Here is a 144,179-nt window from a genome sequence, read left to right on the forward strand (position 1 = left end):
CTATGTATAGAAAGAGCACATAAAACTATCAACGGAGAACACACGTATAGAGTTAACAACGTACAAATTTTCAGTATTTTTGCTTGACTGCACTCTTTAATAATTCTTACATTTTAAGAACTTACCAGTGTTTGCTTCTGTACTTTTCAGCTTGTGTCCTCGTCCATGACCATATTCTATTAATGAGCTCAAAGCCATGGAATACGATTTCTTTTTCAAACAAGCCAGGTCTGTCACAAGAAAACATGTAGTCTGATCGTTATTTCATGAGAATTTGTAAAAGAATTTCCTTAGAAAAATTGTTATTTCCCTCAAAGAGGAGAATTTTATATACAAACATACCAGGAATTGTGATTCAGTGTGTTGAATAGTGGTTTGTGTTTGTTTCCTTCACATGCATAACGATTTCTTTTTCTGCAGCTTTAGAATACCGAGAAGATACAGTTTTCATGATCCAAAGAAATTATGCAAAAACTTATATATCCGTGATAAACAATTTTCTTGTAAGGGCAACCCAGCGAAAACTCTACAATGTACCTGAAACAATCTTTCAATATGAGGGCGGGCCCACACATCTTCTATTCGGTCCCGATCTCTTCCCATGCGATTTCCATAGTTATGAAGCCCAGAGCAAAGACATTCGTGGCCGTCGACTTGATTCGGATGAAGAGGCGCACACCTGGGTACTCTCATGGTTCCGTACGCAACCGCAGAGATTTTTCGAAGAAGGCACTGGTAGTCTTGTCTCACACTGGAATAAGTGTATTACAGTTGTGGTTATTACTTTTGAGATAATTCGATGTACCTACTTTTTTTCCATCTGCTTCGTTTTCATTTGACTGCCCCTTACAGATATCGAGTTAGCGATGTTTTATGACCTCATTCTTCAGAGGAAAACGATGTCCCTAAGGGGGTGTTTTAAGTATAACCTCTTTTTAATAGCTATAGGTATCATTGCATGTACAGTAAATAGTCCTGCTAACTGCTTTTTCTTTGTGAACAACTTTCCAGTTTTCAATTCATCTTCCACTCCTGCTGAAGTACCCACCAGCGGCAGATGACTTAAGTGACAGGGATGGTGGAAACGAACTACAGGTTTCACTTTCTGTCACAAAATAAAGTATGTGTGGTGTTTATTAATCGGTCTCTTGTTCCTTTCCATTTTCCAGAACTTAAACTAAGTCAGCCCGTTTTACACATTTGAAATAGTCGGTGAATTTATTGGGCCTCCATTTCGATCAGAAATGTTACTATTGTGGGACTGTAGATCTGCAACGTCCAAAGCTCTAAATATTTTAAAGTGTATTATTGAACCAATCTGGGGAATATACTGAAAATGTTGCTCGAGTTTCGTATACCTTTTAATTGGTCCAGCTTGACTGTGAATCTACAGTGTACAGGTCTGCTAGACCATTATACCGTAGTTTTTTGTCCTGAGGTCAAATACCGCATAAAAAGCATGAATCACATTGGTTTTAACTATCCTGAGGCCAAAAACCGCATAAAAGCATGTCAAAACCAAATAGGATTATAATTGGCGCTAAACATGTTCAATATTCCGTCCACCGTTTTCTGCAACAAGTTGAAATCGAGAAACAGCATGTTCCACAACTGATCGAAGTGTTTCCGGGGTCACATTCAGAATGTGTTGCGCAATGTGTGCCTTCATTGCAGCTAAGTCTGCAGTCGTAACTCTGAATACAACATCTTTCAGGTAGACCCTCAGTCAGAAGTCACACTGTAACCTCCCCACAAAAATAATTCTCATTTGTAACCTCCCTACAAAATTCGTTCACATTTAACCTCCCCACAAAATTCATTCACATTTTTAGTGTAACCTCAAAACAGAAAAATTCCTAAACCTCTCAACAGTAAAAATTATAATTACGTCGTTCACATTCAGTGTAACGTCCCAACAAAAAAAAAAAATTCAGTAACCTGGTAATAATACAATGTAACTAACCTCGCAATTAAATTGTCGCTCACTTATAACTTTTCAATAATTGACTGTGAATTTAACCCGGTAAATTTTGGACGTCTGCAGTGCTGCGTCATGGCCCTGAAAGATCATACTGAATAAAAAAAAGAAAAATTCTTACCTCAATAAAGTCGCCGGATAACGCATATATATCTGCTCTTACAATAATTTTTTTCTGGCACAGCCCTGTGCAATGCTGGCCGATAGATTTGTCATTTATGAAAGGAAACAACTGATTTTTCTTTTGCAATAATCGGGATGATCATGGGTTGGAGAAATTGGTAAATTCTTTAAATTGAAATGAATGGTTGTTAAAAGTTACTTTATACGAGAAAGATTGTTACTGGGACATTTTTAAATCACTTACATGGGACTTGAGATAACATTACTACATATGCGCGAGGCTGCTTTTTACCTTATACAATAATGCTCAGACTCCGACATCGCTGCACCACGACCGGCCCAGCCAAAACGGTACACCAGAGCAGACTGCTCACTAGCAACAACTTACTGCTACAGCTACACAGTTCCTACTGCAGTCAACACTGCTCTCTGGTCAGAGATTCTCTTATCGCAGGCAGGGCATGAGCAATACATCGAAATTACATCTGCTCGGACCTCTTACATAACCCTCCTCTGGCGGGGGGGGGGGGGGGGGGGGGCAAAAATTTGGCAGCGATGGTGAGTCAATTGGACTTGCCATGAGCAACAAATTTTTCTATAATCTACTTAACTAAGTCTACAGTCACAGAGTATATACACATATATAAGTGCAGAACATGAAATGAAATAGAGTGCACATGCACTGAGCACCGAACATATCAAGAAATGACAAAATCTATACGCAATGAGTACAAAACATATTAACAAATGACATAAAGTGCGCACACACTGTATATATTTTTTACCATTTTACAAGAACTAGGAAAGGAAAGGGAAGGATTGCATCATGGTTGTAGCACAGTAGGTTGCACGTAGCTGCACTGAAAGTCCATATCTTTCTACAGAAGCACAACACCAAGTGAAACAATCTGAAGTTCTCTTCCCTGAAGTATCAGTGTTGCCAAGACACTGAAATGTTGTATTAATATTCAATGTTATCATTTTGGTAGCACATTAGGTACACCAAACAGTAGTACCATAATAACATCTCCATCGTTCAAGGTGGTGGACAGCATGATGTGTCAACACCACATTCTTGTAGAATCCATACTCCTTCACCAACGTAGAATTAGTGCAAAAACCAAATATAGTGCTCCATGACCATGAGGATGGACAGGACAAACGGATATTGCAGTAATTTCTGGTAATTAGGTCAGAAGGTGAAGGACATTAAGTCTTATGCTAGTCATCATTGAGAATTACACTAGTCTATCAACCGATTTGAGTAATTGTTGGCATTCATTGCCTAGTTATTAAACATTTCTGTACTATGTAGGGAGTATTACAGAACATTATTGATAAGTCATCTGATTACAGTAAATATTGGCACTCATTGGCCAGTTACAAACCATTTTTATGCATTATTCAGAAGTGAGCATTCAAAGCAAGAGTTAATTAATCGCATAGCATTTACATAATTCATCTAATTATAGTAATCATTGGCATTCATTGGCCAGTTACTAAACATGTAGCAAGTATTGAATATTACAAAACACTTTTCATAACTCATCTGATTGCGGTAATTATTGGCACTCATTGGCCAGTTACAGACCATTTTTATGCATTATTCAGAAGTCATCATCCAAAACAAGAGTTAATTAATGGCATAGCATTTACATAATTCATCTAATTATAGTAATCATTGGCATTAATTCGCCAGTTACTAAACATGTAGCAAGTATTGAATATTACAAAACACTATTCATAACTCACCTGATTGCGGTAATTATTGGCACTCATTGGCCCGTTACAAACCATTTTTATGCATTATTCAGAAGTCATCATTCAAAACAGGAGCTAATTCATGGCATAGCATTTATAGAGTATAACAAAAATATTATTTACAGAAATTATTGGCATAGCATTTATGCATTATTACAAAATGTCATTCAGTATTACTCAGAACTCATCATTCAAGTGACATAGGACATATTTAAAATGTAACACACTATAACTATTACTCAACGTCTGTGGTCCAATAATACATAGATATAATGGATTCAATACATCTGAGAAATTTGCATTATATTTAGAACTAGAAATATCTCTTAAACTGGTAGCATTATTTCGGACTGGTAATACATTTTTTTGTGCTAGCAATGAATTACGTTGAGATCGATAATTATTTGCTGGGGCATGAATATATTTGCTTTTGACTTATTGCTGGAAATAAGGATTAATAATGTCATTCGTCATGAGTCAGCTGTAGCAAGGTTATGAAACAAGTAGGGTATATGTGATCACATTCATGAATGACACACACAAATGGGTAAAAAAAATGGAAGTACTAGAAAAGGTTTAATGACTAACTGCTTATAGCACATTAATTTCATGAAAAGCTTCTCCTGGAAAAAATACAAAATGGATTATTGACCTGAAAGAAGAAACGCATATTATGCTGAAAAGTAGTGAACTTCGAATTAACAGGTAATGAAATGTGTACTCAATATGTATGTACTCTAGCTGTCCTTTCCAAAACATTCAGTCATTATACCATGTGACGTAAGACATACTGTCAAAACGAACTGCCACAAATAGTTAAATAACTACATAGCATCTCTTAACTAATAGTAAATATATAAACTTCATCATTATTCTCATCTGCAAGGAAAAACTTCATTATTCATATTAGCATATTCTTCATATAACTATTCATCATTCATTATCATCTTCATTATTCATTATTCATATTACCATTTACTTCATACAGCTATTCATAGTATAGAATTTCTTATTTCTAGCATATTTCATCACTAAAACTAAGATGTGTAGTTCTGTCTGACAGCCGGCATCAATCGCTTCGTATTCTGAAAGAAAAATAATTAGTGAAGACTGCTATCACACGATGTGTATAGTATATTCTTGTTAATGCTTGTTAATTCTGATCCATTTACTCTTCGTGACAAGATATTGCATTTTCTTTCCTTCATTCTGATGGTGAAATTCCCATTTCATAGTAATCCACTGTGGGTTGTTTAAGTTATTTCTTTTACACGTTATTGCTTTCTGAAAATGATGAATAAGGATTAATATCTTGCATTTAAATCATATACTCATTAAATAAAAACTTGTTTCTAGTGATATAATTAACCATACAGCATAGCATGACAGAAAACGTATTATGTCAAAAACATAGACAGTTTTCAAGTGCAAAAAAAAAGTACACAGAGTATCATAATGCGGTAGCAAAAATAATTTAAAATAGTCACGATATTGAGATATCATAAGGAAAAATGTCAAAGTCAACTGGTGTTTGTTATATCTTAAGGATTTCGTAGTGCATACAAACAAAATAGGAGAACAATCATACATACTCAAAATATGGAAAATGTGCACGGTCTGATATATAACGACAAGAAAAGCGACCTGCTAACCTTACCTTGCTGGGTACTTGCCAAGAAAAAATACGATCATTATTAGTAAGTAGTCACATAAATATAATTGCTTAAGTGGACATAAAATACGTAAGTTTATCTGGAAAAATGGGCACGGTCTGATGTGTAACAACAAGAAAAGCGACCTGCTAACCTTACCTTGCTGGGCACTTGCCAAGAAAAAAAATATGATAATCATCAGTAAGTGTTCATATAAATATAGTTGCATAAGTGGTCATATAAAAGTCAGGAAATGGCATTACAGTGTGATAAATCATAAAGTATGTTCTTTCAATAAAGGGTTTAATATTGGAGACATGGTGATTGCCATGCTTTTTCTGGTTCTAAAAGTTTCGACGTGGACTACATTGGGGTGAGGAATGCTGCGAATTCGATATGGACCTGCGTATAGAAGCTCAAATTTACTGCATCTACTCTTTCCTCTGTTGGATAAATAGTATGTACGTACTAATATCTTCTGTCCAATGTGAAAGTCACGGCGTGTACAAACCTGTTTTTGCTGTCTCCTCCGGCGCTCTGCGGCACGTTTGATGTTGTTGAGTGCAATGTCAATTATTTCATGGTGGCGTAGTCGACGAGATGTAGGAAAGGATACTAATTATTTAATTTTGTTAGGTGGTTCAACATTTTTCAATACAACAGTCGGAGATAGCATAGCAGATTCATTTGGTATGGAGTTAATTACATCCTGGAATGAGAGTATGTGTATGTCCCAATCACTATGTTTTTTATGGCAGTATATTCTACATAGTTTACCAATTTCTTTCATTAGTCGTTCACAAGGGTTCGAAGAAGCGTGGTACCTGGATATATAGATCGGAGAAATGTTTCTAGCTCGTAACATATATGTCCATAACACAGATCGAAACTGTGGTCCATTGTCGGAAATTACTTTCAATACATGCCCTACATGAAATAGACAATGTTTTACAAATGCTTTCGAAACAGATTTAGCAGTAGCTTTGCGTAACGGAGTGAAGGTAACAAATTTCGAAGAGAGTTCAACAGCGACAAAGATGTAACAAAAACCTCTATTAGTTCTGGGAATCGGACCAAAAATGTCTACAGCGGCCATGTGTCTCAATTTAACAGGTACAGTGGGATGTAACGGAGGAATATGTGAAGTCGTGTCTGACTTAGCTTTCTGGCAGATTTTACATGACGCTAAAACTCGTCGAATACATTTCTCTATGTTGGCAAAATAACAGTTCTGTCTCAGTATAAGAAAACATTTTCTGGCTCCGTAATGTGCGTAACTTAAATGAGTATACCAAATTAATTTGTTAACAAGCTCGTCAGGAATACATAGTAACCAATTGTTGCTGTCAGGGTTAGAGCGGCGAAACAGAATATTATTGCGTACAGTGTAATGGTTTCTGATGGTAACATTATTCCTATCTTGCCAAAGGAATTTAATTTCTTTCCATACGTTGTCTTTACTCTGCTCTTGTGCTATATCTCGTAATGACGACGAAATGAAATTTTCAAATGCAACTTGTTGAATATACATGACGCTAAAATTTGCTTGTCAGAAGTTGGTTGCGATGTCTTGCTGATTGTTGCTGAGAGAACGCGATAGTGCGTCTGCAACAATATTTTGTGTACCGGGAATGTGAACAATTGTAAAATTAAATTCCTGTAAATAAAGTTTCCATCTGCTTAACCTGTCACGTGTAAATTTTGCTGAAAGTGTAAACGGTCGTATGTCTTCCATAAAGAAAATGCCGAAATCTCGTAAATGCCCATACAACACATAATGTTTCAAGTTCTGTAACAGAATAATTGCGTTCAGCAGGTGACAGAATGCGACTCGCAAAGGCGATGTTTTAAATTACTGTAGAACCATCTTCTTCAATTTCCTGAAAAATGTGTACCCCTAAAGCGGTGTTAGAACTGTCGGTGGCAATGGAAAAATTTCTAGTAAGATCTGGACGTGAGAAAAGTGGTGCATTCAACAAAGCTTGTTTCAGATTGACAAATTCAGACTGTGCTTGGCTATCCCAGGACCAAATAGTGTTTTTACCTTTCAATTGACTTAATCTAGGGGTGTCTAAAGCAGAGAAATGAATAAATTTACGAAATAAGTTAATTAAACCCAAAAAGCTGCGTAGTTGTTTCTTCGTCGTAGGAACAGTAATGTCACGTAAAGCTTGAAGTTTTTCCGGGTCAGGCGCAATGCCTTCTGCTGAAATTACATGTCCAAGAAATTTTATAGAAGTTTCGCCCAAGTGCGATTTGCTAAGATTAACTGTGAGTCCTTGTGCACGAAAAGTTTGCAACAGTTGTTCAAGAATCAGATTGTGTTCAGACCAGATAGCTTCTGCAATAATGTGATTTTGTCTTTAAGTTCTGTCGGAAGTATAGTATTCAAACCGCTAATAAATGCTGCTGAAGAAGTTGTTAAACCGAACGGTAATTTGCAAACTTGATAACAGTCACCAAAACAGAGAAAAGCTGTGTACTTTCTGCAGTTCGGATGGAGCTGAATTTGCCAAAATCCCGATTTCAAATCTAACGTGGAATAAATAGCAGTACCATGAAATTTCTGTAGAAGTTCTTCTAGTGTCTGTGGGCGATCTGTTTCATTAATAATAATGTCATTGATGTGACGCGAATCAAGTACGAGGCGAAGTGAGCCATCCTTTTTCTTAACAATATGGAGTGGGTTTATGTACGGACTAACTGCCGGTTCAATAATACCTTGGTCAAGCATAGCTTGCAATTCTTTCTTACCTTGTTCTCTGTGAATATACGGAATGGGATAATGTTTGGATTTAAACGTGTCGTGCTGTTTAACTAGAAATTCACACACAAATCCGGACATAGTACCACGGATGTTGTGAAAAACTGGAGCTTGCTGTAAAAGAATTTTGCGTAGTTGCGTGCGTTCGTCGTCTGTATTTGCAATGCTCTGTTTAACTTTATCAGAAATCATCTGCATAACGTCATAGTCGGCTTCGTCTGGTGTATAATAGTTGTGAACATACGTATCTGTGAACAATGTGGAATGACAGTCCGTGTTACGTGATGCAGAAATGACCTCTGTCCGATTAATTGTTTGTTCTTCTGCAGATAAAGAGTGCTGAAATTCTAATGCCAGTTGTACATTTTCATCCTTTAACATCAAATAGGAATATGAAAGTCAGTAATTGCGTCATGTTGTACCAGAAAATTCGTACATAAAATAACGTCTGTTGTCAATAAGGGAACATTCCAAAAATTTGAGTGAAACGTATGACCTACAATGCAAAATGATAAGTGTGTCTGTAGCTTTACATCTACTCCTTTACCAGATACTGCTCCTTTTACTTTAGTTTTGCCTTATGGTAACGTGGGATAGGTATTCTCTTTGTTACATTCGTTGAAAGTTTCCTCGTTTATAACTGACATAGCTGATCCAGAATCGATTACGGCTGAAAATTTGGATGATCCAATCTTTACTTCAATGACAGGGTGTGAAATGGTTTTTTGAATAGCTGGTTTTTCCTGCAAAAGAGTGTCTCGGATGTCGTCAAAAGTAATAACATTTTCGTGAACAAGATTCTCTGTGTCAAAAGTATTGTTTGTGTTGCTGGAAGATTCATTCTGCACTGTATCTGGTCAAATTCTTTCTGATGTGCTGTTATTTATTTATTTATTTATTTATTTATTTATTGTTCCGTGGGACCACATTTAGGAGAAGTCTCCATGGTCATGGAACGAGTCAATACATGAAATTATAACACGATTGTAGAAACAGATAAAATGAAACAAGTCGTTAGTTTAAATAAAGAAAATCAAGAATGTAACACTGGAATTTGCTTAATTTTTTATCTCTTCCAGGAGCTCCTCGACAGAATAGAAGGAGTGAGCCATGAGGAAACTCTTCAGTTTAGACTTAAAAGTGTTTGGGCTACTGCTAAGATTTTTGAGTTCTTGTGGTAGCTTATTGAAAATGGATGCAGCAGAATACTGCACTCCTTTCTGCACAAGAGTCAAGGAAGTGCATTCTACATGCAGATTTGATTTCTGCCTAGTATTAACTGAGTGAAAGCTGCTAACTCTTGGGAATACGCTAATATTGCTAACAACAAACGACATTAAAGAAAATACATACTGTGAGGGCAATGTCAAAATTCCCAGACTATTGAATAGGGGTCGACAAGAGGTTTTCGAACTTACACCATACATAGCTCGAACAGCCCGTTTTTGAGCCAAAAATACCCTTTTTGAATCAGAAGAATTACCCCAAAAAATAATACCATATGACATAAGCGTATGAAAATATGCGAAGTATACTACTTTTCGTGTTGAAATGTCACTTATTTCAGATACTGTTCTAATGGTAAATAAAGCGGCATTTAGTTTCTGAACAAGATCCTGAACATGGGCTTTCCACAACAGCTTACTATCTATCTGTACGCCTAGGAACTTGAACTGTTCCGTCTCGCTTATAACATGCCCATTCTGTCTGATTAAAATGTCAGTTCTTGTTGAATTGTGGGTTAGAAACTGTAAAAACTGAGTCTTACTGTGATTTAGCATCAAATTATTTTCCACAAGCCACGAACTTACTTCATGAACTACATTATTTGATAATGTTTCAATATTACACACAAGATCCTTCACTACCAAGGTGGTGTCATCAGCAAACAGAAATATTTTTGAATCACCTGTAATACTAGAAGGCATATCATTTACATAAATAAGGAACAGCAGTGGCCCCAGCACCGACCCTTGGGGAACGCCCCATTTAACAGTGCCCCATTGGGACTGAACATCATTACCACTCTCAATATTGCGGAGGATTACCTTCTGCTTTCTGTTCTTAAAGTAGGAGGCGAACCAATTGTAAGCTACTCCCCTTACTCCATAATGTTCCAACTTCTGCAGTAATATTTTGTGGTCAACACAGTCAAAAGCCTTCGTTAAATCAAAGAAAACACCTAACGTTCTCAACCTTTTATTTAATCCGTCCAAAACCTCACAGAGAAAAGAGAATATAGCATTTTCAGTTGTTAAGCCATTTCTAAAACCAAACTGTACATTTGACAGCAAATTATGTGAATTTAAATGCTGCAGTAACCTTGTATATACAAGCCTCTCGATAACTTTAGCAAACACCGATGGCATAGAAATAGGTCTATAATTGTCAACATTATCCCTGTCTCCCTTTTTATAAAGTGGCTTCACTACCGAGTACTTTAATCGGTCAGGGAACCGACCACTGCTAAAGGAAAAGTTACAGATATGGCTAAGTACTGAGCTAATATACGTGGAACAATACTTCAGTATTCTGCTAGATACCCCGTCATATCCATGAGAGTTCTTGGTCTTTAGTGATTTAATTATTAACTCAATCTCCCTCTTGTCAGTATCATGGAGGAGCATTTCAGGTAACAGTCTCGGAACACTTTTTTCTAAGAGCGCTATATGATTCCCTGTTGGGACTAGGTTTCTATTTAGTTCACCTGCTATATTCAGAAAGTGATTATTAAGTACTGTACATATATGCGACTTATCAGCAACACGGACATTCCCACTACGCACTGATTCTATATCCTCGACCTGTCTCTGCAGACCAGCCACTTCCTTTACGACTGACCATATGGTTTTAATTTTATCCTGAGACTTAGCTATTCTATCTGCATACCACATACTTTTTGCCTTCCTAATAACTTTTTTAAGCACCTTACAATACTGTTTGTAATGGGCTGCTGCATTTAGATTTTGACTGTTTCTAACGTTTTGATATAATTGCCACTTTGTTCTACAAGATATTCTTATCCCTTTAGTCAGCCACCCAGGCTGCCTGTTTGTGCTAGTACCCTGTTTTAAACGTTCTAACGGAAAGCAACTTTCAAAGAGCACGAGAAAAGTCTTGAGGAAAGCATTATATTTATCGTCTACTGTATCAGCACTATAAACATCTTGCCAATCTTGTTCCTTGATAAGGTTTACAAAAGTCTGTACAGCAACTGGATCAGCTTTCCTAAAAAGTTGGTAACTATATTTAACATGTGTTGAAGCACAAAAATCTTTTAGACTTAAAATTTGTGCATCATGATCTGAAAGGCCATTCACTTTTTTGCTAACAGAATGCCCTTCTAATAATGACGAATGAACAAAAATATTGTCTATGGTTGTTCTACTGTTCCCTTGCACTCTCGTTGGAAAGAATACGGTTTGCATAAGATTATATGAATTAAGGAGGTCTACTAGCATCCTTTTCCTTTCACAATCACTTATACAATTAATATTGAAGTCACCACATATAACTAACTTTTTGTATTTCCTATAAAGTGAACCAAGAACCTCCTCTAGCTTTAGCAAAAATGTTGTGAAATCGGAGTCTGGGGATCTATAAATAACAACAGTAAGAAGTTTAGCTCCACTAAATTTTCGGGAGGATGCTGTGGCATTTCAACTATTTGTACTGTTCTGTTATTTCTTCGTGACATATTACGTTCGAGATGATACCGACTGTCTGATTCATTCATGATAATCTGTTGTTGCGGATGATTCTGCTGCTGGTAAGACCGACTGTTACGCTGATAATTGTGCTCATTACTTTTACGTCTGTCATGATTGTCATTGTTATACAGCGCGTTACGATATGGGTTGAAATGGTGTGTTTTCTGTACGTAGTGATTTCCTTGCTGCTGTGCGTTACTATTTGGTGTGGCCGACGCTATACGTCCAGGCGGCGAAACATTAAAGCTTGGTTGACGTTGCAGACTACATTGTTGGTTAGGTATGCTAACGGGCTGGTTTTGTTGTTGTTGTGGGGAAAACCCTGTATTGTTACCTAAATTTGTTTCCTGTTGCTGATAATTTTGTCGATACTGATAATCAAACTTTTGTCTGGCATTAAAGTTCTCGTGGTTACCATTTCTGGAGCGTATAATGACAACTGTCACTTTCGGTAAAACTTGTCATATCGGGTTTTCTTCCTAGAAAGATCGATAGTTCAAAAGCTGTTTTGATAGATATAAAGGATAGTAAAAGAGAAGGCAGCAGTGCAGAAAACTAAAGATGAAGTAGCACTACTACGGCTCAGGGCCCTGTGCACGCTACGGCACATATTCATCGAAGTGTAATGAAACCCCTGAGGTCTATTACGCGCTGCAAATAAATTTTAGTTTCTGTGTTACAGGCAATACCGGTGAAAATTCAAAAACAAATTGTCGTACCCAGTCCAATTCTAGTTTCTGCATTACAGACCAATCTGGTGAAAATACGAAAGCAAATTGTCGTATCCAGTCCAAGGGGTGAATCTGTGTTCTGTCATTTTTAAATACGTTAAATTTCCTCACGGATAGAAAGTGCTTGTAATCAAAATTTTCGTCTCAGAATGTCTGAACAGGTTCAGGATTGTATGCTAATCTGTTTGTCTATGACTGTTCGGAATCTAACTCACGTACTCTCTGTAAATTATCTAAAGTACACTGGCTGTGTGAGTCTGACAAATTTTCGGAGAGTGGTGAATGCTGTGATGTGTTAAAGGCTGAAATGTTTTTCATCTCCGTCACTTCTTGCTGTAAAGATGACAATTTTCTACGTAATGTATTATTGGACGAACCTATTTCACTGATGGTCTGCTGCAAATTTTGGAATTCGGGTGTTTGATTAAACGAAACTGGTGACATATCGTCTGATTTGGTGCCATTATTATTTTCAATAACATCAATACGACTGGCCAATTCATCATATTTTTCAGTCAGTGCTTTTACCTGATCATCGTTTTTAGTATCACAAGCATTAATTTGTTTTTGTACTTTACGTGTGGTTTTGTTCAATTTTTTAACGTCTGCTTTAATGGCATCGGAATCCTGTATTAGTTTCAACTTTTCAAGTCTGTTGGTCATTGTCTGAAAGTCTAAAGTGTGTGTCTCTGTTTTTGTTTTAAGTTCGGAGATTTCATCATGCAATTCGGTGTTCAACTGTTTGATTTCGTCTGATACTGTAGCAATATTGTTGTCTACGTATGTTTTTGCTTTAGTAAACAATTTACGCTTATCTTCCTGGCTCTGTGCAGTAATTGTTTCCATGACTTGTTGCTTTACTTTATTCTGTTCCTGTATAAATTTACGGTAACACGTTACACTGTTTTGTAGGTGGTATTAAAACGTTCGTCAATTTGGCTGTTCTGTTGGTCAAATTTTGCGTCTACTTTCGCATCCAGTGTGCGTGAAAGTTCTGCTGACATTAATTTAAACTCGTCACGTAACTGTGTAGCGTTTTCAGAACATTGTTTAGCGACTGCACTAATTTCATCTCTAAGTAATTTAGTTGTGGCTGCATGTGTATTACTTAACTCTTGTGCCACAGATCTAATTTCTTCACAACTGTTCCTAGCACAAGCCTTAATTTCCTCACGTAATTGTTCTTTAGTATCATGACATTGCACGGCAACGGCTGTAATCTGTTCACTAAGTTGTTTGTTCTTTTCATTTAGCTTGTGTTTTTCATTCAACTGTTTAAGATTTTCATTAAGTTGTTTGAAGTTGTTGTCTTGTTTTTCATTCGACTGTTTGAGATTTTCATTAAGTTGATGTTTGAGATTTTCATTAAGTTGTTTGTTCGATTCATTGAGTCGTTTGTTATTGTCGTCTTGTTCTTTCTTCGACTGTTTGGAATTGTTGTCTATTTTTTCATTAAGTTGTAGCAATACTGCCATAACTTGATCCATGCTAAAAGTAGTGACTCTATTTTCTATGCTGTGTGTTGGTGTATCCGCATTTGACACGTTTTGAATAACCATTTGTTGTCCGATTCTTGAGAAGGTTCGCCAATTGGATGTGCACTGTTAGTCACTACCTCGGAATCAAATAAATCTGACGTATTTTGAATACATTGTTCATCTTTGTGAGAAAAATTTATCTGTTCACTATGCAAATTTTGCAAATCAGGCGTGTCTAACTGGGTAGCGTTCATTGTATCGGAATGTGCCGCGTCATCAATTGTTAAATTTACTGTGGACATAATTGAATTTGTTTGCCCATCATTAGGATTCAACTCAATACTAATGATCGGTAGGCACTGATTATGTGTAATTAGAGGATTATCTTTATTACACTGAGTGTCGCAAGTATTATCGGTCAAATTATTGGAGTCGACTATTTCACTCATTGCACATCGCGATGTACTGTTAACAGTTTTTCGCGGCATTTTTCACAAATCAAAATTAAGCACAAAATGAAACAAAGACGAAGCAAAAATGGAACAAACACAATTACAACAAAGAGCAATAAATTGCCGGTGATCTGTGAAAGAAAGAGTGACAAATTATTAAATGCGTTGCGCCAGATGCAAACTGGATTTAAGTAAATAAGAGCAGATATATAACTGACTACTTCTCAGAAATTCACAAAGAAATACGATCCTGGCCGGTTGTCGCCAAGTGTAACCTCCCCACAAAATTCATTCACATTTTTTAGTGTAACCTCAAAACAGAAAAATTCCTAAACCTCTCAACAGTAAAAATTATAATTATGTCGTTCATATTCAGTGTAACGTCCCAACAAAAAAAAAATTTCAGTAACCTGGTAATAATACAATGTAACTAACCTCTCAATTAAATAATCGCTCACTTATAACTTTTCAATACTTGACTGTGAATTTAACCTGGTACAATTTGGACGTCTGCAGTGCTGCGTCATGGCCCTGAAAGATCATTCTGAATGAAAAAGAGAAAAATTCTTACCTCGGTGAAGTCGCCGGATAACGCATATATATCTGCTCTTACAATAAATTTTTTCTGGCGCAGCACTGTGCAATACTGGCCGATAGATTTGTCATTTATGAAAGGAAACAACTGATTTTTCTTTTGCAATAATCGGGATGATCATGGATTGGAGAAATTGGTAAATTCTTTAAATTGAAATGAATGGTTGTTAAAAGTTACTTTATATGAGAAAGATTATTATTGGGACATTTTTAAAACATTTACATGGGATTAGAGATAACATTACTACATATGCGCGAGGCTGCTTTTTACCTTATACAATAATGCTCAGGCTCCGGCATCGCTGCACCACGACCTAGCAACAACTTACCGCTACAGCTACACAGTTCCTACTGCATCAACACTGCTCTCTGGTCAGAGATTCTCTTATACCTTGCATATCGCAGGCAGCGCATGAGCAATACATCAAAATTACATCTGCTCGGACCTCTTACGAGGATTAAGATCAGGTGATCGGGACGGCCAGGCTGTGGGGAAATGGCAGCTGATAATTCTAGTGTTTCGGAATAGGTACTTAAATTCTAAAGCAAACGTCTCTCTTGCCGACGGGTCAACAGCAGGTTAACAGCAAGCAACTCGTGCTCATGGATAATTTAAAATGGATAGCAAAGAAGGATGTTTCGTAACATTTTACGCACCGTGTGTCCAATGTTCGGACAATTGTCAGTGCACTACACGTTTGCACTCCACCAGTCGTCTCCTCCTGCACTGCTGTGGCCACTGCTTCCACTGACATTGAATCAATTCGTTTCCTCCCTTTACCAGGCTGCACACCGGAAGAACCTGTCTTTTCGAATTTCCGAATCATTTTCTCCAGACCGACGGCAGTCATCGAACCAACGCCTTTTTTAAAACCTTTCAGTGTCCATAAATTGTGCAGAGTGACGTGTGCAGTGTCATCATTCTTGTAATACAGCTCTACAAGAAGAGCGCGATCCAGCACTGAGACAGTCATGGTGAACATCGCCGACGTGAAAGGGGGAAAAGCCATGCACCCGGTGTGGTGTCTATACCAACTTCAATGGGTCGTCTGTATGACAGCTGTTTTCTTTTACGTATTCTGACACATACAGCGCAATCAACTGATAAATTTTCCCAGTATTTTTTTTTTCTGCCATACGTTTCCCCTACTCAGGAGGACGTTATCAGAAGAAAGAAAACTGGCGTTTTACGGGTCGGAGCGTGGAATGTCAGATCCCTTACTCGGGCACGTAGGTTAGAAAATTTCAAAAGGGAAATGGATAGGTTAAAGTTAGATATAGTGGGAATTAGTGAAGTTCGGTGGCAGGAGGAACAAGACTTTTGGTCAGGTGAATACAGGGTTATAAACACAAAATCAAATAGGGATAAAGCAGGAGTGGGTTTAATAATGAATAGAAAAATAGGAATGCGGGTAAGCTACTACAAACAGCATAGTGAACGCATTATTGTGGCCAAGATAGATACGAGGCCCACGCCTACCACAGCAGTACAAGTTTATATGTCAACTAGCTCCGCAGATGGCGAAGAGATTGATGAAATGTATGATGAGATAAAATAAATTATTCAGATAGTGAAGGGAGACGAAAATTTAATAGTCATGGGTGACTGGAATTCGGTAGTAGGAAAAGGAAGAGAAGGAAACGTAGTAGGTGAATATGGAATGGCAGGAAGGAATGAAAGAGGAAGCCACCTGGTAGAATTTTGCACAAATTTAATCATAGCTAACACTTGGTTCAAGAATCATAAAAGAAGGTCGTATACATGGAAGAAACCTGGAGATACTTGAAGGTCTCAGATATATTACATAATGGTAAGATCGAGATTCAGGGACCAGGTTTTAAATTGTAAGACATTTCAAGGGCAGATGTGGACTCTGACCAAAATCTATTGGTTGTGAACCGTACATTATAACTGAAGAAACTGCTAAATGGGTCGAATTTGAGGAGATGGGACCTGGATAAACTGAAAGAACCAAAGGTTGTAGAGAGCTTCAGGGAGAGCATTAGGGAACGACTGATAAGAATGGGGGAAAGAAATGCAGTAGAAGAAGAGTGAGTAGCTTTGGGAGATGAAATAGTGAAGGTATCAGAGGATAAAGTAGGTAAAAAGACGAGGGCTAGTAGAAATCCTTAGCTAACAGAAGAGATATTGAATTTAATTGGTGAAAGGAGAAAATATAAAAATGCAGTAAATGAAGCAGGCAAAAAGGAATACAAAAGTCTCAAAAATGAGATCGACAGGAAGTGTAAAATGGCTAAGCAGGGATGGCTAGAGGACAGATGTAAGGATGTAGAGGCATATATCACTAGGGGTAAGATAGATACTGCCTACAGGTTAATTAATGTGACCTTTGGAGAAAAGAGAACCACTTGCCTGCATATCAAGAGCTCAGATGGAAACCCAGTTCTAAGCAAAGAAGGAAAAGGAGAAAGGTGGAAGGAGCATATAGAGTGTCTATACAAGGGCGATGTTCTTAAGGACAATATTATAAAAATGGAAAAGAATGTAGATGAAAATAAGTTAGGAGATATGATGCTGCGTGAAGAGCTTGACAGAGCACTGAAAGACCTAAGTCGAAACAAGTATCCGGGAGTAGACAACAGTCCATTAGAACTACTGACAGCCTTGGGAGAGCCAGCCCTGACAAAAATCTACCATGTAGTGAGCAAGATACACGAGACAAGCGAAATACAGTCTCACTTTAAGAAGAATGTAATAATTCCAATCCCAAAGAAAATAGATGTTGACAGGTGTGAAAATTACCGAACTATCTGTTTAATAAGCCACGGCTGCAAAATACTAACACGAATGGAAAAACTGGTAGAAGCTGACCACGGGGAAGATCAGTTTGGATTCCGTAGAAATGTTGGAACACAAGAGGCAATACTGACACTACGACGTATCTTAGGAAATAGATTAAGGAAAGGCAAACCTATGTTTCTAGCATTTGTAGACTTAGAGAAAGCGTTTGACAATGTTGACTGGGATATTATCTTTCAAATTCTGAAGGTGGCAGGGGTAAAATACAGGGAGCGAAAGGCTATTTACAATTTTTACAGAAACCAGATGGCAGTTATAAGAGTCGAGGGGCATGAAAGGGAAGCAGTGATTGGGAAGGGTGTGAGACAGGTTTGCAGCTTATCCCCGATGTTATTCAGTCTGTATATTGAGGAAGCACTAAAGGAAATAAAAGAAAAGCTTGGAATAGGAATTAAAATCCATGGAGAAGAAATAAAAACTTTGAGGTTCGCCGATGACATTGTAATTCTGTCAGAGACAGTAAAGGACCTGGAAGAGCAGCTGAACGGAATGGACACTGTCCTGAAAGAAAGATATAAAATGAACATCAACAAAAGCAAAACGAGGATAATGGAATGTAGTAAAATTACATCGGGTGATCCTTCGGGAATTAGATTAGGAAATGAGACGCTTAAAGTAGTAAACGAGTTTTGGTAGTTGTGGAGTAAAATAACTAATGATGCTCGAAGTAGAGAGGATATAAAATGAAGACTGGCAATGGCAAGGAAAACGTTTCTGAAGAAGAGAAATTTGTTGGCATCGAGTATAGATTTAAGTGTAAGGAAGTCGTTTCTGAAAGTATTTGTATGGAGTGTAGCCACGTATGAAAGTGAAATGTGGACGATAAATAGTTTAGACAAGAAGAGAATAGAAGCTTTCGAAATGTGGTGCTGCAGAAGAATGCTGAAGATAAGATGGGTGGATCACATAACTAATGAGGAGGTACTGAATAGAATTGGAGAGAAGGGAAATTTGTGTCACAACTTGACTAGAGGAAAGGATCGGTTGGTAGGGCATATTCTGAGGCATCAGGGGATCACCAATTTAGTATTGGAGGGCAGCGTGGAGGGTAAAAGTCGGAGAGGGAGACCAAGAGATGAATACACTAAACAGATTCAGAAGGATGTAGGTTACAGTAGGTACTGGGAGATGAAGAAACTTGCACAGGGTAGAGTAGCATGGAGAGTTGCATCAAACCAGTCTCTGGACTGAAGACCACAGCAGCAACGTTTTCCCTCTTCTCCTGTAATATTCCGTTGCAATTTCACGTCATTCTGACCAGTGGTGTGTTTGCTACAGCGTTTTGAAAGTTTAACTTTAATTATAATCACCCTGCACATAAAATTTTAGTAACAGTTGATATTAATAACAGTCACAGGAAAGCCTTGTGTAAAATATTCTTCTCGACTTCTTTCTCTTTATTCATATGCAGAGTAATGTCAATAGCAGGCATCAATGGGGAACAACGTGGTTGTTGGAGAGGTAGTATAGTGTTCTGGAAGCCAAACAGTGGAGTTATTCAATCAGAGAATCAGTCATCTCATCCAAAGGTGGGACAAATATGTCTTTTATATTCTTGTAGTGGTGATAATTTTACCTTTACGAGCAAGAGTTACATGTGATTAGGCTTGGAACTTCATTCAACAAAACAGCATGTAAAGATTTATGGTGCCAATTAGTAATAGCGAAAACCTTGCATCCTTTCATAATCTGTGGTAAATTTGCTCATTTTTAAGAAAAAATACACATCTACGCAAGTATTCCTGGAAATAGTACATACTGTTAGAATTTCTTGTGTATTGTTGCCTCACTATCGTTGTATAATCTTTAAATCCTAAGCTGCGGAGTTTTTGCTGAGGCTTTCTTTTTCGCACTGTATGCATGCAATGAGCAAGGACTGGGAGAAGACCTCAGCAGGAGGCAGAAAAAAAGTGGACCTGAAGATTGTGCAACAATATTTCAGGAGCAAGATACAATAACACTTAACATTAATTGTTATACACCATACACATTATTTCTGTATTTTTGTGCTACATCTCACATAATAACTGACACTCCTCAGATGTGTTGTACAATTTAGGACACATACATAGTACAATTTACAAAAACCAAAAAAATAACACTGATAATACATACTTTTAAAGCAGTGACTTCCATGGAATACCTGAAAAAATAAAAAAGTTGTATGAATATATAAAGTCAACAGTTTATGTAAATATGAATATACAGACATAAATGGTAGATGTACATGAGAATAATACACACTTCAGACAAAAATGAAGAATCCAGAAGACATGGTACGATGTTCGTGTAACTATGTAGTGTAGACACCAGCAGTAGCTGCATAAATGATTTAGAGTTGCAATTTTCTGCGGCAGGTAGAGTGGCCAATAAAGTGCATTAGTGTTCTTCGTGTTTGGTGTTGTTACCTGTCCTTGGGGGTATACAAGGGGCGAGAAAATCGTAGGGCGTCGATTGATCATTCTGGTTGCAGTAACAGCCCTTTGTCCAGGCGTAAGAACCCGCGAACATGCAGGCGAGCAAGCTACCTATGAGATACTGCTGCCAGGTCTGTTGTATTACTGGCACATCAGTTCACGACAGTAGCCAGCTTAATTTGTTAATTGCATAGCCCTTCACTGCACTGTCTTTGTAACCTATTTGACTGAAGATGAGAGCCTGTTACAAAGAGCTAGGTAGAGCCAGTACAAATACTTGCCAGTCAAACCCAAATAGTAGTCTTCAACAATTGCTGACATCAGTACTTAGTCGGCACCAACTGAAAGTTCCATGTGGACTGCTCAGCTTCAATGTGCAGCTGCATGAACAGCAATCTGGCAGTTTACAAGCCACTGCTAGGCAAGATGATTCCAGGGCTCCAGCCAATATCACAAAGAGGGGTCCAACTTAAGGATGACTAAAAGGAGTGCTGAGTTCAATACATGGCTACCCAAATGCTGGAGTTTGTGGCTGCCCAACAGAGATGCCTCCCAGCTGCCAGATGTCAGTCTTGCATCTGCAGAGCCATAACAGAGACAGTCGCTTCACTGAAACAGCCGTCAGCCACATCCCTGAAAGCCCACACTCCCACGAACTGAGCTCCCCATTATGTGCTATACTGAGGTAGCGACTACTGTTTGGGAGTCTACACACACTAGTGGACCGATGCCATCTTCCTCTGTACAAGTGTCGCACTGAATAAAGAACGTTAATAATTGATCTCTTCACATTTTGGGAGCTGTTAGTACACAAGCCAGCATCCTGCATGCTAGTAGGTGAAGCGCATTTTGATACTCGAAATCAGGGCAGATCACGTCTCAACCTGCTGCACTGACGGAATGCCTGGCTTTAAATACCACGGTTTCAGACACCTGGTCCTCAGTGTACGGTCGTTCCCTGCACATCACCAATACCGGTGGAATGACGGTCGCGGTAGTTACAGCTTAATTGTGCCGGTAAATGGTGATGTGCTGCTTGCTGCCTGTTTGAGTACTTCAACCGCCTGCTGGCTGTGGATGGACTTCATACGCCTACGCTGTCGCTACCGTCGGGTCACCGCCGCAACTGATTCCGTCCTACTGGCCCTGGTTCAAACCGTCTGCAGGGCGCCTACCACTTCCAGGCACTACGTGCACTGGCTTCCGGGCTGTACGCCGTGTGTGCTGAGGCAGCCCTGGGCTTCTGCCTTAATGACAGCTGCCATGAGGAAGACGCCGTGTTTACAGGTCTAAGCAGATGCTCACCCTCGGGAACACTGAGGCCCGCCGCATCCCCAGAGTCGCGCGTCCACCCACCACCCACTGCTGTCCACTACCGCACCCCCCCGTGCTGCCTCCCCATCAGCCAGTGCACCTGACTTGGCACAAGCTATGCAAGCTGTCAGACTGCTGTATATAGCATTCCTCACTGACACCTGTGCGAGAAGCTTGGTTCGTTTACTGAGTGCTCCACAAGACAGTATACAATGTAGCGATCACATTAATAAAACGTTATTGCAGGTTGTCACTGACACTTTCGGTCATAGAATGAGACACTAATCAGCCGACGAAGTTCGGCCTCTAACAATTGTAATGTCGTCGCCACGCCTGTTCAACGACACCTACTGATCTCACCTTGCAGGTGTTAAGAAGAGGCTTTGCGCCACCTGACACGAAAGAACTTGTGTACAGCTGTGGGCCTCTCGACACCCGCTACCGTTACAAATCAAATTGCTCTGAGCACTGTGGGACTTAACATCTGAGGTCATCAGTCCCCTAGACCTCAGAACTACTTAAACCTAACTAACCTAAGGACATCACACACATCTATGCCCGAGGCAGGATTCGAACCTGCGACCGTAGCGGTCGCACGGTTCCAGACTGAAGCGCCTAGAACCGCTCGGCCACAACGGCCGGCACCACCATTACAATTGGCATTCAGAAGTGGTCTTCACAACAATCGACATCGGCGCAACTGTTTGTCACATCGGCATCGCTGCAATCAGAGTTGCTGGTCTTGCAACCTGCACTTAAAAATGAAGGTTGGTGAGTGAGAATTTTTATCTTCTGATTGTTTTTGTTTAATAGTATAATTTTTTGCAATGGTAAATCGGAGAGATGCTTAATTTAATCTAAAACATTCCGTCATCAGGCCACAAGTGGCCCATCGGGACCATCAGACCGCCATCTCATCCTCTCTAAGGATGTGGATAGGAGGGGCGTGTGGTCAGCACACCGCTCTCCCTGTCGTTACGATGGTTTTCTTTGACCGGAGCCGCTACTATTCGGTCGAGTAACTCCTCAATTGGCATCACGAGGCTGAGTGCACCCCAAAAAATGGCAACAGCGTATGGCGGCCCTGATGGTCATCAATCCAAGTGCCAGCCACGCCCGACAGCGCTTAACTTCAGTGAACCAACGGGAACCGGTGTATCCACTGCGGTAAGGCAGTTGCCTAATATAATCTAAAATCCACGTATTTTTGCTCGGAATTTCTGCTGAAATGTCACGTCAGGCTTTACTGGATAATCCTTCAGATCTGGCCACAGCTGTTAGAGTAGCGACGCACTCAGAGGAGACAGATGGGCGCCCAAAAGCCGTGATGGCCGTGACGTGTTTGTGCAGTGTCACAGGTATCGGCGTGATGGGCATCTCCACAAACAGTGTCTTCAACCAGAGTGCCACGAATATGACCAAGTAAGAGCTGGCCTAAGAAGTGAAAGAATCAATCACGAGAGAAGCGCTCGTTAAACACGAATGGCAAAGTATCAGCTGCTGGAAGGCGTTCCCAGTAAAATATGATGATTACACAGACAGATGCGGAGATGGACTGCTGCTTGTCAGCCTTTATTGGTGTGAGGGAACAAAGATTTCTAATGGGCATTGGGGCGCATGTATTAGTCGTCGCACTAGATCCCTGAGTAGAAAGACACTACGAGGTCCTCGTCATACATTGCTTTCAGTAGGTAACTATGACATAGATTCACAGGAAACAACACAGGTCAAGATTACCATTGGGACTAAGACTATTTGTGAACAAATGGTGGTGTTGCCACAAGTGGGGCAAGGATATTCTGTGATTCTCGGGTATGTTTTAAACATCATGCCAAAATCTATGTTTCTCAGCATGCAGTTGAACTTGGAGGAAGTCATCGTCAACCACTGGTAATATGGACGGAAGAAGCAGTGATTTCGAGAAAAAGTAAAATGGAGGCAGAAACACGGTAAGTAATTTGCACTCCCACTTTATAAACAAAATGCTGTTTTTAATCTAAAGCAACCAATAATGTACAATCATATGTATGCAATTTGAAGAATAACCACGGAAGGTGCTTTATGAATCAAAGCGAAAGGCGTCTACTGTAAAATTCTCTTTAGTTAAATTGCAGCAAGTTTAAGAGGAAAAAGAATAATGACTGACAGAAAAATTAGTTTGCATATCCATGGGTGTAGTCTTACGAGGCTGAACCATTGGAAAACAATGAGCATTTTGATACAGTGAATTGATTTGTCCACAGAAGCGTAGTGCACATAAGTATCCTAAATGGAGAATATCCATTTTTTACCATGTGCCTCTCTATTTAACTCCTGTTGTTCATAATAATTATTGTTAAAACAAAGAAAAGCTATCATGTCGTTAAAATTGTTAAAAGGATTCTTATGATGAGATATAAATTGTTTAATACGTTCTTTTTTTACTATTACATATATTTCCATCATAGGTTCTAGTACATTCTTTACAAATATATGAGAGCTTATTGTTTGAGTATGTGTGTGAATAAAAATTATCGACTTCCCCACTTTAAGTTTCTTACACTTCTTGCACTCCACCCTTTATTAAGACTATTTTTCATTTGACTGATAAAGTTTTTTATGAATAAATGAATCTACTTTCTTGTTGCTGTGCAAGATAGCTGGGTAGATAAAATATTTACACTCTTATTTTTCCTTTGTCACTAACATTCCTACTATGTATTTTTTATTTCACATACACATTTTGTGAAAAGCAAATTGTGATACATAATGACACACTCTTAATGTAATTACATATGGAGTTCCTGGTGCCAAATATTTAGCACCTGAATAATTAACAGAGTGCTATAGAACTTTAGTGGTCAGCATCATGGCAAATGAAAGAGAAATGTTAATTTACTATGGTAATTTCATTCTATATGAATGGAGGTAACTAATGCAGCTATCATTAGTATGATGATTAGTTTAGAATTTATTCAAGAGAAGTATTATGAATTATGTTTGTCTTCTTGGTTTCAAGACATTTGGCTACTACTGTTTAATAAAAAAGATGTCTTAATTACGAACAACAGTTTATGCTTTATTCATTTTGAAATTTCATGGTTCACACTCCCAGACCCTGGAAACTTGAAAACAATTCAAAATCATTTGTTGGAGTCTTTAAACAATTACTGCCTTGACTAAAAAGAAATCAAATACAACAATCCTCTTGCTTTATAAGATGAATATTTCCAAAATGAAATCAAACAACTTAATCCAAATAATTTAGTCCAAAACGCTTGGATTTTATTGTATTAGAAATATAAAAAAAAACTTGTAATGAGTCTGAGAACTAAAGTAGCTATTGAAGTTAAAGTTTACTATATTGCTCTTTAAGAAATATTTCATGATTATGCTGACTACATAAAGGAATATAAAGCTATAGAATTAAAAAATAAACCAACAACTACAGCTAAATTTGGAAGAAAAGGAAAAAGAATGTCTAGAATTAAAAGATGTAATATCTGATGTAGCAGAGATGAAGAAAGAACAAATTTATACATTGCCACATCAAAGCAATATGCCAAGAAAAATTATTTCAAAGTTGGTGGCGTATTATCTGAAAATCATCTTTCATATGAAGACTATCCAGTTATAGTAGTGGAAGACCTAAAGAAGATAAAATATTTTATGTCAGGAAATATAAATGTATTGGTTATAAATTAATAGAAAAAAGATTAACATTTATTTTGGTGTACACAGAGTAAACGAAACAACAGAAGTGTATAATATGCACTTCAACAGTGTACCTTACTTCATTGTGAAGTTATGTGAACGAACCAATGAAATTGTTGATGAAGTAAATGACGAGAGAAAAAACTTTTATGATGAAATTTAGACTGTTCCTGCTGTAGAATTTTAATTTACTAATGTTTCTCATTCCATTCAAATGGAGCCGCTTATTGATCTAGAGAATAAGCTCCTTCATAACAAAAAAAATATTTTAATAATTATTGATGAAAAGAATAATCCATGGTTTTATGCAAATCAACTTGTTGATCTGTTAGGATAATTCGACAAATGGATGCAATTTAAGACCATGTTAATCAACAATATTGTAAAAGATACGAAATTTTTGGTAGTGGTCAAATGCTGCTGCCAAAATATATACACAAAATTCAACGAAATTGATCAACAAACCTGGTTTATATTCTTTAGTTATGAAAAATCCAAGATGCCTTTTGCAGTAGATTTTCAAGACTGGATTTATGAAGAAGTTTTACCAGCCATTCGAAAACATGGAGGATATAAAATATAGACCGAATAAAATTAAGGATTATTATATAAAGAAATCAAACGAAACATACAGTAGAACTGCTGTAAATTTGCATGAAAGAAATGAGCAATAAAAACATTATTGCCCAATGATGTTCCACTATAGAATGTTCAAATTTAAGACCAACTTTCATTGTTTTAAGATTAAGTAATCAACATCAATAACAATTTTATTTATGAATATTATATTATTCGTGCACAATTTAAAAATGTACAAAGGCAAATAGATATAGTCAGAAATGTGCACCAAAACAGCGAACAAATTTTAAGAATTGATTATGTGGCATATTCAATAAATTTATATCGCCTAAGAGAAAGAAACATTAAGAATTGTTTGCTATCGAAATAATTTCAATACTTTGGATAACTATACACAAGAACAACTGATTAATGATATGATGAATCTTGGCGCAGCCTAAGACTGCTTTAGCTGTCGCTCATCAAATTGAATTAATATAAGAACAGAAAACGTCAACTTTTCCGACCATCGTTTTTTATGGAATATCAGAGTGGAAAATTCCCCCTATGCAGATTATAAACTAATAAACGTCAGTGTCGTAATGTTTGCTACTCTGATGCTCTGAACCGAGTCTGTTCGTTCCCTCACTAAAATTCAACTTTCTGTAAGGAATTCCAGCGACAGATAAAGCAGTCGTACACTATGTTCAGGGTTTTACGACGCAGAACTGCAAAATTAAAAAGAGCTTCGTGTTTTATGCAGTTTTGGTTTCAGAGAATCGGAGCATATCCTCTGAAAAATTAAACCAAATTAAAGGAATTTCAAAGGTGTGGAACATTATCTCTGCCGATTTTAAAATGAGCCTAGGGAAGTATGTTCAGAATTCTAGAGATTTAACATTTTAACCCTGCACTTAGAATTTAGTGCTTTATCCATTATAGAATTACAGCGCCTGCGAGTGTAGACCCTGAAAATACGTTCCTGCACTTCGCCGGGCGTGAAGACATTAAAAAGAGCTTTGTGCTTTAATCATTATGAAATCAGCGACAGTTAAAGCAGTGGCTACTGAAGCAGCCTTTCTGGCTTTGCAACGCAGTCAGAAGGCTGCTTTTGAAGTCGTCAGTCTTAGACTGCGTTCAGAGTCCATGGTTATGGACCTTGCAAAATTAAAAAGAATTTCACACTTTATTCATTTTCAGCATTCCACGCTTGAAATATTTCCCATCTGCAGATATACCTAAATCTTTAAATAAATTTATGGGATTTGTTTATGAAAATCAGTGTGTAACTGATTACCACACTGAAAAATGAAAGAGAAATTAATTTCTGTCGTTTACAGATAAGGATAAAAAACATCTTAATCACTAACGATATTCTAGTGTTTTCATATGGAATTCCAGAGGGAAAATTACCCCTGTGCAAATTTGAAACAATTTAAAAAAGATTATGTACAATTTCTCAGAGATAACGATAGGCCATTCATCGAAATTCAGTGGGCGGATTTTAGAACAGCTGGACTTTAAAACATAAAGAAACTGAGATAGAGTTAGAAAATTCGAAGAGAAAAGAATTGTTCCCCTTAAGTGGTAACGAAAAATGAGAATTTTCATAATTTTTTACAGATGTATTATCTCCCTTAAATCAAGTCGATTGAAGATCACATCAATAACAAGCTTCCAATAACAATAAAGAAGTTTTTATGATAACTGATAAAGAAAATAATCCATGGTTTAAAGGAGCAGACATAGCCAGAATTTTAGAATATAAAGGCGTAGAGATGCATTTTATGATTACATAGTCAAAAGACACAAAAATATATACTGAATTAGGCATCAGTCATCTACCAACACCTTGTAATTGTATGCACCTAAACACTGTTTTTATGAATGAATCAGCTCTATACAAACTTATATTTAGATCTAAAATACCCACAGCTGAAGAACATTCAGATTGGGTTATTAAACAAGTTTTACCTACAATAAGGAAATATGGTGGATACAAACTACAATCAACAATTGAAAATTTACATGAACAAATTGAAGATCTACAAATTGATAAAGAAATGGCTACTCATGATCTAAATGAAAGAAGAGAAAACGTTCAAAACTTAAGACAACAAATTAATCAGGAAGATGAATTAATACGAGAAATACAACAACATGTAGTTACACCAACTCAAGATACTAATTTGAGACATATGTTTGTCTCTCTAAAATTATTTGATGATGATTCTGACTACGATTGTTATGTCCTTAGACATAACAGGGAATGTAGACAGACATCCAAATTGTGAAGAAAGTTTCAGACTTGACTTCGATCCTACCTAAATTAGTTTCTACCAAAGAATGACAGAAAATTTGAGGATTGTCTGTCATCTCAACTATTTCAATACTTTGAATAATTATGCTAGAAAACAATTGATGAATGATATAATTACGCTTCATCAGATTGAATTGATTTAATTTTTGGTAGCAGTGAAATGACGCTACCAAAATATATGCAAAACTCATCTTTTGCTGAAGTCGGATTTTTCCTCCACTAAAGCAGTCTAAGACAGCTTGAGCTGTCACTGAATTGACATAATTTCTTGACTCTGAATGGGTCTTATTAAAGAAGACATTCTCTGAATACTGGCAGAGCCAGAAAGGCTACTTCAGCTGCTGCTGCCTTGCCAGTCGCCAGTATTAGACTGCGTCATAAGAATATAATTATTCCTTTGAAGATATTTCTAGACCTCTACCCAATACAGGTCTAACTTACAACGAAAAAGAACAGTTTTATCCGGAAAATATCGTTGATGTTAAGTGGCAACGAAAAATCGACTCTATACAAACTCATTTCTAAAATTTTAAATATTTTTTTTGGCTGTTAACAATTATTTCTAGTAAATGGACTCGATTTTACACTCCATCAGAAAAAGCTGACATGGAACCATAAGCAAGTGTTCATGACTACTGATGAGAAGAATAATCCTTTGTTTTAGGCAAATCAAGTTGCTGATCTTCTAGGATATGGATGTCCTAGGAATGCAGTTGAAGATCATGTTATGTTATGTTAAGCTATGTTAAACTAGAAACGATGGAGAGGCTCCGTCCCTGCCGCAGCCACAGTGGTCTACAACCCCATCACGAATACCGCAGTCCACTTCACCCCCCTGCTGCCCCACACCGTTGGTGGTGAACGCATATGTGGAGAACTTGTTTGCACAGCAATTGCCGACATAGAGTGGCTGAGGCGGAATAAGGGAAACCAACCTGCATTTTCTGAGGCAGAAGGAAAACGACCTAAAAACCATCCACAGACTGACCTGCTCACCATACCTCGACACAAATTGCCAGGCGGATTGGTGCTGGGGACCGGTGCTCCTTCCCGCCCAGAAAGCTGTGTGTTAGACCACATGGCCAACCAGGTGGGCCAAAGATCATGTTAAACAAAAATACCGTAAATATTTGGAAAAATTTGGTAGCACTGAAATGATGCTACCTAAATATATTCAAAATTCAACGAAATATATCAGTGAACCTGGCTTATATTCTTTATGTATGAAATCCAAGATGCCTTTTGCAGAAGAATTTCCAGATTGGATTTATGAAGAAGTTTCGCCTTCAGCTTGAAAACAAGGAGAATATATTATTAAAGAAAGAAATAAAAGAGATGTATAAAGGTTGAAATAAATCAGTAAAATTAAGGATAACCATATAAAAATCAGATCAAATACATGATAGAAGTGAAGAAATTTTAAGTGAAAGAAATGAACAAATAAATACATTGTTACCCATGTTTTTCCTCAAACAGTTAACGAACATTTAAGAAAACTTTTACTCTTTCGAAATTATTTGACGATAAATGTGAATATTATTACTAAGCGATTAGGACACAGAGGAAAAATTACGAAGACAGCTATATAGAATCAAAGATCGAAAACAAAACTGTGAAGAACTCTGAAGACTGAATTATAATCCTAACTCTGTCAATTTGTACCAAAGATTGGAAGAAACTTTAAGAATAATTTGTTGCCACAACTACTTTGATATTTTGAATACTTATACTCAAGAAGATTTGATTAATGATACAATGAATCTTCATCAGACTGACAGTCTAAGACTGGCGACTGGCAAAGCAGCAGCAGCTGAATTTATGTAATTTTTGGTGGTCCCACTTCAGGACTATCAACACATATACAAAATTTCTTTTTCAGCAGTTGATTTTTTTCATCTGCTGAATTAATATAATTAATTGACCCCAAATGGGAGTTATTAAAGAAGATGCAGTCTGAAGGCTTCTTTTCAGCCACCAGTATTAGACTGTTTCAGAGGAATCTAATTATTCCTGTGAAGATTTTCATAAAGTTATATTTTCTTTATTTATCCAACTTTTGTGTGAATTATCAAATCCCACCCACTTAACATGAACTTTATCCCCTTTTTTCCCAATACTTTTTCAATGAGATACACATCTGGATATTTTGTCTTCTGTAGTTCATAATCATAAAAATTCCCTTTTACTTCTTCTGTGTTTAAGGCTTTTAATTTATAAGTGATTGGGTTGTAATGAATAACAGATTCAATTTCAAAAATTTCTGTTCATCAGTTGGCAGTATATCGTTTGTCAAAAAGTTCTTTAAGTTTACTGATACTGACTTTATCACCTATTTTAAATTTGGGTTTATCATTATGCACAATGCAGCCCATTTTTAAATTTTGTTCATTAACTTCTCTTGGTTTCATTTTTATTGTTGAATGTTTTGTGTTGTATTTATCAACTAGACTTTTAACTAAGTCAACTCATTTGTAATCTACTCGAAGAGCAAATGTCCTCCACATCTTCTCTATCAGTGTTCTGTAAAATCTTTCAGCAAAGGATATTTTTAATTCTGTAAATAATTCATTGTGATTAATGTTGTATTTTTCATCAGTTCTTTAAAGTCATTATTGTAGTATTCTTTTCCATTATCTGTTTGCTGTTTTTTTGGCTTTCTAGCGCTGAATATCTTTTCAAAAGAATGAACTCCATTCCTACCTGTTTTGTCCTTAATGGGAACAGCCGAAGCAAATTTCGAAAAGTCGTCGATAATAGTTAATAAATATTTGAATGCTTAGTCTGTCGTTGAGTCGTACACCATTCCAAAAATGGAAGATATCACTTCAAATAGATAAACGCAAAGTGTTTGGGAAAGTTGGCATTTATTACATCTGCCTCCAGCTTCCTTTAGGTGCTTCCTCCAGGGAAGTGTTGGTGATAAATTTACCTCTTGGCCTTTTCCAATGCAATCGCCTTCCCTTTGGCATAGCAATTTAACTGGCAATATTTCAACGATACCTTGAACACTTACTGCTAGAGTGTCTAGGAACTGCTACATAAACCAGTTACGGTGGAGAGACAACATCACAGCTGCAGGCAGTCTGTGTAAACCAGTTACGCTGGTCACATACTGATGAAGATGACCCCTTCAGCATCAGCTAATGCCTGAAGATGGTGCATTGAAGCGCCAAAACTGGTAACCATACAATAATTGACATCATAAGGATATCTATACGTGTATCATTTTCTTACAATATTACTGGCTGCCGCATCTGTGGACGACCTGACACGTCATCTTGATATCTTTTTCTCAGTATCTGATAGTGGAGGGCTCCACTGTAACAAAGACATGTGTAATCTTTTTGTGTGACATGTGGAATGTCTTGGACTTGTGCTCACTACTTCAGGCATTTGTCATATTCTGCATGACAAGGAAGTGATCCAAATATTGCCAGGCCCTCAGGACAAATCCCAGTTGAAGTCGGTGCTTGGGCACCTGAATTACTACCAGCATTTGATCCCACTTTTGGCTACCATCGCTGAGCCTTTACATCAAATGTCACAAGAATATTCAATGGCAGTGGTCCCCACAATGTGACAGGGCATTCCAGGTTCTGAAACTGTCTCTCCTCCGGGTCATTCACTTAATGACATATGGTTCATCCCTACTTCCTAGCCGGCCGAAGTGGTCATGCAGTTAAAGGCGCTGCAGTCTGGAACCACGGGACCGCTACGGTCGCAGGTTCGAATCCTGCCTCGGGTATGGCTGTTTGTGATGTCCTTAGGTTAGTTAGGTTTAACTAGTTCTAAGTTCTAAGGGACTAATGACCTCAGCAGTTGAGTCCCATAGTGCTCAGAGCCATTTGAACCATTTGAACCTACTTCCTACACTGCTCACAGATGCGTCTAGCTATGGAGTAGGGGCATTCCTTTCCCATGCGGTCAATGTGGAATGTCTAATTACTTTTATGTCAGATACTCTCAATGCAGTACAACACAGTTATAGTCAGATCAAAAAGGGAGTTTTAGCTATCATCTTGGGCATAAAGAAAGTTCATGACTAAGTCTATGACTGGCCTCACTCTCCTTAGGGATCATAAAACTAACATCTCTCCTCAAGTCATCAGCACCAGTTCCCACAAAGATGGCACACTGCCTGCAGTGCTTTTCTTTCTTTCATGCCAGTTACTCTTACAGGATCAAATTTCAGCCCACCACACAGCATGCTAATGCGGACCTACATTCCAGGTTATCAATAGGGCAAGATCCAATGTTTTCCAGTCATCTTGAAGTGTGCTTTCATCTGGACTGTAACACAGAATCCTCACAGCTTTCCCTCAGTGAGGACCCCATCCAATGGCATTATCCAGCAGCCCCACCACTGTCACGTATTGCGGCACATCCAGTGAGGCTGACCAAACATAAATGCAGCCTTGGTACACACAGATCTACTGGTATTCTGAACACGTTGACAGGGCTCTCTTCATGGGATGGCATTGTTCTCGTGCTGGGGAACAATGATCGCACCTAGGTGGTCATTCCTGCGGACCACCACACCTGTGGCCTCCAGTTGTTGTACTAGGACTACTGGGAGTCATCCTCACAAAACAATTGGTCAGACAACATGTCTACTGGTGGGTCATGTATGCCGCCATCACTGACGAGACTACAGCCTTCCCTAGTTTCCAATGCAAGCAAGCGACTCGAATACGCTAATACCTTCGTAAGCCAACACATTTGCCCCTGGTCCCGTCTCCCTCTCGACTTTGCTAGACTCTTCCTCAGTTTCTCACAACTTACGCTGCCACGAGGTTTTAGTTTCTCTCCTGTATGACTTCTACTCTGATACTCAGACCTTTAAGGCTCTGACACCGAATTTTGCCCTGGAAGGACTCCCAGAAACCGGGTCTCTTGTTAAAAAACATGATTGGCGTGGTAACCACTGATGGGCCGTGATAGGTTTATTCGAAAACATCGGGTGGAACTGCTGTTTTTCGGAAGGCTTTCAGCAAAAGTGGGAAGTGGGGGCTTTCTTCGCGACGGTCGTGGAGTACAGTCAATGAGCTGTTTCCTTTATGCGGAGAGAGCAGCTAGTCGTAAAGACGTCCAGACACCCAGGCGGAACTTCATATTTTCGCAGACGTGAGCCAATCACTGGTGGACATGGGCTCATCTCCCGCAGTACAACACTACAGCAGCGCCTGCACGCAGACGACAGCGTCTTGTCTTTCCCCGGCTATATCGGTGATGTTGCGCAGCTTCGGCAATTTCAGAAGCCTGTCAATTGTTTTCATGACCATCTTTTTTCATACCAGCCTTGTACTCGAAATAGTCACTCCCAGTGTCCATCCTATGCTTAATTGCATCTTGACGAGAGATACCAATCAGTGGAACGATACAGCACAGTGTGCTTCCCTAGATTGGCATCGTTCCACTCTTAGTAGCCAGTCTCATTTACACGTAAATTCCTGTTATGTTCCCCAAGTCTATTGCCATCCAATCAGAGATCGTGTTAATCAAATGTTACATAGTTGAAGTTTTTTTTTTTTGTTCTCTCTTAGCCTTGATATTAGTTAATAAATCTCCTTGTGAACCATAGGCCCTTTTTATTACTTTTTCAATGACACCCATTCTCATTCCCTACGATTTCATTTATTTTGTTGTGGGTTTGAAGTAATTAAATTAGTTTTATATCTAGTTAGATAATTCAGGGGTGATGCACACAGGGGCCACTGTTTAATGTCAGATTTCCTTGTGCTGTTGGTAAATGTGGCACCTCTTAGATATGATGGTTACGACTTTTTAATCGTTTGGCAGACGAAGAACTGCTGCAGCGTCACCAGATGACATACCTTGCTGGGTGTTTAGCAGTGAGCCCTTTGGTATGTCACAGGTGATCATCCGAAAGCGATTCAAGTATTTGCGTCAGAGTGAGTTCGGGCTTATGTGCAGGTCTTGTACACGTGTGGCTCGATTTTCGAGCCTCGTGTTTCGTGGATGGTACTTCTTTGCAATGCTTTAGACAATTGTGTGTTTACATTGAGATAAGATTTATTATTTTATTTATTGGTATCACGGTGTGCGCTGATTCATTGCAAAATAGAGTACAAAAAAGACCTACCGTATTGCGTTGCTACTAAAGTAGTATAAACTTCTGATCTATGCTGCTACCAGTAAATAACCGACATTTTCTGTACTGAATAAAGTCTTTAAGGAAAATAAAATGGATGAAAGAAAAGAAACACAAAATATAAAGAGGTTTAGCTTGGTTACAGCGAAGACACAAATCTCAAAACTTGTACTTTTACAGCAGGTAACTTTAACAAAGGGTTTTCGAAATTTTCATCGCTTGTTTGGATGCAAGTATTACATTGCTCAATCTTACCTTCACGCACACGCTCGAAAATACCCTCCGTCATCTGGTAACGTCACATGTTTTACATCTGTAATCCACTTTTGGGTTATTTCCCGACATTCGCGGTCCTATGTGTCTTAGTCTAAATCACTTGTCGCAGAGACATCTGCGTCGCTGCAGGGGCTTTTCAACGTTAATGGGACTCTGAAGCTATATGGAGCTTGAAGTCTAAACTGAATGACATTTAACTCTGCGTGCACATGACCAATTTTATGATCCTGTCTAGAGCCTTCAGACTGCCAACGATTGTGGGTGGTAATTTCTTGTTTACAATAATACCAATACAAACTATTTATTTTTCTAGGGATCCTCATTCACTCATGGAAGCACTACTAACTCCTATGACCAGATTTTATCAACTAATTTAAAATCCAATCGCAAATTCAGACAAAAGGGGAAATTTGAAACCCAGTGACCGCAGTCACGGTCGAATGAGTAGAAAAAGGTAAAACGCGAATTTTCCCTGTTAAATTAACTTTTCTGGACATTGCAGACCCAAGGAGAAGTTGCAAAAGTATAGGAGCATGGGAAGGTGAGGTCAGAATAAATTTATGATTCCCATAAAGCATATAATTAAGATACTTTCAAGATGACGTAGACTGTTAAAAGATGACAAAAGCTTTTCTTCTCAAATTTGCTCCATGGTCACGCTGTCACAGATGGACAGAGTTTTTCTCCCTGCACTCGAGTTGGCGTCACAATCCAATACCCAGTCTCAGAGCTGAGATGACGCTCCGTCCTCCACCCACCACAAGGAGGCAGCGGCAGAGATCAGCGCAGTCCAGTCTCCCCATGTGATCTGCTGCACGCACTGTGTTTCAGGTGTGCAGGCCGTCCAGCCAGGTATCGAAGCTAGCGGAGATCTGATCACCAGCCCACCGTTTGGCAGTCTCTCGGCACGTCCACTTCTTGTTGACGATCGCGAAGTCTGGCGCTGAGGTCTGCCGCCGTCTTAACCTCCAGGATATTATGAACTCCATCACCTTGCAGACAGCCATGCTCACCTTAACTGCGGTATCCATTTGGTCTCACCGTGAGAAGATGTACCTGATAACCGCAGGTACCGTGACAACTTGCCCCATTTGAAGTCTGCACTTCGACCCGGAAACAAACAACACTCAGTGGCGATTTAGGCAATCTTTCGAAGAGTGTCGTTCTTTGCAGAGAGTTTCGGTTACTGTCACAGACGACCAATTTTACACCGAGGCATTCACAGGGAGACAGCAGGCAACGATCCCTATCTTTACTGGACGTGAACTATCTGTCCTACACAAAAGTCTACATTATATTTTTCAGTGAGCTAATTATTCGAGTGTCATTTTCCTAAGCCACTTAATTTCAACTCTAGAATGATTTTTTCAAAAATAGCCTGTCCCATTTATTTTCCTGTTTTGCCTAGTCAGAGCCGATTACTCACTTTCATTAGTATTGATGTTGATGGGAGCCTACACCGTAACCTGCATGGGTTTTAATTCTCTGTAATTCAGCGAGAGGCTTGCCTTGAATTTCATATTTAACTATTTTCGATGTGATTTAAAGTGGGAAGGTAGAATTGAGCTTTCGACATACCGTTATAGATCTCACAATGGTTCGCATCGATTCTAAACCTTCTGTGCTCACTTTTTTCTTGAGTCATTAGTCTTCTGACTGGTTGATGCGGCCACCACGAATTCCTCTCCTTTGTCAACCTCTTCGTCTCAGAGTAGTACTTGCAACTTACTTCCTTTATTATTTGTTGGATGTATTAAAATCTCTGTCTTCCTTTACCGTTTTTGCCCACCACAGCTGCCTCCAGTACCGTGGAAGTCATTCCCTCATGTCTTAACAGATGTCCTATCATCCTGCCCCTTCTTCTTGTCAGTCTTTTCCACATATTCCTTTCCTTTCCGATTTCGCGCAATAGGTCTTCATTCCTTAACTTATCAGTCCCCCTAATTTTCTATATTCGTCTTTAGCACCACATCTCAAATGCTTCGAATCTCTTCTGTTTCGGTTTTCCCACAGTCCATGTTTCACTACCATACAATGCTGTGCTCCAAACATATATTCTCAGAAATTTCTTGATCCAATTAACGCCTATGTCTGATACTAGCAGCCTTCTCTTGGAGAGGAATGCTTTTTATCCAGAGCAAGTCGCCTTTGGTGTCCTTGCTCTGTCCGAGACTGGTCATTTTGCTGCCTATGTAGCAGAATTCCTTAACTTCACCTACTTCGTGTCCATCAATCTTAATGCTAAGTTTCTCACTGTTCTAATTACTTGCGTCTTTCTTAGATTTTTTTCAAACCATATTCTGTATTCATTACATTGTTCATTCCATTCAGCAGATCATTTAATTCTTCTTCACTTTCACTCAGAATAGCAATGTCATCAGGAATCGTATCATTGACATACTTTCACATTAAATTTTAATTTCACTCCTGAACCTTTTTTTTCTTTCCATCATTGCTTCTTCGATGTACAGATTGAACAGTAGGGGCGAGAGTCTGCATCCCTGTCTTACTGCCTTTTAAATCAGAGCACTTCGTTCTTGGCCACCCACTTTTATTATTCCCTCTTGGCTCTTGTACATATTGTATATTATTTGTTTCCCCCTCACCCGTATCTTTATCAGAATTTCGAACATCTTGCACAATTTTACATTGTCGAACGCCTTTTCCAGGTCGACAATCCTATGAACGTGTCTTGAATTTCCTTTATTCTGGCCTCCATTGTCGACAGCATCGCCAGCATTGCCTCTCTTGTGCATTTACCTTTCCTGAATCCAACTGATGGTCTAACACATCCTCGATTTCTTTTCCATTTCTCTCTATATTATTCTAGTCACCTACTTGGCTGCATGAGCTGTTAAGCTGATTGTGCGATAATTCTCGTATCTGACAGCTCTTGCAGTCTAAGGCATTGTGTGGATGACATTTTTCTGAAAGTCAATTTGTATGTTGCTAGACTCATATATTCTATACACCAACGTGAATAGTCGTTATGTTGCCACGTTACACAGTGGTTTTGCAAATTCAGATAGAATGTTACCTATCCTTTCTTCCTTATTAAGTCCTTCAAAGCTCTTGTAAATTCTGATTCTAATACTGGATCCACTATCTCTTCGCTATCGACTCATGTTTCTTCTTCTGTTACGTCAAACAAATCTTCCCCCTCATAGTGGCCTTCAATACACTCTTTCTACCTACCTGCTCTCTCCTCTGCATTAAACAGTGGAACTCCAGTTGCACTCTTAATGTTACGACCCTTGCTTTTAATTTCACCTATGGTGTTTTTGGCTTTCCTATATGTTGAGTTAATCTTATCCACAATTATTTCTTTTTCGATTTCTTCACATTTGTCTAGCAGGCATTTCATTATAGCTTCCCTGCTGTTCCTGTTCATTTCATTCCTCAGTGACTTGTATTTCTATCTACATCTACATCTACATCCATACTCCGCAAGCCACTTGACGGTGCTTGGTGGAGGATACCTTGAGTAACTCTATCGGTTCTCCCTTCTATTCCAGTCTCTTTTTGTTCGTGGAAAGAAGGATTGTAGGCATGCCTGTGTGTGGCTCTAATCTCTCTGATTTTATCCTCATGGTCTCTTCGCGAGATATACGTAGGAGGGAGCAATATACTGCTTGACTCTTCGGTGAAGGTATGTTCTCGAAACTTCAGCAAAAGCCCGTACCGAGCTACTCAGCGTCTCTCCTGCAGTCTTCCACTGGAGTTTATCTATCATCTCCGTAACGCTTTCGCGATTACTAAATGATCCTGTAACGAAGCGCGCTGCTCTTCGTTGGATCTTCTCTATCTCTTCTATCAACCGTATCTGGTACGGGTCTTGCACTGCTGAGCAGTATTCAAGCAGGGGGCGAACAAGCGTACTGTAACCTACTTCCTTTGTTTTCGGATTGCAATTCCTTAGGATTCTTCCAATGAATTTCAGTCTGGCATCTGTTTTACCGACGATCAACTTTATATGATCCATTTCAAATCACTCCTAATCCGTACTCCCTGATAATTTATGGAATTAACTACTTCCAGTTGCTGACCTGCTATATTGTAGCTAAATGATATGGGCTCTTTCTTTCTATGTATTCGCAGCACATTACACTTGTCTACATTGAGATTCAATTGCCATTCCCTGCACCATGATTCAATTCGCTATAGATCCTCCTGCATTTCAGTACAATTTTCCATTGTTAGAATCTCTCGATATGGCACAGAGCCGGCCGCGGTGGTCTGGCGGTTCTAGTCGCTCAGTCAGGAACCGCGCGACTGCTACGGTCGCAGGTTCGAATCCTGCCTCGCGCATGGATGTGTGTGATGTCCTTAGGTTAGTTAGGTTTAAGTAGTTCTAAGTTCTAGGGGACTTCTGGCCACAGATGTTGAGTCCCATAGTGCTCAGAGCCATTTGAACCATTTTTGATATGGCACAGCATCATCCGCAAAAAGCCTCAGTGAAATTCCGATGTCATCCACAAGGTCATTTATGTATATTGTAGCCACGGTCCTACGACACTCCCCTGCGGCACACCTGAAATCACTCTTACTTCGGAAGACTTGAGAATGACATGCTCCGTTGTGTTATCTAGGAACTCTTCAATCCAGTCACACAATTGGTCTGATAGTACATACGCTCTTACTTTGTTCATTAAACGACTATGGGGAACTGTATCGAACGCCTTGTGGAAGTCAAGAAACACGGCATCTACCTGGGAACCCGTGTCTATGGCCCTCTGAGTCTCGTGGACGAGCTGCGTTTCACATGATCGCCTTTTTCGAAACCCATGCTGATTCCTACAGAGTAGATTTTTAGTTTCCAGAAAAGTCATTATACTCGAACATAATACGTGTCCCAAAATTCTACAACTGATCGACGTTAGAGATATAGGTATACAGTTCTGCACATCTGTTCGACATCCCTTCTTGAAAACAGGCATGACCTGTGCCCTTTTCCAATCCTTTGGAACGCTACGCTCTTCTAGAGACCTACGGTACACCGGTGCAAGAAGGGTGGCAAGTTCCTTCGCGAACTCTGTGTAAAATCGAACTGGAATCCCATCAGGTCTAGCGGCCTTTCCTCTTTTGAACGATTTTAACTGTTTCTCTATCCCTCTGTCGTCTATTTCGATATCTACTATTCTGTCATCTGGGCGACAGTCTAGAGAAGGGACTACAGTGCAGTCTTCCTCTGTGAAACACCTTTGGAAAAAGACATTTAGTATTTTGGCCTTTAGCCTGTCATCCTCTCTATTTCAGTACCATTTTGGTCACAGAGTGTGTGGACATTTTGTTTTGATCCACTTACCGCTTTGACGTAAGACCAAAATTTCTTAGGATTTTCTGCCAAGTCAGTACATAGAACTTTACTTTCGAATTCATTGAACGCCACTCGCATGGCCCTCCTCGCATTACATTTCGCTTCGCGTAATTTTTGTTTGTCTGCAAGGCGTTGGCTATGTTTATGTTTGCTGTGAAGTCCCCTCGGTTGTTGTACCACGGTGGCTCTTTTCCATCTCTTACGATCTTGCTTGGCACATACTCATCTAACGCATATTGTACTATGGTTTGAACTTTGTCCACTGAACCTCAACACCATCTGTACATCAAACAAAACTTTTGCGTTGAGCCGTCAGGTACTCAGAAATCTGCTTTTTGTCACTTTTGCTAAACAGAAAAATTTTCCTACCTTTTTTAATATTTATATTTACGGCTGAAATCATCGATGCAGTAACCGCTTTATGATCGCTGATTCCCTGTTCTGCGTTGACTGTTTCAAATAGTTCGGGTCTGTTTGCCACCAGAAGGTCTAATATGTTATCGCCACGAGTCGGTTCTCTGTTTAACCTTTCATGGTAATTTCAGGATAAAGCACTTAAAAAAATTTTACTGGATCCTTTTCTCTGCCACCCGTTATGAACGTTTGAGTCTCCCAGTCTATATCCGGCAAATTAAAATCTCCACCCAGAGCTATAACATGGTGGGGAAATCTACTCGAAACATTTTCCAAATTATCCTTCAGGAGTTCAGCCACAACAGCTGCTGAGCCAGGGGGCTTATAGAGACATCCAATTACCATGTCTGAGCCTGCTTTAACCGTGACCTTCACCCAAATTATTTCACATTTCGGATCTCCGTCAATTTCGTTCGATACTATTGCACTTCTTATCGCTATAAACACGCCTTCCCCTTCACTGTCCAGCCTGTCTTTGCGGCATACATTCCGATCTGCGTTTAGTATTTCATTACTATTTACATCTGGTTTCAGCCAACTTTCTGTCCCTAGTACTATGTGAGCATTATGACCGTTTATTAATGGGAGCAGTTCTGGGACCTTTCGATAGACGCTCCTGCAGTTTACAATTAGCACATTAATATTGTCATTCCCTGTTGCACTTCGCCTACACCTACCTTGCCGCGTCTCAGGAGGCGTCTTGTCGGGCCTAGGGAGGGAATTCTCTAACCTAAAAAACCCACATGTGCACTCCACACGTACACCGCTACCCTTGTAGCCGCTTCCTGCGTGTAGTGCACGCCTGACCTATTCAGGGGGACCCTACAATTTTCCACCTGATAACGGAGGTTTAGAATTTTGCACCCCAGACCTCCGCAGAATCGTCTGAGCCTCTGGTTTAAGCCTTCTACTCGGTCCAAACCAGAGGGCCGCGATCGGTTCTGGGAACGATACTACAAATAGTTAGCTCAGATTCCACTCTGCGAGCGAGGCTTCCCGCCTTCACCAACTCCGCCAACCGCCTATACGAACTGAGGATGACCTCTGAACCCAGACGGCAGAAGTCATCGGTGCCGATATGAGCAACAAGTTGCAGTCGGGTGCACCCAGCGCTCTCTATCGCCGCCGGCAGGGCTTCCTCCACATCTCGGATGAGACCCACAGCAAGCAGACAAAGTGAGCACTGGCCTTCTACCCGAACCTTATCGCTATTTCCGTAAGGGGCTCCATCACCCGTCCAACGTTGGAGCTCCCAATAACTAATAAACCCCTCCCCCCGTGTGCCTGCTCGGACCTTGCTGGCCAGCCTCCAACATTGACGTTCCGCCTCGTGCGCCGCGAACGCCGCTGAACCCGCCACTCCCCTTGGGGAGAGGGTGGCCCAACCGCGCCCGGTACCCGCGAAGATTTCTGGACAGCAGGGACAGTGGGTGAAGCATGTAACACCTGGGGTGTACCATGCGACGCACCACTCTCTCCACTGCCGCTACCCTCCGAGGCAGCAGCCTGAAGACGGCTGACCGCGGCCATCAACACGTTCAGCTGTTGGTGAACAGTGGACAGCTCCTCCTGCGTCCGTACACAGCAGTCACACATCCTATCCATCATAAGAAATCAATTTACTGTAGAGAGTTAATCAACTTTTAAGGGGAGCCGGAGGTGGTCAAATCCAAAAAATAACGATTTTTTTTTTTTTTTTTTTTGCTACCTAAAATTAATTGGAACATTCCTCTTTAATGTAATCTTTGAATTATTGTTCTACAGCTTACTCCTATTTTCCTCAGAATTTCGAACATCTTGCTCCATTTAATATTGTCGTAAACTTTTGTTCTGGTTACGATGCCACGTTTTAGTAACCGTGTATATAAGAAGAGGAAGAGCGTAGGGAAATGAAAATTAACACTAATACCAAGTTGCGATACTACAATGAATAACAGCGCGGAACATCGTCTCTTTGCTGTTTACCGTTTCGAATTAGTTCTGTGTTGCGCCTGTTGTTGGTAGTATTATACTTCTTGTGTAAAGAGGGTAATATGCAGTGTGTACAAGAATCAGGAGGGAACAATAAAACCAATTTTTCATGACTTAGCACAGCCAGAATTGTTACACAAATGTCTACACGGAAAGACGCAGAATCCTAATGAGAGCGTAAACAATTTGATTTGGAAAGTGATTCCTAAAAGGGTGTTTGTAAGCATAAAAACACTGCACTTTGGCATTTATGATGCAATAGCAACCTACAACCAAGGGATAAGTGTGAAGTTCTGAAGGCATTAGGATTTACAGCTGGGGTGAACACTGTACGAGCACTAAGAAATATTGACAGAAAAAGGATAAGAGGAGCAGAAAGAAGAGAAAGGCATATGAAGTATGATGGAACAACAGGCCAGAAAAGAAGACAGAAGAGGAAGCTTTTGGAGGATGAAGAAGAAGATCCTGATAATCCATCCTATTGTGCAGGAATGTATTGAGAAACTTTGATAGCCATTTCCCGTAAATTAGAATTTTTCGAATGTAAGGAACATTTTCTCAAAATCCACTCAAGCTAGAGAGATGAAATTTTTATACAGCACTCCTAGTGGTCAAACTTACGAGTACATTGTAACACAGCCATTTGGCAATATGTTCAGTAGTTTTATTTCGTTTAATTATAAAGCAATTATTTGTAAAAAAATTTGGGTCATTAATAAAAAAATAATTGGAAGGAAACTAGAAAAGATACTCCAAAATCCCTCTGTCATAACTGCAATACTAAACCACTCTACATGTAAAAAAAATTCAAATTTTTCTATTTGGTAGTATATTCATAAATGTTCCCCAAACTTAGTGATTTTAACATGGGCAGCAGAGGCACCTCCGGCTCCCATTAACTAGACTGCTAATTCACTAAAGGCGGCTGACAGTTGACTAAACTGTGGTTACTAGACACTCTTTGTAGAAAACAATGAAAATAGCACTACCTGTCTCTGGACTGTATTGATGACAAACTCTAGCACTACTGGTATTATGGCTTTCTAAAGGGACTCTCTCTGACTGTATTCAAAACAAACACGAAATCTATGGAACACTATTACTACCACTCGACAATTAATGCTTCCTAAAATCAAAAACACAGGGAAGACGAAGTGACAAGTAAGAAAAATTCAGTTAATACTTAAATTAACGTAGCTCGCTGCACAGAAGACGTGACGCAGACGGCATTTACGACGACACTATATTCCTGAATTTCCCCGAACATTTTTGTACTTCCTTCTATCATAGATCAGCTGGAGTACTTCTTATGTTACTCACGGTTTCCTCGCGGTTACCTTCTTTGTATCTATGTTTTCTTTCCAACTTCTGTGACTACCCTGTTTATGGACTTGCACTCCTCTGCAACTGTACTGCCTAGTGAGCTATTCCTCCTTTCTGTATCTACAGCCATAGAGAACTTCAAGCGTATATCTCGTCAGTCCATAGTACTTCTGTATCTCACTTCCTTGTGTATTGATTCTTCCTGACTGACTTCATGAACTTCAGCCTACTCTTCATCATTACTACATTGTGATATGAGTCTATATCAGCCCGTGGGCAAACCTTACTATCGAATATCTAATTTAGGAATCTCTGTCTGACCATGACGAAATCTAAGTGAAACTTCCCATATCAAGCGGCCTTTTCTAAGTATATCTCCTCCTCTTGTGATTCTTGAACATTCATATACATATAATAAATGGGGTCACGAAGTGGATAACTTATAGGATAGGGGTGGTGCTAACAATATGTGACATGGGAGTTGGACCTCACAAAACATAATGAACAGGGTTATGATGTACCTATGAAATGAAGCTATTGCCCAGATTAATTCCTGTCTATTATGAATTTACCTGCTGATAAGTGTATGACTAAGACACTATTAAACGATGTATTCGATCTCAGTAAATGCAGAGAAGCGAGAAGTGACTATTATTGGCGTGGGATAGAACTAACTTTAATAAACTGACGTCCCAGGAAAGGCTGGATAATTTAGGTGAATGTGATATTTGATAAATACGTAATTTACAAACTATTTATCGTCAGAGAAATTAAAGGTGGGCACTCAGTGATTGCTTGAATTTACCAGAAGAATGGGAAAGTAAACAAGCAAATAACGCCACTGATCGAGTGAAGAGTGAGACTTCAGTCACTCGAGAAATGCATGAAAGCCTCCCACCGGTCGATAATTGTCATACCATCCTTTCCCTGGCTGCCACTTCTCACCTTATTCTGCTCTCAGCTGAGTGGAATGTAGAGAGTACGACAATTCGCCGCAGGCTGCACCACATGAGCTGCCAACTGCTGCCGTATGTCTCCTCCACATCTGCAGGTACGGTCCTCTCCCCTGTGTCTTTCCGTGTCTCCAGCCGAAGCGAACTCTACCAGCGCAGAGTTCTGTCTCATCTCTCTACATAACGGCTTTAGAATCCGCTGGTCAGTGGTATTTTTGTACCCTCTGAGCCAAAGTTTTGCAAAGCTAACCAACCGTTACACTCCCACGTACATACACTACTGGCCATTAAAATTGCTACACCAAGAAGAAATGCAGATGATAAACGGGTATTCATTGGACAAATATATTATACTAGAACTGACATGTGATTACATTTTCACGCAATTTGGGTGCATAGATTCTGAGAAATCAGTACCTAGAACAACCACCTCTGGCCGTAATAACGGCCTTGATACGCCTGGGCTTTGAGTCAAACAGAGCTTGTATGGCGTGTACAGGTACAGCTGCCCATGCAGCTTCAACAAGATACCACAGTTCATCAAGAGTAGTGACTGGCGTATTGTGACGAACCAGTTGCTCGGCCACCATTGACCAGACGTTTTCAATTGGTGAGAGATCCGGAGAATGTTGTGGATTGTCATGACAGCCAATCCACTAGGAGGAAGCCGAAAGGCACGCGTTTAAGCTCACGCAGGCTGGCGTGAGGTCTGGAACAGGACACGGAAATGAGACTAGTAAAAAACGTACGTAGCTTCTGGAATACTTAGCTTTAATCCATAATTGGTAAACATCGCTCTTGACGGTACATGTTTTACAGCATCAATAGTAACTGGTAATGGCGCCTTGCTAGGTCGTAGCAAATGACGTAGCTGAAGGCTATGCTAACTATCGTTTCGGCAAATGAGAGCGCAATTTGTCAGTGAACCATCGCTAGCAAAGTCGGCTGTACAACTGGGGCGAGTGCTAGGAAGTCTCTCTAGACCTGCCGTGGGGCGGCGCTCGGTCTGCAGTCACTGATAGTGGCGACACGCGGGTCCGACGCATACTAACGGACCGCGGCCGATTTAAAGGCTACCACCTAGCAAGTGTGGTGTCTGGCAGTGACACCACAGAGAATGTGCTGGACAGGGCAGCAGTCGAACATTTTCTGTATCCAGAGAGGCCCGTACAGGACCTGCAACATGCGGTCGTGCATTATCTGCTGAAATGTAGGGTTTCGCATGGATCGAATGAAGAATAGAACCACGGGTCGTAACACATCTGAAATGTAACGTCCGCTGTTCAAAGTGCCGTCAATGCGAACAAGAGGTGACCGAGATGTGTAACCAATGGCACCCCATACCATCACGTCGGGTGATACGCCAGTATGGTGATGACGAATACACGCTTCCAATGTGCGTTCACAGCGATGTTGCCAAACACGGATGCGACCATCATGATGCTGTAAATAGAACCTGGATTCTTCCGAAAAAATGACGTTTTGCCATTCGTGCACCCATGTTCGTTGTTGAGTACACCATTGCAGGCGCTCCTGTCTGTGATGCAGCGTCAAGGGTAACCGCAGCCATGGTCTCCGAGCTGATAGTCGATGCTGCTGCAAACGTTGTCGAACTGTTCGGGCAGATGGTTGTTGTCTTGCAAACGTCCCCATCTGTTGACTCAGTGATCGAGACGTGGCTGCACGAACCGTTACAGCAATGCGGATAAGATGTCTGTCATCACGACTGCTAGCGACCCGTGGTCTAAGGGTAGCGTCTTTCATTCATAATCAAAACGTCTTCGGTCCTGGGTTCGATCCCCGCCACTGTGTCAACTTTGATAAATAATCAGCATTGGCGGCCGAAGACTTCCGGCATAAGAAATCAGCCTCATTCTGCCAACGGCCTTGTCAAAGAGGACGGAGGAGCGGATAGAGGTTCAGGGCACTCTGTTGTCCTAGGGGTGGGAAATTGCCCCTAAAGGCGGAAGAATCAGCAATGATCAACGACATGAGGACGCAGAAAGCAATGGAAACCACTGCATTAAACACACGTAACGTGTATCCACAGGACATGTGGCCTGTAATTGAAGAAGTGTCATGATGATCTTTCCATTGGCAAAAGATTCCGGAATAGTCCCCCATTCGGATCTCCGGGAGGGGACTGCCAAGGGGGAGGTTACCATAAGAAAAAGATTGAATAATCTACGAAATGATAACGTTCTACGAGTGGGGGCGTGGAATGTCAGAAGCTTGAGCGTGGTAGGGAAACTAGAAAATCTGAAAAGGGAACTGCAAAGGCTCAGTCTAGATATAGTAGGGGTCAGTGAAGTGAAGTGGAAGGAAGACACGGATTTCTGGTCAGTTGAGTATCGGGTAATATCAACAGCAGCAGAAAATGGTATAACAGGTGTAGGATTCGTTATGAATAGGAAGGTAGGGCAGAGGGTATGTTACTGTCAACAGTTCAGTGTCCGGGTTGTTCTAATCAGAATCGACAGCAGACCAACACCGACAACGATAGTTCAGGTATAGATGTCGACGTCGCAAGCTGAAGATGAACAGATAGAGAAAGAGTATGAGGATATTGAAAGGGTAATGCAGTATGTAAAGGGGTACGAAAATCTAATAGTCATGGGCGACTGGAATGCAGCTGTAGGGGAAGGAGTAGAAGAAAAGGTTACAGGAGAATATGGGCTTGGGACAAGGAATGAAAGAGGAGAAAGACTAATTGAGTTCTGTAACAAGTTTCAGCTAGTAATAGCGAATACCCTGTTCAAGAATCACAAGAGGAGGAGGTATACTTGGAAAAGGCCGGGAGATACGGGAAGATTTCAATTAGATTGCATCATGGTCAGACAGAGATTCCGAAATCAGATACTGGATTGTAAGGCGTACCCAGGAGCAATATAGACTCCGTTCACAATTTTGTAGTGATGAAGAGTAGGCCGAAGTTCAAGACATTAGTCAGGAAGAATCAATACGCAAAGAAGTGGGATACGGAAGTACTAAGGAATGACGAGATACGTTTGAAGTTCTCTAACGCTATAGATACAGCAAAACGGAATAGCGCAGTAGGCAGTACAGTTTAAGAGGAATGGACATCTCTGAAAAGGGCCATCACGGAAGTTGGGAAGGAAAACATAGGTACAAAGAAGGTAGCTGTGAAGAAACCATGGGTAACAGAAGAAATACTTCAGTTGATTGATGAAAGGAGGAAGTACAAACATGTTCCCGGAAAATCAGGAATACAGAAATACAAGTCGCTGAGGAATGAAATAAATAGGAAGTGCAGGGAAGTTAAGACGAAATGGCTGCAGGAAAAATGTGAAGACATCGAAAAAGATATGATTGTCGGAAGGACAGACTCAGCATACAGGAAAGTCAAAACAACCTTTGGTGACATTAAAAGCAACGGTGGTAACATTAAGAGTGCAACGAGAATTCCACTGTTAAATGCAGAGGAGAGGTGAAAAGAATACATTGAAAGCCTCTACGAGGATGAAGATTTGTCTGATGTGATAGAAGAAGAAACAGGAGTCGATTTAGAAGAGATAGGGGATCCAATATTAGAATCGGAATTTAAAAGAGCTTTGGTGGACTTACGGTCAAATAAGGCAGAAGGGATGGATAACATTCCATCAGAATTTCTAAAATCATTGGGGGAAGTGGCAACAAAACGACTATTCACGTTGGTGTGTAGAATGTATGAGTGGCGATATACCATCTGACTTTCGGTAAAGCATCATCCACACAATTCCGAAGACGGCAAAAGCTGACAAGTGCGAGAATTATCGCACAATCAGCTTAACAGCTCATGCATCGAAGCTGCTTACAAGCATAATATGCAGAAGAATGGAAAAGAAAATTGAGAATGAGCTAGGTGACGATCAGTTTGGCTTTAGGAAAAGTAAAGGGACGGGAGAGGCAATTCTGACGTTACGGCTAATAATGAAAGCAAGGCTAAAGAAAAATCAAGACACTTTCATAGGATTTGTCGACCTGGAAAAAGCGTTCGACAATATAAAATGGTGCAAGCAGTTCGAGATTCTGAAAAAAGTAGGGGTAAGCTATAGGGAGAGACGGGTCATATACAATATGTACAACAACGAAGAGGGAATAATAAAAGTGGACGATCAAGAACGAAGTGCTCGTATTAAGAAGGGTGTAAGACAAGGCTGTAGCCTTTCGCCCCTACTCTTCAATCTGTACATCGAGGAAGCAATGATGGAAATAAAAGAAATGTTCAGGAGTGGAATTAAAATACAAGGTGAAAGGATATCAATGATACGATTCGCTGATGACATTGCTATCCTGAGTGAAAGTGAAGAAGAATTAATTGATCTGCTGAACGGAATGACTAGTCTAATGAGTACACAGTATGGTTTGAGAGTAAATCGGAGAAAGACGAAGGTAATGAGAAGTAGTAGAAATGAGAACAGCGAGAAACTTAACATCAGGATTGATGGTCACGAAGTCAATGAAGTTAAGGAATTCTGCTGCCTAGGCAGTAAAATAACCAATGACGGACGGAGCAAGGAGGACATCAAAAGCAGACTCGCTATGGCAAAAAAGGCATTTCTGGCCAAGAGAAGTCTACTAATATCAAGTACCGGCCTTAATTTGAAGAAGAAATTTCTGAGGATGTACGTCTGGAGTACAGCATTGTATGGTAGTGAAACATGGACTGCGGGAAAACCGGAACAGAAGAGAATCGAAGCATTTGAGATGTGTTGCTATAGACGAATGTTGAAAATTAGGTGGACTGATAAGGTAAGGAATGAGGAGGTTCTACGCAGAATCGGAGAGGAAAGGAATAGGTGGAAAACACTGATAAGGAGAAGGGACAGGATGATAGGACATCTGCTAAGACATGAGGGAATGACTTCAATGGTACTAGAGGGAGCTGTAGAGGGCAAAAACTGTAGAGGAAGACAGAGATTGGAATACGTCAAGCAAATAATTGAGGACGTAGGTTGCAAGTGTTACTCTGAGATGAAGAGGTTACCGATTCCATATTCTGCTAACAGTCATTGAATCTCGACCAACGCGAGCAGCAATGTCGCGATACGATAAACCGCAATCGTGATAGGCTACAATCCGACCTTTATCAGAGTAGGAAGCGTGATGGTACGCCTTTCTCCTCCATACACCAGGCATCACAGCAACGTTTCACCAGGCAACGCCGGTCAACTGCTATTTGTGTATGGGAAATCGGTTGGAAACTTTCCTCATATCAGCACGTTGTAGGTGTCGCCACCCGCGCCAGCCTTGTGTGAATGCTCTGAGAAGCTTATCATTTTCATATCACAGCATCTTCTTCGTGTCGGTTAAATTTCCCGTCTGTAACACGTCATCTTTGTGGTGTACCAATTTTAAAGGCCAGTAGTGTATTTCGAAAACAGTTACGAAAATCAGTCCCACTCTTCATGTAAGTTATCCATATTAGGCATTGCTCGGAGATTGCTGATGATTATCCGTCTCACAACTTTGTACACAAGAGGGTGTTCACCCCACCTAAAGCGATGCCGAAAGCTGGCCCAGTGCTTTACAAAAGAATAGATTTTTTTAACGCAATGCAGCTTAATTGATTCTGACATTATAGAGACTTCTCCCTGCACAGCATTCTCAAAAGGCGATCTTTTGGCGCAAAACAAAGTTCCTTTGAAAAGTGTTTGTTTGGATGGCGCTGTTTGAAAAAACTACTATTCTGCTCGAGTACATTAGACGATTTCGGTGGAGCAGGCATGGAACCCATATGGTACAGGGTGCATTAGGCCAAAAGCTGACAATACAGCGCCCAGACGCCCACCTAGAACATAACTTAGGTTGGGGTGTGTGCCTGCCACCAGTGGACGCGTCCACAGCTTGTGGTCTAGCGGGTAGCATTGTTGCCTCTGGATCACGGGATCCCACGTTCGATTCTCGGCCGGATTGGGGATTTTCTCTGCCCTGGCACTGGGTGCTTGTGTTGCCCTCATCGTTTCATCATCATCGTTCGTGGCCAGCCGGGGTGACCGAGCGGTTGTAGGCGCTTCATTCTGGAACCGCGCGACAGCTACGGTCGCAGGTTCGAATCCTGCCTCGGGCATGGATGTGTGTGTGTGATGTCCTTAGTTTCGTTAGGTTTAAGTAGTTCTAAGTTCTAGGGGACTGATGACCTCAGCTGTTATGCTCCATAGCGCTCAGAACCATTTGAACCATCATTCGTGACAGTGGTTAAACTATGACTGCGCTGTAGAGCGCCCCACAAACCGAACATCATCATCATTACAAGCAGACAGTTTGCCCCACCCCACTCTCTTCGTCTTCTCCAAGAGGAGCATGTCTGGACACCAAGTCACTGCTGTGCCCCTTTCTGCAGAACATGGCTCATCTCGGACCCAACTAAAGTATAGGAAATATCAGTTGTAATACAGTCACAAGGAAAGAGAAGGAATTAATGTAAAAGCCGATGGATAATTTTGGCAACCACTGACTTTACTTATTACAAGCGTTAAGTATATTGACAACTGGCACGAATATAACGCAAATACTAACGTTAAATAAATTATGTACTCAACTTCTTGAGACGTTCCAGTCCAGCAAAGGACTGATACTTATCAAATATTGGAAAGTATCATTTAAAACCCCCTGAGCCTTAAAAAACATACTACCCAGCATATGTTAAATTAATTTTCAGATTACAGTGAGGTGACAAGCCAGTCCATTCCATGTAAACACAGCCCACATCATCATGGGCCGACCATCGGCCTGCACAGTGCTTAATTGAAAACTTGTGTCCATGGCTTCATTAGGTTTGCGTCACATTCGAACCCTAACATCAGCTCATAACACCAGAAGTCGGGACTCAACAGGCCAGGCTACAGTTTTCCAGTCTTGGAGGGTCAGACCGATATGATCAAGAGGTCAGGAGAGATGAAGCAGGCGATGTTGTGCTGTTAGCAAAGGCACTCGCGTCTGTCGTCTGCTGCAATAGCCCCTTAACGCCACCTTTCTCCACCCGTCTTAACGCATACGTTCGTCGTACATCCCACATTGATCCATCTCTGTGGTTATTTCACGCAGTGTTGCTAGTATGTTAGCACTGACAACGCTACGCAAACGCCACTGGTGTCGGTCGTTAAGTGAGGGCAGCTGGAGGCCGCGTTGTCCGTAGTGAGAGGTAACGCCTGAAATTTCAGGCTGTGGATCTCAGAATATTCAATTCCCTATGGGTTTCCGAAATAGATTGTCCAATGCGTCTAGCTCCAACTTCCATTCTAGCGCCATCATGTGCATATCCATATCCCATGACTTCCGTCACCTCAGTGAAGAGTACAGCTATGTATTCAAATTTATTTTTCGTCTATTGTTGATTTTAACTATGCTCACATCTATAACTTTACAGATTTAGTTAAGTTAGCTACCTGTACTTCACATGAAAATGTAATCATCTCCTTTCTAAACTGACTATGTATCATTATTTTCTTTGCATTTTCGATGTAATCAATACTTGTTGTTATACGTGTTAGCGTCGTTCATTTTTCACCTGATGGCTTAAGATGCTGAAAGCCGTTTCATGAGCAACTAAATAACATATAAGAGAACTTTAACGACGTGCTTCCTATTTATTAGTTTGCAAAATCAAGCTATTCAATGCAGAATCAGTAAAGATTTTCATAATTTAGTAATAAGTAAGTTATTCTTTCCACAACCTGTGAACGAAGTGTGCTCTTGGAATCACAAGTGCGTCAGAAATCAGTTCCTCACCTTTTTTATACTCAGCTTCGTTGACAGTGCAGATCGCCATTATACAGGTCACTGTTTTGCCGTCCTTCAGACCTTTTGAATATAGTTTGTACTTCCCGTAAGGAAGCAGGTCGAATCTTTTTAATCTGACTCCTCGTGGCATTAATCGATGAAAGTAGTAGGTCCCCTGGGAACAGAAAAATTTCTGTAATTACACGACACAGATTTTCTGATTCACTCATTTAATAACTGGCATATAAATGATACTGTCGAAGCAGAAAAAGGCGAATATGTTCCTCTTCTAAAGACTCAGACAGGAAAACGGGGAACCAGGTGCCACCCTAATCAAAAATGTTGGCATGAGAACATATTTGAGCTCTTTTAACACAGAATATTATAATTCCTTTTACTCGGTTCCTCTTTATAGTTAAGTTTTCATATTCAGCATCTCCCTCCCTCTGACTGCTACTGTCATTTTTATGTCTCTCTCCTACAACCTTGTTTTCTCTTTTTAATTTACAGTATATACCACTGCCACTGTCCCTCTCTCTCTTACACTTACACTGTGTCTTTCCCACTTCCACTGTCTCCACCACACCTCATTAGCTAAAAAATTCTATGGCTCCAACTTATTTCTCCCGTAAACCCACGTCTTTAAAATTTCGCTCTAAAATGCTCCCTCAAATATACCAACGTGTTGCAGACCCCAAAGGCTCTGCACGGTCTCCACTCATCCGTGTTTTTCAGTAACTCTTATTCCTATCTGTTTTGCTCTCATTGCTTCTAACTATCTCTCTTTTTCTGCCACTGTCTCTCACTGGCCATCAATATCTCCTCTCTCCCTTTGACTTGCACTCTTACTATGCGATTGTCTTCATCACTCTTTCTGTTTCACTGTCTCTTTCTCCCATCTACTATCACTGTCTCCTCTCTCTTTCTCTCCAAGTTGCACTATATCCTCCCTCTTCCGCCGTTATATAAACATAGTTGGCAGCCCTGCAATGACTCTAGAATCCTTGTCATGTGTTCACTACGTTAGTTAAAACTACATTTATGCCTCAGATCGGATATTACGTGCTTGTCTTAAGTGCATAAATCTACATCTACATCTACATCCATACTCCGCAAGCCACCTGACGGTGTGTGGCGGAGGGTACCTTGAGTACCTCTATCGGTTCTCCCTTCTATTACAGTTCGTATTGTTCGTGGAAAGAAGGATTGACGGTATGCCTCTGTGTGGGCTCTAATCTCTCTGATTTTTTCCTCATGGTCTCTTCGCGAGATATACGTAGGAGGGAGCAATATACTGCTTGACTCCTCAGTGAAGGTATGTTCTCGGAACTTCAACAAAAGCCTCTACCGAGATACTGAGCGTCTCTCCTGCAGAGTCTTCTACTCGAGTTTATCTATCATCTCCGTAACGCTTTCGCGATTGCTAAATGATTCTGTAACGAAGCGCGCTGCTCTCCGTTGGATCTTCTCTCTCTCTTCTATCAACCCTACCTGGTACGGATCCCACACTGCTGAGCAGTATTCAAGCAGTGGGCGAACAAGCGTACTGTAACTTACTTCATTTGTTTTCGGATTGCATTTCCTTAGGATTCTTCCAATGAATCTCAGTCTGGCATCTGCTTTACCGACGATCAACTTTATATAATCAATCCATTTTAAATCACTCCCAGTGCGTACTCCCAGATAATTTATGGAATTAACTGCTTCCAGTTGCTGACCTGCTATATTGTAGCTAAATGATATGGGATCTTTCTTTCTATGTATTCGCCGCACATTACACTTGTCTACATTCAGATTCAATAGCCATTCCGTGCACCATGCGTGAATTCGCTGCAGATCCTCCTGCATTTCAGTACAATTTTCCATTGTTACAACCTCTCGATATACCACAGTATCATCCGCAAAAAGCCTCAATGGACTTCCGATGTCATCCACAAGGTCATTGATGTATATTGTGAATAGCAACGGTCCTACAACACTCCCCTGCGGCACACCTAAAATCGCTCTTACTTCGGAAGACTTCTCTCCATTGAGAATGACATGCTGCGTTCTGTTATCTAGGAACTCTTCAATCCAATCACACAATTGGTCTGATTGTTCATATGCTCTTATTTTGTTCATTAAACGACTGTGGGGAAGTAACTTTGAGCCTCTAGATGTTGGTAATGGATAATTATACCGAAAACAATATCGAAGGTCTCCGAGAACATCATCTTAACATCATATCTGAAATGATTTTTAGACAAGCAGCCATCCATACTACTGGTACCTTTCGTACCCAAAAATGATGGTTTTTTGGGTTTTCTAAGGAACCAACAATTAACAAATGGTGCTTTTAGAAGCTGCCTGAAGTCAACTCTAGAGTATATTTACAGCGAAAAAAACATCCGATTTGCTATTCCTGGGGTGGACAAAATGCATAATTTTTACATTTTGACCCTGTATTGTATGATGGGTGCAGTATGCCCATTCTTCCAGTAGGTATAGAGACTGTCCCATAGGCCAAGAGCTATCTAAAACACCTGGACCATTGTCTATGAGCTCAACAGAACCAGAGGTATGACTCATGAAGTAGTGAGGCAGTGGCGGTATCGCCTCACACCACATTACTGCAAAATTTATTCCAGATGGCTGATCCATGATGGTGGCCATAGATGTGTCAATGTCACACTGACTTATGGCGGGAAGTTCGAGATTTGGTGTGAAAATAGGTCAATTGGGCTACCTCTACTAACCTAACTCCACTTTCCCCCCTCTCCTCTCTCCTCCCAACCCCTCCCCCAACCACCACATCCCACTGTTCCCCACACCTAATCTAAATGGAAATTGTCAGGAAAATTATGCAGTCTGTGCGGGGCTGCTGGATAGGATAGACTTAAGTCTTTAGTTTCTATGCATTGTATGCTAAGTACGGTAACTTTGAACCTCTAGGTGTCAGTAATTGTTAATTATACCGAAAAGAATATGGAAGGTCTCCAGGAATCCCATATGAAGAACGCACAGCGAAAATTTCACCGATCTGCCATGATTTTGTTTAGAAGTGGCCATCTTTAAGCTGCTACTTTTCGTACCCAAAAATCATGGTTTTTTGGGGTTTTCTCAGGAACCACCAATGAACTAATGGTGCTTTTAGAAGATGCCTTAAGTCAACTCTGTACCACACCTAAAGCGAAAGAACCATCCGATTTGGTCTTTTACCTGCGCTGGACAAAATGTATAATGTTTACATTATGTATTGCTCTGTTTATTTAAACACTTTGAGTTGTCACAGATAGTAGCCCCACCCAGTGCTTTCACCTTGAGGTTTGGAGTCTGACTTCGTTCACAACAACACCAGAGTGAGCTATCGGCCCTACCCCCTCCCATCCTGTAATGTAATCCAAAATAGCGTTCAGGGGAAAAACGGCGGAAAATTTGTTCAGTCTTTGCCCAGGATGTAGTCGTTTACTGAGTACTACGTATTCAATGGATGAAATGTCTGTGGTGGAGAAGGAGGAGTTAAACAGGTATACCAGTTGCAATCATGCATCTGAGGACTGTGTCCATAGCCACCTGCACGATATTTGGAAAGCAATGATATTCGGTGAATGTATTCGGGAGATGAATCCGCTTCACCAAATAATGAACATGCAGAAGAATGGGGCTATGTTACACTTTGCTGATAAATGCATATGCAGTAACTACAGGTCATTCGATAAAAGTCCAGCTCGTCTTCCGAAGCGCAAGAGGCAAGACATTCGCACAATCCAATGTACACAGTCTCTGCCCCAGAGTCTCGGCGCCCCACTGGAAGAGGCCATGTGCTGGGCTGCCAGAGCCTGCGTGGGGTAACCGCAGGGGAGCCACGTGCTAAGCAGGAAGTACCTCAGCCTTCTTGGTGGGGGGTGGATCACCCTTGACGATGAACACAAATTACCTCAAGATTTATCACACCAGTGTTCAAGCAATGTGCGGAATATTGTCACATACATATCTTGAACAAGTCACGGGAACTAAATACACCACTGCACAAAGAGCGATAGTTTATTTGCGATGCAATTACACATTTTAGTCTGTGTAATACCACCACCACCACCACCACCACCACCACCACACTTAAACGCAGACTATGAAAAAAGACTTCGGCACACTTTTGAAACCATCCATGAGACACCTCACGAGATTCTGTAGGAAATACCACTACCTTCCGTTGTCTTTGAGCACAAGCTGCTTCAGGAATTATTAAATCCAACTGAATATGTTTCTAAATACACATTCAAAAAGATCGCTCCACAGTACACTGCCTCAGTTTTGTGGTGTATACCGCCGCAGTTAAACACAGACTCTAAAAGGATAGGAGAAAACTTGTGAAACCTCCCAGAGACACATCACATGCTTTTGTGGGAGTAGATCTCGAAACCGATATCAGCTGCCGTATCCGATTTTACAAGCCAAAACGACAATGTCTGAAGTTCGACGGCGAAGGTTCAAGTCCTCCCTCGGGCATGGGTGTGTTGTTTGTCCTTAGGATAATTTATGTTAAGTAGTGTGTAAGCTTACAGACTGATGGCCTTAGCAGCTAAGTCCCATAAGATTTCACACACATTTCAACATTTTTTTGAAGGTCGAAATCAGTATGTCTACAACCTTAAACAGGACGCTCACGCCCTTTCGAGGTTTAGCTGCACTTAAAGCTATGTATCCTGTTCGCATTAAAAAGCCTCCCTGCCTTGTATGAACCTGCCTGAATCCTGTAAGTTGCTATAAGTGTTATTTCCATTAACTGTGCATCATGATCACATAGCCCATTAACAACTGGGTACACATTAATTGTTTCTGCCTGAGAACTGTCTATGAAAATATCAATAAGTGACCTGCTATCCTACTGCACACGAGTTGGAACATTTACAACAGATACTAGATTGAAACAACCAAACAAAGATTCTAGCTCATTTTTCCTATCCGTATCTTCTACGAACTCTACTTTAATATCACCACAAACCACTAACTGCTTCTTTTTGTCTGACAAGTAGCTCAATAATGCTTCAAGATTAAGTGTCTAAATTATCCCCTCTTGATGGCTGCGATTCTGGAAATATACATATCTGTATCCTCTTTATGATTGAACATACTTTTCCTTGGAAAATATTTCATCCCCTTCAGCTATCGCAATTTTCCACGTCAAATCCATACCTTCTCTTACGACAGGACAGAGTGATTTTCTTTGCACATGTCGGACCACTGACCACAGTACACATACTTTATAAGCCCGTTGATCACAGCGAATCCATTACACATCAGCTACTAAATACAGTACTTCGCCAATAACGGAATGCCCGTGACCACAAACAATACTAAGCAAAAATCCGGGATGGATGGACATGACTCGTTGGTTTTTCTTGTGAGTGATACCAGTGTGTCTTATAAAGAGAGACATAATCCTCTTGTAAGCGACCAGCTATTAAGAGAACACGATCACAACAACTATTGCAAACTTACTACTCTCTTTTAGACTCTGGACTTTATAAAAATGGCAAGGTACGGTTAATCAGAACACAGGGAAAAGGTGATCAAAATGACAATAGATTTATTAATTCTTATCATCACCTGACAAAAAAATGACTAAGGAACCATCACATAAACATTTTCATTTGACAAACGCTTTCATTAACAGAGGGTCTATGGTGGACGATGTCATCACCTGGGTTTCGACACACGACACTAACCAGAACACTAATCGCTTTATCTGACTTCATACATGTGAATCCGGGCTATGGCAGAAAAACTACACCACCATCAAACATCTATACTTTACTATTCAAAAAAGAAAAATATAATTCGAATGAACAGGGTGCTGACAAACATACACTACTGGCCATTAAAATTACTATACCAAGAAGAAATGCAGATGATAAACGGGTATTCATTGGACAAATTTATTATACTAGAATTGACATGTGATTACATTTTCACGCAGTTTGGGTGCATAGATCCTGAGAAATCAGTACCCAGAACAACCACCTCTAGCCGTAATAACGGCCTTGATACGCCTGGGCATTGAATCAAACAGAGCTTGGATGGCGTGTACAGGTACAGCTGCCCATGCAGCTTCAAACGATACCACAGTTCATTAAGAGTAGTGACTGGCGTATTGTGGCGAAACCAGTTGCTCGACCACCATTGACCAGACGTTTTCAATTGGTGAGAGATCTGGAGAATGTGCTGGACAGGGCAGTTGTTGAACATTATCTGTATCGAGAAGGGCCCGTAAGGACCTGCAACATGCGGTCGTGCATTATCCTGCTGAAATGTAGGATTTCGAATGGATCGCATGAAGAGTAGAGCCACGGGTCGTAACACATCTACAATGTAACGTCTACTGTTCGAAGTGCCGTCAATGCGAACAAGAGGTGACCGAGACGTATAAGCTATGGCACCCCATACCATCACGCCGGGTGATACGCCAGTATGGCGAACACGAATACACGATTCCAATGTGCGTTCACCGCGGTGTCGCCAACACGGATGCGACCATCATGATGTAAACAGAACCTGGATTCATCCGGAAAAATGACGTTTTGCCATTTGTGCACCCAGGTTCGACGTTGAGTACACCATCGCTGGCGCTCCTGTCTGTGATGCAGCGTCAAAGGTAAACGCAGCCATGGTCTCCGAGCTGATTGTCCATGCTGCTGCTAACGTCGTCGAACTGTTCGTGCAGATGGATATTGTCTTGCAAACGTCCCCATCTGTTGACTCGGGGATCGAGACGTGGCTGTACGAACGGTAACGGCCAAGCGGAGAAGATGCCTGTCATCTCGACTGCTAGTGATACGAGCCCGTTGGGATCCAGCACGGCGTTCTGTATTGCCCTCCTGAACCCACCGATTCCATATTCTGCTAACAATCACTGAATATCGACCAACGCGAGCAGGAATGTCGCTATATGATACACCGCAATCGCGATAGGCTACAATCTGATCTTTATCAAAGCCGGAAACGTTATGGTACGCATTTCTCCTCCTCACACGAGGCATCACAACAACGTTTCACCAGGCAACTCCGGTCAACTGCTGTTTGTGTATGAGAAATCGGTTGGAAACTTTCCTCATGTCAGCACGTTGTTGGTGTCGCCACGGGCGCCAACCTTGTGTGAATGCTCTGAAAAGCTAATGATTTGCATATCACAGCATCTTCTTCCTGTCGGTTAAATTTCGCGTCTGTAGCACGTCATTTTCGTAGTGTAGCAATTTTAATCGCCAGCAGTGTATATTGGAGCCCTACGCCATAGCAGCGAATATTTAACCCTCTTGCTGGTCAGGGCGGCACAGCAAGATGCGTTCGGCGACTGAAGTAATGGACGGCCGCAAGCTGTTATTAATGGCGTGCGCCCGAAAAATGCAAGTATGTGGTCTCGTATTCGGTTAATTGGAAACACAGGTACTTTCCTATGAGCCTCTGAAACCCCAGTGGATTCCAGTGGGCTGGTCGACCCATTTGCTGGTCTGCCAAACCAATTTGACTCCATGCCACAATTACGCATGTCGGAATATGTCAAGTGTTTAGACGGCCGACTCAAGTACACCCTTGCATCATTCCTGTGCATGATGCTAGAACGAGTACCTCTGACGGTTCAGAAGGTGACTGACACAGGCTGTAAGCGACACACTATGAAAGGACACAAGTCTCCGTTTAGGTAGAGACCTGCAGTTCTTTGCTAGCGAAGCGCCAGTACAAGAGTGATCTCTTCTCTTTCTGCCCGCTTTCCTCCTAAGCCAGCAAAAGCCTATTTACGTCCTAGACTCCCCCCCACTTTAGCACAAGCCAGTCACGAGCTGGAGCACTGCATTCGAAGCTTGGAGAATGCCCTTTGCTCTGCATACACCGATTTGACCAATCAGGGTAAAGTTAATTGGTAGAAAAGGACACATGACAAGCAGATGTATACATACAGGGATTCCAGTACATCACAAACACCTGTTACTAACTTAGAAATACCGTAGTTATTAAACAGAAGACTTGATTTTATGTCCAATACGCGGCATGGGAACGGAAAATGTCGCACAAATCTTCGTTCATTTAGAGGAGGACACCAAAACAGGATGGGCATGTTTCATCATCACAAATGAGATGGAAGTCCACTGATGACTGACAGGTTTGGCATTAACGATCGCAAGTAGATAGTGCTCTAAGTCACATACACAGAACTAGCAATTGTATACAAGATGGACCCAGGTTACGCCACACAACCGATACACCCGACAGAACAACAGGAAAAAAAAGGTTGAATGCGAGATAAATATCCTCCATCAACATCTCCCTCTCTCAAAAGCATGCATCATCAGTCTACAATCAAATCATACTTCATTACATGCCGATTTCAACCGATCACTCCACCTACTTACTGTCGTTCTTTAACGCAGATGCACTCAATTCAGAGGCAGATGGCTCTTTCTTCCAGAAAAGCATCAAAGACAAGAGTCAAGTTGCATTACCTCAGCAGACATACAGTAGAATGTTGTTAAAAAAAACATGTACCACCTGTTTGTTAGCTGACACCACAAGATTGTGATTGGTGGAGAGAACAGAGAAACACATTGTAAAGACTGTTTTTAGGGTTTAAAATACCTAATCAGTCTCACACAGTGTCAAACACGTGATCCATTCTGCAGTATATTGCAGTCCATCTGTTCTTATAGTCCCAGAGTCTGGAATGGGTGCAGAAAGCTTAGCAGCAACCAGGCAAGTACGTTATTCAGGCCAGAAAAAGTAATGCCCTTGTGTCGGGGGAACCTGTTCAGCCTTTGTACAGTTCAGAGATTGACCTCAGTCCCTGGAGGCGCTGTGACTCCGCACCAGGGAGGTGAGTGCAGGGTCAGTTGACTGACGACCGTTGGCCGTGGTGGACGACTGACCGACCTCGAGAGAAGTATCTGGGGCTGTGACGATACACAGTGCATATGCTTGTGTTTCTTTGGATCTGTCTGTCTTCTCGGTATATGTATGAGTGTGTGGTGGTCGATAGCTACAAGCAGGATGCGGAGATGATGACATTGTGTGGTTTAGGGTATGAACTGTGTTTACTAGATCGGTATGCTAATCGTTTGTGGTGATATAGCCCCGTTATAGATGTGATTCACGCTGAAAACTTCAAGCTTTCCTTGCCAGTCGCAGAGCAGTGTAACTGAGGAACTGTCTTTGGCGATATTTTCCATATTATATGATCTGTAAACCACTTTTGCAAGGTCAAACTCTCATTGCAATATGAGTGCTGTGTTGTCTTTTTCGATATGTACAAAATGGTTTCGCCGCTGAAAGTCTCCTAATTCGTCCATCTGCAGAAAATGGCGGACAGTGTTCTCACACCGGTAACTGCAGCAGTTTGGTGGGTAAATTCAGTAAGGACCAATCAGAAAGTTCCGTTCACAGGAAGTTCCACGATGTTGGAGATTCGCAAGATATTCTTTTAGCTGGGCATAGAAGCCTCAACAGACTGGTTTGAAGAAGACAGGGCAAGGTATTTAAAGAAAGTTCTTTGACATATTAGAGTCACGTGATGTCCTCTTTGTTGGAGTCCAAGCAGAACATCCTCATCTGGTTCTGACAGGTGAGATGCTGTTCCTCAGCCTCCATTGTAGCTTTAGACCATTTCCAAGCCGACAGTTGTAGGACATCGAAAATTCTGATCTGTAGGACAGTGCTTAGAATTCTCTTGGTGCATGTGTGTTCCTTTTTTTTTCACGATCTGTTGTGGGATTCGAAATACATCACGATGTCTTAGTTGAGTAAATGTTATGATTTTTTCGTCTGTGCTTGGACACCATAGTGTTCTTCGAGAAGTGAGGAAATTAACTTCTGTGACTCCAGCGACAAATATGAACAAAGTGCCCTCACAGTTTCAGAAAAGTGATGAAAACCAAAGCAGCTGTAGGACTTAGATATTCTATTCTATCTCTGACAGTGCCTTCAAACAAGCAGATAAAACTCGAGTAGTGGTAAGCGTCCTGTTTATAGTTATAGAGATCTTTATTTCATCTTCCAAACATTGTCGTTTTGGCTTGTAAAATCAGACACTGCAGTTTTTGGAGTCATGTTCGAGTGTGGCGGTATTCATCGCAAAATTTAGGCAGCGTACTGTGCTGGGATCTTTTTTAAAGTGTATTTAAAGACAGGTTCAATTGAATTTAGTAACTCGAGAAGCAGCTGGTGCTCAAAGATGAGGGAAGGCTGTGATATTTACCACAAAAACGCGCGAAGTGTCACTTTTTTTAGAGTCTGTGTTCAAGTTTGGTGGTGGTGGCAATATTCCTCAGAATAAAACGTGATTTACGTCGCAAATTGTTTAGATATTCTTGCTGGTACATTTAGTTCCTGGGACATCTTCAACATACATATGTGACAATAATTCGTACGTTGCTTGGACACCAGATTAGTAAATCCTTATGCAGTTCATGTTCTACAGTAACGATCATCATTGCGCCGCAAAGAAGGCAGTGGTGTTTCCTGTTTAGCACATGACCACCCTGAGACTATCGCGTGCTGGCGCTGTGAACCGAGTGTGTTGCCTCTTCCAATAGGGGACAGACCTCAAGGTGAACACCCTGGGTGGAGCTAATGTCCATGACAACTCAAAGTGTTTAAATAAACAATACATTGCAATGCATACAAAATAAAGGCTTCAGTCCATCCTATCCAGCAGCCCTGCACAGAGTCCATTCCCCAAATATTTCCATTTGGGGAAGGTGAGGAGAGGGGAGGGTGCAGAGAGCTAGGGGAGGGGAGGGGAGGAAGAGGAAGAGTTCGGATAGTGGAGGTAACCCAATTGACACATTTTCCACCAAAATTTGAACTTCTCGCCATGACGTCAGTGCGATGTTGCTACTCAAACTGGTGGCATTAATGTGCATATCGTGCAACTGTATCAGCGTCGTGATCGGCTTCATCTTAATGCGACTGTTAGGTGCGTTAACATGGGGCTGGAGAGGGCGCTGATGGCAAAGGTCACATTTCAGTGGTGCCAATTGGGTCCATCACTAGATCGGGTTTCACCTCAGTAGGTATGGGAAGGAAAGGCTGGCAGACCTTATAGGTGACAGTGTAGTGGGTGGTGGTGAGAGCACTCATGGAAAAATTCCTGTAGTAGTTCGTGTTAGAGCTGCATCATTTTTAGATTGAAGTCAGCTGGTATTTATACCTGCTTAAAGTAAGTCCCTCTAACTATGGGCTCACCTTCAGAGGACCTAATGTTTCCAAGAGGAGAATGAATTAACATATTTCATCTAAATATAAGAGGTATTAGAGGTAAAGTTATTGAACTGCTTATTGAGGTTGACTCTCATATTATTGGTATATCGGAGTACCACTTATATAACTTGAAAATTAGGAGGCTTCCTTTACCAGGATAAAGATTAGCTGCCCGTTTTTCAAGGAATTCCTTGCCTGGTGGGGGAGTGGCAATGTACGTAAAAACATTATCCATTTGAGTCCATAGATGTATCACGGCACAACACTACACTGAACAGATATTTGAACGTTGTGCAGGGGTAGCTGAGTTTAGTGAAACTAAACTTCTCATTGCTGTTGTTTATAGGTCCCCTAACTCTGATTTCAGAGCATTTCTGCTCAAGCTACAGAAGGTTCTTTTTCACTTTGTAGGAAGTACCAAAAATTAGTTATATGTCGTGACTTCAATATAAATTTTGTATACGATCGTGGAAGAAAAATGATGTTGGTAGATCTTCTAAATTCATATGATCAGATGCAGACGGTGCTTTTCCCAACTAGGGTGAAGGGGAACAGTGGCACAGCCATTGAAAATATTTTTATTCATTCTTCATTACTAGATGTTCATTCTGTTAGTAAAAGGGTGAATGGCTATTCAGACCATGTTGCACAAATTTTTACACTAAAAGGCTTTTGTACTCAAACGAATGACACATATAATTACAAAATATGTAGGAAAGTTAACAGAACAGCAATAGAGAGTTTTTTAAACCTTGTCAAGTTACAAGAGTGGTAGGATGTTTATAGTGCTGATAACATAGATGTTTTCCTTAAAACATTTCTCATGCTCTTTGAGAGTTGCTTCCCATTAGAACGTTCTAAACGGGGTACTGGCAGTAATAGGCAGCCCGGGTGGATGACTAGTGGGATAAGGATTTCATGTAGAACAAATCTGGAATTATATCAAATGTTAGAAGTAGTCACAATCAAGGTACAGTAGCCCATTACAAATAGTATTATCAGGTGCTTAAAATGTTACTAGGAAGGCAAAGAGTATGTGGTAGGCAAATAGAATTGCTAACTCACAGGATAAAATTAAAACCATATGATCAGTTGGAAGGAGGTGTTTGGTCAGCAGCACTAGTTTGACGATGTAAAGTCAGTTCGTAGTCACGTGTAAGCACAGCATGGAATTCAACCTTTTACACAACGACACAAACTCGGCGTGTTTTTGTTTTTTTTTTTTTTTTTGTTTTAATCTGGCCTTTGGCCTACGGTTTTAGACTGAGATTTAGTGTGTTTCTCGGTTTTGTCTGATCTTTGTCTTTCTTGTCCTGTGTCGTCTGTTGTCGTCTCCATTCTTCGTTTTTATTCTGTGTGGGTGTTTGCAGTTCTGGAAAACGGGACCGATGACCATCGCATTCTGGTCCCTTCAATCTCACAAACCAACCACAAGCTCAGCACAATAGGCTGTGGGGTGGTAGGACTGGACCAAGAGACACATCAGGCAATCGCCATTGACAGTTGCACTGAACATTTATTTGGTCCATTTAAACATGATAAATGACAAATAAAATCATCAACTCGTTTTTAAAATTACGACACATCTTTAAAATTACCAGTTACGTGAGGGCAAGTTACTTCAGAATTTAAACATTCATAAACCACGGCACTTATGGCCTATTACACATTTAGTGAAATGAGGTAAAAATAATTTATTCAAAAACTATGGTAAAAAAGTGGTTCAAATGGCTCAGAGCACTATGGGATTTAACTTCTGAGGTCATCAGTCCCCTAGAACTTAGGACTACTTAAACCTAAATAACCTAAGGACATCACAAACATTCATGCCCGAGGCAGGATTCGAACCTGCGACCGTAGGGGTCGCGCAGTTCCAGACTGTAGCGCCTAGAAACGCTCGGCCACTCCGACCGGCTACTACGATCAACCTGAAGAAAATTTCCAATAATTTAACTAAAAAATGTAGTCTTTGTTTATTGCAGTGATTGGTATTACCAAAGTAGTTCAGAGTACAGGCAACAACAAATCAGATATCATGGCACACATCTTACAATGTAGGATATAAAATATAACATTTCATGTGACCAAGCAACAAACTACGCCCACAAGCGGACGTCCGCCCACTCAGCTGTTTCCAGTACATGCTCGGCATGGACACCTAGACGGAAGCAGCAACATTCTCGAATAGACACGAAAAAACCCAGAACTAGTGGGTATCTACAACAGACTGACATCTGCCTTAAGTAATTAAAACACAATAATTCATTACAGCACATCATCTGTAGAATTAGTCAACCTATTAAAGAACATCAGCTAAGCAGTACAAATCTATCATCTTATGTGGGTGAGGCCAATTATACATTAATCCCCGAGCGAACTAGATACACCGCCAGCCGGCACGCGCGGTCAAAAGACGGCGGAAAATACACAACAGCACAAGCAGGACGCAACCCAGGACCCCCACCAGCTGCCAAGCCAAACAGCACAAGTCCCGATAAAACGAAATCAAATTCAAGTAATTAGCGTGCAGGCTAACGGTATATCGAGACCGCCCCCTGACGCAAAACACAAAGCGAGTTACTGCAAATAGCCAATCTTAAATTTGTGATGAAATCAGAATTAATTACCATATTCAGATATTGTCATTGAAGCAATTCTTGTACTTTCATTAATAGAATCAGTTTCAAACTCTTTAAACACACAATAACAACTGGCCTCTCAGTAACTGGTAAGAATTTATGAAACTAATTTAGAATGAGACACGTGTCTCTCAGATACACTGTGATTTCAGATAGAAACGTAACAGTAATGTTACTGCAATTCACAGCAACATATATCCAGGGAAAAATTTATCCATGTATATCTAGAGCAATTGGCCAGCTTAACTCCGTCGTGTGATACAAATGAAATAACCAGGCGGCACTTACACAAGGACCAGCCAAACTGTTTTCAATGGCGGTTAAACACTAAAGTATCAAACTTCCTGGCAGATTAAAACTGTGTGCCCGACCGAGACTGGAACTCGGGACCTTTGCCTTTCGCGGGCAAGTGCTCCACCGTCTGAGCACCGAAGCACGACTCACGGCCGGTTCTCACAGCTTTACTTCCGCCAGTACCTCGTCTCCTAGCTTCCAAACCATACAGAAGCTCTCGTGCGAACCTTGCAGAACCAGCACTCCTGAAAAAAGGATATTGCGGAGACATGGCTTAGCCACAGCCTGGGGGATGTAACCTAATTATCTCTTAGTTAATTTTCACAAATGCTATGTCTTCACTGCCAGCATCTAATCTGATGACCTAAGTTTTACTTACACTACTGGCCATTAAAATTGCTACACCAAGCAGAAATGCAGATGATAAACGGGTATTCATTGGACAAATATATTATACTAGATCTGACATGTGATTATATTTTCATGCAATTTTGGTGCATAGATCCTGAGAAATCAGTACCCAGAACAACCACCTCTAGCCGTAATAACGGCCTTGATACGCCTGAGCATTGAGTCAAACAGAGCTTGGATGGCGTGCACAGGTACAGCTGCCCATGCAGTTTCAACACGATACCACAGCTCATCAAGAGTAGTGACTGGCGTATTGTGACGAGCCTCTTTCTCGGCCACCATTGATTGGACGTTTTCAATCGGTGAGAGATCTGGAGAATGCGCTTTCCACGGCAGCAGTCCAACATTTTCTGTTTCCAGAAAGGCTCGTGCAGGAACTTCAACATTTGGTCGTGCATTATCCTGCTGAAATGTAGGGTTTCGCAGGGATCGAATGAATGGTAGAGCCACGGGTTGTAACACATATGAAATGTAACGCCCACTGTTAAAAATGCCGTCAATGCGAACAAGAGGTGACCGAGACGTGTAACCAATGGCACCCTAAATCATCACGCCGGCTGATACGCCAGTATGGCGATGACGAATACATGCTTCCAAACTGCGTTCACCATGATGTCGCCACACACGGATGCGACCATCATGATGCTGTATACAGAACCTGAATTCATCCGAAATAATGACGTTTTGCCATTCGTGCACCCGGGTTCGTTGTTGAGTACACCATTGCAGGCGCTACTGTCTGTGATGCAGCGTCAAGGGTAACCGCACCCATGGTCTCTGAACTGGACTAAAGCATCAATTTACAACCAGAATGTATCAACAGTCCAGGCCCTAGTAAAAGTTAATCATCACATCACAGCCGGCCGAAGTGGCCGTGCGGTTAAAGGTGCTGCAGTCTGGAACCGCAAGACCGCTACGGTCGCAGGTTCGAATCCTGCCTCGGGCATGGATGTTTGTGATGTCCTTAGGTTAGTTAGGTTTAACTAGTTCTAAGTTCTAGGGGACTAATGACCTCAGCAGTTGAGTCCCATAGTGCTCAGAGCCATTTTTTGAACCATCACATCACATACGGCTCTCACTAGAACCTTGTATACTAAGCAAGTTGAAATTAACAAAAAAAAAAAAAAAATGGTTCAAATGGCTCTGAGCACTATGGGACTTAACAGCTGTCATCAGTCCCCTAGACATAGAACTACTTAAACCTAACTAAGCTAAGGACATCACACACATCCATGCCCAAGGCAGGATTCGAACCTGCGACCGTAGCGGTCACGCGGTTCCAGACTGTAGCGCCTAGAACCACTCGGCCACTCCGGCCGGCCTGTACTGTTCGCCAGACTTCCCAAACGACGGTACTACTAGGTGTCCCAAAGCAAAATCCTCGCTGTTTCGTAGAGCTTAGCCCTCACTCTCCAATCGACCACCGGAAAGATGACCCATACCGGCGGCGGCAATATCGCTGATCGAGCCACACGGCTCACGTAGTACAAAATACTTCTGTTCCTGATAAATCAGATATAAATAAATATATAAATCTGAGCATTGTTGGTGAATTAAGTAAAAATTTTGTTTCTACAGGGAATCATATAACATCCTTGGCAAATGCCTTTCCGAGATTGGTGTCTGAAATACTCCTCTGTGATACAGACTAGGGGGAAATTGAGTCAATAATTGAATCAGTGAAGACTAGGAACTCTCAAGGATATGATGGAGTGCCCAGCAGAATATTAAAGTACTGTGCTGCACATGTTAGTCCTGTATTTAGCCATATTTGTAATTTTTCCTTTAGCAATGGTCAGTTTCCTGAACAATTAACGTACTCAGTAATGAAGGAGCTTTATAAAAAGGGAGAAAGGGATAATGTAGACAATTTTAGATCTATTTCTCTGCCGTTAGTGTTTGCTAAAGTTATCGAAAAGGCTATGTATATAAGGATAATTGATCATTTTATATCACACGATTTGCTATCAAGTGTATAGTTCGGCTTTAGAAGAACAAATTAAAATCCTATATTCTCTTTTCTCTGTGAGGTACTGAGTGGGAAAGGTTTCGAACGCTAGGATTATTTTTTGATTTAACTAAGGCGTTTGATTGTATTGATCACAAAATATTGCTCAAGAAGTTGGACCATTACGGAATACTGGGAGCAGCTCATAACTGGTTCACCTCTTACTTTAGCAACAGACAGCAAAAGGTCATTATTCATAATGTCGAGAATGGCTGTTATATGGAGTGCGAATAGGGTATGGTCGAGGAGGGGTGCCCCAGCGATCAGTGTTGGGGGCACTCCTGTTCCTTATTTATATAAATGTATGCCCTCTAGTGTTATGGGTAATTCTAAAATATTTCTGTTTGCTGATGACAATAGTTTGGTAGTAAAGACTGTTGCGCGCAACATTGGCTCGGTTTCGGCAGTTCATGACCTAAGTTCATGGCTCATAGAAAATAAACTAACGCTAAATCACATTAAGAATCAGTTTTTACATTTTCTAACACACAGTTCAAGAAAACTTGACTTTTAATTTCACAGAATGGGCATATGATTAGTGAAACTGAACAGTTCAAATTTATAAGTGTTCAGATAGATAGTAAACCGTCGTGGAAAGCCCACATTCAGAATCTTGTTCAAAGACTTAAGGCTGCCATTATTACTATTCGAAAGACATCAGAAGTGAGTGATCGTTCGACACGAAAATTAGTCTACTTTGCTTATTTTCATTAGCTTATGTCGTATGGTATTATATTTTAGGGTAACTCTTCCCATTATAAGAGGATATTTTGGCTCAGAAACGGGCGGTTCGGGGAATAAGTGGTGTAAGTTCACGAACCTCTTGTCGACCCCTGTTTACGATTCTAGGAATTTTGACACTGGCCTCTTAATATATATATTCCTTCCTGTCATTTCTTGTCAACAGTATTAGCTTCTTCCCAAGAATAAGCAGCTTTCACTCAGTTAATAATCGGCGGAAATCAAACCTGCATCTGGATCGGACTTCCTTATCTCTTGTGCAGAGAAATTCGTGGCACAAGTTGACTAGAAGAAGGTGTTGGTTGGTAGGACACATTCTGAGGCATTTTCAATAAGCTACCACTAGAATTCAAAAATCTTAGCAATAATCCTCCCTCTTTCAATTCTATTCTGCCGAGGAGTTACTTAGAAAAATTAAGCTGATTCTTGTTGTATTGTTCATTGCGTTTACTTACACTAATGGATTGACTTTTTTCGGGTTCATACATATTTTACTTTTATCTTTTATTACTTTTATGTTGTAATTTCATGTACTGACACGTCCATGACCTTGGAGATTTGCTCCTCAATTTAGTCCTACGGTACTTGACGTGTGAATAAAAAAAAAGGCTGCCATGTTGGATCCGCCACCATGAATAAATTTGGCAATAATGCCGCCGTTGTCCTTGTACACCCTGAAACAACCATCTTTCCACACAGATTTTTGGAACATGCTGGTACCCCTCACGTAGTGTAAGGAGGGATTCTCGGATGTAGAGGTTTCAGCCCCGGAGGTTAGAAGCAATCGTCTCTACACGATTGTCACTCTCAATCATTGTCTTTGTTTCCTTCTTCTTTTTTATCCCTTCAAGCTTCTCTCACATTGCACGTGCACTTATTGATGTTGAGTTATTGTATATTGGCACACTTTAATTAAGATAATAGCAAAAAAAATTTAAATTTTCACTCATATAGTTTTCTTAGCGATGTGTAATCATTCTGATACTATGTAAACGATGGCAATAACGAAAACAAACATTTTAAAGAAAAATGAGAACGTCAAGGCATTAGCCTAATATGAGGCTAAATAATTAAATAAAATAACATATGCACACTGAAAAAAAAAATATCTACTGTCTCTGAATAGATATCACGCCAGTACTGTGTCATACGGCTTATAGCTTTGATAATGGTTACGATTCTGCAAGGAAGAGAGTTCAGATTTTCTGTGGGATTAAGATTAGGTGATTTAGGGGACACTCGATGAACGGCATGCTAGACCTGTGATCGTCGAACTGGTAACGTATGCGTGCAACACTGTATACACGGCTCTGTCTTCTGGAATGCAGCAGTGTCGACAGTATACTCATCCTGAACACAACATACTGAGACTGTATAAATTCCTGGTTTATGATCACGTCAACCTCATCGAGGTGGGATTCCAAATAAATTTGAGATTGTAATGCGTACATGAGAAGTTCGCCTGTGAAATTAGAAACTTTTATTACTTAACAGGTGATTATTTACACGTGCTGTGGTGATATTCATCGTAAAACAACAGGCTGTTGTTGTTATTATTGTTGTTGTGATCTTCAGTCCTAAGACTAATTTGATGCAGCTCTCCATTCTACACCCTCCTGCGCAAGCCTCTTCATTTCCGTCTAACTACTGCGACCTACATCCTTCTGAATCTGATTACCATATTCATATCTTGGTCTCCCATAATAAATTTTGGCCCTCCACACCCCCATCAAGTCCCACGGTAGGGAACCCTCGATGCCTCAGAATGTTTCCTACCAACCAACCCCTTCTTCTAGTCAACTTGTGCCACGAATTTCTTTGGCCTATAATTCTATTCAGTAGCTCCTCATTAGTTATTTGATCTACCCATCTAATCTTTAGCATTCTTCTGTAGCGCCACATTTCAAAAACTTCTATTCTCTTTTTATCTAAACTCTTTATCGTCCATACTTCTCTTCCATGCATGGCTACACTCCAGACAAATACACACGTCAAAAAAAGTTTTCCATCTCCTCGGTTCCGAGAGTTCCGGAACCTATACAGACAACTGGAATGGAGATCAACATAAACATCATTTCCGCCCTCTTTATTGCTCATGAAAATCACACATTGCATGTTGTACCACCATAGAGCGAGACCTTCATAGGTGGTGGTCGAGACTGCGAAACACACCGGTACCTCTAATACCCACTAGCACGTCCTCTTGCACTGATGCATGGCTGTATTCGTCGTGGCATACTATCCACAAGTACATCAAGACACTGTAGGTCCAGATTATCCCACTTCTCAAAGGCGATTCGGCGTAGATCCCTCAGATTGTTTGACGGGTCACGTCGTCCATTAACAGCCCTATTCAATCTATCCCAGGCATGTTCGATAGGGTTTATGTCCGGAGAACATGCTGGCCACTCGAGTCGAGCGACGTCGTTATCCTGAAGGAAGTCATTCCGTTACGGTGCCTTCCATGACTACCAGCGACGTACGTCGGCCCCACATAATGCCACCCCAAAACAGCAGGGAACCTCCACTATCCTGCACTCGCTGGGCAGTGTGTCTAAGGCGTTCAGCCTGACCGGGTAGCCTTCAAACACGTCTCCGACAGTTGTCTCGTTGAAGGCATACGCGACACTCATCGATGAATTGAACATGATGCCAATCCTGGGCAGTCCATTCGGCATGATGTTGGGCCCATCTGTACCGCGCTGCATGGTGTCGTGGTTGCAAAGATGGACCGCACCGTGGAAGTCGTGAGTGGGGCAGCGCATCATGCAACCTGTTGAGCACAGTGTGAATCGTAACACGAAACACGACTTCCTGTGGCTGCACGATAATCATTATTCAACACTTTGGCGTTGCTCTCACGGTTCCTCCGAGCCATAATCCGTAGGTAGCGGTCATCCACTGCAGTAGTAGCCCTTGGGCGGCCTGGGCGAGGCATGTCATCGACAGCTCCTGTCTCTCTGTGCCCACTCCATGTCCGAAAAACATCGGTTTGGTTCACTCCGAGACGCCTGGACTCTTCCCTTGTTGAGAGCCCTTCGTGGCACAAAGTAACAATGCGGACACGATCGAACCGTCTAGGCATGGTTGAACTACAGACAACACGAGCCGTCCTCTCCTTCGTCGTGGAATGACCGGAACTGATCAGCTGTCGGACCCTCTACGTCTAATAGGCGCTGCGTATGTATGATTGTTTACATCTTTGGGCGGGTTTAGTGACATCTCTCAACAGTCAAAGGAACTGTGTCTGTGATACAATATCCACTGTCGGTGTCTATCTTCAGGATTTCTGAGAACTTGGGTGATACAAAACTCTTTTTGATGTGTGTACTTTCAGAAAAGACATCCTAACACTTAAGCATAAATTTCTTTTTAATTAACTTCTTTCCTTCAGAAACGTTTTTTAATCTACACATTATATCCTCTCTACTCCGACCATTATCAGTTGCGTTGCTGCCCAATCTAATTCCCTCAGCATCACCTGATTTAATTCCACTACATTCCATTCCCCTTGTTTTTCTCTTGTTGACAATAATATTGTATCATTATTACAAGACAATGTCCATTCTGTTCAATTGCCCTCCCAATTCCTTCGCTGTCTCTCACAGAATTACAATTTCATCGGAAATCCATAAAGTTTTTATTATTTTCCCTGCAGTTTAATTCCTATTCCAAATTTTACTGCTTGTTCTACATAGAGATGCAATAACATCGGAAATAGGCTAGAGCCATGTCTCACTCTCTCCTCAACCACTGCTTCCTTTCATACCAACCATCTGCTTTCTGTGTAAGTTGTAAATAGCCTTTCACTTCCTGTATTGTACCCCTGCTGCCTTCATAATTTCAAAGAGTATTCCAGTCAACATTGTCAAAAGCTTTTTCTAAGTCTACAAATGCTATAAATGTGGGTTTGTCTTTCCTCAAGTCATAGGGAGAGTATTGCATCACGTGATTACACGTATCTCTGGAATACAAACTGGTTTCCGCTGGGTCGAATTGTATCAGTTTATCCATTCGTGTTAGTATTTTGCAACCACGACTCATTAAACTGATACTACGATAATTTTCTCACCTGTCAGTACCTGTTTTCTTTGGAATTGGAATTACTACAATCTTTTTAAATTCGAGGGCATTTCATCTGTGTCATACATCTTGTACACCATATTTAAGATTTTTTCCTTACTGGCTATCCCAAGGCTGGCTGTAGTTCTGACAGAATATCATCTACTATCGGGGCCTTGTTTCGATTTAGATCTTTTGGAGCTCTGTCACATTCTTCTCGTAGTAACACACCTCCAATCTCATCTTCATCTAAGTCCACTTCTCTTACCATAATACTACCTTCAAATTTATCTCCTTGTATGGACACTCTACAGACTCCTTCAACCTTTTAGTTCTCCCTTCTTTGCTTAAGTCTGGTTTTCCATTTGAGCACTTGATATTCATACAACTGCTTCCCTTTTCTCCGCTGGCCTTTGTAATTTTCTTCAAAGATCTTTCTAATTTTTCCGTAGGAGGTATCTATCTTACCCTTAGTGAAATATGCGTCTAAATTCTTACATCTGTCCTCCATTCCTGGTTAGCTATTTTGCAATTCGTGTCGATATCATTCTTTAAACACTTGTGTACCCTTTCGCCTGCTTCATTTGCTACATTTCTATATTTTCTTCTTTTAGCAATTACATTCAGTATCTCTCTTATTCCCCAAGGATTTCTGCAGGGCATTGTCTTTTCACCTATTTCATCCTCTGATGCCTTCAGTATTTCATCACTTAGAGCTTCCCAGTGGTATTCTACTGAATTCATTTTCCCCACTCTGGTTAACAGTTGCATAATGCTCCCTCTGAAACTCTCAGCAACTCACCCCAGTCTCCGTTATTTCCTACATTTTTACATTTCCTTCAGTTTCAGTCTACAGTTCATAAACGCTAAATTGCGGTCACAGTCTACATCTGGCCCTGGAAATGTCTTTACAGTTTAAAATCTGGTTTCTAAATCTCTGTTTTACCATTATCAATCTGAAACCTTCCAGTGTCTCTAGTTCCCTTGGGGAATAAGAGAGATACTGAATGTAATTGCTAAAAGAAGAAAATATAGAAATGTAGCAAATGAAGCAGGCGAAAGGGTACACAAGTGTTTAAAGAATGATATCGACACGAATTGCAAAATAGCTAACCAGGAATGGAGTACAGATGTAGCCTTCTTTTATGATTCTTAAACCAAGAGGATATGATATGATTAAATTATGCTCTATGCAAAACTCTACCAGGCGGCTTCCTCTTTCATTGTTTCCAAATGTTCAAATGTGTGTGAATTCCTAAGGGACCAAGCTGCTGAGGAAATCATTGCGTAGACTTACACACTACTTAAACTAACTTATGCTAAGAACTACACCCACACCCATGCCCGAGGGAGGACTCGAGCCTCTGGCGGGAGGGGACGCGTAATCCGTGACATGGCGCCTCTAACCGAGTGGCCTCTCCGCGCGGCACCACCGTTTTCCCCAAGTGCATATTCACCTAATATTTTTCGTTCTCTTCCTTTTCCTACTATCGAATTTCAGTTTCCCATCGGAATTATATTTTCATCTCCTTTAATTATCTGAATAATTTCTTTTAATCTCCTCTTCAATCTCTTCATCATCTGCTGAGCTAATTGGCACATAGACTTGTGCTACTGTGGAAGGCGCGGGCTTTGTGTCTATTTTGGTAACGATAATGTGGTCACTACGCTGTTCATAGTAGTTTACTCGCATTCCTCTTTCCATATTTATTATTGAGCCCATTCCTGCATTATCACTATTTGATTTTAATTTATAACACTGCATTCACCTGACCTGATGTCCTATTTCTCCTGCCACCGAACTTCATCAATATTTCGCACTATTTCAACCTATCCATTTCCCTTTTTAAATTTCCAAGTCTACCTTTCCCGTTCAGGGATATGACAGTCAACTCTCCGATCCGTGGAACACCACTTTTATTTCTCCTGATGACGACATCCTCCGGAGTAGTCCCCTCCCGGAGCTCCGAATAGGGGACTATTTTGCCTTCGGAATATTTTACCCAAGAGGACGCAATCATCATGTAACCGTACAGAGGAGGTGCATGGCCTCAGCCGTTCGCAGTACCAGCAGAGCAAAGCCACTTTGGTTGATGTTAAAGTCAGTCAGTCATCCAGACTGTTGCCCTACAACTACTCAAAAGGCTGTATCTAAAAGAATAATAATAATAAAATAAAATAAAAGTGTGGTGTCACCGCCAGACACCACACTTGCTAGGTGGTAGCGTTTAAATCGGCCGCGGTCCGGTAGTATACGTCGGACCCGCGTGTCGCCACTATCAGTGATTGCAGACCGAGCGCCGCCACACGGCAGGTCTAGAGAGACTTCCCAGCACTCGTCCCAGTTGTACAGCCGACTTTGCTAGCGATGGCTCACTGACAAATTACGCTCTCAATTGCCGAGACGATAGTTAGCATAGCCTTCAGCTACGTCATTTGTTACAACCTAGCAAGGCGCCATTATCATTTGCTATTTATCTTGTGATGCATGTACCGTCAGACAGATGTTCACCAATTATGGATTAAAGTTAAGTATTCCAGAAGCTACGTACTTTATTTGCTAGTCTCCATTACTTGTCCTGTTCCAGACCTCACGCCATCCTGCGTGAGCTTAAACGCGTGCCTTTCGGCTTCCTCTCATAGTGGATTGGCGCTCTGGCCAGTCCACAACAAAAAGCAATGAGTAACAGTGACTTTCTCGTTAACTTGCACATGCTATAAATGGTGTTTTTTCACAAGTTCATGTTTGTTTTGATGTTTCTATTAGCAAAACATAATTTGTATACATTCATAAACGGTTCTCTTTCGTAGCACAGTTGAGAAATGAATCATATGTAGAACGTCATTTAGCCAAATACCGGCGAGGATAGCTGCTGGAAGACATTAGTTCTCGGGATGTGATTTGTTCTTATTTCTCGATGGGTTTATAGCAGCTTTTTCATCAAATTCATTACCTGACGATGAAAACAGACATCGTAGAATTGCAACAGCTGTTGAGGTCTGCTCGAAGACCCACATCTATTACATCTGCTGGGACACTCCGTAAATCACACCAAGTGCCTGGCAGAGGATTCATTAAACCACCACAATAACTCTCTGTTATTCCATTCTGGAAAAACGCGCAGAAAAAATTAACACCTCCGTAGTTCCGTGCGAGCTCTGCTATCCCTTATTTTTTATGACGATCGTTTCTTGGTATTCAGCTCGGCGACAAGAAAATATTTTCGCAATCGGAGACGGATGTTGTTGATTGAAATTTCGTGAGCAGATCCCGCCGCGACGAGAAACGCCTTTGTTTTAAGGATGTCCACCCCAAATTCTGTACCATGAATGTGACACTCTCTTCTCTTTTTCTCGATAATACAAAACTTTTTGTCCTTCTTTGAACTATCTCGATGTACTCCATTCATCCTGTCTGTAAAAGATCCCATAGGATGGAAAAACATCTACATCTACATGTACATCCATACTCCGAAAGCCACCTGACGGTGTGTGACGGAGGGTACCTTGAGTACCTCTATGGGTTCTCCCTTCTATTCCAGTCTCGTATTTTCGTGAAAAGAAGGATTGTCGGTATGCTTCTGTGTGGGCTCTAATCTCTCTGATTTTTTCGTCATGGTCTCTTCGCGAGATATACGTAGGAGGGAGCAATATACTGCTTGACTCCTCGGTGTAGGTATGTTCTCGGAACTTCAACAAAAGCCCGTACCGAGCTACTGAGCGTCTCTCCTGCAGAGTCTTCCATTGGAGTTTATCTATCATCTCCGTAACGCTTTCGCGATTACTAAATGATCCTGTAACGAAGCGCGCTGCTCTCCGTTGGATCTTCTCTATCGCTTCTATCACCCCTATCTAATACGGATCCCACACTGCTGACCAGTATTCAAGCAGTGGGCGAGTAAGCGTACTGTAACCTACTTCCTTTGTTTTCGGATTGCATTCCCTTAGGATTCTTCCAATGAATCTCAGTCTGGCATCTACTTTACCGACGATCAACTTTATATTATCATTCCATTTTAAATCACTCCTAATGCGTACTCCCAGATAATTTATGGAATTATCTACTTTCAGTTGCTGACCTGCTACATTGTAGCTAAATGATAAGGGATCTTTCCTTCTGTATATTCGTAGCACATTACACTTGTCTACATTGAGATTCAAATGCCATTCCCTGCACCATACGTCAATTCGCTGCAGATCCTCCTGCATTTCAGTACATTTTTTCTTTGTTACAACCTCTCGATGTACCACAGCATCATCCGCAAAAAGCCTCAGTGAACTTCCGACGTCATCCACAAGCTCATTTATGGACATTGTGAATAGCAACGGTCCTACGACACTCCCCTGTGGCACGCCTGATATCACTCTTACTTCGGAAGACTTCTCTCCATTGAGAATGACATGCTGCGTTCTATTATCTAGGCACTCTTCAATCCACTCACACAATTGGTCTGATAATCCATATGCTCTTAGTTTCTTCATTAAACGACTGTGGGGAACTGTATCGAACGCCTTGCGGAAGTCAAGAAGCACAGCATCTCTCTGGGAACCCGTGTCTATGGCCCTCTGAGTCTCGTGGACGAATAGCGCGGGCTGGATTTCACACGATCGTCTTTTTCGAAACCTATGCTGATTCCTACAGAGTAGATTTCTAGTCTCCAGAAAAATCATTACACTCGAACACAATATGTGTTCCAAAATTCTACTATTGATCGACGTTAGAGATATAGGTCTATGGTGTTGCACATCTGTCAGACGTCCCTCCTTGAAAACGGGGATGACCTGTGCCCTTTTCCAAACCTTTGGAAAGCTACGCTCTTCTAGAGACCTACAGTACACCGCTGCAAGAAGGGGGGAAGTTCCTTCGCCTACTCCGTGTAAAATCGAACTGGTATCCCATCAGGTCCAGCGGCCTTTCCTCTTTTGAGCGATTTTAATTGTTTCTCTATCCCTCTGTCGTCTATTTCGATATCTACCATTTTGTCATCTGTGCGACAATCTAGAGAAGGAACTACAGAGCAATCTTCCTCTGTGAAACAGCTTTGGAAAAAGACATGTAGTATTTCGGCCTTTAATCTGTCATCCTCTGTTTCAGTACCATTTTGGCCAGAGTGTCTGGACATTTTGTTTTGATCCACCTACCGCTTTGACATAAGACCAAAATTTCTTAGGATTTTCTGCCAAGTCAGTAGATGGAACTTTACTTTCGAATTCATTGAACGCCTCTCGCATAGCCCTCCTCACACTACATTTCACTTCGCGTAATATTTGTTTGTCTGCAAAGCTTTGGCTATGTTTATGTTTGCCGTGAAGTTCCCTTTGCTTCTACAGCAATTTTCTAACTCGGTTGGTCTATCACGGTGGCTCTTTTCCATGTCTTATGATCTTGCTTGGCACATACTCATCTAACACGTATTGTACGATGGTTTTGAACTTTGTCCACTGATCCTCAACACTATCTGTACTTGAGACAAAACCTTTGTGTTGAGCAGTTAGGTACTCTAAAATTAGCATTTTGTCACTTTTGCTAAACAGAAAATCTTCCTACCTATTTTAATATTTCTATTTACGGCTGAAATCATCGATGCAGTAACAGCTTTATGATCGCTGATTCCCTGTTCTGCGTTAACTATTTCAAATAGTTCGGGTCTGTTTGTCACCAGAAGGTCTAATATGTTACCGCCACGAGTCGGTTCTCTGTTTAACTGCTCAAGGTAGTTTTCAGATAAAGCACTTAATTAAATTTCACTGAATTCTTTGTCCCTGCCACCCGTTATGAATGTTTGAGTCTCCCAGTCTATATCCGGCAAATTAAAATCTCCACCCAGAACTATGACATGGTGGGGCAATCTACTCGAAATATTTTCCAAATTATCCTTCAGGTGCTCAGCCACAATAGCTGCTGAGCCAGGGGGTCTATAGAGACATCCTATTAGCATGTCTGAGCCTAATTTAACCGTGATCTTCAAAATGGTTCAAATGGCTCTGAGCACTGTGGGACTTAACATCTGTGGTCATCAGTCCCCTAGAACTTAGAACTACTTAAACCTAACTAACCTAAGGACATCACACACATTCATGCCCGAGGCAGGATTCGAACCTGCGACCGTAGCAGTCGCACGGTTCCGGACTGAGCGCCTAGTTAACCGTGATCTTCACCTAAATTATTTCACATTTCGGATCTCCGTAAATTTCCTTCGATACTATTGCACTTCTTATTACTATAGCCTGTCTCTGCGGTATACATTCCAATCTGAGTTTAGAATTTCATTAATATTTACATTTGGTTTCAGCCAACATTCTGTCCCTAGTACTATGTGAGCATTGGCACTGTTTATTAATGAGAGCAGTTCTGGGACCTTTCTACAGGCACTCCTGCAGTTTACTATTAGCAATTAATATTGTTATTCCCTGTTGCATTTCGCCTACTCCTACCTTGCCGCGTCTCAGGAGGCGTCTTGTCGGGCCTAGGGAGGGAATTCTCTAACCTAAAATACACACTGTGCCCTCCTCACGTACTCCGCTACCCTTGTAGCCGCTTCCTGCGTGTATTGCACGCCGGACCTATTCAGGGGAAGCCTACAATTCTCCATCTGATAGCGGTGTTCAAGAAATTTGCACCCCAGATCTCCGCAGAATCGTCTGAGCCTCTGGTTTAAGCCTTCCACTCTGGACCAAAACAGAGGACTGCGATCGGTTCTGGGAACGGTACTACAAATAGTTAGATTCCACCCCGCGAGCGAGGCTTTCCGCCTTCACCAACTACGCCAACTGCCTGTATGAACTGAGGATGACCTCTGAACCCAGACGGCAGAAGTCATTGGTGCCGACATGAGCAACAATCTGCAGTCGGGTGCGCCCAGTGCTCTATATCGCCGCCGGCAGGGCCTCCTCCACATCTCGAGATGAAACCCCCCGGCAAGCACACAGAGTGAACACTGGCCTTCTTCCCCGACCTTTCCGCTATTTCTCTAACGGGCTCCATCACCTACCTAACGTTGGAGCTCCGAATCACTAATAACCCCCCCCCCCCCCCCCCCCCCCAGTTTGCTTGCTCGGGCCTTGCTGAAGAGGCGGCCACATGTCCACTCACAGGCAGAGCGGGCGATGCCGCGCGGCCAGCCTCCACATTTACCCTCCGCCTCGAGCGCCGCGAACGCCGCTGAACCCGCCACTCCCCTTGGGGAGAAGGTGACCCAACCGCACGCAGTACTCACGAAGATGACTCGCCAGCAGGGACAGTGGGTGAAGCATGTAACACCTGGGGTGTACCACGCGGCGCACCAGACTCCCCACTGCCGCTACACTCCGAGGCAGCAGCCTGAAGACGACTGACCGCGGCCGTCAACACATTCAGCTGTTCGCGAACAGTGGCCAGCTTGTTCGGCGCCCGTACACAGCAGTCACACTTCCTATCCATCCTAAGAAATCAATTTACTGTAGAGAGTTAATCAACTTTTAACTAGACTGCTAATTCACTAAAGGCGGCTGATAGTTGACTAAACTGTGGTTGCTAAACACTTCTTGTAGAAAACAATGAAAATAGCACTACCTGTCTCTGGACTGTATTCAAAACAAGCACTAGCACTACTGGCACTATGGTTGACTAAAGGGACTCTCTCTGACTGTATTCAATACAAACACGAAATCTATGGAACACTATTACTAGCACTCGACATTTAAAGCTTCCTAAAAGCAAAAACACACGGAAGAAGAAGTGAAAAGTAAGAAGAATACAGTCAATACTTAAATTAACGTAGCTCGCTGTACAGCAGACGTGACGCAGACGGCAGTTACGACGACACTGGCACTACTGGCAGTATGGCTGACTAAAGGAACTCTGTGTTCAAAACAAACACGAAATCTATGGAACACTATTACTAGCACTCGACAATTAAAGCTTCCTAAAATCAAAAACACACGGAAGAGGAAGTGACAAGTAAGAAAAATACAGTCAATACTTAATTTACGTAGCTCGCTGCACAGCAGACGTAGTGTAGGCAGACTCTTTAGTAGATATGTCGCATCTTCTAAGTGTTCTGCCAATAAAACTCTTTGGTTCGCCTTCTCATTAACATTTTCTATGTGTTTATTTTTCGATTTGAGCTGCTCGTACTTTTAATTCCTAGTTATTTAGCTGAATTTACGCCCTTTAGATTTGATTGAACTATCTTGTAACGGATTTTTAAAGGCTGCCTTGTAACACTCATGTTGATGACTTCGCACATTTCAATATTTAGCGACAATTGCCAATTTTCGCAACATACAGATACCTTTTTAAAAACGTTTTGCAATTTATTTTGATCTTCTGAAGACTTTACTAGACGATAAACGGCAGCATCATCTGCAAACAACCTAAAAGCACGGCTCAGATTGTCTCCTAAATAAGGAACAGCAGAGGACGTGTATCACTACCTCGGGGAACACCAGAAATCTCTTCTGTTTTACTCGACGACATTCTGCCGGTTATTACGAATTGTGACCTCTCTGCCACGAAATCACGAATCCAGGCGCATAACTGGGACGACATTGCACAAGTACACAATTTGATTACAAGCCGCTTGTGAGGTACAGTGCCAAAAACCTTATGGAAATCTCGAAATACCGTTATATTAGAGGTAATGTATAATGTCCGAACAAAATATACGTTCCAAAATCCTGCTGTATGTCGACGTTAATGGCAAGGGCCTATAATTTAGTGGATTCCTGGAATTACCTATCTTGATCAAAATGGAACTAACGGAACACAATGTCCTGTTCCAAACACTTTTAGGACAGAGGGTGTGGTTTTACCAAAACTCTGGTAGACATCTATGACGTGTGCTCGGGTAATCTTCCAGCACCTCTGCACTGTCTGGACACGAGCTACGGGACAGGCTGCCTAGAATGGAGGGCCCGGGATTTGTTGTTGTTGTGGTCTTCAGTCCTGAGACTGGTTTGATGCAGCTCTCCATGCTACTCTATCCTGTGCAAGCTTTTTCATCTCCCAGTACCTACTGCAACCTACATCCTTCTGTTTCTGCTTAGTGTATTCATCTCTTGGTCTCCCTCTACGATTTTTACCCTCCACGCTGCCCTCCAATGCTAAATTTGTGATCCCTTGATGCCTCAAAACATGTCCTACCAACCGATCCCTTCTTATAGTCAAGTTGTGCGACAAACTTCTCTTCTCCCCAATCCTATTCAATACCACCGCATTAGTTACGTGATCTACCCACCTTATCTTCAGCATTCTTCTGTAGCACCACATTTCGAAAGCTTCTGTTCTCTTCTTGTCCATACTAGTTATCGTCCATGTTTCACTTCCATACATGGGTACACTCCATACAAAAACTTTCAGAAACGACTTCCTGACACTTAAATCTATACTCGATGTTAACAAATTTCTCTTCTTCAGAAACGATTTCCTTGCCATTGCCAGTCTACATTTTATATCCTCTCTACTTCGACCATCATCAGTTATTTTACTCCCTAAATAGCAAAACTCCTTTACTACTTTAAGTGTCTCATTTACTAATCTGATTCCCTCAGCATCACCCGACTTAATTCGACTACATTCCATTATCCTCGTTTTGCTTTTGTTGATGTTCATCTTATATCCTCCTTTCAAGACACTGTCTATTCCGTTCAACTGCTCTTCCAAGTCCTTTGCTGTCTCTGACAGAATTACAATGTCATCGGCGAACCTCAAAGTTTTTACTTCTTCTCCATGAATTTTAATACCTACTCCGAATTTTTCTTTTGTTTCCTTTACTGCTTGCTCAATATACAGATTGAATAACATCGGGGAGAGGCTACAACCCTGTCTCACTCCTTTCCCAACCACTGCTTCCCTTTCATGCCCCTCGACTCTTATAACTGCCATCTGGTTTCTGTACAAATTGTAAATAGCCTTTCGCTCCCTGTATTTTACCCCTGCCACCTTCAGAATGTGAAAGAGAGTATTCCAGTCAACATCGCTAGAAACGTAGGTTTGTCTTTTCTTTATCTTTCTTCTAAGATAAGTGGTAAGGTTAGTATTGCCTCACGTGTTCCAACATTTCTACGGAATCCAAACTGATCTTCCCAGAGGTCCGCTTCTACCAGTTTTTCCATTCGTCTGTAAAGAATTCGCGTTTAGTATTTTGCAGCCGTGACTTATTAAACTGATAGTTCGGTAATTTTCACATCTGTCAACACCTGCTTTCTTTGGGATTGGAATTATTATATTCTTCTTGAAGTCTGAGGGTATTTCACCTGTCTCATACATCTTGCTCACCAGATGGTAGAGTTTTGTCAGGACTGGCTCTCCCAAGGCCGTCAGTAGTTCTAATGGAATGTTGTCTACTCCCGGGGCCTTGTTTCGACTCAGGTCTTTCAGTGCTCTGTCAAACTCTTCACGCAGTATTGTATCTCCCATTTCATCTTCATCTACATCCTCTTCCATTTCCATAATATTGTCCTCAAGTACATCGCCCTTGTATAAACCATCTATATACTCCTTCCACCTTTCTGCCTTCCCTTCTTTGCTTAGAACTGGGATGTCGACCGGGATGTCGACGGCTATTACAGATACTAGTCAGTGGCAGAAGCTGTTAGTGCGTCTCCTGAAGACTGAGACATGTGGACAGTGTGCCAGACACCATCAGTTCAGCAGGCCAGAGGTAGAAATCTCCAACTGTAGTTGTGAGTTCGGCAGCTCACAGCGATCGAGTACAGCACACCAGGCAGGTAGCTGTCTCGAAGCTGGAAGTAATCTTGCGCAACGGTAGCAGTACATCACAGGTTCTTCCTCATAGTTGGTGTATTGCAGTGTAGAGAAGGCGACCGAGGCTCCGAAGCCCGAGTATTTATTACTGCTTATCGAGGTAATGACGTTATATTCGGCTGGTGATGACCGTATGTGGCCTAATTTTAAGGGCTCTTTACAACCCTTATACCTCGCAAGAATCGCTTTCAGGACTTCAGCTTGCTGCCTTTCCGCCATATCAGCAGGCTGATAGCTGTTTTTATGAAAGTTTTACTATTAGAATGACGAGATGTCTTCTCCTCACGGAGGTCAACTTTCTGACAGACGATTCAAGCATCTCGCTCATGCGAGGTGAGGCAGTATCTTCTGATCTCTGTGTTCTGCGTGTCTGTCGATTTGATTGCGGTAAGGGGCGTTTGCCGGGCTTCACTCGGCTTGACGCTGGCTGGAAAGCACAGTGGGAAAATTTTACGTTTTCTAATTTAACCGCTTGTCTGCTTCTCTCTATCTCAGTGAATCTTCCTAAAACTGTCAACCAAAGCTTCTAAAAAATTACAAAACAAACTAATTTCCAACCTAAATTCGTGCGCTGAGCAAAAATTTGACCATATTGAATTATAAAAAGGCTTAATATCATTTTCTCACCACTGTCTACACTCCGAAGCTAACTGTTTCTGCGTAACTGGCCTTACAAAGAAATTCCTGCCCCGAAAATGTATTTTCATTTACTTCATATCTTGACAAACGTCTCTGCAAATTTCTCGAAAGCCGCGCACAGCATACTGCCGCAAAGCAACGTAAAAAAAGCTATGAGTGAAAATTCCGTAACACAAAGTGAAATGTGCCTATGTATACAGAGTGATTCAAAAAGGTTACCACAACTTTAAAAATGTTTATTTAATGAAAGAAACATAATATAACCTTCTGTTATACATCATTACAAAGAGTATTTAAAAAGGTTTTTTTTCAATCAAAAACAAGTTCAGAGATGTTCAATATGGCCCCCTCCAGACACACGAGCAATATCAACCCGATACTCCAACTCGTTCCACAGTCTCTGTAGCATATCAGGCGTAATAGTTTGGATAGCTGCTGTTATTTCTCGTTTCAAATCATCAATGGTGGCTGGTGGCCGAAACACCATATCCTTAACATACCCCCATAAGAAAAAATCGCAGGGGGTAAGATCAGGGCTTCTTGGAGGCCAGTGATGAAGTGCTCTGTCACGGGCTGCCTGGCGGCCGATCCATCGCCTCAGGTAGTTGACGTTCAGGTAGTTACGGACAGATAAGTGCCAATGTGGTGGCGCTCCATCCTGCTGAAATTGTGGAATTTGCAGCTCTCTGCTAGCTCTGCGAGTCGATTTCCCTGGGCTGCGAACAAATGCTTGCTGGATGCGTGCTACATTTTCATCACTCGTTCTCGGCCGTCCAGAACTTTTCCCTTTGCACAAACACCCATTCTCTGTAAACTGTTTATACCAACGTTTAATATACCACCCATCAGGAGGTTTAACACCATACTTCGTTCGAAATGCACGCTGAACAACTGTCGTCGATTCACTTCTGCCGTACTCAATAACACTAAAAGCTTTCTGTTGAGCGGTCGCCATCTTAGCATCAATTGACGCTAACGCCTAGTCAACAGCGTCTCAAGCGAACAAATGTACGACTAAATGAAACTTTATAGCTCCCTTAATTCGCCGACAGATAGTGCTTAGCTCTGCCTTTTGTCGTTGCAGAGTTTTAAATTCCTAAAATTGTGGTATTCTTTTTGAATCACCCTGTATAATAAATTGAATCAAGGGTGGGAATTCTAACTGGTAAGAAATGACAACTAGCAAAATTCAAATGAAATTCTATGTCAAAAAGTAATGCTTTAAATATCAACTTAATACTTACCGTAATATTTACATAACATGACTTTAAGAAATAACTTTAAGCAAGGACAACCTCATCTTCCTATAAAAGTAATCCATACAGCAAATCTACTACCTAAATATCTATACCACAATTTCAATAATGCAAAACATTAATACGCTCTTGCAGCATTCCTGAAGAACTCAAAAATAAACTCCTTAGCTTCTATCTCGATTATTGAATCGAAAATATTCATACTCAAATTCCGTTAGTCACTTATCACACTTATGAAGAAAATTTCCGTTCTTCAACATACGTTTGATACTTAACACTGCTCAAATGCCAGGGAGCCCCTTGAGAGCGAGGTCACAAAATGCCAATGGTGTTTACGACATTCAGCGCCCCATCATGCTACACTACTGGCTGCTAGTGACGACGCGGCAGGACTGGAGGTACAGGATAGTGAGCACAGCGTGAGGCTGCGGAGCGTACTTGAACTGCTTAGTCGATGAGTAACTCAGAACAGTGCTACAGTGCTAGTGGTGTTAACACGAGACAGAGCAAGGGCAACGATAAATAAATCAAACAATGTATTATGTCAAAAATAACAATTGCCGATGTTGACATTTCGACAGACAGGAATCCAAGTTATTTCGCAGAGCGAGAAACAAGCGGCAGGTGAAATATTTGGGTTCTGCAAGTTGAGCCAGTGGAATATGTGACGTCGTATACGCTCGACTCTGCGGACAACCTAACATGAGGAGTACAATGATGGCAATAAGTACTTAACAAGTGAAAGTGATACTGAAAGAGGTGTCGAGCCATGTACTTTATCATCCTAGTACCACAAGTGGCGACAAATTCGTAGTAAAGAGCAATCGCTGTCACAAGGAGCGGGCACTAAACATAATTAGTCCCTACATACCTGAAAGTTCATCCGCAGCAAAGTGAAAAAACAGTTATGAACAGATTTCCAATAAGTTCGCAGGTGTATGACCGAGTAGTGTATAAGAAAATCTACATACAACAATAACGATTAAAAATTCAACAAACTTCTATGTTGTTGTTGTTGTTGTGGTCTTCAGTCCAGAGACTGGTTTGATGCAGCTCTCCATGCTACTCTATCCTGTGCAAGCTTCTTCATCTCCCAGTACCTACTGCAACCTACATCCGTCTCAATCTGTTTAGTGTATTCATCTCTTGGTTTCCCTCTACGATTTTTACCTCCGTGCTGCCCTCCAATACTACATTGGTGCTCAGAATATTTCCAACCAACCGATCCCTTCTTCTAGTCAAGTTGTGCCACAAACTCCTCTTCCCCCCAACGCTATTCAATACCTCCTCTTGGTTATGTGATCTACCCATCTGATCTTCAGCGTCCTTGTGTAGCACCACATTTCGGAAGCTTCTATTCTCTTTTTCTCTAAACTAGTTATCGTCCACGTTTCGCTTCCATACATGACTACACTCCATACAAATACCTTCAGAAAAGACTTCCTGACACCTACATCTATACTCGATGTTAACAAATTTCTGCTCTTCAGAAACGCATTCCTTGCCATTGCCAGTCTACATTTTATACCGTCACTACTTCGACCACCATCAGTTATTTTGCTCCCCAAATAGCAAAACTCATTTACCTGTCTCTGACAGAATTACAATGTTACCGGCGAACCTCAAAGATTTTGTTTCTTCTCCATGAATTTTAATTCCTACTACAATTTTTTTCTTTTTTTGCTTGCTCAGTATACAGATTGAATAACATCGAGGATAGGCTACAACCCTGTCTCACTCCCTTTCCAACCACTGTTTCCCTTTCATGCCCCCCGACTCTTACAACTGCCATCTGGTTTCTGTACAAATTGTAAATAGCCTTTCGCTCCCTGTATTTTACCCCTGCCACCTTCAGATTTGAAAGAGAGTATTCCAGTCAACATTGTCAAAAGCTTTCTCTAAGTCTGCAAATGCTAGAAACGTAGGTTTGCCACTAGCTTCTAAAATAAGTCGTAGGGTCAGTATTGCCTCATGTGTTCCCATATTTCTATGGAATCCAAACTGATCTGCCCCAAGGTCGGCTTCTACCAGTTTTTCCATTCGTCTGTAAAGAATTCGCGTTAGTATTTTGCAGCTGTGACTTATTAATCTAATAATTCTGTAGTTTTCACATCTGTCAACACCTGCTTCCAATGGGATTGGAATTATTACATTCTTCTTGAAGTCTGAGGGTATTTCGCCTGTCTCATACATTTTGCTCACCCGATGGTAGAGTTTTGTCAGGGCTGGCTCTCCCAAGGCTATCAGTAATTCTAATGGAATGTTGTCTACTCCTGGGACCTTGTTTCGACTTAGGTCTTTCAGTGCTCTGTCAAACTCTTCACGCAGTATCATATCTCCCATTTCATCTTCATCCTCTCCCTTTTCCCTAACATTGTCCTTAAGAACATCGTCCTTGTATAGACCCTCTATTTGCTTAGAACTCGGTTTCCAAGAGAGCTCTTGATATTTATGCAAAAAAATGGCTCTGAGCACTATGGGACTTAACATCTATGGTCATCAGTCCCCTAGAACTTAGAACTACTTAAACCTAACTAACCTAAGGACATCACACAACTCCCTGTCATTAAGAGGCAGAGAAAATCCCTAACCCCGCCGGGAATCGAACCCGGGAACCCGGGTGCGGGAAGCAAGAACGCTACCGCACGACCACGAGCTGCGTACAATATTTATGCAAGTGGTTCTCTTTTCTCCAAAGGTCTCCCTAATTTTCCTGCAGGTAGTCTACGCCTCTACATCCTTACATTTGTCCTCTAGCCATCCCTGCTTAGCCATTTTGCACTTCCTGACGATCTCATTTTTGAGACGTTTGTATTCGTTTTTGCCTGCCTCATTTACTGCATTTTGGTATTTTCTCCTTTCATTAATTAAATTCAGTATCTCTTCTGTTACCCAAGGATTTCAATTAGCCCTCGTCTTTTTACCTACTTGAGCTTCTGCTACCTTCACTATTTCATCTCGCAAAGCTACCCATTCTTCCTCTACTGTATTTCTTTCCCCCATTCTTGTCATTCCTTCCCTTATACTCTCCCTGAAACTCTATACAACCTCTGGTTCTGTCAATTTGTCCAGGTCCCATCTCCTTAAATTCCCAACTTTTTGCAGTTTCTTTAGTTTTAATCTACAGTTCATAACCAATAGATTGTGGTCTGAGTCCACATCTGCCCCTGGAAATGTCTTACAATTTAAAACCTGGTTCCTACATCTCTGTCTTACCATTATATACTCTATCAGAAGGATGTACGCTGCAGTACGTACTGGGAGATGAAGAAGCTTGCACAGGGTAGAGTAGCATGGAGAGCTGCATCAAACCAGTGTCAGGACTGAAGGCCACAACAACAACAACAACTGAAACCTGTCAGTATCACCAGGCTTCTTCCATGTATACAACCTTCTTTTATGATTCTTGAACCAAGTGGTAGCTATGATTAAGTTATGCTCTGTGCAAAATTCCACCAGGCAGCTTCCTCTTTCATTCCTTACCCCCATTCCATATTCACCTACCAAGTTTCCTTCTCTTCCTTTTCCTACTATCGAATTCCAGTCGCCCATTACTATTAAATTTTCGTCTCCCTTCACTATCCGAATAATTTCTTTTATCTCATCATACATTTCATCAATCTCTTCGTTATCTGCGGAGTTAGTCGGCTTCGTATCTATCTTGGCCACAATAATGCGTTCACTATGCTGTTTGTAGTAGCTTACTAGCATTCCATTTTTTTTATTCCTTATTAAACCTACTCCTGCATTACCCCTATTTGATTTTGTATTGATAACCCTGTATTCACCTGACCAAAAGACTTGCTCCTCCTGCCACCGAACTTCACAAATTCCCACTATATCTAACTTTAACCTATCCATTTCCGTTTTTAAATTTTCTAACCTACCTACCCGATTAACGGATCTGACATTCCACGCTCCGACCCGTAGAACACCAGTTTTCTTTCTCCTGATAACAACGTCCTCCTGAGTAGTACCCGCCCGGAGATCCGAATGACGGACTATTTCACCTCCGAAATATTTTACCCAAGAGGACGCCATCATCATTTAACCATACAGTAAAGATGCTTGCCCTCGGGAAAAACTACGGCTGTAGTTTCCCCTTGCTTTCAGCCGTTCGCAGTACCAGCAGAGCAAGGCCGTTTTGGTTAGTGTTACAAGACTTGCCCCTGCAACTACTGAATAGGCTACTGCTCCTCTTCAGGAACCATACGCTTCTCTGGCTTCCGTTGTGGTTGCAACTACGGTACGGCTATCTGTATCGTTGAGGCACGCAAGCCTCCCCACCAACGGCAAGGTCCATTGTTCATGGGGGACGGGGGGAACTTCTATATAATGACTAAATTCAGAATTCAAATAATTAAACTAAATCTAGATGGTAGGGTCAAAAGAAAAAATAGAAAAGTAATTAAGTAATGCAAAGACTTTGTTAATGAAGACAACAGCCAAATAACAGAAGGAGTCATGCAACCAATTCTTTTAACAATCAGAGTTCAAGGATAAAGCAACAGAGTAAATGGAAGAAGCGATGCTACATATACAAAGGCTGTACCGAAGGAAATGAAAATGTAATTGACGCATTCAATGAAAACATGTCAGGAAGCTGATAATGTCTCAAGTAAAGTACTAAGTCCTGTCCTTTACATATATCACTATCGGAAGCTGTTTTCCCAAATGTTATTTTCAGACCATTTTAGAAGCGCCTCGAAAGGACTAGAAAGGATTATATACTCAAAAACCATAAGGCATCTATTTCAAACTAGGAAAGTAACTCTTAATTTATGATTAGAAGTGCTCTCTCAGGGAACGAGCTGTTTTTCAGTACAGGAATGAGGTTACGTAAAATAAAAACGGGAAAAGGAAACAAATTTGGAACTGATTTTTACCACGCCTTATCAAAAGCATTTGACTGTGCAGGCCATAGCATTCCCCTAGACAAGCACAAATATTATGGCCCTCAGAGATCTTTCTGGTAAATGTCTTCCATCATCTCTACTTAAAAGCATGTGGACTGATGCATTAAGAGACCCAGGATATGTTCTGAACGATACAGCACCTGGAGAATGGTTAGTATTCAGTTCAGGTGAACCACAGAAACGTATATTCAGTACACTCTTATTCTTGTTGCACTGAATGATCCGTCATTATACATGCAAGAAACAGAAACGGTTATCTCCGACAATACAAGTATTATAATAGAGTCTAGACAAAAAACTCAATATTCGTAAAGTTAATAAAAATTCTCCTTTAAACCTAATGCTCGATTGTCAGCAAACAGAATATCACAGAAGTTACATAAATACAGCACATGCAATTTTTTGCTGTAGAAGATCTGACTGTGCCCTAGGAAATAACACGTGCGGGTAAATCAATAACTGGAAGAGAATGTACTTAATTCGTAAGTGTTTAAATTGATAATGAGTTGTACTGGAAGTTATATGCTACAGACCTGCTTAGTCTTCCAAGATATGGATGATTAGATTTCGTTACATTGAATTCAAGACAGGTTACACGAACTTCAGATGGTACAAACAATATCTCAGTGAAAATGTTTTTTTTTCTGTTGGTATTCCTCCTCTACTCACCAACAGATTAATAATTTGTATTATCTTTGACTCAAGTGGCATACTGGAGTTACTTACAGTCATCGCACAATTCCACAAGGTACACCATTAAATAAAATTATGTGCAGCTTTTCTGTATGTGATAGTACCACTACTAGCCTCGTGAGCAACATTTTATCAAATATTATGTTCCTTCCCTCATATTTCTCATGCTTGTGTAAAGACTCTCAGTTCAGTCTACTGTTGTAATACTTGCCGGAGATACTGGCTTCTCTTTGAGGCCTATATCCTCGAAAACAGTTTCGAAGACCGTGGGGAAGTTAGACTTCAGATACTCGAATGGTTTGTCGAATTGCAGGCTGTAGTCTAAATACCATCCACCAGTACTGCCCCACCTGTATACCGTGAGCTTCACCTGCAACAATACCACAGCACATCATCAGAGAAACTTAAACGGAAAACTTTCTGAGAGTAGGCCACTACGAGACAGTTTTCGGGAAAATTTAGTGGAATCATGTGTACTTCCAAACGTACAACAGATTGTGTGAAATCAAGAAGAGAGTAGTGGATTTCAAGATGTTGTTATGTCTGTCACTTAGCGATAAGAAATGATTTCTATTTGGATCATATTCTTTTAACCAATGCAAAGAAGGTTTTACACTATTGTGAAATTTCTATTATTTCTAGACATTTATCAGACTGATAAAGTTGGAATGATAATTACCAGATTTCCAGCTCTAAGATGCAAATAAGACCTATTTTACTCTGTAAAAGTGTACATCACAATAATTTAAATCCCTTCGCCAACTGAGAGCAGCAATTGATAATACCTAAAGAAAAAAGATCTATTGACTTCGTACTGCAGGAGGCGATGAGGGATAGCGTTATTTCAGCAGTATATAGAATTTTGGGAAATGGAAAACGGTTGTCTTCCCGCGTTGTGTTATAAACCATTGAATAATATCCAACAGGTCCACTATTACGAGTAAGCACTATTACGAGTAAGCTGGTATATAGAAAGAAGTTTAAGCGAAGTAAAACAGATGACTAAACTTAAGCGATATTGTTCGACAATAATATCAATTTAACAAATATTATTGTGTAATAATACCAGAAATTTTGTAGTACAGACAAATATATTAATCCTTGCGAAAATGCAAGTACCTCGAATTGCAGAAGAAACGGTTAAGCAATTTATAGCATTTGCTATGTACTTTTAAGGAAATTTCGTTACTTCTTTGATTCTTTCTTTTTTACTACATACAAAACTTCATACCTTATTATTAGAGGGCTTCAATATCGTCCTAAAATTACAGACATTTCAATGTTTACCGTTCTACAGTCCAATACGTATTTTTTTCAGGATTAGCGACAATTTCATATACTGATGAGGTTAACGTTTCAGGGAAACAGTTGCCTAAGCAGCCTGCCACTGTGTCAGCGTAATGTATTTTGCAGAATATATTTTACAAATTTCTTTTGAGTCCTTCAATACATGTTTCGCTAAGCCTTCTCACACAGTTCTACTTATAATTATATAATTATTTATTTATGTCAGCCTTCACCATTTCACATGGAGGCACCTCAGCATCACTATATGAGAGATGTTTAAGTTCCCAATATAGAACATGATTTTTCTTTACGAATGTTCTTATAAAAATACTAGCTGAACATCTGGAATCGCACAGCTACGTATTTATTACATTCTATTTGTCCATCTCCTTCTCCCTGTCACTGTCGATCTCTCCCTTCAACCTCACTGTGCCCGTATCCCATTGCCCCTCCCTTTATCCAACTGCTACTCCCGTCTCTCTCTCTCTCTCTCTCTCTCTCTCTCTCTCTCTCTCTCTGCCTCTCTACCCCCCTCCCCCCAATCCTCTGTTCAGCTGCTGCTGCCCCATCTGTCTGACCATTTGCTTGTCCCCCTCTATCGATACGCTGCTATCCCCTCTGTCTCTCTTCCTCTGTTCTCTAGCTCCTCCTACCCCTCTGTCTTCTCCTCAACCAATCTAAGTCATCATCCTCCTGTCCCTCTCTCTGTCCATTATCTCCTCCATTTCTTTTCCCATATCTTCCTGTTTCCTTTTGCTGTCCATCTCGCTCTCTATCAGGCCTGCTCCTTCTCCCACAGTCTCCATCCAACTCCTGCTTCTTCCTTTCTCTGTCCAACACCCCATTACCCTCTCTCTGTCCATCTTCTCATCTTCCCTTCCTCTGTCCATTTTTCCTCACCTTCTCACTGACCATCTCGTCCTCCCCCATATCTGTGATCATCGTCCAGCTTCCCCTTCTCTTGCTAGCCACCTCTTCCACTCCCTTTTCTTTGAGCGTTGTCATCACCACTCCAATCAAGTATTTCTGAATTTCATCCCCAGATTATTCCTGTACAAACACTAAGTTTGGCTGATTCAATTCAGGGACTTAGCAGCAACTTTTTACCCGCAGCTTTGCCTTCATACCTACATGACACATATTTAACAGATTTAATACATACAGGTGACCAAAAAGATCCATTAACACTTGAAAATTCAATATTTCGTGGAATAACACATGTAGGTATGTAGTATTTGAAACATATGCTTGAAAGGAGATGAGGTTTTATTGAAACCAAAAAAGCGCGCAGCATGACCAACAGATGGCGCTTCATATGATGCAAAAGATGTTCAGTAAGTCGGCTGTCACTCATAAACAATACCTGTAGTCAAGCAACAATGTTGTGAGCAGTACTGTACAATATATCAACAAGTACGGTGAGAAACTGCCGTCGGATGTTGTCTTCTAGCATCCCTAACAAGGCTGGACGATCGCTGTAGACTTGCGGCTTCAGGCAGCCCCACAATCCATAATCACACGGACACACGGATTGAGGTTTGGGGAACAGGGAGACCCAGCACGACAGAAGTAGCGACTCAACACGCGATCTCCATCAAACGGCGTGAGCAAGAGGTCTGTCATATGTGTATCAATAAGGGATGCCCCAGCCTGCATAACACGTGATTGTGTTTGGTCGCCCGTTACGGGGACGATCGTCTTCACATTTTGATCATTTTCTTCGCAGCGACGTTTCTGATGGGACGTTTACAGTTCGAAAGCCTTCTTATGGTGGTAGAATCGTAAAGCTGTAGTTGCGTATACTCCATTCTGATAGTGATAGTGATCATTGAGGTCGGTTTGCAGTAGGGTTTTGGAGCATATACTGTATTCAAACGTTATGAATCACCTCGAAGGGAACGATTGATACGTAATCAGCATGGTTTCAGAAAACATCTTTCTTGTGCAACGCAGCTAGCTCTTTATTCGCACGAAGTAATGGCCGCTATCGACTGGGGATCTCAAGTTGATTCCGTATTTCTAGATTTCCGGAAAGCTTTTGACACCGTTCCTCACAAGCGACTTCTAATCAAGCTGTGGGCCTATGGGGTATCGTCTCAGTTGTGTGACTGGATTCGTGATTTCCTGTCAGGAAGGTCGCAGCTCGTAGTAATAGACGCAAATCATCGAGTAAAACTGAAGTTATATCAGGTGTTCCCCAGGGAAGCGTCCTGGGACCTCTGCTGTTCCTGATCTATATAAATGACCTGGGTGACAATCTGAGCAGTTCTCTTAGGTTGTTCGCAGATGATGCTGTAATTCACCGTCCAGTAAAGTGATCCGAAGACCAGTATCAGTTGCAAAGCGATTTACAAAAGATTGCTGTATGGAGTGGCAGGTGGCAGTTGACGCTAAATAACGTAAAGTGTGAGGTGATCCACATGATTTCCAAAAGAAATCCGTTGGAATTCGATTACTCGATAAATAGTACAATTCTCAAGGCTGTCAATTCAACTAAGTACCTGGGTGTAAAAATTACGCACAACTTCAGTTGGAAAGACCACATAGATAACATTTTGAGGAAGGCGAGCCAAAGGTTGCGTTTCATTGGCAGGGCACTTAGAAGATGCAATAAGTCCACTAAAGAGACAGCTTACACTACACTCGTTCGTCCTCTGTTAGAATATTGCTGCGCGGCGTGGGATCCTTACCAGGTGGGATTGACGGAGGACATCGAAAGGGTGCAAAAAATGGCAGCTCGTTTTGTATTATCACGTAATAGGGGAGAGAGTGTGGCAGATATGATAAAGCAAAGACGTTTTTCGTCGCGGCGAGATCTATTTACGAAGTTTCAGTCACCAACTTTCTCTTCCGTATGCGAAAATATTTTGTTGAGCCCAACCTACATAGGTAGGAATGATCATCAAAATAAAATAAGAGAAATCAGAGCTCGAACAGAAAGGTTTAGGTGTTCGTTTTTCCCGCGCGCTCTTCGGGAGTGGAATGGTAGGGAGATAGTATGATTGTGGTTCGATGAACCCTCTGCGAAGCACTTACATATTTAAGCATATATTTCACTCATATCGCTAGCGAACTTTACCCTGCAATTTCATTTGAATGCAGCTCAATGTTTATGGCGTGACATTTTCAGAACAGTGTGTCGGACAACGACATCATTTTCCAGATACGTCCTGTGGTACTTGTGGACGCTGTATGTGAAACGTGTTGCGAATCGAGTCAATACTAAAGCAGTAACAAATCAATTTGTCAGCATGATGCGACAATTTTTTACTCTTCTCAGTGTTTATGACTTCATATCTCCTGAACTATGTGTTGTACATATTTTGCAGTTATATTTAGTGGTACATGTTAATACTGTCTGCAAAATTCGTTGCCAATAGAGTTGTTGGTCAAGAAACAATAAATTAAAAGCTCATGCCAGGTGAAGTAGTGTTACTGCATAAATGACAAAAAAGTAGTACATGATAAACTTCTTTCCTTTCATCGGCTTTTGGTGGACGAATGAGCGATAAAACGTCTCGAAAAGTTTTAAAAGTATGTACAATGTTTGTTTAAAGTCACTGTCTCCCCCCCCCTCCTTCTCAAATACTGGATGAATATAATCTGGCTATTCATAAGTTGTTAATTATGCTTCTCTTACACCCCCAACCGAATCCCTCAGCTTTGAGAGACAGGAGGTTCTTAAGCACACAGTGGTTCTTTATAGACTGAAATGGATACATGTAAGAAGTTTGAATGGACTCACTAGGTACCATGAAGGAATTATTCGAAAGGGAGGGAAATCGGTAGATGTGATGCACATGTATAGAAAAACATATGATTTCTATTTCACAAGTCCTCCTGAGGGACATAGTGCCAAATTCTGTTCTACTAACGCTTTAAATTGTCAAAATCGTGACTCGGTTGGAGGGCCTTGAACGTAATGCTCCAGACGTTCTCATTTGAGGAGAGATCCGACTATCTTGCTGGGCAAGGTAGGGTCTTGCAAGCACTAAGACAAGAAGTAGATACCCTCACTTTGTGCAAGTGGGCGTTATCTTGTTAATATGTAGGCACTGGATAACTTGCCATGAAGAGCGACAAAACAGGACGTAAAAAGTCGTCGACGTACTGCTGCGCTGTAATAGTACCACGCATGACAACCGAAGAGGTCCTGCTATGAAAACAAATGACATACTAGACCATCACTCCCGGTTGTCGGGTCATATGGAGCGCGACAGTAAGGCTGGTATCCCTCTACTGTGTGGAGTTACTCCAGGGACCTCTTCGGCCTGGTATTTCAGTGACTGGAGCAGAATTGTCTTCAGTAATAGATTTCCTCTGTGAAACCTTTTATGGCACAGTAGGTCAACTTGAAGAACGGATCACATGAGCTGTGCAGAGCCAGATAACTAGCGACGACTTGTCTGGAGACTCCCTGGACAGGGTTAGGATGCCAACCTGATTGTCGCCTATGATATGGTCCGACAATATGGCATGATGGTCTGAGGTGCCACTCCTTTCATAGTAAGACCCGTTTGGTTGTCATTTGCGACATGCTTATAGTAAAACGGTACGTCTACGATAATTCACGCCCTGTTTTGTTGCCCATCTGGTAAGCTATACAGGGCTTATATTTCAGTAAGGTAATCCCCGCCCCCTCATGGCGAGAGCTTCTATAGCTACTATTCATGCTTGATAAACCCTATTTTAGCCGTCAAGGTTGCTAGATCTTTCCCCAACAAAGAACGTTTACAACATTATGAGCATGGCCCTGAAACCACCTTGGGATTTTGACGATCTACCGCGTCATTTGGACAATTTAAAGCGATATCCCTCAGGAGGACATCCAACAAACGTATCAGTGAATGGGAAGCTAAATAACTGCCTGCAGAAGGTCCACAGGCGGACCAATGCATTATTGACTTGCTTCATTTGTGAAGCTCTTTGTGTTGTATAAATCAACAAATTTTTCTAAAATTGGAATCATTTGGTTATTTGTATATGTATGTGACATCGATTGACGTCCTATTCAGATAATGCCTTCTTGTTTGTTTTTTTGTTTTTTTTTTTTGTCTGACTTCTCTTTTTCCGGTTTCTCAAGAGATATGCTGCTGCTGCCTACGAACCTTGTTGGTATTTCAGGGGTCAGTTAGGTGGTCTGTTATAGCAATGGACTGTTGTATAACTCTGGACTGAGTGAATTCTAGAATGTTTAACCTGTGTTTAGTGTTACCTCAATCTGTCTGCGACAGTAACTGAATATCCAACTACCGCAGCCCAACAATCAGTGGTAGCCTAACACTTTCTCCCAGATTGACATGGAATGAATAAAGTGAAAAACTTCGAAGAAGTTTAGTAGATTGGGCTTTAGATAATTTACCAATGCCAGAGATGAATCTACAAGGATATAAATACAGTTGATGTTTCATTAAGCTTTAAGAAAGACTTACACATGGGGATTCAGGAATTATTCCATTAGATGAAGCTTGTAAAAAACGTGATATTGCCTACAGAGATAATAAGGTCATAGAAAAAAGACACAAAGCAGATAAAGAACTACAATTATATGTGAAGAAAGAATGCATGTAAGTGATGCTTCATGAGGAGAAAAAAATTGCAATTGAAGTTAAAGGAATAATGTATGGTAAACGAAAATTAGTTAAGGGATTATGTGTGGATGATGATAGATAGGGATTCAAAATTTATTAATCCTTATAATTTTTAATGTGCATAAATGAATAACTTTTCAGTTGATTATACTTTGCTTCCAAGTGACAAAACTAAACCAAAATCAATTAAAATAAAATAAAATATAATAATGGACAGTTACCTAGTATTGAACCATTTTGACTGCTGCAAAAAATAAGACAAAGCAACAGCTAATGCATTCAAAGACTAGTAGAAATTTACTTTATACATTATGAATTCCTGTTATGAAAAAGATTATCAAATATCTAACAAAAAAGGAAAAAGGTAAAGGACTAACAAACATGAAGATGGATTTTTTCCATTACAATCAGCTGGAGTTCCATATCCAGAAACCATTACTTCACTTGCTGGTGGTTTTACAACTATCGAAATTGCAGTAATAAACAAGAAAAAGTTGATACAGGATTGGGAGAATGGAAAAGGCATAATGAAGGAATGGGGAAAAAAGGAAAAGGAGTACCAAATTCCAAAAAATTAGTAAAAAGTATAATAAACCATTATCAAATTATGACATAGAAAAATTTGCTAAACAATTGAGAATTAAATATTTTCATGGCGTTTTTATGATTGATGAACTACACAATGAACCAAAAAATTTAGGATTTAGCATAGTTAATGTAGGTACATCTAATCACTTTGGTATCCACTGGATTTATTATTATAAGAATAAAGGTATAAAATTTATTTTTGATTCATTTACTGGTAATATCCCATAGCAACTAAACAATTATTTGGGAAAATGACTTCTACTACAATACTGAGAGAATAGGAGACTTCAATGAAGTAATTTGTGGTCGTTTGTGTTTATTTGTTTTGAAATTCTTATGCATGAATTATAAGTTTAATGATATTTTGAATTTAATAAATGGGCATATTTGGAGATAAAACACAGCCTAAAGGTCACACAATTAATGGTCAGATAAATGCAGAAAACATTAGAAATCCATTAGAAGTAAAAATTGATCCAAAAACAGAACCTTTAATTAAACAATTTCATAAAGAATTACATAACATTTTTAAAGCAACTAAATGGTATATTGAGTTTAGAGGCAGAAGAATAGTAGATATAAAAGATCTGATGCTCTTATTAAACAATACATAGAAAAATAATACCTAACAAAACCTGAATATGCAAGTATTCTAACACAATCTGATAAATATATGTAACAAAACCTGAATATGGAAGTATTCTAACACAATTTGATAATTAAATCACTAAACCACATATTAATGTGAGAGTCACACAGATCCATCATAATAACTAATGAAAAAAAGATCAAATGTGATTTCTGTGGTCTAAAGAATCTGCTTATATCCTCTAGATAAAAATTCAGAAAGAGTAACAAAAAATAAAAATGTTGGTATTGATCTCGACTGCAAAACTGAAAATGTTGATTGATAATATTCCAAAAATTTGAAACAAAATGAATGTATTTATTGATGTCTATTCGTTTGATGAAAAATATCAAGTGCTCCCATTAAAAATTATGAAAGTTAAGAAAGATAAACATTTAAATCTTCTTTACTTCAAGGAAGAAGTTTATTCACACTATCGTTGTATAAAAATTTTATCTCGGCTTGTTTCAGGTCAAATTAATAAACATGAAGAAGTAAAATTTATTTGTGATTTCTATTTCTTCCATTTCTCTAATAAATAAGAATTAAATAACCACATATCAAGCTTATTAGTTAACAAACCATTAAAAGTAGAAAAGCCACAGAAATATTCCCATAAAAGTTATAAAAATTATTAATATATACAGAAAGTTTAATTTATTATTTATACTGATTATGAATGTTAACTATTGAAAATGGACAAGTGTCAACCGAATCCAGAAAATTAATATACAATGAAATGTCAAACATGGGATCAAGCAGATTATTTTATTATATTAAATATATAAATAGAGATTGTAAAGATCCTGTTGCTTAAAGAAGGCCAAATTGTAATAAGAAATATATGAAATATTGCAGAAATTGTAAGAATTATTTTGAAGTTAAAGAAATGAAATCATTAAGTCCTGAAGAACAATCAAGATATGCAACATCAAAAACACATACATTTTGCCACTGTCATTATACACCAAAAAATAAAAAGGTTCATCATCATGATCTTATGACTGGAAAATATATAATCCATTATGTAATAAATGTAATTTACATTTAAAATATCTAAGATTTGTACCAATTAATACACACAATTAACCAGGATATGATTTGAATCTGCTTGTGAAAGAACTTAGTTATGATGAAAAAGGAATAGATTGAATATCGAACAACAAATACAGATGAATTAATTTTGCTAACATGAGAGAAAATTTGAAAATGACATTTATTGACACATTTAAATTTATGGCTTCTTCTCCTGACAGACTTTCATCAAATATGAAGAGAGCTGAAATGATAACCATTAAAACATTTCTCCTGAAGAGTTATTCGAATTAGTTATCAGAAAAAGTGTATATCCATAGGAGTACATGGATTCTTGGAAAAAATTTGAATGGGCACACTTACCAGCAATGGTAGATTTTTACAGTAAACTGAATGACTTTGAAATAACTGATGAAAATTAAAAACATGTAATACTAGTTTGAGAAAAATCTAATATTAAAAAATCTCGACTCAATCATTAAATTATCTCCAGCTTTTGGTCTCATGGTAGCATTCTTGCTTTCTGATCACGGGGTCCTGGTTTCGATTCCTGGCGAGATCACAAATTTTCACCTGCCCCGAGGTGACTAGGTGTTAGGAGCTTGCGTAGTACAACAGTGTTGGTCTCCCGCATCGTTGCCCTATGCTCTGTCAAGAAGCATGCGACTTCATTTCCCATCCATATCTTAAGACTGATGTATTCTTAACGTCTGATGTACTTGAAAATTTTTCAAGAAATTGTTAAAAGTATATGATTTGGATCCATCTTGTTATTTTACTAACCTAGGATTATCTTGGGATGCAATGTTGAAATCGACTAGAGAGCCAATTGATTTATTACATTATTATAATATGATTTTAATGGTTCAAAAAGGAATAAGAGGTAGATTATCGCAGCAGTGTAGAAAATACATCAAAACAAACAATAAATATATGAAAGATTTTCATAGTAAAAAGATAACATATTATCTACACATTTAGATGGAAATAATTTACATTACTATGCAATAAGGCAATATTTACTATACAGTGGATTTGAATGGGAAGAAGCAAATAATATTGATCATACAAAAGTGAGTGAAATATCTGATATTCCAAAATTTGGATATATTTATAAAGTAGACTTAGTATATCCAAAAAAATTAGATCAGGTACATAAAGATTTACCATTGCCTCCTAAAAACAAAATTGTGCTGGAATACAGTCCTACAACTGTTTCAGCTCTCACTGGAACTAAAGAAAGCAAGTTGTTGACTTCTCTCAATGATAAAAATATATGTAATTTATTGTAGAAATCTTAAACAGCATCTGTCTCTAGGAATGAAATTAAAAAATATACGTCCAGTTTTAAAATTTTAACAATTGGATGGGTTGAACAACTATATAGATTTAAATTGAGAAATAAGAACTAAAGCCAAAAATGATTTTGAAAAATATTTCTATAAGCATGTGAGTAATTCAGTCTTTGTCAAGACAATGGAAAACATAAGAAATAGAGTGAATATGAAATTGGTGTCAGATGGAGAAAAATGTGATTAATAATAGCAAAGCCAATCATCAAAGCAAGTACTATATTTAATGAAAATCTTTCTGCTAGCCATATGAATTAAGACAAAAACCATCAATGTTAGGATGAGTATATTTAATTTATCAAAAGAACTGATGAATGATTTTTCCCTATAGAATAATGAATCTAAAGTATGTAGAAAGCATTGAGTTGTGTTGTAGAGATATGGACAGTTATATCTATAATATACAAACTCAAGATTTTTATAAAGATATGAAATCGATGAGTGATAAATTTATTAGCAGTGATTAACATGAAAATAATATTTATGGTATACCAATAGTTAGGAATAAAGTTGAAGGAAAAATGAAAGATGAATGCATTGGAAAAATAATGGAAGTATTTTGTCGTTTGAGAGCAAAAATGTATCCTTATATAGTCAGAGACAAAACAGAAAAAATCTAAAGTTGTTTGGAAACATGCTGTTAAAAATAGAATAAGGTTAGAAGATTATAACAATAGTTTGTTTTACGATAGAGAACACTAAAGGAAAATTAATATGATTGAAAGGAAAAACAGGAAATATACACAGTTGAATAAACAAGACAGTGTTGTGCCTTCATTATGGTAAAAGATATGTGTTGGAAAATAAAGTAGACACATAGCATATCGATATTAGAGCTTATAAAAGAATGTAATAAAACTTTTTCTTTATAAATGGAGACTCTAGTCATGAAGCTCAACCAAGTAAGTTTCTTGAAAGAAATGAAAACAACTAATGGAGTTAGAGATCATGGGGAAAAAACTTCTATGGAGTTTGATAATGAGTTTAAGATTATTTTGCCACATACATATTCTAAATCAATTTCTGATTGGTATTTTCAGTTAATTGAAAACAAACAGTTGAAAATGAAATATAAAGGAATGAAGGAACTTAAAAACAGAAATAATGAACTTCGTGATCTGGAGTTCACTCTGGGCAGATTATTTAAATTTTTTTCCTATTAAATTTTATAATCTTTAACTAGACAATCCGAAACAGCTAAATAGTATGGTGACATTCTAGAGAAAAAGAATATTAACTAATTTAATAAAGATAAATATCTAAGAGATGGGTATTGTTTGATTAGTAAATAATTTAAAAAATATTACCCTAAAATCAAAGTGACTGTGGTAGAACTCTAATTTAGCATTCTCTCAAAAAAATTTACAATCGCCAGTTGATAAAAATCTTATGGCTGCTCGAGAAGGAAGAAATTAGGGAAATGTTAGGTACAGAATAGACATCTTACACTGACCGTAATTCATTTTTTAAACATTCATCTTTTATAAAAACATATTAAACTTGCTTTCTTACATTCACCTTTTGTATGAACAAAACTAATTATTTAAGAATTGGTGAACTTCATTCAAAAATATTCATATTTAATAATTTTTTCAGTAATATAATACATAATTGAGTTTTTTATGAAATGATGTGAGTTAGACCTGAAAATTGGATTATGGTAGCTGGAAAGTGTAGGTTCTAGGTAAGTTCTAGTGAGCCAGTTCAGGAGTTACGAGTAAACTAGTGAGCTACAACTGAGCTAGAGCCTACGCTTTGTAACTACTAGCGCTCAGCTGGGCTGTACATTTGCCACACCACCACTCCATACTGTCTTAGCGTGAAGAGGGGGAAACCGCGAACACACTGCATTTAAATAGCGATTAAATCATACAGCAAACGACTTCATTTTATATCTCACATTTCTCAGTATCGTACGTCACAAACAAAAAAGATTTTCAATGTTATTTAATTATTTTTGGCGGAAGACTTTTAGCATATCGAGAAATGCAGATAATTTCTCAGAGTTTCACACTGTGGTTTCACGTAACCGTGAGGTATTTAGTTTGATAATTGGAAAGAGATCTTTCACACATATGTTGGTCAAAGTACTGTAGTTGTAACACATTTGCACGTTCAATATGGGGATGCAGACACCCTACCTGAGGAAAACAATGTACACATCCTGTATAGTTTTCACATTAAAGGAATTGCCTTTAAAACAGGAATTACATTGCGTATCAATTAGTTACTTCTGGATATGACCAGGTTCCATTTCAACTGAAATGGCTCGAAATCAGATGTGGGATGGCAAATTCCTCAAAACGTTTAGAAAACTGTCCTTCCAATACTTTTAAGGCCACAAAGAATTTTTCAAACCTCACACATTTTATAATGTCGCTTAACTTAGAGGGCTGTACGATGTCGGTTTTGTCAGTATTCTTTCCCTCTACAATGCACTGCAATGCGATTTTCTTTTTAAATACATCCCCATGAAATCAAGTACAGGTTATTTTTCACGTTGCAGTGTCTTACTGTGGACATTGTGCAGTCACGTCCACTTAAAATGCAAGGTCGGCAATCCTTTCCGGATGTTATAGTTTTCTTTCGTAACACTCATTTTTCCTTCATATATTCCATAAAAACGGTTTCAAATCGAAAAATGTTCCAGCCATGCCCTGTGACTTGAGCAACGTACTTTTTAGTACGGTATAAAGTGTCCATACTCTGTTCAGTTCCGTCGAAAACTCTTGCAACCAACAGTGCAATAACGAGTGCGATTTCAAAAAATTTACTATTCCTACCTACAAATTTATCACAGAGTGCTTCTTGATGTGCACAAACATGAAACCTGTCTGTCGATCCTTGTAATTCCTTGTTCTTTCATTGTCAACTAACTCTTTCGATACTTTCTACGTGTTGTTGTAATGTTTCGCAGAAAATTTTGGAGTAATCGCCGATTATGGAACTGCATAATAGATACTAAGAATTCTCATCCCTCTCGTCTGTAATTTCCATTCAGTTTTTAATGCTTATGGCAATAGATCGTTTGACTGTCTCTTTTAGTACAAGCGATCCCACGACCTGTTAATGTCCCTCATGCAACGAACAAACAGCATTGAGTAAACGGTGCTGACTCCATGAATTTGCCGAACTGAAGAGAGTTATGCTGACCGAAAAGTGCCACATCTTGATGGTAAAAGAAATGTCGTTTAGTAGTGGGTACTTCCGAGAAGGACCGAACAAAGCCGAGGCACGCCGAGTTTTGGCGCACAAGAAGCACGCACTTCTAGGCCACGTGCAGTTTGGCACGCTGTGGCTATCAATGGTGTACATAGTATTACCTGTATCAGCAACTGCTCATTGTGAAAATGGCTCTGAGCACTATGGGACTTAACATCTATGGTCATCAGTCCCCTAGAACTTAGAACTACTTAAACCTAACTAACCAAAGGACATCACACAACACCCAGTCATCACGAGGCAGAGAAAATCCCTGACCCCGCCGGGAATCGAAGCCGGGAACCCGGGCGCGGGAAGCGAGAAGGCTACCGCACGACCACGAGCTGGGGACTGCTCATTGTGAACTGGACTGGACTTGTTTCAGAGGCGTTGGAACGAAAATTCTATATAAATTTAAAACATAATTGTAAAATGTAATATGAAATGCTTAAGTCATTCACAGATGGCAGCAGCTGTATGATGAGTGGACCGAGAGTTCTCAAGTGATGAGGTGTGTTATGGCTATCAGCTTTCACAGCTTGCAGCCAGTTGCCTTTTAAATCCCACTAGTGGAGCCATAAAGGTGCTCAGTTAGCAGGGCAGGAGTTTACACTCTGGCACTGTGGCCTCCTCATTGGTTACATGATGTACCCATCCAGTATTTAGCTTCCTTCTGTAGCACCACATTCCAAAAGATCCTACTCTTTTCTTATCTGAACTGCTAATTGTTCATGTTTCACATTCACACAAGGCAACATTCCAGACAAACACCTACATAAAAAGACTTTATAACTCTTAAATTGATATTAGACATTAACAAATTTCTCATTTGCAGAAACGTTTTTCTTGTCATTACCAGTTTACATTTTATATCATACCTAGTTAGTTCGTCACCCCAAATAGCAAAACTTAACTACTATTTTCAGTGTCTTATTTCCTAATCTAATTCCTCCACTGTTATTTGATTTAATTTATCTACATTCCATTATCTTTTTCTTCCTTTTGTTGATATTCATCTTATATCCTCCTTTCAAATGGTTCAAATGGCTCTGAGCACTATGGGACTTAGCATCTAAGCTCATCAGTACCCTAGAACTTAGAACTACTTAAACCTAACTAACCTAAAGACATCACACACATGCATGCCCAAGGTATGATTCGAACCTGCGACCGTAGTAGTCGCGCGGTTCCGGACTGAAGTGCCTGGAACCGCTTGACCACAACGGCCGGCTCCTCCTTTCAATACACCGTCCATTCCGTTCAACTGCTCTTAAAAGTCCTTTGCTGTCTGTCACATAATTACAACGTCATTGGCAAATCTCAAAGTTTTTGTTTGTTCTCCCTGCACTTTAATTACTTCTCTACATTTTTCTTTGGTTTCTTTTACTGTTTGCTCAATGTAGAGATTGAATAACAGTGAGGATAGGCTACAACACTATCCCACTCACTTCTCCTTCCCTTTCACCCCCCTCGACTCTTACACCTGCCATCTGATTTCTGTACAAGTTGTATATATCCTTCCGCTTCCTGTCTTCCACCCGTGCAACGTTCAAAGTTTCGAAGAGGGTAACCCAATCACTTAATCTCCAATAAACCTTTCTCAGTACAGGTCAGTTGCTCTCTTCAAGTGGCTTCTACAATCTCTGTGAAGAATTTAGGTATCAGGTTTTTCTTGTATTGTGAAAGAAATGTATTTTTTCGATATAGCCAGTACTCGACACACATACACGATATGGACAGAATGAAAGCTACATTTCATCTGTGCTCCTGGGTGCTATACTGAAATAGGTTGATTTCTCACTATACGACAAGAAGCATTTCCGTAATCCGGTGTACAATCGATATATTCTGCACATGACAGTAACCCATCTCAGGAGCAAAAGAGGCAATTCCTATGTTTGAAAAATTGGTACTGAAATAAGTCTACGGTTTATGAAACGTGAAACGCCAATGAGCTGTCTCTTTTAGATCTACAATGCTGTCAGCAGAAATTACCACAGGTCCATTTTAAAAAGAGGAGGTAATGCCCATGCCTTTTTAATTAATGTAGCTATGAAAAAGAAATGTGTCGTATATTGTATACTGTCTCGCAGTTAATACAGGTGTAAACAGTATTACCGTACATTACACGGTTCTGAAAATATTCCAGGTGAACTGATTAGCTGACTCACCCTTTGTACCAAAAAAGACGTGTACTCCAGAGCTCGGTTCCCCAGTATGTAGAAGCCCGGATCGTCTCACAAGCCAGGCATCGCTGGCAAGCAACGCGGGCGTCACCTCTCACATACCTGGTTTGTTCCAGAGCTGACGAATACAACGCGGAGAACGCATGAACGAGGCGAGCTGCCGCTGAACACTCACCTCGAAGTCGTCCGCAAAAATGTCGTAGTGCAAAGTGATGGCTCCTGTGTATGTGGGTTCATTGGTTTCTTCGTCCACGGTCTGGGAAATGTTAACCAAAATGCCTGGGTATTCCCCATCGTCGCAGGCGCTAAGCTCTAACATGTCCACAGTGTACGGACCCTGCCAAGCAGAAAAAAACACACACATTACAAGAGCGCTTCACTGGAGCACCAAGGAAAATTGAAAAGTTTCCTCAAACTGGCTATACGAAAATTCAGCAATTAAAATTCATAAATGGAATTCTTACATAGCGTAAAAATCGGTTATTTTTAGAACATTTATCCCAACTTGAATAACCATAGGTTTATTTAAGAGTTTATCAGTTCGTGCATGCCTGCACTCCATAACTGCAGAAAGACTGCTTCGATTCATGAGCAAAAGAAATATGCATAGCTGAATGTACGGATATGGTCAGTAATGTTCATAACAGACCAATGCAAATCCTTGTAATCTCAGCAGTCATTTCGTCAGTCAAATATTCAACGAACTACGGTACCGAACGACGTATTCAAATTGTGCTCGCCATAAATTGTTGTTATTAAAATTCCGAGAGCCCAGAATGAATCTATCATTATAAGGTATGAGGTATTGCCCATGAAATTCTGGGTACTGAGTTTGAGTTCCTGGTCCGGCACATAATTTTCATCTCTCAGGATGTTTCAAAGCTGCACTTACTAGGTCCACAGAGAAACATTCATCGTTCAAACAACCGCAGAGCTGTGAGACACCCCGTTCCCCACGATACCGTTTCCTTCAGGAGTGCCACACGAAGTCCGTGTGTAGTTTGTAAACTGAGAAGTAGGCCTACTAGGAGAAGTGAAGCCATGAGGGAAAATTATGGGTCCCGAAAGCAAATGTTTTGGGAAAAGATTCCAAATGCATCACACAGTTTTGATATGTCAAGAAGTTCTCTCACGATAATGATCATGACGGTAAAACTATATAAATTTGGTTTCATGTACAGAGTTACCGATAATAGTTAGTATCGATCCGCTCTATTAGTTTCTGGAACATGTGAATTCATTCCAGTCAAATACGAGTATTAAGCTGATCCTGCCACTGGAAAAGTACGGCCAGTTGCCTTTGCTGGATGTACCGGGTGATTAAAAAGTCAGTACAAATTTGAAAACTGAATAAATCACAGAATAATGTAGATAGAGAGGTACAAATTGACATATATGCTTGGAATGACATGGGCTTTTATTAGAACCAAAACAATACTAAAGTTCAAAAAATGTCCGACAGATGGTGCTTCATCTCATCAGAATAGCAATAATTAGCATAACAAAGTAAGACAAAGCAAAGATGATGTTCTTTACAGAAAATGCTCAATATGCCCACCATCATTCCTCAAAAATAGCTGTAGTCGACAAATAATGTTGTGAACAGAACTGTAAAGCATGTCCAGAGTTATGGCGAGGCATTGGCGTCGGATGTTGTCTTTCAGCATCCCTAGAGATGTTGGTCGATCACGATATACTTGCGACTTCAGGTAACCCCAAAGCCAATAATCGCACGGACTGAGGTCTGGGGACCTGGGAGGCCAATCATGACGAAAGTGGCGGCTGAGCATACGATCATCACCAAGCGACGTGCGCAAGAGATCTTTCACGCGTCTAGCAATATGGGGTGGCGCGTCATCCTGCATAAACATCGTGCGTTCCAGCAGGTGTTTATCAGCCAGGCTGGAGATGACGCGACTCTGTAACATATCGGCGTACCTCTCACCCGTCATGTTAGCAGTTACAAAACCAGAATCGCGCATTTCCTCGAAGAAAAAAGGCCCGATAACGGTAGATGTGGTAAATCCAACCCATACCGTGACTTTCTCGTCGTGCCATGGAGTTTCCACGACAGTTCTAGGATTTTCGGTAGCCCAAATTCTGCAGTTGTGGGCGTTAACAGACCCTCGGAGCGTGAAATGAGCTTCGTCGGTCCACAACACGTTACTCAACCAATCGTTATCTTCCGCCATCTTTTGAAACGCTCACACCGCAAATGCCCTCCGCTTCACGAAATCGCCAGGCAACAGTTCATGATATCGATGGATTTTGTGCGGATAGAAAAATATATATATATATATATATATATATATATATATATATATATATATATACCCGTGGTCTAGGGGTAGCCTCTTTGATTCATAATCAAAAACGTCTCCGGGCCCGGGTTCGATCCACGCCACTGCCTAGTTTTTAAGTAAATAATCAGCATTGGCGGCCGAAGACTTCCGGCATAAGAAGTCAGCCTCATTCTGCCAACGGCCTTGTCAAAGTGGGCGGAGGAGCGGATAGAGGTTCAGGGTACTCTCTTGTCCTAGGGGTGGGAAATTGTCCCTAATGGCGGAAGAATCAGCAATGATCAACGACATGAGGATGCAGAAGGCAATGGAAACCACTGCATTAAACACACGTAACGTGTATCCACAGAACATGTGGCCTGTAATTGAAGAAGTGTCATGATGATCTCTCCATTGGCAAAAGATTCCGGAATAGCCCCCCATTCGGATCTCCGGGAGGGGACTGCCAAGGGGGAGGTTACCATGAGAAAAAGATTAAATAATCTACGAAAGGATAACGTTCTAATAGTCGGGGCGTGGAATGTCAGAAGCTTGAACGTGGTAGGGAAACTAGAAAATCTGAAAAGGGAAATGCAAAGGCTCAATCTAGATATAGTAGGGGTCAGTGAAGTGAAGTGGAAGGAAGACAAGGATTTAAGGTCAGATGAGTATCGGGTAATATCAACAGCAGCAGAAAATGGTATAACAGGTGTAGGATTCGTTATGAATAGGAAGGTAGGGCAGAGGGTGTGTTACTGTGAACAGTTCAGTGATCAGGTTGTTCTAATCAGAATCGACAGCAGACCAACACCGACAACGATAATTCAGGTATACATGCCGACGTCGCAAGCTGAAGATGAACAGATAGAGAAAGTGTATGAGGATATTGAAAGGTTAATGCAGTATGTAAAGGGGGACGACAATCTAATAGTCATGGGCGACTGGAATGCAGTTGTTGGGGAAGGAGTAGAAGAAAAGGTTACAGGAGAATATGGGCTTGGGACAAGGAATGAAAGAGGAGAAAGACTAATTGAGTTCTGTAACAAGTTTCAGCTAGTAATAGCGAATACCCTGTTCAAGAATCACAAGAGGAGGAGGTATACTTGGAAAAGGCCGGGAGATACGGGAATATTTCAATTAGATTACATCATGGTCAGACAGAGATTCCGAAATCAGATACTGGATTGTAAAGCGTACCCAGGAGCAGATATAGACTCCGATCACAATATAGTAGTGATGAAGAGTAGGCTGAAGTTCAAGACATTAGTCACGAAGAATCAATACGCAAAGACGTGGGATACGGAAGTACTAAAGAATGACGAGATACGTTTGAAGTTCTCTAACGCTATAGATACAGCAATAAGGAATGGCGCAGTAGGCAGTACAGTTGAAGAGGAATGGACATCTCTAAAAAGGGCCATCACACAAGTTGGGAAGGAAAACATGGGTACAAAGAAGGTAGCTGCGAAGAAACCATGGGTAACAGAAGAAATACTTCAGTTGATTGATGAAAGGAGGAAGTACAAACATGTTCCCGGAAAATCAGGAATACAGAAATACAAGTCGCTGAGGAATGAAATAAATAGGAAGTGCAGGGAAGCTAAGACGAAATGGCTGCAGGGAAAATGAGAAGACATTGAAAAAGATATGATTGTCGGAAGGACAGACTCAGCATACAGGAAAGTCAAAACAACCTTTGGTGACATTAAAAGCAACGGTGGTAACATTAAGAGTGCAACGGGAATTCCACTGTTAAATGCAAAGGAGAGAGCAGATAGGTGGAAAGAATACATTGAAAGCCTTTATGAGGGTGAAGATTTATCTGATGTGATAGAAGAAGAAACAGGAGTCGATTTAGAGGAGATAAGGGATCCTGTATTTAAAAGAGCTATGGAGGACTTACGGTCAAATAAGGCAGAAGGGATAGATAACATTCCATAAGAATTGTCTAAAATCATTGGGGGAAGTGGCAACAAAACGACTATTCACGTTGGTGTGTAGAATATATGAGTCTCGCGATATACCATCTGACTTTCGGAAAAGCATCATCCACACAATTCCGAAGACGGCAAGAGCTGACAACTGCGAAAATTATCGCACAATCAGCTTAACAGCTCAAGCATCGAAGCTGCTTACAAGAATAATATACAGAAGAATGGAAAAGAAAATTGAGAATGCGCTAGGTGACGATCAGTTTGGCTTTAGGAAAAGTAAAGGGAGAGAGGCAATTCTGACGTTAAGGCTAATAATGGGAGCAAGGCTAAAGAAAAATCAAGACACATTCATAGTATTTGTTGACCTGGAAAAAGCGTTCGACAATATAAAATGGTGCAAGCTGTTCGAGATTCTGAAAAATGTAGGGGTAAGCTATAGGGAGAGACGGGTCATATACAATATGTACAACAACCAAGAGGGAATAATAAGAGTGGACGATCAAGAACGAAGTGCTCGTATTAAGAAGGGCGTAAGACAAGGCTGTAGCCTTTAGCCCCTACTCTTCAATCTGTACATCGAGGAAGCAATGATGGAAATAAAAGGAAGGTTCAGGAGTGGAATTAAAATACAAGGTGAACGGATATCAATGATACGATTCGCTGATGACATTGCTATCCTGAGTGAAAGTGAAGAAGAATTAAATGATCTGCTGAACGGAATGAACAGTCTAATGAGTACACAGTATGGTTTGAGAGTAAATCGGAGAAAGACGAAGGTAATGAGTAGTAGTAGAAATGAGAACAGCGAGAAACTTAACATCAGGAGTGATGGTCACGATGTCAATGAAGTTGAGGAATTCTGCTACCTAGGCAGTAAAATAACCAATGACGGACGGAGCAAGGAGGACATCAAAAGCAGACCCGCTATGGCAAAAAAGGCATTTCTGGCCAAGAGAAGTCTACTAATATCAAATGCCGGCCTTAATTTGAGGAAGAAATTTCTGAGGATGTACGTCTGGAGTACATCATTGTATGGTAGTGAAACATGGACTGTGGGAAAACCGGAACAGAAGAGAATCGAAGCATTTGAGATGTGGTGCTATAGACGAATGTTGAAAATTAGGTGGACTGATAAGGTAAGGAATGAGGAGGTTCTACGCAGAATCGGAGAGGAAAGAAATATGTGGAAAACACTGATAAGGAGAAGCGACAGGATGATAGGACATCTGCTAAGACAAGAGGGAATGACTTCCATGGTACGAGAGGGAGCTGTAGAGGGCAAAAACTGTAGAGGAAGACAGAGATTGGAATACGTCAAGCAAATAATTGAGGACGTAGGTTGCAAGTGCTACTCTGAGATGAAGAGGTTAGCACAGGAAAGGAACTCGTGGCGGGCCACATCAAACCAGTCAGTAGACTGATGACCAAAGAAAAAAAGCATCGGAGGGTACGGCTCAGTGCCAACCAAACAGTAGTGTATGGAATGCCGGTGCGACGTGCGACTGCACGAGCGCTGACTTCCCCGTGCATAGACGATCCCGCTACAGTCTCCATTTCTTCCTGAACTGTCTCAGCAGCATTACGACTTAGGCTCGGTCGGCCACTACGGGGTCTATCGTCTAAACAACCCGTGGCTTCGAACTTCTAAATCTTTCTCGCCACAGCTGCATTTGTCAACGGACTTTTACCCGTTAGAATCCCCTTCCTATGGCGATAGGATCGTAACGCTGAACCAGCACATTCCCCGTTCTGATAATACAGCTTCACTAAAAGCGCCTTTTCAGGTAACGTCAAAATGCTACGACTGCTGGCGCATCTGTTTCTCTCTCTCATTACAGCTCGTTTTATACAAGATTGTCATGCACAGTCACTGACGTTTTGCTGTCCAGCGCCATCTGTCGGACATTTTTTGAACTTTGCTTTTTTTGTTCTAATAAAACCCCATGTCCTTCCAAGCATGTGTGTCAATTTTTATCTCTCTATCTACATTATTCCGTGGTTTATTAAGTTTTCAAATTTATACTGACTTTTTGATCACCCGGTACTTACCAAACGAATGGCCAGGTGCCGTTGCTGAATGTAGTTATCAAAAGGAAAGCAGACGGCTTCTTTGACCCCAGTGCGTTCCTCAAACCTACAAACATGGATTTATACCCGCCAGTCAGCAATTGTCACCACCCAGTGCAGAATAACAGAGTTCTGAAGTCATTGGTCCACATAGGACACACCTTGTCAGATCCAGATAGCCTGGCGACAAAAACTGAGCATCTATGATTACTGTTCTGCAAGAATGGATGCACTGCCAAACAGATTCGGGAGAACGTTCAACCAGTCACCCTGCCACACTATCCAGAAGAAGAGTGAGTTGAAGAAAAGATTGTGGAGTATCTACCCTGCCACAATCAGCAACATCTTGTGGAAGGACGATATTAAGTATGTGTTAAGTCCACCTACCAAAACAAGAGGGGTACTGGGAAATGTGAACCAACCTCGGACTACGAAAACCGGGAATTTATTATGTATCTTGCCAATGTGGCATGCTGTACATTGGCCAACAGTGGACATCAGAGGCACACCCGACTTAGACAGGCAACTAAGTCAGCCATTACATTGTGAGCACGGTCTGGAACTTAGTCTACGAATTCTGTTCTGATGAAACGAGGGATCTGGCACAAGCCTTCGATAATGGGACAGTATTATAAGAGCGTCTGCAGAGATACAGGGGACGAGTAACTTGATGAATCGTGACACAGTGTACCCATTCAGCAACACATGGGATCTGCAACTGCAAATGCTGAAAACGCAATGGGGCAGCAGTAGAACTCTATAAAAGATGAACAGAATGTATGGACGTCTGAAACGAACCCCAGATGCAGCATCAGGTGCACCGCACCGAACATGGAACGTAGCAGGGCGCTTCTAGCGGGAGCGAACTGCAGAGAGAACAGCTGGAACCCCAGTGGAACCTGGAACTGCAACGGACCGAAGGCGGGACTCAATCGCATAGACGGGTGCATTGGACCGAAGACGAAACAACAGAGCTCAGCCTGGCACAGCGGCCTCAAGAAGGACGGCCTGAGAATGTTTCTAACAGGACAGAACCGCAGAGAGAACAGGTGGCACCGCAGCCGTTTCCCAGTCCCCTGACCATCGGGTTAGCCGAGGTCCGCGCCGACGCGTAAAATGTAGTGGCGAAATCGCGGATGCGTCACTTCAGCGTCGGGAGTCTCGTGACTTCGTAAAGCTGCCTCGTGCTGAAATGTCGTGACCGGTGGAGAGCCAGAGAGCTTTGTTATGCACTGTTTGCAGCCTCTTCATGTGCTTTACTTCCACAGCGGACCGAAAACGCATCGCCAGCCCACAGAGAGGTGTTCCGGACCGAAGAGGGAACGCGCAACGACGCTGCTGGCGGGAGCGGACCGCAGACGGGACGACTGGACGCGAGCTACGAAGGGGGAAGAGCGTAGGTATAAATACTGGACCCGTAACCGAGGAGATCGTTAATTTTACGCCTTAATAAACCCGTAATGAGCTTCATACTTAAAAGCATACCCCAAAGCACATCGGACCACTCAGTGCTCAATCAACTGCTTCCATGGGGCCGTAAAGTAAACAAAGCATAGCGCATATACGACAGAGAAATAAACGACTCAGCCACATAGCAAAACAACCAAGGGACCCCCCTTCCCACTAAACCAGCGCAATGTGGTAGGTGCCTTTCATTTGCAAACACAACAAATACGTGCAGGAAACTAAGTGTCGAAGATGCTGTGGACAGTATGATCTCTTCTGCTGCAACCAAAAAGAAGAAAATAGATGCGCCAATTGCAATGATCCCCACTCCGCCCTCTTCTACAAATATCTCTAAAGACCCAAGGAGGCCACAGCGGTCGAGGCACTCCCCCATCGAGATGATATACGAGCTACTGTGTATTCCAGATACAGGAGGTCGCCACAGTACTGTTCCACCTACTTCAAGATCTATGAGAGGCTGTCAAAGCTCTCTGGGATACGCTACAAGGCAAATACTTTGAAATGACTCCGTATGTGCACAAACACGAAATAAAACACACATACGATAAGGTATCAACTGCACCCTGAAACGCGAAAGCTCACAAACACACACACACACACACACACACACACACACACACACACAGCCACACACACCACAATGACACAATCCACAACATACAGAACGTAAACAACCCCGTGACCCCTGTAACCCCCCTTTCCCGTAAGCACGATCGCGATGGCTGATGCACAAAGTCTAAACTTCGCCTTTGTCAATACGCACGGAGTGAGGACTAAAGGTACAATGCTGATACATACACTACATCATGGTGATGTTCATTTTGCAGCAATCGTCGAAACGTGGATAACGGCCAGGAACAAATTCAACTTCCTAAAATACAACACTTCTCAGAAATATAGAAAAGACGGCAGCTGTGGAGTGGCCACATGATTCAATAGCCACAAAAGAAATCCCTCTACTGGCAGTACTTGAGAACATGGAAGGCGTCGTACTACAAATAAGAGACAGGAGCAGGTGCGTGCTTAACATAGTTTGTATTCAAAATCCCCAGGGAGGCCCCTATCAACACAGTGCTTATATTACCTAACTATATTCAATAGAAACCGAATACTAGATGACTTAAACGCAAGACGACCAGTGCTAGCTGACAGAGCAGAAATCGGCAACGGACACCGACTCTTCGAACTGATGACAACAGAACCAATCAGTAGATTCCCAGTAAATCACCGGACCTTCGTCTGCCTTCATGGATGTTAGGCACTAGACTACATATAGCAGAGCCCAAATATTAGCGACGAAATGACGGAACCTGGCATCGGCCATTCCATCTCAAGTGACCACCTTCCCATCCTTTTCGCGACTATTGCCACACAACTCCCAGACAAGCTGCCTACAAGACGGACTGTACAAACATACACTGACAGACACTAGAACAGATACAAAGATATCATCTGAAGCCAACGCTCCCTATAGTCACAACAGACGACGATGACCTTCAACAGGCTAGAGAAGACTCGAGGCGGCCATACATCATTGTGTTATAAACCTGGAGACAAGCCATTCCCCAGGACACTCACAACCTAATACGACAGAAAAAAACTATACAAACAAATCATATTAACCGATAATACAGACTTTAAAAGCCGGAGCAGCAGCCTAAACGCAGGTATAAAACAATCGTTTCCGTCTACCGACAAAGACATGTAGACAGTTAAAATACAGAACAGGGTCGCAGGTTCTGAAAGCGCTTCAAAACGCTGACAGGCCAAAGACAATAGGCGAAAACTACATTACTGATAAATGGCAAACCAGCAACAGACGAAACGGAACAGGTGGAAGCCTTCAAACAGGTATTATACCAGGCTTACCTGTTTCCACGAAATAACAAAGTGGACGAAAACTTCAAACTGCAAGTGGAAAACGAACTAGCGCAGAGAGTGACCACACCCTCTGGACGGAACTAAGCCCCTGGAAAAATTGACACAAAACGAATACATTTACAGAAAGCCCCCAACACATCTCAAAACACTCATCCTCTCCCTTAACTTCTATTACTGCCTGACAAATGAGACCATACCGACCAGCCAGAGGACAAGAAAGACAATCATGATAACAAACTTCGACAAACCAAGGACTGACCAGATGTCTCTGCTCAAAGTATAGCAAAGACATATTAACGAATAGTAACCGAGTGCCTAAAGACGCACATAGAAGTCAAAGACCTTCTCCCGCTGACACAATCGTGCTTTCCGCACAATCACTCTATCAATGACCCGCTGATTAATGTAACCGACGGAATCATAAACGACTTCAATAAGGTCTTTTAGACACAGAACGTGCCTTTGACAAGCTCCGTCAGAACGAACAAGACCAATGGAACTCCTGAATAGAATTGTTCGTCATATATGAGCATACATCTCAAACAGGATATGCAACCTAAATGTCTCCAGCGCAACATCCCGAGAATGCACACTATAGGCAAGAGTGCCCTCATGTCCCCGCTACTGAACGCGATGTATACTGCCGACATGTCCACTGTAATAACTCGCGCACAGACAGTAGAACCTTAAGCTGACAAAACCTCGTACAGAGCTTAGGACAACCACTACACAACGGAAAACCCGACCCACTTACAACGACCTGAAGATCGAGTGGCAAGATGGAGGATTCGGCCGTATCCATCCAAGACCCAAACAATCCTGTTCAGACACCGACACCTGGCCAAGAAAAGGCAGCGGAACAATGATGACATACAGATGACACTCTGGGACAGGTCACTAAGACTTAACGACAGTTAGATTCCTTGGCGTGTTCGTGGGCGTACAACTGAATTGAAAAAATGCACCTAACTTACATGCTCGACAAACCTCATAAGACTGGTTCAAGGACGACTATGGTATGTCATGACCAAATAACCACACACACATAAAGAACATACAGAAGAACATTAAAAGAATATGCCTCAGATCCCTTAGCAGGCATACAAAGATCAGTAGCATAGACTGAAAGCCTCACAAAACTCCCGAGCAATTACACCCTGTAATGACGTAAACTGCATTACTGGAGTGGAACCACTGCAAACACGAGAAACCAGAGTAAGAGCCAACTTCAGAAGACACATCCTCACTAACCCATCAGACGTGGAAAAATTCTGACAACAAGACCATGATTAACCAGGCGACCCAAATACGAATACTTACAGCCAACACGTACTGTAGCCCACAACACCAGCGAAGGGTATCCTGAGTTCTCCCCCACAACGGAACCTCTAACGAAAGAGATACCAGCACCCCCTCATCTAAGTCAAACACAGAAGAACAAAAAACACACTGGCACATACAGATCACAAAGAGGTAAAACACACAATAGAACCGAATCTCTCTCTCTCTCTCTCTCACTCTCTCTCTCTCACTCTCTCTCTCTCATACAACACTGGTACGCTAGATATAAGCACTACAGCGCTACGACAACTATAGAATCAAGAGTAGTCTTATAAGTGCCCCAATACAAATTGCTAAGGTGAATGGAAACCAATCTTCCCTGTGTGACATCAGCAGCTACCCACTGTAATACATCGCTGTGTAAGGCTCAAATGGCTCTGAGTACTATGGGACTTAACTTCTAAGGTCATCAGTCCCCTAGAACTTAGAACTACGTAAACCTAACTAACCTGAGGACATCACACACATCCATGCCCGAGTCAGGGGTCGAACCTGCGACCGTAGCGGTCGCGCGGCTCCAGACTGTAGCGCCTAGAACCGCTCAGCCACCCCGGCCGGCACTGTGTAAGGAACCAAGATTATACCACCTAACATGGGACAAATATCCAAAGACGACTACACTCACTTAGTTTCATGGTGTGACCGATATACCACTGGCAGATATGTTTCAGTTAATAGGTAACCTAAGTTAGCCGATTATCAGGAATTTGTTCCACCCATGTCTCACAAGTCTAGTGGCATAAGACTGCAACAAGAAATGCCACAACATATTTCCTTCCACTACTGTTAAATACATGAGCATATGTCACTAAAGCTGCGTTTAGCCCTGCGCGCCTTGCGTTCAGTCGCCGTGCGACTGTGCTTGCCTCACACGCAAGCAGAGGCCCGTAGTTTCATGCCTCTTCCCAAACAATGTGGATGCGAGTGATTCCATTCACATCAGTGTTCACACTGGGCGCCTCTACTTCGGTGTGGGGCGAGTTACAGCCGCACGACGACTAGCCGCAAACACCACAGGCGTAAACACACCTTAACGGTATTTGTATGTGGCGGAAAGACAGCGACAAAATCTAATTTTATGTCCTACGCATTATTTTCGAAACAAAGCATCACGTCCAACAACAGGTCAGTTCCAGCCACTTAGTTTCTTGAACACAGAATTTCTCTGGTTTGTCGCGCTTCTACTCCTACTTCACCATAGTTGTAGGTTTATCTAGAACAAGATTATCTAACAAATGGTAAGTGCATTACCGTCTATTGATCAGTTTTTTTCTCAAGTAGGAACTTGTGACGGAAAATATAAAACGCGAAAAGGTAGGTATTACCCCAAAGGAACAAGAATCACGCTTATGGTATCACAATTTACGTGACTTCCGATGATGACAATGTTGCTTAGAACTAGACTGAAGAACCTTAGGAGGGAGAACTGACGTAAATTCCGAATGTAGGGATGACGTAGGCGCATCGCATGGTGGAATAAAGCAGGATCGTGGAGACTCACAACGAGGGCGATGTCTGCAGAGGCGAGGTTGGCGGCGGAGCTGGCCACAGCGACCAATGCGAGCAGCGCCCGGGCCTCCATGCTGGACGCGACTGGAGCTCGTATTCCCTGCTCTGCTGTGGCCGCAGCCTCGCGTGATCGCGTGGCCGCCTGCTCTGCTAAACGCGCCAAAGCTCACCACACGCCACCTGCGCACCGCACGCTCGAGTGCCTCGGTTAACTAACGCCCAGACCTCGAAGCTCATATCTGTACGACGTGGTTTCCTTCCTCTTCCTGTTCTCCAGCAATTGTCAGCTGTGCGAAAATTAATAGCAACTGTGGTCTGTAATGTTTTCTAGTACGAAATGCGTCGTAATAACTGTATGGAATCCTTAGATGACGTATGTTCACAGATTTTTACTTGATTATAATACAACAAAATATTATTTCATAACAGAGAGCTGAAGAGGACGTACATAAATTGAACATGTGAGACATGATACTGCGAAAAGCATTTGACGTAACAATGAAAAACTAGTCTAAACAAGGCATCGAGAGTAGAAGTTCCTTCTCAACTACTCCCAGCCTTGTCAGAGCCAGCGATGACAGTGCTCTTAACTTGCTGTGCAACATGTTTGAGACGGGTGAAATACCCTCAGACTTCAAGAAGAATATAACAATTCCAATTTCAAAGAAGGAAGGCGCTAGGCGCTCAGTCCGGAGCCGCGAGACTGTTACCGTCGCAGGTTCGAATCCTGCCTCGGGCATGGATGTGTGTGATGTCCTTAGGTTAGTTAGGTTTAAGTAGTTCTAAGTTCTAGGGGACTGATGACCATAGATGTTAAGTCCCATAGTGCTCAGAGCCATTTGAAGGAAGGCGCTAACAGCTGTGAATATAACCGACCTATTAGTTTAATAAGTCATGGTTGCAAAATACTACAACGAATCCCTTCCACTGGAATGGAAGACCTGTAAAAGCCGACCAAGGGGAAGATCAGTTTGGAATGTGGGAACACGTGAGGAAATGCTGACCCTATGACTTGTCACAGCAGATAGGTTAAGAAAAGGCGAACCTAACTTTATACTATTTGTAGACTTAAAGAAAGCTTTTGACCATGTTCACTGGAGAGTCTCTTTGAAATTCTGAAGATAGCTGGGGTAAAACACATGGGGCGAAAGGTTTTTTACAACTCTTACAGAAACCAGTCGGCCGTTGTAACAGTCGAGGTGCATGAAAGCGAAGCAATGGTTGAGAAGGGACTGAGGCAGGGTTGTAGCCCATCTCAGACATCGTTCAGTTTGTACCTTGAGCAAATGGTAAAGGAAATCAAAGAAAATTTTGGAATAGGAATTAAAGTCCAGGGAGAAGGAATAAAAACTTTGAGGCCTCCCGATGACATTGTAATTCTGTCAAAGGCAGTGAAGGACTTGCTAGAGTAGTTGTACGAAATGTAGGGTGTCCTAAAAGGAAATACGAGATGAACATCAGCAAAGCCAGAACGAAGATAATGGAATGTGGTCGAATAAAATCAGGTGATGCTGAGGAAATTAGATGGGGAAACGATACACTTAAATCAGTAGATGAGAACTGTTATCTGGGCAGCGAAATAACTGATGATGGCTGAAATAAAGAGGATATAAAATGCTTGCTGCCAATGACAAGGAAAGTGTTTCTGCAGAAGAAAATATAGATTTAAGTTTTAGGAAGTCTTTTCTGAAAGTATTTATATGGAGTGTAGCCGTGCATGGAAATGAAACAAGGACTATGAACAGCTTAAACAAGAAGTCTAGACACCCTTGAAATGTAGTGGGTGAGGAGGAAGTTGAGGATTAGATGGGTAGATCATGTAACTAATCAGGAGCTACTGAATAGAACTGGAGTCCAAAAAATTGTGCACAATCTGTCTATAAGAAGCGATCAGTTGGTAGGATACATTCTGAGATATCTAGGGATCACCAGTTTAGTGCTGGAGGGGAGCTATGTGGGTAAAAATCGTGGAGGCATACCAAGAGATGAATAGAGTAAGCAGATGTAGGTTGCAGTAATTATTCGGCGATGAAGAGGCTTGGACAGGCAAGAGCAGCATGGAGAACTGCATCAGACCATTCTTCGGACTGAAGACCAAAACAACAGATAGCTGGTAGTTGGCTCCTGGATGCCATCTGATCGTCTAATTCAACTAGACGTAAGTGAAACTGTTATTTATGAAAGTAACATTATTGGCCATTAGTTAGAAGTAAATAAGTGTCACTGCCCACAATACCCACATGTTCACTTGAAAATAGCATTGCAAGCCAAAACAGGCAAGCTTGTTGTCGTTGTTTTGGTCTTCAGTCCAAAGACTGGTTAGATGTCGCTCTCCATGTTACTCTGTCTTCTAAAAGCCTCCTTATCACCGACTAACTACTGCAATCTACATCCTTCTGAATCTGCTTAATGTATTCCGCTCTTGGTGACACTCTATGATTCTTACTCTCCACGCTTCCCTCAAATACTAAAATGGTGATCTCCTGATGCCTCAGAATATGTTGTACCAACCCGTACCTTCTTCTAACTTAGTTATGCCACAAATTCCTCTTCTCCCCAATTCGATTCAATACCTCCTCATTAGTTACATGATCTACCCATCTACAGCATTCTTCTGTAGCACGACATTTCAACAGCTTCTACTCTCTCTTCTTGTCTAAACTGTCAATCGTCCTTGTTTCACTTTCATACATGGCTTCACTCTATACAAATACTTTTAAAAAGCCTTCATAACACTTAAATCGTGTCCACAGCTCGTGGTCGTGCGGTAGCGTTCTCGCTTCCCGCGCCCGGGTTCCAGGGTTCGATTCCCGGCGGGGTCAGGGGTTTTCTCTGCCTCGTGATGACTGGGTGTTGTGTGATGTCCTTAGGTTAGTTAGTTTTAAGTAGTTCTAAGTTCTAGGGGACTTATAACCATAGATGTTAAGTCCCATAGTGCTCAGAGCCATTTGAACCATTTTGAACTTAAATCGTGCAGAAATCTCTAAATACTAGCAAACAAGGATTACATAGTGGCTACTGGAACTGACTTCTTATAAAATGTACAGAAAGTTCTGTTTCAGAATAACTAATTGTGGTGTCACCGCCAGACACCACACTTGCTACTAGGTGGTAGCCTTTAAATCGGCCGCGGTCCGTTAGTATACGTCGGACCCGCGTGTCGCCACTATCAGTGATTGCAGACCGAGCGCCGCCACACGGCAGTTCTAGAGACACTTCCTAGCACTCGCCCCAGTTGTACAGCCGACTTTGCTAGCGATGGTTCACTGACAAAATACGCTCTCATTTGCCGAGACGATAGTTAGCATAGCCTTCAGCTACGTCATTTGCTACGATCTAGCAATGCGCCATTACGTTACTATTGACGCTGTAAAACATGTACCGTCAAGAGCGATGTTCACCACTAATGGATTAAAGTTAAGTATTCCACAGCTACGTCCTTTTTTGCTAGTCTCATTTCCTTGACCTGTTCCAGACCTCACGCCAGCCTGCGTGAGCTAAAACGCGTGCCTTTCGGCTTCCTCTCATAGTGGGTTGGCTGTCTTGCCAGTCCATAACACTAATTATTCAGGAATAAAGGCGACGACTCACTGAAAGGCAGAAGCGATGCGTCGTCGACAGATACACAACGAAAGGTATGGGGCTTTAGTGTAGTAGCTTTTGGAAGAAATTCCTTTCTCAGTCTGTAGGAGAAACATATAGACAAACATACACACGCACACACACACACACACACACAAACACACACACACACACTAGTAGGTGGGGGGAACAGCGAGTTACCTTAGGCTAAAGCCATCGAGGTTACAGGGACGAAGGATGTAATTTAAGGTTAATTCTCATTTGCACAGCTCAGAAAAGCTGGCGGTGGTGGCAAGGAACCAGATGGCATGGGTTGTGTTGCAGCATTGAAATGTCACAGTTATGCTGTGCTGGATGTTCTGCTACTGCACCCTGTTTATGGCAGCTGTTTGACGGTGGCCATTCACACCTCAGTCCACATGAAACCCACCAATCACTAACAGTACCTGCACCTTGACAACTGCCTCCTCTTCCACACGAAAAACCATCCCATACAGCCTGGCCACCTGTTTCAGATGCATCAGCAGTCATAAGCACTCCCTCGCCCTATAAGATGATGACCTCACAAAGGCCTTATCAGATAGGGAATACTCCCCAGACATAGGACACCAAAAGATCTCCTGTGCCATAACCCCACACACACCTGAGCCTCACATGCATCCCAAGAACCAACCACAAATAAGCGCCTCCCTTGTTACCCAATACCACCTGGTACTGGAATGACTGAACCACGTAATTTGTCAGGGCTTTAATTATCTGTCATCTTACCCTGAAATGACGGATATCCTACACAACATACTTCCATGCCTCCCAAAGTGGTACTGTGCCACCCACCCAACCCCCACAACATCCTTGTCCATCCCTATGCCACTCCCACCTGCAACCCCTCGCCACAGGGGCCATACCCTTGTGGAAGGCCCAGATTCAAGGCCTACCCTACCCACCCAGCCAACTCCTCCTACTCCCGTCTTATCACAGGCATATACTACCCCATCAGAGGCTGGACCACCTATGAAAGCAGCTGTGTCATATATCAGCTCTGCTGCAACCACTGCACAGCTTTACACATCGGTATGAAAACCAACCAGCTGTCAGCCAGAATGGCCACCATGAAACTGTTGCCAAAAACAATGTGGACCACCGAGTGGCATAACATGCAGCAGAGCACAACATGCAAGATTGCGATGGCTGCTTCACAACCCATGCCCCACCACCACCTACTTTTCTGAGCTGCGCATATGAGAGCTAACCTTACACCATATCCTCCGCTCATGTAACCTCCTTGTATCCTTCGCTTATGGAACCTGCATGGCCTAAACCTAACTCGCTGTCCCTAAACCGCCCACCCAATAGTGTGTGTGTGTGTTTGTGCGTATTTTTCTCTTACAGCATGATAAATGAATTTCATTCTGAAAGGTAGCAAAGAAAAGCTCTGTACCTTTTGTTTGTGTAGATATTGATGACGCAGCGCTTCTGCTTTTCGGTGAGTCGTCTCCTTCACTCCTAAGTGATTCTTATACAGTATAATGATAATACTGATTTCTTTTCATTTAATAACGTTTCATTTAATGATTTTTTTCGCAAAGCTATAGAAATTAAATCCAGGGCAAAATGGTCACTGTTAGATGACGGCCCACTTGGTGACAAATAATCGTGTACGTAGTTCATATACACACAAAAGAAACGACTTTGTATAAAGTAATCAGACCTCGTGGACGGATGCAGGTTCGACTTTCAAAACCTAAAGGGTTCAAAATGTACAGAGTTAACGATAGAGAGCTTATGGCGCTCGATTGTTGGTCGCCATGCAAGTCACCTCAAACTGAAATTAAATGGTCAAAATACAAACAGAACAGAAGAACTAAAAGGCAGATTGTTTTAAAAATCAAATCACATTTTTTAATTAAATTGTCCAGTTAATATTAGCAAAAAGATGACAAATAACGCACTCAAATCTGTATCTTGCTGCTGCCAAGAGAGGAAGGACGGAAAGAGAACGCTTTATACCCAGAAAAGATATTTGTGCATTCATGCATTCATAGGATGGAGATTAACGTAATAGCAACGATTTATAAAGACGACCTTTCAAAACATACATTGGACTGTAACGAATATAAGTTTTTACTGTTCATTTATTCAAGTTTAAGTTCACAATCACAATAAAATGTAACTGAAAAGAGTTCGAACACCTACAGGTCCTATAAAGTCTCAATACAGTTTATCTGTCTGAGCGAGATTTAAGGAAGCGCCGGAACTAAATAAAAAATTACCTGCACCAGTGTCCTTCCGAAGTTAGTGATGTGAATGAATTAATGCGTCCGGTCACACTTTCGTGTATCGAGCTTAGCCGTTGGTATCTGAATGAAGTGTTTATCAGGCCGTTTGTGTCGTCACTTTTCCTTCCCTTGTCATGAAGCGTGGTTCAGATAGTCAGAGTACGTCAGCTCTCAGAACTTGCCCCACCGTCCAACAGAAAATCTTCCCATATGCTTTGAAGAGCGGTTACATAAGAATGACATTTCGTCTGAGATGGGTGGTGTCCGCATTGTAACACAATTCTTTCACTAAACTGTTTGTGTGATGCAGTATGTCCAGGAAATGTTTAATTCGTACGTTTGTCAACTTACGGAAGACGAACAACTGTATAGGTAATAAGTTTCCTTTAATTTACGTCTATGGTCACAAACTTTTTGTTAACAGATTACCGGTTTCGGGCATTAAAGACCATCATCAGATCTGCAGAAAAATGAGAAAAACATAAATACGATCGTAAACTGTATACAGCTTAAGAACAACACATAGACCACAATGAAAAGTAGTTCAAAAATGGTTCAAATGGCTCTGAGTACTATGGGACCTAACTGCTGAGGTCATCAGTCCCATAGAACTTAGAACTACTTAAACCTAACTAACATAAGGACATCACACACATCCAAGCCCGAGGCAGGATTCGAACCTGCGACCGTAACGGTCGCGCGGTTGCAGACTGTAGAGCCTAGAACCGCTCGGCCACTCCGGCCGGCTGAAAAGTAGTTCTGACAAATTTTACATTTGTGCGCTTTAAATATGAAGAGGCATACCTGTTTCATAAAAACTGCAGACATAGTGGCATCGTCGACGACAGTATGGCTGCAGTACATTAGGACATATACAGGTCACTGTTTTTTGAAACTGTATAGGTATTTTCAGCAAGCCGGTGCTACACCACACATCGGGTTGGCAATCCTGTCGCGAGTGCATGAGGAGTTGGGTGAGGATAAAACAATAAACAGACGCAGTACTGTGTCCTGCCACCCCCGATCGCCTGATCTCTCTCCCTGTGATATTCACCTGTTGTGCTTATTGAAAGGTCTGGTGTACTCAGATAAACCTCAACAGAATGCTGAGAACGCTGTTGATGGTACTCCTCAGGCAAAGGTTCCATGCGGGTGTCGCAATCTGACAAATCGTGCACAGAGCTACACCGACGTCAGCGGCGGGCATTCCCAGTATTTTCTGTGTTGTTCTTTAACAATGGCCAATCCTATTGTAAATCCAAATATGTTCTGAAACAGATACATTTTGGCCGCCTTGTCTTCCCGTCAGATACATCGCGAACCGTTTAACATATCATAATTCCGTTGTCACCCAAATGACTTCCGTAAACATCCGCACTAAATGACCTACAGTCTCTCTGCAAAGCTACATTAATTACACAGACACCGGTATCAACTTAGCTCGGCACAGCTAAGCGTGTCTGCATACAAACGCGGAATAGTCGAAAACGTTAGATTTAAATCAGATACTAATCACACTCGGCTACTTGTGGCTGAACCGACATTCCAGGCAATTCACGTGGTATCCAACGGTTATTTGGCAGTTAACAATGATAATAATTCTGGTCTCGTTCCTGGCAGAGACGTGAAAGAAAGGAGAGCGTCAAAAATTGAATGGATTTCTAAAATGGGAAAGCGAGGTGTAAATATTTTTAAATAAGTTTGTCTCATCAATTTCTCACCATAAACGCGTCCATCACAACGAAAAGGAAATCACAAAAGAGTGTGCTCATAAACGCTTCATTAAACTTCTGTTTATGTTATAAAAACTAAACTAAACTGAACTCTCGAAGAGGTCATGAAGGCCCAACGGTACCGACCGGCCGCCGTGTCATCCTCAACTCATAGGCGTCGCTGGATGTTTATATGGAGGGGCATGTGGTCAGCACGCCACTCTCCCGGCCGTATGTCAGTTTCCGAGACCGGAGCCGCTACTTCTCAACCGAATAGCTTCTAAGTTTGCCTCACAAGGGCTGAGTGCATCCCGGATGCCAACAGCGCTACGCTGACCGAATGGCCACCAATCCAAGTGCTAGCCCAGCCCGACAGCGCTGAATTTCGGTGATCTGACGGGAACCGGTATTACCACTGCGGTAAGGCCGCTGGCTGTTTATGTCATAAACTGCTGAAAATGCGCACGGTTTACCGTAATATACGTTTGCAGTCGGTGATGCAACTATTTCTGCATAGACTGAGATTTCTTTGAATATACACTGCCGAAAAACAAAATACTACATCCTTTCAGAGGTTCCCAATTCACTCAGCACTTATTGTTGTAACAGTGCATGTGGGATACATGAAATGATTACATTTACTGGTCAGTAACAGAAGAGGTGGTGAGGTAGCAGGTATCGAGCCACGTTTAAACACCGATATTAATACACGGCGTAGCCTTCACAGGCAGCAGTGCAGACTCTGACTCTGCCACCCAGTCGATCGTACAGCTGGCGAATATTGCCTTGGAAACGTTATGCCACGCTTACTCGACTTGTTCACATTCTTCTGTAAGAGTTGTTGGTTGACAAGTCGTATGAGTCACTTCTATCCCCGTCACATCTTATACGTGCGCGACTGGAGACATGTCCGGAGATCGTGGTGCCCAGGGAAGTTGCTGCACGTTTTGCTGAGCATGTTGAGTTTCACGGGCCAGCACTATCCTTTTGGAATAACATATCACCCTCCTGTTACAAGAATGGAAAAAGAACGGGTCTAACGACGGCGCTGATTAGCATCCCCTCCAGAAACACAAAAGGTGAACCAGAGTTTTAGCTTATCAGATCCTAGACCATAAGGTATGGGGTGGGGTCAGTGTGTCTTTGACAAATGCACTCTATGAGACAAAGCTCAGCAAGTCTACGTCGTACACGCATTACTTGCGTGCGCGCAGAATCTCCTTTCTTCGCTGAAGATCACGGCGCGCCCTTTCAACTTCCTAGAGATACCCTGACGGCACCAGTCGATCCGTGCAGGTCGATACCGTGGCATGCATGGAAGACGGACTAAAGTGTGCTTGGCAGTAGTCCGACAGCTAATAACTCGTTCGCAATTGATCGTGTTGGCACGCCTTGCCCGCGAGCCCTCGTATATGTCCTACAGTAGCTGTACAATCTGCCACTGATACCCTTACAGTTCGACACTCTGGCAGGCGTCGCTGCTGCGGGAAGTCCGGAAACTCATCTGTGGGTTTGAGAATGTTCACTTGACCACTGATACGAGCATCATTGCAAAACTGACGCAGCGCTTCCAACGTGTGTGGCAGTACTTCTATAGGACCATTCGGTCAGCGTAGCGCTGTTGGCATCCGGGATGCACTCAGCCCTTGTGAGGCAAACTTAGAAGCTATTCGGTTGAGAAGTAGCGGCTCCGGTCTCGGAAACTGACATACGGCCGGGAGAGTGGCGTGCTGACCACATGCCCCTCCATAGAGGCTACAGTTTTGCCCCTTTCAAACTCTCTCAGTTTGCTGTGAGAAGTACGAGTGCGTCTCCATTCCACAGTTGACTGCTTGCTACACACGTTTACCACACACTATACCTTTTTGGCTATGAGCATTCCATCTTAAAGTGTAGACACAGATGGCGCTCTTATAGCCATGCCACTACGCTATCTGTTCGAGGACGACACTGAAACCATTGTCAGTACATCTACTAAGCCCCATGTGGCATATGCCATCATTGGATCCATATCGACGACGTCTTTCGAACTGTACTAACTTTCTGGAAGTCTACTGGGATATGCTGCAACAATGCCATATTTGAAATCCTCTAGGGTCGTTTAACTTGTGCATAGTCTTAATCTTTGGGTTTCCCATGAAGAAAAAGTGCATTGGCGTCACATCAACCAAAAGTGCAGGCCAGCTGGTAACGGCTGGTTATCCTAATCAGTGACTAGGAAGAAGCTGGGTGAAGCGCTTTCCTAGCCATAGCCGAGTAGTGGGCTGGGAACTCAATTCGCTGATACCGCATACATCTACATACTGGATCTGGTACTTTCTGTAGGAGAGCCATCAGCATATATGTAAGAAATTGTGCCAAACTATAACTCGTAAAGGTTTCTTGAATCGAGTCAGAACAAATCACATAATCTCCAATAACTCCACACCAAACGCTCACACTGCACTGGCAGTGATTTTCTACCTGCCTCAGCCTTTGCGGATTCTCAGGGGACCAACAATGCATCCTCCTTAAATTCAGCTTTCATTGATTTGTGAAGATAGATTCATCGGTGAAGAGAATTATTCTTTGAAGAAATATCCTTCTCTACCGATGTCGAAATCAGAACCGAGCGACATAATTCCACACACCTTCCGCCGTTCCGCTGATCAACCCTCTGTTCAAAGCGAGCGACGTAACTGAGGCAGTGGTCAGCACATTCGGCAGGACAACGGCTCACACCCGCGTCCGATTATCCTGATTTAGGTTTCCTGTGATTACCCTTAAACCACTTCACGCAAATGTCGGGATGGTTCCTTTCAAAGGGCATGATCAACTTCCTTCCCCATCCCTCCCTACGCCGATGGGACCAAAGACCTCGCTGTTTGGTCCCCTCCCCCAAATCAAACAACCAATCGACCTCTGTTGAAGCTACCCATGATACAGATGCAAGCTATCTGCACACAAAATGCGAACGCGGCTGGCTGAATTATTCCAGAGGCACTCACACTTTTCTCTGGAGCTTACATGTAGGTTTCAGAAAAGCCGATGAACCTGTATCTTTTAAAACTACGAGGCTACAATACAAATTATTATTGATCCATTCGAAAAACTGAGTACGGTACAGATATCTCTGCTATCAGAAGAGTCTAGGCGGCATTTACTAAGGACGGAATCTGGACATCTTAAACAGCTCTGTAATTATTTGGGGTTACCAGCTTCGCTAACTGACCATACATACATCGGATGTGAGAGAGTTTGCTGACCATGCTTCACAGTGCCTTTCAATAATTTTTACGATTTCGTTTTTGTGATGTGTAAACAGAGTCGGCACAGACAAGTACTGCTGATAACGTCCTTCAACTGACGATCAATGTCAACAAACAGCGTCAGTTTGTTTCTCGTTACATATAAAACGATTTTTTAAAGCGTAATTTCGCGTACTTGTTGTAGAGTGTTCCCAAATTAATCTAATGGTATGTTCCGTTCAGTGATACGTGTTAGCAGGGACATTTGAACACGAAGAATAAGCTGCACTGGTAGCGCTGCAACATGCAGAGCAGACATCCGTGGTCAGGGTTACACTCGAGACGACACGGGGCCAGTCAGACAAGCAAGACGTGACGAAGAAATGATTATTGATCTTTCCCGTCTTTCGTGATGGTCCACTGAATCAGGGACTAGTTGAGACCAGTGGACGCAGCAACAGTAGTAATACAGTCTAATATATCATCGTTTGTAAGAGAATGTAACGGAACGGCCTGGTGTTTCTGTTGCTATATCCCTAACACGACCGAGCGAGGTGGCGCAGTGGTTAGCACACTGGACTCGCATTCGGGAGGACGACGGTTCAATCCCGTCTCCAGCCATCCTGATTTAGGTTCTCCGTGATTTCCCTAAATCGTTTCAGGCAAATGCCGGGATGGTTCCTTTGAAAGGGCACGGCCGATTTCCTTCCCCATCCTTCCCTAACCCGAGCTTGCGCTCCGTCTCTAATGACCTCGTTGTCGAAGGGACGTTAGACAACACTAACCCTAACCCCCCCCCCCCCTAACACGATAATATCTACAGTCTTTCACTAAGGGTTGGGATTAAGACATATGGCAGACAGCAAACGAAAATCCTTTAATTTGTCTTAGTTCCTATGCTTAGTGAAAGCAAAGTCAACACTTTTACAATGCAATTTCTGACCCACTAACAATCAATAAATTTTCTGCAACTGGTTTGTAGTCAAAAAATAACAACGAAATTTTTCTACTGTATTACTGATGGATACGTGATTCACTAACAGTACAAGTAATACAAAAATTTAATCTCGAATTGTAGTCTAAGTTAACTAGCCCATAAACGTTTTCAATAAAAATGAAAGTAATTAAGTGAAGCATACAGGAAATGGGAACTCTAAAGTAATCGGTAATTGACTGAATCAGTCTCCTAAAGTAAGTGCTCAAACAAACTGCCGGGCCGTTGATGACAACGTTCCAGTCTAAAAACGGATGCTAGCTGTTGCGTGCAGTACATCGTATGACTCATTTAGTTCAGAGATCAGTCTGACATGTTTCTCATTTCTTCGCGGTTTGCACGTTTCTCTGCGATCACCATGTCCTTTACTGTTCCCCAGAAGTACTTTTACGCAAGTCCGCTTCGTGTACCAAGAGTAATTGACGCCAGTGCTGTGAAGACTGAAACATTATGGATTATAAAGTAACAAGGATTACGCCACATCTCGAGTGTGAAACCATTTAGATTGTGAAGTTTGTGAGTATAAGGGCGAGTCCAGTTGCTACCTGCGATGTGTTAGAAACATAGAATGATGGAGTAGAACAGCGCTCAGTTCAATGTGAGACGGGCGTCCTATTAAATTTAGTAAATGCTGATACCGTGTAGTGGTACGCTTGAGAATATTTGAGATATATTTTAGACAGTATGCCGTGTTTGCCCCGATGGAGCGCTAGGGACTTTTTTAATGATTTTCCCCCCTCATTACCGTATATGTGTGCTTTATAGCCCTGAGGGTGCGCTTATGTTGGGTCAAAGAATCCTGAGAGAAAGGTAAGTCCGGTCATTGTCTCAATGAAGGTATAGTGTACTGTAACCGCAGCAAATGCAAGGTTTGAGAGATGACCAGAAGAAGCTGACATCTGGACCTAACATCTCAAGGCAGTAACGAAGAAGGTGTAGTGAGACCAAACGTCGAACAGAATGGAGTAGATTATTGGATTAAGTGTGTTGATTAACAAGGACGCCCTATAACTGTAATTTTCAATTTAAAGATGTGTTGAACAGTGACTGTTATAACCTGGCGTAACTCATAAAGTAAGTAACGATACAGGCTGTTGTGTTCAGCGGGTTTTCACAAATCATATTGGTATATGTAGCATGTGGTATACAAATCAATTTTTTCGGATCCACCAGCCAAAGCTGCCGAAGGAAGGATGATTAAGCAGGTCCATGGCGTACCATTACTGATGACAATCAAAAAGAGACGAAAGCAAGGAGATGATGAAAATTGTAAAATTGTACTGCTGTAAAATGATGTATCGCATCATATGATAAGCCAGGTTGTGAGAGGTGGAGAGAGTGTAATTATGTTAAGTAATTTCTTCATTAGTTGTGGTGTCACAAACCACTCATTGCTTTATCTGGTCAATGCACCAACTGAAACCTAGGGAGAAAATTATCATCTGACATTTTCCATTCCTTTGTTATATCAAGATGAATTGTCGTATCAGAATGTATACAGTAATGTTAATGGTTGTACAGATGACAGAAGTTTAAGGATTCATGACATGATAGAATATATGCAACTTGTCAAGAGGTTGAAAAAAGCTCTTGAGGGATAAGCTCACTATATATATATATATATATATATATATATATATATATATATATATATATATATATAGTGAGCTTATATATAGTGAGCTATATACATATTTAGTGAGCTTATCACTCAAGATATCAATTTACTAAAATTAATGATAAACTATAAGTATCTTGGAGGTAGTAATGATAAGCTGTTCCGTAAAGTCACAACGCCATGAACATTGAAGATGGAGGAGGATGATGATTATCTGAGGAGCAAAACAGTAATTCAATACTAATCTCCATGTATGACAATGTTGCAAGTGACGCGCGATCATGGGAGAGGGAGAGAGGACGCCCTCTGGCTGATGGAGCGGGCTCGGCAATGCTGGGGCGGCGTGTGACTCGTAACGGGATGTCAAGGGGCACTTTGCTGCCGTCTGCCAGCCCTGCCCCTCCTGCAGAATCGGACGGAGGCAAGGCGGAAGAATTACTGGCTGGCTGTGGCTGATGGCAGTGCACGCCAACTGGTCATGCCAAGTGGTCGGCACACAGCTGGTCGGTCACCTATGGAACCTGACATTTCGAGCAGAAGACGCGAGGGTAATGAACGACATTCTGGAGCCGTGTGGATTTACATATCTGTGACGAAAACCAAAGCCGAGTTCATGACCAGGGTGGCATGGTAGGATAAATACTGAGCAGAAACACTGTAACTTGGTGTTTAGCGCCATAAAGTGGATATAGTTAAAGGAATGTCACACTAGCAATGGAGTGAGATGGTTGAGCGCTTGGACAATGTCACTACTGGATTTTTGTGAACTTAGTTGAATGAAAGACGAAATTTAGCGAGATTTATTATGATTATTAATATTATTATTCTCGTGTCAGAAACACACATAAAGCAGTGTATACAATTATTGACAGATCAACACAGTTTAAATAATTTTTGACAAAAATTGTCCACTAACTGGAAGAGGTCATTTTCCGCACAGGTGGCTGGACACAGTCGACTTTGAAGCTTATGTTGAACAGTCTGATCTTCCCCGCTGTCGTGCATGGTTTTATGTTGTTCAATGTATCCCCATTTTCAGAGGTTATGCCATGATGTGCCCACTCTTGACCTCTGTCTGTTTAAGGGCTTCCAGGTTGGCCAATTCTCTTCATGAGCAGGGGCTAAAGATTCTGTAAATCTTTTCCAACCAGGAAGGTGGGATGCCTCAGTCCTCAATAGTTGCAGCGTGGCTTTTTAATCAGTAATTGTTAGTTTCTCTGATGGTCTGAGGAAACTTTTCCTTGACGTCAGTCGTGGTGGGTAGGGCTATTTCCCATTCATGGGATCGTTTTTCCCTGCTCTAGTTCCATTCTTTCCCTGTTTGCTGCTACTTCTTTTGGAATATAAGGCTGTGCAGTTCCTATAAAGTGGTAGAGCCAGTCGACTGGAGTTGACTACTAGCAGCCTGTTACAATCTGCATGTGTCGTTTATGGAAACATCCACCTGTTTGGGATGTGCTGACTTATATGAGACGGGACGGGCATGCTCTTCAGTGAAGCAGCATAATGCTGTTGGAGAAGTTTGGATGATTTCAGCTTGGCTTCCACACTGTGATCCGGCCAGTTTTACCAGTAGATTGTTCGTGGTGGAGACTTTTGATTTGAAATACAACAGTTTTTTTAAGTGATCTATCGAGTGTTATACCCAGTCATTTTGGAGTCCAAAAGTGTGCCAATTTAGCCCCTGGCCATTCTATCTTTAACTTGTTTGTTGTTTCCCTAATCATCACCATTTCAGCCCCATCGACGGGCAAGTCACCGAAGTGGCGTCAAATTGAAAGACTTGCGCCAGGCGAGCGGTCTACCTGACGGGTGGCCCTCGTCACACACCATTATTATTAGTATAGATGTGTTGAGTGCTACTTAAGTAAATAAATTAGTGAAATCAAAGTGAAGTATAAATTAGAATATCAATGAAAAACTTGGTTTAGTTTAGAGAGTTACATACTGGCAAACAGCAGGCAGAACAGCAGAGCAGAAGAGACAATGACCGTGAAGTCAGTAAGTTCCACATAAGCGGACACTGTCGATTCAGCCGTCAGGGCATTGCCCGACCGGCTCAAGTGTTTCTCAGTTGCCACATGTGAGCAAAGGCCGTCGCCTACATTCCAAGGGTCAATGACCGTCGTTAAGAAGATTCTTCGAGAAGCTTTTCAACGTGACAGAAGAGGCAATGACCCGCTCACGTGTTTCTCAGTCGTCACATGTGATCAAAGGCCAAATGACCGACGTTAAGAAGATTCTTCGAGCAGCTTTTCAAAGTGACAGAAGAGGCAATGACCATGAAGTCGTTCACCTTCAACAAACTGAAGTGAATAAATACGCGAGACGCAGTGGGCCTGACAGACGAGAGACGAAGAAGACGAAGAAGTGAAGAAGCGTAGCAGTAGTTTTCAGTCAGTTTCGGTGCTGAAGACCGTCATGCAAGAAGAGACTACATCATGCACAGACGCATCAAGTCCGTCGCTGTAATGGAATAGCAAGCAGCAGCCTCGGCGCCAGAAGACAGAAGTTAAAGGGAATTGGAGTCTGATTTTCATGTACCCGGGTGACTCGTGAGGACGGGAAGGATACGGCCTCACATCAGCAGTCACCTGTGAGCTGGGATGAAGATCTGACAACCGAAGACTGGCAAGCGGGAGTCCGTTGTTCGAGTCTGGGACACTGGCCTTCCCCCGCCGCGCCGCTCTGCTGGCCGACGCACAACACACGTGGCCGCTTAGAGAAGAGAAACACTGGGACGCCACATCCAAGGTATCACCATCCGATGCACGACTTCGCTCTCAATAATTAAACGGGCCACCGCACGAGGCGCGTCTCCAGTCAACTGGGCGAGACGGCGACATGAGATACACACCGCTACGCGTAATCAGACGCCGCCGCCGCCGCCGCCACCGCCGCTGCTGCAGCAGAAGGCTTCGCAAACGACACAGCTGCCACTCTCCAAGCCAGAACATCCAGTAATAAACAGTTGTACAAAACTTTCAATAAAAGTTATCTGATGTAAAAATGCTGTTTGATTCTACCTCATACCCAAGCCAAAGAGGAACCCACCCTGCCCAAATGTTGTTAAGAGAGAAAAGTTTATTTATTTAGTATTTTCACCCTGACATAATGCCTTAGAATCAAATGCCCTTTGCAGTAATGCTCATCCTGACAATTGACTAGCATCGAAAGAGAAAATCATGTTACATTTAATATCAGAATTGTTACATTTGGTGTCAGAGAAAAACCCTTGGCCCAATGTGAGGTGTGAATGACAGTCACTAAAGGTCCACAGTTAGTATTGTTTAATGTGTGAAAGGATAGAGGTTTGCATAGCAGTCATAAAATTTTCTTTATTTAGAAGTGTATTTTCTCTCATGATTTTGAGAGTTTTGTGGAAAATATTTAACCATCTTTTGAATTCAGTGTAGTAAGATTGTGTAACTAATAGTCTGTAAAATGATGACACGAAATAGTACAAAGTCAGAGTCAGCACCACAAGAGGTTTCTACTGAGGAAGCTATTCAGAGCTTAGTTAATCAGATAGCACTGCTTAAAAATGATAATAATATATTATTTAAACAGTTGAGTGAGGTTAGGCAAACCAGTTCAATCCCTCCCACCCTAGATTCCTCAGCAGCAGCCTTGGTAACTCCTTTTTCAGGTAAACCTGGCGAAGACATTACAGCCTTTTTTGACGATTTAGTAGCAGCTGCAAAGTTAGGATCGTCATCAGATGAACAGCTCTTACAAATGACAAAGTTAAGATTGATAGGAGAGGCTAAAGCACACGTATTATACCATGAAGAATTACGGAATGCTGAAACATTTGAGGAATTGAAGAAAGGATTGCCTAAACGTTTTCAAAAACAGAACTGCTGTAGATTTTATAGGGAACAGTTAAACACTATCACTCAGAGGCAAAACGAGTCGTTAGAAAGCTTTGTAGATAGGATTAGAAAAGTTAATATTAACACCCATCAGTTGACAATAAGTGATGAACCAAATAAAGTTATTTTAAAAGAGGCAGAAGATAGAGCTCTGGATACATTTTTACGTGGGTTGTCTCCTGGAACGTCCCATCGTGTCAGGGCAGAGTTTCCTAAAAATTTAGCAGAAGCTGTATCTGTGGCGACGGCTTTCGAAGAAATAGACGTTGCCACCAGATACAAGGAGAAGCGAAATGTATTTTCAGCAAGAGTACGATGTTTTAGATGCGATCGACAGGGACATACAGCAAACAACTGCAGACAACCTCAATGCACTAATTGTCAAAGAATAGGTCACACATTCAAGGAATGCAGGTATAAGAAAGTTTTTGGAAATAGAAATCAGTTAAACTCAAACGGGAATGTCGGAGCCGCCGCCAGGCGTTCCCAATAAAATTTCATGCCATTAAGGCGAATGTGAAGGCGGAAATGCTGGTTATCTGCTACCATACAGGATAAAGAGGCAAGGATACTGGTGGATACAGGCGCAAACGTATCAAGAGTGAGTAATGAACACATTGGAGAAAAGAAATATGACCCTCCAAGGTATAGACTGAGTGGAGTAGGAGGAGGTAGAGTGAAGTCATTAGGATGTACATCATTGATTTTCTACATTCACGGTGTACAATTTCAAGAAGATGTAGAAGTGGTAACAAGGGTAACTGACGGGTACGACGCGATCCTAGGGTTGGATTTCCTGAATAAACATCACGCTAAAATCGACCTCAGACAGCAAACTGTAGAACTTAGCGGAATAGTGTTTCAGCTAGGTGACAGCGCTGCAAAGGGCCCGCTGCCGCAAGATTTCCCCAACCGGAAGGCGAAATCAACTATACTGCGTGCAACGTCCTTGAAGGTTGATTCGCGGGATAAGATACCATTTGGCTCAGGAAAACTTTTCTGGATGACCGTCGACCTCGAGGTACCTACAGATACAGTGTGTCTAATAGATCCATTAGAGGAAAATGAGGAATTAGATGTATCGTATTGTTTTGTACTTAGAAGTGTTGTACGGTTTCAAGACGTTGAGGGAGAAAGAAAAGTACCGGTACATATTGACAATTTCGGAGTGGAGGACAAAGAGTTGAATAAGGGAATATTAGTACCTACAGTCAGTACTTTTGAAGAAGAAGATTTCATTTGGTCAGATATTGATAATGGTCAGAAACCAGACACCTATAAAACCGCATTACGCCAGAAGATTGAGCATTGGAAAGGAAATGACAGAGACACGATAGAAGTAGTTTTAGTTGAGTTCCAAGATTTATTTAATGCAGAAGGTCCACTGCCAGCAACAGATATCACACAGCATATGATGCCAACAGGAAATAGCCCCCCAGTTTATAGGAAGCCTTATAGAGTTCTGCATTACTTACAGCCAGTACTGGATGAATTTTTAGAACAGCATCTAAAAGATGGAATTATAGAATATTATGATTCGCCTTATAATTCAGATATTGTAATTATTCCAAAGAAATCTCCCGACGGTACGAAACGATATAGATTTTGTTGTGACTACAGACACCTTAACAAACAAACTATCTCAGATGTTTATCTTCTTCCAAACATTACAGATATCATTGACAGTTTAGGTAACAGTAAATACTTTTCAACGATCGATCTACGTAGCGGATATCATCAATTGGAAGTTGCACCTGAAGATAGGCATAAAACAGCATTTTCTACCCCTGGAGACCACTGGCAATTTAAAAGAATGCCTTTCGGTTTGAAAAATGCACCAGCAACTTTTCAAAGACTACTCGATGGAGTATTGCGAGGACTTAAAAATCAGCAATGTTGTGTATATCTAGACGATATTATTGTATTCTCCAAAGATATTAATGAACATGCTGTGCGTCTGCGTAATGTTTTTCAGAGACTTGTTGTTGTTGTCTTCAGTCCTGAGACTGGTTTCATGCAGCTCTCCATGCTACAGTAAAGCTGCATTTCCTCAGGAAAAATGACGGCTGTAGTTTCCCCTTGCTTTCAGCCATTCGCAGTACCACAACAGCAAGGCCGTTTTGGTTAATGTTACAAGGCCAGATCAGTCAATCATCCAGACTGTTCAGAGACTTAGAAAAGCTAAATTAACATTAAATATGGAAAAATGTAGTTTTGCATTGACAGAGGTTACATACCTACGGCATGTCATTAGTGCAAAAGGAATTAAAACAGATCCTCGATTAATTTCGGCAGTTAAGGACTTCCCAACACCACAACGCGTTAAGGAAGTACAAAGTTTCATTGCTCTCGCATCGTATTACCGAAAATATGTTCACAATTTTGCTGAAATTGCCCGACCCTTAACCCAATTATTGAAAAAGGATGCAAAATTTCATTGGTCTGAAGATTGTGAATCAGCATTTCAAACCCTTAAAGATAAGTTAACACACAGTCCAGTATTAGCTTACTCAGATTATAATAAAGAATTTATTTTATCCTGTGACGCAAGTGGTCATTCAGTAGGAGTTGTTTTGAGTCAGAATATTAATGGCGCGGGACACCCCATAGCCTACGCTTTGAGACAACTAACAATGGCAGAAAGAAATTATTCCACAACGGAGAAGGAATTGTTAAGTGTTATTTATGGCATCAAATACTTTAAATGCTACTTGTATGGTATGAAATTCAAAGTTATTACAGACCACGCAGCTTTAAAATGGTTGCTTGGGTTAAAGGATCCATCCAGTCGTCTCACTCGTTGGGCCCTATGTGTTTCCGAAATGGATTTCGAATTTGTCCATAAACCAGGCAAAAAACACTCGAATGCAGATTGCCCAAGTCGGAAAATAGCACTTTTGGTAGCAACAGGCCGAGATGCTGAGGACTGGAGAAAGGCACAAGATGAGGATACAGAATGCAAAAAATACGCATCTCAAAAACAATTTTGCTTTGAAAATGGTGTATTATGCCGTAAAACAAAACTTGGATGGCGAATTGTTGTTCCCCAACACCTTAGACAAGAAATAATGGCAGAGGCCCACGATCATATCCTTGCAGAACACGGTGGACAGCGGACAACCAAAAGACGCGTAGCAGAGCGATTTTGGTGGCAAACCACAAAGCAGGATGTTGCGCAGTACGTTCGTAACTGCATTGCGTGCGCACAACTAGCTGAACTTTCTCGTTCAAAAATACCCTTACAGAGGCTCCCCGAGGCTTCATGTCCATTTCAAATCTGTGGACTGGATCTCTACGGGCCATTTCATAAAGCACCTGCTGGTAATAAGTAAGTTCTTACGATTATAGATCACTATTCACGCTATCTAGCTATGGTGAGTCTCCCAGATCAGCAATGAAATACAGTTGCCCAAGCTTTAGTTAACAACTGGATACTTAAATTTGGCATACCTGAAGCTATTATCACAGATCAGGGATCTAATTTTATGTCTGAATTAATGAAACAGCTATGCTACTTACTAAAAATACGTAAATTACGCTCCACTCCATTACACCCTCAGTGCAACGGATGCACAGAAAGAGTTCATCGGACAATAGGCAAGATGCTTAGTTAGTATATCAATGAACAACATTCTAATTTGGATACGTATTTACCAATAATCGTGTCGGTATACAACGCCAAAACGCATGAAGCAACTGGCATGTCACCTTATGAAGTGGTCTATGGGAGAAAAATGCCGACCCCTTTTGATGAAATCAGGCAGAAAAACGGAAAAGTAGGAGAAACAGTAAAAGATTTCTGTCGAATCATGAAGGATGTATGGAAAAAGGTTCAAAAATCTAATACAAAGGCTTTGGAACGACAGGAAAGATTAGGTAATGCCCGAGCTAAATATCGAAATTACAAAATCGGTCAGTGGGCGATGCTGTCAACCCCATACATTGCGAAAGGAAAAACGAAGAAATTTGTAACAAACTACAGAGGTCCTTATCAAATTATTGAGATCACATCACCAGTCAACGTTAAACTGCAACTGCCCACCCGAACTACTATTGTCCATGCAAGTCGTTTAAAACCTTTTAAGGGCGCTCCAGATGTAATTCCTTCAACAATAGTGTCTGTTTTTCCGAAGGGTGGAGGAAGTACCCGAAAAGGAAAATGAGTGGCCATGCCAGCACAACATAAAGACATGGCACCATACAATCTTCGACCAAGGGTGCGAATGTCCTAGTGGAATCTTAGTAGACTATGGACAATATACAAATGTAAATAATTAATAAATTATAATGGTTTATTTTTTAAGAAATAAAAGATGAACGTAGAAACATGTTGATCTTGTAGTTAACAATGTATTCCTTCTTTTCCTTGTTTTTGTTTTTACTAGGTTGGTTGGTCCATAACCATGTTGTTTGCTTTTTTCAGAAGACGCCATGCAAGCATTTCCTACACAAAACCTATCCTACCTCAATGACTCCCTTGACAATTCCCTTCTGAAGCCATTTAGATATGTTAATAAACTCACAGCAAGGCAAAATTGATGCCAATGTTATGATGCAATATGTCTTAAAAGTAAAAGGTGAACACAAAACTAAAATTATAATGCTAGGAACGGGTATATCTGGAACCTTTGTGTTGGTGTTTCTGCTTTGTACAGTTTTCTTTTATTTAAGACGAAAAAATAAGCTAATTATAATATACCACTTCATTGAATACCTGTTCATTGGATACCACACTCTTAACTGGTGTACTTCAGTGGTTACTTTTCAGCATTAGTGTATTTATTTTGTTTATTGTACTTCAATCTTTATTAAACAGCCTCATGTTAAAATAAACAATTCTGTAGAATAGATATTCTTGCATTAGTGTAGGGTAGATTACACAGGAGTTGCTATGTAATTTTCTAAGTGAAAAATCTGTTTTCTTATTCATTGTCATCAAGATTTGTTACACTTATTACAACGAATTAGGTGTGAACTATGTGATTCATGAGCGTACAGTGCTTTAGTAAAGTGATAAAGTATTTTCAACATACTTAATGTGAAGTGTGTGTAATCTTCTAAGTCGAGAGTTTTCATTGCTTGTGTTAGTCCTTTTGCCGTGTGAAGAGTGGAGGAATGTTGAGTGGCAAATTCGAGGGTGAATTTCTCCAAAGGGTGGCGGAATGTTGGGTGCTACTTACGTAAATAAATTAGTGAAATCAAAGTGAAGTATAAATTAGAATATAAATGAGAAACTCGGTTTAATTTAGCGAGTTACATACTGGCAAACAGCAGGCAGAACAGCAGAGCAGAAGAGACAATGACCGTGAAGTCAACAAGTTCCACATAAGCGGACGCTGTCGATTCAGCCGTCAGGACATCACCCGACCGGCTCATATGTTTCTCAGTTGTCACATGTGAGCAAAGGCCCTCGTCTACATTCCAAGAGCCAATGACTGCCGTTAAGAATATTCTTCGAGAAGCTTTTCAGCAAACTGAAGTGAATAAATACGCTAGACGCAGTGGGCCCGACAGACGAGAGACAAAGAAGACGAAGAAGTGAAGAAGCATAGCAGTAGTTTTCAGTCAGTTTTGGTGCTGAAAACCGTCATGCAAGAAGAGACTACATCATGCACAGACGCATCAAGTCCGTCGCTGTAATGGAATAGCAAGCAGCAGCCTCGGCGCCAGAAGACAGAAGTTAAAAGGTATTTGAAGTCTGATTTTCACGTACCCGGGTGACTCGTGAGGACAGGAAGGAGACGGTGTCACATCAGCAATCACCTATGAGCTGGGATGAAGATTTGACAGCCGAAGACTGGCAAGCGGGAGTCCGTTGTTCAAGTCTGGGACACTGGCCTTCCCCCCCCCCCCCCCCCCCCCCGCGCCGCTCCGCTGGCCGACGCACAACACACGCGGCGGCTTAGAGATGAGAAACACTGGGACGCCACATCCAAGGTATCACCATCCGATGCACGACTTCGCTCTCAATAATTAAACGGGCCACCACACGAGGCGCGTCTCCAGTCAACTGGGCGAGACGGCGACACGAGACACACACCGCTACGCGTAATCAGACGCCGCCGCCACCGCCGCTGCCGCAGCAGAAGGCTTCGCAAACGACACAGCTGCCGCTCTCTGAGCCAGAACATCCAGTAAGAAACAGTTGTACAAAACTTTCAATTAAAGTTATCTGATGTAAAAATGCTGTTTCATTCTACCTCATACCCGAGCCAAGGAAGAACCCACCCTGCCCACATGTTGTTAAGAGAGAAAAGTTAATTTATTTAGTATTTTCACCCTGACGCAATGCCTTAGAATCAAATGCCCTTTGCAGTAATGCTCATCCTGACAATTGACTAGCATCAAAAAAGAAAACCCAGTTACATTTAGTATCAGAACTGTTACAGATGGAGTGCACATGCTTGTATATTGATAGGTTTGTGTAAAGCTGCTTTGTTCTGTAGGACCTTGACAGATCGTCAAG

At 41.3% G+C, this 144,179-nt stretch overlaps 1 protein-coding gene across 1 annotated transcript; it reads right to left on the reverse strand.

The window, feature by feature from the left end:
- Positions 1-20,052: 20,052 nt before the first annotated feature.
- Positions 20,053-120,526, reverse strand: LOC124805755. The gene is made up of 5 exons (XM_047266326.1): positions 120,422-120,526; positions 108,127-108,288; positions 92,295-92,453; positions 52,464-52,629; positions 20,053-20,207 (listed from the first exon to the last, which is right to left on the reverse strand). The coding sequence occupies exons 1-5, from the start codon at positions 120,500-120,502 to the stop codon at positions 20,182-20,184; spliced, it is 594 nt and encodes a 197-aa protein (XP_047122282.1). The 5' UTR covers positions 120,503-120,526; the 3' UTR covers positions 20,053-20,181.
- Between the last annotated feature and the right edge of the window lie 23,653 nt (positions 120,527-144,179).

This window comes from Schistocerca piceifrons, chromosome 1, assembly GCF_021461385.2.
Source record: "Schistocerca piceifrons isolate TAMUIC-IGC-003096 chromosome 1, iqSchPice1.1, whole genome shotgun sequence".
NCBI lineage: Eukaryota > Metazoa > Arthropoda > Insecta > Orthoptera > Acrididae > Schistocerca > Schistocerca piceifrons.

What these genes read in the sequence shown, in the direction of transcription:
- LOC124805755 (XM_047266326.1), bottom strand. Translation starts at nt 120,502, where the DNA reads ATGGAGGCCCGGGCGCTGCTCGCATTGGTCGCTGTGGCCAGCTCCGCC. An exon ending in CTGCAGACATCGCCCTCGTT is followed by an intron (nt 108,289 to 120,421) that starts GTGAGTCTCCAC and finishes TCTGCTTGGCAG; the next exon opens with GGTCCGTACACTGTGGACAT. An exon ending in AAGAGAAGCCAGTATCTCCG is followed by an intron (nt 52,630 to 92,294) that starts GCAAGTATTACA and finishes TTCTGTTCCCAG; the next exon opens with GGGACCTACTACTTTCATCG.